Genomic DNA, 134,752 nt, shown 5'->3' with positions numbered 1-134,752 from the left:
ACTGGGACGAACGTTACGTTGTTGAAGAACCTGCAACAACATACTAACCTGAAGCAAATATTGAAAGAGACCAAAAAAAAGAAAAAGAACTGTGATTACTGTCCATCATGATGTTGAAGAGATACATCCAGTGTTGGAAAGAGACAACAAAGACGGAGCACATTTTTGGATTGTCGCCAACAGCTACAGGGCTTTTAAGATGCTCGGTCCTGTAGTTGCTTTACCACTACTCACTGTATTATACTTAGCATTAACAATTTTTCTTGTATGTTAAACTTTGGGTCACGATGAAAAGCTTAACTTGCTTGACGGCTCCACAACATGTATTTGTACTTGATAATCCTCTCCACAAGAGCACTTGTGATTTTTTTCCCCAATCAGTTTTGAGTATCGTGGAGCTTGAGTAGCTATAGTCACGGGGTGGAATAATTACTAAAATGATCAAAAATCCATCATTGTTCACACATTCCGGAAAGGTATGCTGTCCTTTGTGCGAACTTTGCTCATTATAATACCAAAACACACATCCATCCCAAAGTCTACCAGCCTAAAGGTATTTATGACTAAAGTCACTCAAACTCCACCTTGATGGTATAAAAATAGACCAAGAAAGGGGGTATATGAGGGAAGACACCATCATGAACAAGTCAAGGAGGACGTCACAGACTGCCTTTGACTTCCGGGACCAGTCGACAGGCTGAACTTATCTATCTGTTGCTTAAATGAACCGCACTGTTTAATTTCTCACCGAAAGTCTCCTCAGCGTCTTCAGTGTCCTCTCAACACCACCATGTCCCCTTAAACACTCTCTGAGTACCCTCAGGCTCCCTCGCCCCCGTCAACGTCACCTCAGCTACCCAAAATGTCCCCTTAGACGCATCCACTATGTCTCCTCATCTCCCCGTAGTCTTTCAAGCAATGTCCCGTCAACCCCTGCATGTCCCCTCAGCCACCTCAATGTCCCCATAGCCCTGCCAGTATCCCCTCAGCCCCACAGCAGGGATTAGGGTGCCCCTTGCACCCCCCAGAAGGCTTTGCAGGGGCAACCATAATGACGCTCTGCTCCCAAATAATTAACAGCTGCTTTCAACTGGGGGGGCAGAGGAACATGGGAGTTTGGTCAAGCTTGGCGGAGGGGACGCAGGCATCTGAGAGTGTGTGACCCCTGCCCTACTTTTGGTGACAGCTCTCAGGAGACCCAGGCATTCAGGAGCAGTGACCTAGGGGAGCGGGATGGGGGAAACCAGGTGTCCAGGGCCCCCCACCCCTATAGGTGCTGGAACACCCTCCGCACCCCTTAGATGCCCCTTTCCCCATAGGATTGCAGTGTCCCCCCTCCGCACCCCTTAGGGTACCCTGTGGAATATGGATACTGAGGTGACGTCTGTGTGTTCAAAGAGCAAGTAACACTGGCTTTGCTATGTCTTGTGCAACCCAGAAAAACACATACAGAAGAACATATAGATATACAGGTACATATCTATACATAGATATACATAAACATAGCTATCTATGCATAGATTTACAGATATACAGCACAGCAGGCATGCTGGCAACAGGTAGGGAAAGCGTAATCAAAAGGGGAAGAAGGATTCTGGGACAGCAGTTAGCAGGACTCATTGAAAGTGCTTTAAACTAGGTTTGAAGGGGGACGGGGATGTAACCAGAGTGACTAAAGACGTGCCTGGGAGCAACACGCCAGTGCTGGTGGGTAAAAGCGTTGGCAAGGTCTTGCAGCCTGTTGTTGCAACAGAGGTGGGAGATGATGACCAACGTGCTGGCAAAGATATGAGGAGCAGTGGTGGGCTGTCACCTGCAGAAATGTCTGAGTGCAGTCAGGTGGGAACAAGGGCTTGTCCCACCAATAAAGTGGCAAGGCAAGTAGCCCAGCTGAAGTGCATCTACACGAATGCCCGCAGCACAGGCAACAAACAGGAAGAGTTGGAGGCCTTTGTACAGCAGGGAAACTAGGATATAGTTGCCATAACAGAAACGTGGTGGGAAGACACGCAGAACTGGAGTGCGGTGACCGACGGCTACCAACTCTTCAGAAGGGATAGGCAAGGAAGGAGAGGTGGTGGGGTGGCCCTCTACATCAGGGGCAGTCTTGAATGCCAAGAACTTAACAAGGTGCATGACGATATTGTTGAGCGTTTATGGATAAGAATCAAGGGGAAGGCCAATAAGCCGGACATCGTGGTGGGAGTTTGTTATAGACCCCCTAATCAGGATGTAGAGGCCGATGAAATGGTCTATAAGCAGCTGGCAGAGGTCTCGCGATCGCTCGCTCTTGTTCTTGTGGGGACTTCAACTTCCCAGATGTCTGCAGGAAATATAACACAGCAGAGAGGGAACAGTCCCAGAGGTTCCTGGAGTGTGTGGAAGACAACTTCCTAACACAGCTGGTGAAGGAGACAATTAGGGAAAGTGCCCTACTGGACCTGCTGCTTGTTAACAGAGAGTGTCTTGCAGAGATGTAGGGATTGGAGGACGTCTAGGGCAGAGTGATCATGAAATGATGGAATTTTCGATTCTTGGTGAAGCAGGGCGGGAAGCCAGCAGAACTGCCACCTTGGATTTCCGAAGGGTGAACACTGGCCTGCTTAGGAGCATGGTTGATATTGTCCTGGTGGGGGACATTCCTGGACGGCAAAGGTGCCCAGGAAGGCTGATCTTATTTCAAGGAGAAACTCTTAAAAGCACAGGAGAAGGCCATCACGAAGTACCAAAAAACGAGCAGACAGGGTAAAAGACCAGCCTGGCTAAATAGAGAGCTTCAGCTGCACCTCAGGAAAAAAGAGAAAGTTTATGATTTATAGAAAGGGGGTTGGCTACTTATTCAAAATAGCAAGATGTAGTGAAGTTATGCAGGGCGAAAAAAAGGCCAAAGCTCAAGCAGCATTCCTCTTGTCCACCACGGTTAAAGATACAACAAAGAGGTTCTTTCACTATATCAATAGAACAAAGATGACTAGAGGTAAATGTAGGCCCACCAACGAATGAGATGGGCGCCCTAGTGGTGGAAGACAGAGAGAAAGTAGAGCTACTGAATGACTTCTTTGCTTCAGTCTTCACTGCTATAGCTCTCCCTCATAAATCCCAGGCCCCGGAGGCAAGAAGAGTTTTCCCCAGTAGAGGAAGATCAGGTTAGAGACCATTTGGCCAAACTGGACATCCATCAGTCCTGAGGAGATGCAGCCGCGAGTGCTGAGAGATCTGGAACATGTCATTGCTTGGCCAGTCTCCATCATCTTTGAAAGGCCGTGGGGAATAGAAAAGGTGCCTGAGGACTGGAGGAAAGCCAATATCACTCCAGCCTACAAAAATGGCAAGAAGGAGGACCCAGGGAACTACACACAAATTAGTCTCACTTCTGTCCCTGGGAAGATAATGGAGCGACTCATCCTGGATGTCATATCGAAGCACGTTCAGAAGCAGGAAGTAATTCGAATTGGCGAACATGGATATACCAAGGGTAAATCACGCTTCACCAATCTCATTGCCTGCTATAACTTCTATAACAGGTTGGCTGGATGAAGGCAGAGTAGCAGATGTTCTCTACCTTGACTTCAGCAAAGTTTTTAACACTGTCTCGCATAACTTCCTGCTTAGGAAACTGAGGAAGTGTGGACTAGGCAAGAGGACAGTGAAGTGGACTGAGAGCTGGCTGTGTGACAGGACTCAGAGGATTAATGGAGCAGGGTCGAGTTGGAGGCCTGTAACCAGTGGTGTTCCCCAGGGGTCAATACTAGGTCCAATTTTGTTAAGTATATTCATTAATGACCTGGATGATGGGACAGAGTGTATCCTCAGCAAGTTCGCCGATGATACCAAACTGGGAGGGCTGGCTGACACTCCGGAGGCCCCTGCGGCCTTCCAGCGTGACCTAGACAGGTTGGAGAGCTGGGTAGAGAAGAACCTCATGAGGTTCAAGAAGGACAAGTGCAGGGTCCTGCACCTGGGAAGGAAGAATATCAGGCACCACTATAGCTTAGGGGTGGACCTGCTGGAAAGCAGCTCTGAAGAAAAGGATCTGGGGGTCCTGGTAGACAGTAAATTATCCATGAGCCAGCAGTGTGCCCTTGTTGCCAAGAAGGCCAATGGAATTGTGGGCTGCACAGGGAAGAGTGTGGCCAGCAGGTCAAGGGAGGTCATTCTCCCCCTCTACTCTGCACTGGTGAGGCCACAACTGGAACACTGTATCCAAGTCTGCGCGCCCCAGTTCAAGAGAGAACGGCAACTACTGAAAAGAGTGCAGCTTAGGGCAACAAAGATGATTGAGGGACTGGAGCATCTCCCTTATGAGGAAAAGCTGAGAGAGCTGGGACTTTTTAGGCTGCAGAAGAGAAAGCCGAGTGAAACCTTACTGATATTGAGAAGTACCTAAAGTGTGGGTTTAAAGAAGATGGAGCCAGACTCTTTTATTTGGATCCCATTGAGCACAAGCTGGAACCTAGGAAGTTCCCATGAAATATGAGGAAAAACTTCTTTACGTAGACGGTGACAAAACATTGGGACAGGATGCTCAGGCATTTCTGGCGTCCCCTTCTCTGGAGACTTTCAAGATGCGCTTGGATGCTATCCTGACTAATGTGCTCTGGGCAATCCTGCTTTAGCAGTGGAGTTGGACTAGATGATCTCTAGAGGTACTTCCAACTCTGAAAAATTGTGTGAAAATACTGTGAATCCTCTGTAGCCTCCTCTACTTCCCCATCCATTCTTCCCGGAGCAACTCCCTTCAATGCTGCAATTAATCGCCTTCTCTTTGATTCTCCCTCTACTTTTCTCTGTTATTCTATACGGTCCAATCTACATACACCAATGTTTCCGAGTCGCTCGAATCTGATCTTTCTAACTTTTGGAATTTCTTTCGTATATCTGCGGCAGATTGTCCCACAAAAATAGAGGCAAATTGCCCAGCCTCCTCCACCTTCTGGGTGTCCAAGATCTTCTCTTTCCTAGCAGTATTCTTTAATCGTTCCAAAAATGCAGGACTCGATTCATTTGGTTCTTGTTTCTTGTTTGGTTCTTTGGTTCTTGATTTTGACCAAGTAGTCGCTTTTTGTGTGGCATGTCTCATTCCGAATAACATTCTCTGATATCTTTTTATCGCGCACAATCCTTCTGCCACTCTGCCTAGTTTCTTAAAGGGGAAACCAAATCTACGTAAGGTACTTCATCCTATTTCTTTTCAGTTCTGCATAATAACATAAGCTGTAGAATTCTATTCTGCAATTCTACAGGGCGCTACATTTGCTACCCTCCAGTCCATTAGGACCTCCCCAGTTAGCCATGACTTCAGGTAGAGCATGGAAAGTGGCTTGGTGAGCATGTCTGCTGATTCTTTCAGCACTCTTGGATGTAACCCATCTGGTCCCATAGACTTTTGCACATCCAAGCAGCGTAGCAGGTCACTGATCACTTCCTCTTTCATTGCGATGACCCCATTCAGCTTCCCCTCCCTGTCTCCCAGCTTACGAGGCTGGGTGCCCAGGGAACAGCCAGTTCCACTGCTAAAGACTGGGGCAAAGTAGGCATTGAGCACCTCAGCCTTTTCCTCATCCTTTGGGACTGTGTTTCCCTCTGCATCCAGTAAGGGAGGGAGATTTTCCCTAATCCTCCCTTTGTTGTTAATGAATTTATAGAAACATTTTTTGTTATCCTTAACAGCTGTAGCTAGGTTGAGCTCGAGCTGCGCTTTGGCTCTCCTAATTTTCTCCCTGCATAGCTTCGCTATATGCTTATAGTCTTCATGAGAGACCTGCCCCCTCTTCCAGAGGTCATAGACTCTCCTTTTGTTCTTGAGGTCCAGCCAAAGGTCCCTATTTAGCCAGGCCGGTCTCCTTCCCCGCCTACTTGTTTTTTGGCACACGGGGACAGCCTCCTCCTGTGCCTTTCAGACTTCTCTTTTGAAGTATGTCCAGCCTTCCTGGGCTCCTGTATCCTTCAGGGCAGCCTCCCAAGGGACTTTGTCCAGCAGTCTTCTGAACAGGTCAAAATTTGCCCTCCGGAAGTCTAAGGTGGCAGTTTTACTAACCCCTCTCCTTGTTTCACCAAGAATCAGAAATTCGATCATCTCATGATCACTGTGCCCTAGACGGCCACCAACCTTTACTTCCCCTACAAGTTCTTCCCTGTTCACAAGAAGCAGGTCCAGGAGGGACCTTCCCTGGTCTGATCACTTATCAGCTGTGCGAGGAAGTTATCTTCCACACGTTCCAGGAGCCTCCTGGATTGTTCCCTCTCAGCTGTGTTGTATTCCCAGCAGATATCCGGGAGGTTAAAGTCCCCCACAAGAACAACGGCAAGTGATCGCGAGATTTCCCCCAGCTGCTTCTAGAAAGCTTCGTCCGCCTCACTGCTTTGGTTGGGAGGTCTATAGCAGACTCCCACAGCGATATCAGCTTTATCGGCCCTTAACCTAATCCAAACACTCTCCACCCCGTCATCGCTATACTCGATTTCTGAGCTCTCATAGCATTCTCTAATATACAGGGCCACTCCTCCACCTCTCCTTTCCTGTCTGTCCCTCCTGAAGAGCTTGTAGCCATCGATTGTGGCACTCCAGTCCTGTGAGGCATCCCACCACGTTTCTCTGATAGCCACTATGTCATAGTTTCCCTGGTGCATCATGGCTTCAAGCTCCCCCTGTTTGTTGTGCATACTGCGTGCATTGGTAGAGATGCACCTCAGATGTGCTAATGACTCCAGCACCTTTTTGTGAGTGTGGGCCCCATTTCCCACCAGACCCCTCTCAGGTGCTTCCATGATTTCTAAGCGTCTATCCCTTTTCTCAAATGAAATGTCAGAGTGAGAGTCCTCGCTAGCCCACCATCCTTCAAGCCCTGGCATGCCTCCCTTGGGTTTATTTCTGATGGGCCCAGTTATCTCCGCTTCCCCCACGCCATATCTAATTTAAAGCCCTGAAAATGAGCCTTGCTAACTCCTGCCCCAAAATTTCCGCAGACTTCCAGTGTTTATCCCCCTCCGTAGCAATTTTTTCCTTGAGCATTCATAAGGAAATTATATTTTCAATGCAAAGGTTTGATATGATATCTTGCTTTGATACCATTTTAAAAATTAACGTAAATTATAACTTTGTTATAATGTATTACATATTATGTTTGTTATACGTACTTGATATACATTTCATATTATCTGTGATGCTTATGCGTTATACAATTACTTTATGATTAATTTATTACATTATTTAAATAATACCGTATAATTATATTATGTAAATTTATTATAAGAGCATGCAGGTTACCTTTCCCTAAAGAGTACATATACATTGGTTTCATCTTGCGTGGAGAGAGGATGTTGCCAGGATGGCTGCTGGTGGCTGAGAAGAGACAGGAGGGAAGTGAAGGATGTGACCCCTGCTCTGCCAAGCAAAAAGTTCTGCTGGTCTTTGGAGAACATTTGGACTGTTTGGCCTCCTGATGGTACGTCATCTACCCCTGAACCCCAGATGAGAATGTGCTAAGAACTGGTTCTTGCCATGAGTGCATGCCGTGCAGTGTGGGTTCGTCCCCTCAGTTGAGTCCTAACTGGGCTTCTGCTGTATTTCATGTTAGGACCATCCCTCCATAACACTTGGGGTTTTTTTGCTCATATACTTTTCCAGTTTAGAGTGCCTGAGACAGAGTAAGAGCTCTAGGCCTGGAGTCTGTGCATTGCCTTCAGTGTAGAATGGCGTTAGGGTGTATAATGTAGTTTGAAGCATCAGACATGCAGAAGGCCGATGCAAAGCATTTGGGGAACTCGTTCTGATACTGTCTTGCCCATCATTCCTGTTGTAAGTGAGGCCCAACGTTTGCCATTGCTCCATGGTGCATAAAATCCACTGTATAAATGGCCACTTAACAGGAGCTAAAGCCATGCCAGCAGTTAGGCAGTATGCGTGGTTGAGGTCTAAAAGCTGAGCTCGCTCTCTCTTTTGCTTATTTCGGAGTGGGACCATGCCATAAAGTTCTTTCTCTGTTCTAACCCATCTAAGAAAGAGAAGCGTGAGCGGTTTATAAAAAAGCTAGCTTAAGTCCAGTCCTTATGCAGATACGAAGTGTTTCTCCATGCCTCGTGAAGGCCTCAGACCAGGGGTTTTTTCTCAACGTAGTGTCTGCGGTGGAAACTGATCTTCTCCTAACATCCCTCAGGTCTCCCTCAGAGACCTCTCAGAGAGAGGTCTGAAACTCCCTCTGGTCCCGTGACTGAACCATGTCTTTGCTATCCTTTTATCCCGAACGACGCTTAACACAGGCAGTCAGTTCCAAACTGGAGAATTAAGTACCCGTTGGTGAATGTTTGGTCGTCAGAGCTTTTCACTCCAGAGTGAGCACTTGCCATGCTGACAGAGCCCGCAAGGACGGACTGCAGTGTGCGATTGTCCACTTTTGCTCTAATGCGACTTTCGGAGCTGTGAGGGAATGGTACACATAAGAAAGGCTTCAGAGCGTTGAAGGTGACTTCTGCAGTGGGAAAAGTGGCATGTGACAGAGAAGGCTGAAGCGCCGATACAGAAAGAACAGCACAAGGACAATTGAGAGACCTGTACAACCACAGAGAACAAAGGTGGGCAAGCGGAACCTCTTTTTGCGTTACATTGGCTAGAAAGATGGTCAAAGTAGAACATCATCAGGCTCTAGGGTAATGCATTGCTCAGGCACAGCAAAGAGCCTGAGAAGAGCTGAAAGCTTTCTGTCAGATAACATGAGACCATAAGAAACACCACTGGGTCTTATGAAGCAGCGCTCTATGTGGTGACTGTGGGAGTACATAGGCCTATCTGTGCTCTACAAACTAGTCTCGTGCCTTCTCCACCGTCCACGTCCTCTAAATCCAGGGAGTGGAGGGGAACAAGGAGCTGTGGTGACAGAGAAATGGGGGGGGGTCCCATTACTGAGATATCACAGAGTCATGGAGTTGCCCAGATTGGAAAGACCTTTCAGATCATCAAGTCCTACCATCAACCTAACGCTGGAAAGTCTACCATGGAACCGTGTCCCTCGGCATCACCGCTGCCTGTTTTTTAAATACCCGCAATGAGGTGGGTAATGGGAGTTAAGTACAACACCAAATTTCTCCACACTCCTCAGGAAAGAGGACAAAAAAAATCAAACATTCAGAATGAATGGGTAATGTGTCTGCAAGCAGCCTGCGCTTCACTCTCTGGATCACAAGAATCATCTTAGTTGGATAGACTTACCTACCTCTTTGCCTCCCACTTAGATGACACTCTGAAAGGCTTCTAAAGCCGGATCAAGTCTTGAACTGGCAGAAACTTTTTTCTGCCTGCTGAAGCCCTGGACGAGTTCCGCTCTGCATATGGCATATAGCCAGTGCTATATGGGCTTCTTTTTATGATCTGGGGCTGTGTAAAATACTTGGTCATGTCTTTTATTCGTTTTGATTCAGAGAGCCCTGACACGGACAAGTAGTTAGCGGAATGGGCATTTCACCATGAAGAGCACAAATATTTTAATTCAAATTTGTGTTAAGAGCAGTTGATTGAAACCTTCATTGTGAGGGCCTATGGGAACAAAAGGCAGAAAAAAGAAGAAGGAAAGATTCTTTTTAAGGCTAAGTTAGGCTATTAAGACAACGCTGCTTCTTGCAAGTGGGTCAGCTCTGTTCTGCACGTAGCCACAGAACGAGGAGGAGACAACAACATTCAGCTTAGCCCCTGTGAAGGCGAGCTGGAATTTCACATAGTCTACTAAAATGTGGTAAAGTAAAAGGCCGTGCTATAAGTATCTGTCGGTTTGGTTTTTTCCTTGGGTGATGGTGCGTGTCCTTTCAAAAACGGAGTGCACAGCCCAAAAATGCCTAAAAATTCATGCGGGGAATGTGTGTTAAAAAAAATAAGAAAACTTGCCTATATGGGCATGAGGCATTGAAATAAAGAACAATTTCTCTTTTTTATACATATTGAAAAATATGAGTGTATGTATATAAAAGTTCAAAATAAAACCCTGTATCTACTCTATTATATAAACCATGTTATCATATTAAAAGATCTGTCCAATCGATCATTTTTGCCTTCATTGTTCTTTCTCTGTCTGGCTCCCTGTTGCGTCCTCCTGTCTGATCTGTAGCCCGTTGCTGTTTTCTTTCCCCTGTGGCTCTCTTTCCATGTTACTCACCTCCACCTTCTCTGCCCTGTAGCCAATCGCTGTTGTATTGAGTTTAAGTGACAAGGTTTTGTTAGCTGAGTTGCGGGGGCAGGGGCTGCAGGGGTGGGCTGGGGAGTAGACACATGAAACTCTCGCCACATTAGGCACAGCCAGCACAGAGAGGGACCTGCCGCTCGTCAAAGCCGAGCCCATCAGCAACGCTGGCCGAGAGTGGAGCAGAAAGCCCTGCAACCCGTGGAGGCCCCCCCATTGGAGCAGAAAAAGAGTGCGAGGAGGAAGGAGCAGCAGAGACAATGCGAGGTGAACTGACCACCACGCGAGTCCCTGTCACCATGTGTCGTCCAGGGGTAGGAAGCAGAGAAGTTGTGATTGAAGATGATCCCGGAAAAAAAAGGGGGGGTGGGAAGGTGTTTTTTTAAACTCATTTATATATCACATTGTTTTATTGACAATAAATTAAATGAATTTCCCGAAATTGAGTCTGTTGCTCTTGTGACGACGAGAGACCTCTTTGTCCTTGTCTCAAACTACAGGCTTTTTGATTTTATTTTCTCCTCTTGCCTTGTTGAGGAAAGGCCGCGATAGAGTGGCTGGGTGGGTACGAAGGGGCCAGCCAAGGTCAATCCAGCAGAGATGACTTCTGCTACTCTCCCTGTCCTTGTTGTTTTCATGCTTGACTCTGCCTCTTGTACCCGATATGTTTTCAAACTTTATTTCTTACTTTCCATCTCATTATTTCTAATTCTTGCTTATGTTACTTGATCCCTGTTAGTTTTAAATAAAACTTGCAACCTTTCCCTCTATCTGTCTCCCCAAATAAATTTTAATTTCTAGCATATATTTCTTGTACACTGTGGATTTCGGGAGTCTGTGTGCCGTACGTCTGGACTGCGCATGCGTTGTCTCCCCGCCTGCAGTATGGCATTGTGGCCAGAAGGTGGCAGCAGTGGGCGCTGCAGTGCGCATGCGCTGCGCGGTGCCCGCCGTATGGCTGTACTGCGCATGCGCGCTGCGCTCTGCCGTACAGCTGTACTGAGCCATTGCAACCGCTGCCGGGCGGATGGACAGGCGGGTGGGCCAATGAGAGCTCCCATAGGTCAGATCGCCTCGCCGCGCTTCCATTGGTCGTGTCGCTCGCAGGGGTTGCGGGGTGGTGGGGATTGACGGCAGCGATGGACCAATAGAGCAGCGCTGCTGCAAGTAAGGTGAGTGAGCGGGAGCGGGCGGCGACTAATGGGCGCGCGCTGTGGGCGGGGCGCTCTGGTAGCAGAGGGGGCTGGGGAAAAATGGCGGCCGGCTCGAAGTCGGAGACGCGTGTTCCGGGCGGAGAGCGGGGCGCGGCGGGCGGGTGGGCGGGCGCTGGGCGCTCGGTCGGGTCGGGCCCGCGGTGCCGCCACGAGCACGTCACGAGGAAGCTGGACCGCGTGAAGGTGAGCAGGAGGCATCGGGGAACGTGGCGGGGAACAGCGGGGGGATTGAGAGGGCCCCGAGGGGTGATTGGGGGCAGCTGGGGGAATCCCGAAGGGGCCTGGGGGGACTGAGGGTGCAGGCTTTTCCTGGGGCTGCAGGCTTTCCAGGCGCCTTAAGCCTCAAAAGCACCCTTTCCCACTTGGCGCGGTGCCAGTCTCCAAAATGGCCATATGTCTGGAGATTGGTCCCACGCCCAATGAGCCAGGGGGGAAAACTGTGCCTTGTTCTAAAGCTCTTTGGGAACCGCTTGCGTGGCCCCACAGACCTGGGGGCGGTAGGCTTTCCTGCTCCCTTCAGCCTCAAAACCACCCTTTCCCAATTGGCACTGCACCAGTCTCCAAAATGGCCATATGTCTGGAGATTGGTCCCACGCCCAACGAGCCAGGAGGGAAAACTGTGGCTTGTTCTAAAGCTCTTTGGGAACCGCTTGCGTGGCTCCAGAGAACCTGGGGCGGCAGGCTTTCCTGGCGCCTTCAGCCTGAAAACCTCAAGACAAGAGTAGACTCTTGTCACTATTTTGCCTGCCCTGGACTCTACATACCTGGGCAGGGTGGTTCCAAGCTAGACACACACAAGCACAGACCAACACTACACAGAACGCTAAAAAGAAAGAGCCTCAAGGATGAGAGAAAACTCTCAGCAAGAAGGATGACACCCGGATCGCAGTCACCGTCGGGCATAAAGACATGGAGACCACGGTGGTGATGTGAAGAGGCTCTATGGAAGCCCCTGAAACAAAAGTGTACAATGTTGTCATTTGTGATAAGGAGGGACTCTCAAGACTGCTAAGATGTACGTACAGAAAGCCTGGCATCAAGACCTAAGAACATAATGATATAGGGAAGAAGCCCCAGTCGCAGAAGTGGGCCATCCAGAAGTTTCTGAGACGCAAGACAGATGCATGCTTTAAGATTCTAACGCAAGAAGAGCGGCAGCCGATTGGTGCTATGCCCAGGGATGCAAGCATTCGAGACCCTAGGGAGGGTGCCCGAGGCAGCACCCCGTGCTTGTGGAGCTTAAAGATGACCTTGAGATCTGAGAAAGGTCTAAGACACAAAACACTGACCACACGAACGACACAACAATACACACAGGCTGGAACTGCCCTGCCGGGGATGCGCTAGCATCATGCTGAACAGTAAGCCACATCCGTTACCTGCCCAAAGGGGTCTGCGCCCCGGGACAGCCCTCGCCACTATGTTAACTTCAAAGACCACTTTTTACAACGGTCAACCTCATCCCCTTCGCCCCTCTCAGGCACCAGTCTCTCAAACTATCTTTCAGATGGCCAGGGGTCCGAATCAGGGGTCCAACCATCTGATATCTTTCTGCAGTCACCAAGTTCCTCCTCTACCTCTGCAAGACAAAAAAAAGCCATGACTCTCCAAAGCAACAACAGCACCAGCAATAAGCATCTTGACAGGAGATGCCAACCTCTTCCACGACACCCTCAGCCTCCCAAACACCATGGCATTCCGCTCGCTGGCTCCACAACAATTCCGGGGGCGAATACTGCAGCAACAGTTATTTAGGGCATCTAAGAGACCAAGAAACACAACATTACCACTGCACTTCTGGGAAATCACCAGTTCCGTGCTCCTCCTCGCTGCTATCTGGCTCACCTCAAATGCGAGAGGCTACAACAGACCAAACCTCATCAACACCCAAACCCAACTGCAAAACCTGTCCAAGGCAGAATCATGAACACACACCCCTTTCCTAGCCATCCCTCAGTGCCAAAACTTCAGAAACCCCTTCTATTCTCCTGAGCCATCAAGGAGAGAACACAACTTCTTCCCAACAGCTCCTGCCCTCCATTGGCCTGCTTGAACCCCCTGAATCAGTCGCTCCTCGGGAGCTTCTCTTCCCAGCCCTGCCCTGCATCCAGCAGTCACCTCCTACCTAGTGTCTTCCTACAGACTCCAGGCTCTGCTACAGAGCCGGGAAATCAGTGAAGCCCTGACCTAACCTTCCAGGGGCTGGCTACAAGCCACAAAGGCTCTAGGGCCACCTGCGTATCATCAGGGAAGACAATGAGCTGTCCCATACCCTGAAAGACAATACACATTACTAAGTACAGATGATGACAGAGGGCCGGGGACAGAATGAAGGCATCCTAAACAGTAAAGAAGTTAAGGGCGCTCTGAAGAACACAAAGGAAACAAAATCAAAAGGGAGCTGAAGTGCTATGAGAGTGCTGTGGAGAACAAGAAAGGACTTGGAGTACACGGCTTTAGAGAGCAGAGGCATTATGAGTGGGCAGGGTAGCAAAAGAAGGCTCGGAGATACAACGAGGGCATAGGAGTCTTGGGAGGGGTCTGGGCAAGCTATAGATGAATGAGTGAGAGAGGAACCGAACGGCAATGCCTTCAGTGGCACAGAGAAAGACAAAGGGGTGCCACGTAGGAAAGAAAGACGGGTGGCTCTGATAGAACAAAAGAGATAGAAAGGAAGATAAAATGCTACAAGGGGCTGTGGAGTTCAAGGAAGGTCTCGGGAAGCTTCATGAGAGCGAAGACAGGGTCATCGAGGGGGGCTGATAGACAAAAAAAGGCTGGGGAGGACAAGGAGAAACTCGGATGATCATCTGAGGGAAGTATGGATGTTCCCGGATGGCTGGGGACTGACCACAGGAATCCTAGGTAGCATAGAGGAACAAATGAGTGCTCTACAGCTCAAAGATGGACCCACCTAAAATGCTACCAGATGGATGCGGAGCGCCAGGGAACTCCTGCGGGGCATCATGACCAGAAGAAGAAAAGTCCCGATGGAGCCAGAGAAAGACAGAAAAATGATAGGGGATGTGATGATTAAATCCAGGGGGGATCTGAACTGAGTAAATGTTGCCTTGGAGGCTAGGGAACTAATAGAGAGGCACAGCTAGGAGGAGGAAAGGACAGAAGAACTGGGCTGGGTGTTGAAGAAGAGCCTGGGAAGACCCTCCTGCCAAGCAGCGAGGTTCAGACTGGACCCCTCTACTTTTCTGAACGCCTTCTCAGAGAGGAGTCTAGGTGCAGCTGGATTCAGTCTTAGCCTCCAACTGTAAAGAACAGTTCACGCCTGGGTACTGTCACAGAGTCAGTTTAATACGGCTCGAGCTGGATACCTCAGAAGACGGACCCCCCTCAATACTTTTCCTGTCCTTTGTAAAGCCTCTTAATCTATGACATAAGCTGTTTGTGCCCCTGTTCATGCGACAAGCATGTGTCTCTTCTCCGATCAAATTGTTCAGCCCTTATGTGTTCTCTTCGATGACTGGAGTTTTGGTGCAAGTGCTTTTATCTTCTTACATGCTTTTGTGATCTCTTTGTCCCATCTTCACCTGTATCTCATCCTTCTTCTGCTGACTCGGGGTAGAATGGGCCCTTTCTTCATTTCCAAGAATTAGAGTTCCCTTTTCCTTTGATCATAACAGTCACTCTATTTCACAATTTTAAGCATATAATCTTCATTAATTTTACTTATACAATTTCATTATGTTAGTTAAGTTACAATGTATCAAAGTCCAACAAAACAACTATCCATCCTTCTTGGACTAAGAAGGAGTTCAGACGAAGTTTTCTATGTTGTTAGGTTACATCTTGCGGCCTAAGGCTTCGCTGGTCTAGGTACCTAGGCTAAGCAAAACTTCAGTGTCTGATACTGGGTCACAGATATGGAGTTGGGAAGCCTTTTGAGGGAAGGAGAGGGGTGTGTGAGGTCTGCGACAAAGCTGAAGATGTGCTAAGGGCAACCTCAAAGGCATCTATAGCTGTTGTGACACAACGAGAGGGGGTCCTGAATGGGCAAGAGAGACCAAAGAAGGTACAGGGACACGAGGAGGAAGTCCGGGGGGATTGGAATGGAGTACAGATGTCCTCGTGAGGCCGGGGACAAGATGGTGTGCAATTTGGATAATGAGGTGGTCTCTGTGCTCAAAGAGCAATTCAGACTGGCTTTGCTATCTCTTGTGCAACCAAGGCGGTGAAGGCTTGTCTGGCTATCACAGGATACATAAATGACGGGGTAGTCTTGGGGAGCCAGGACAGCCCTGCTTTTTGTCAGCAGAGACAGTAAAATCAAGATAACAGAGACCTTGTGTAGCTCTTTGTTTCCTTGAGAGGCTGCCGTGTCTGGTAATTGACCTTTGCCTCGTTACCTGTGAAATGCATATTAAAGTTGACACCCCTGTATATGCTAATGAAGATTTTAGAGATCATGCTAAACATATATGGCTATAGCACTCATCTCTCCACCCAAATCATACTACACGTCACCTAGGGGAGGGAAACCTCGTAATTTTGGGGATAAAAGGATTGGGAAAATGACTGTTAAATTGGGAGAGAAGAAACTTGATACCTGACGGACCAGTCCATGGGCTGTGTTCTCTCCCTCCACCCCAGGCAGGGACACCTTTTGGGTAAGCGCTGCGCCCTTCACCCTCTGGGGAATGTTACCCCGGGTTGTTGTACTATGGTTATTTTTGCTAGCAATATTAACTTTAAGTAATTAGCGCTATTGTAGTTAGCGAATTTATCAACGGCAATCTCGAATCTGTGACTGTTGCTCTCAATAAAATAACTAATTTTGATTATTTGTGAATCTGATTCAGTGAAAGTTTTTTTTTTTACTCTGATAGTAAATCAGTGGAAGTCCTGGGACTCTGACAGACAAATATTGAAACTACAGTCCTTCTAACGCGACAAATGGAAGCATCTTAGATGGCACAGAGGACAATAAGAGGGCTCTGAGGCACAAAAAAACCAAGGATGGGTTTCTGAGGGAAAAATCTCAGAGTTAACATTTTATAAGTAACAGGCATAAGAAAATAAGGAAAAAATTAAAAAATTGAAACGGTGAACTGAAAACGTGTAGAAAGAAAATCTCAAAACAGAGGGCACTAAGGCAAGACAAGAAATACTTAAAAATAAAGACAGCAAAGGAGATAAGTGTAAACAGAAAATCTTAAGAGCGTCCCTGATTAAAGGAGCGAGGAAACAAATTACAAAATAACAATGGCAAACCAAATCGGAGATGTAGAAAGAAAAATTAAAAAGCAGCAGCACTAAGGAAAGACAATAAATAATTTTAAAATGACATCAAAGGGAACAAAAGTAGGCATAGAAAGAACATTTAAAAAGCGATAGCCGGTAGGCTAAATAAAGAGAAATACTACAAAGTAGGGACAGGAAACAAAAACAGATGTAGAAAGAAAATTTTAAATGCGACAGTAAGGAAAGGCAAGAAATAATTAAAAGAAAAGGTAAGCAATAAAGACAACAAAGAGGATAAAAGTAAGAAATTTAAGAAGTGACGGGGACTGTGGAAACAAAAGGAAATAATTAGGCAATATGGATGGCAAACTGCCATGGAGATGTAGCAAGTAAATTTTAAAAAGCCTCTGCATTAATGAAATAAGAAAAAAAATTGAAAATATACCCAGCAAACGAAATAAAAGTGGACAGAAAGAACCTTTTAAAAGCAAGAATGATTATGGAAAGAAAGGGAAAAAATTAAAAACATAGGGACAGTGAACTAAATAAAAATGTTTAAAGGCAACGGAGTACAAGGTCAATACAGAACAAACAAAAATCGGTATTGACAGCTTCATAAAGGTAGGCAGAGAATTTTTAAAGCGAGGGGGTAAGAGAAAGAAAAAAATGAAAAGGCGAGGATGGGAAGCTGGATAAAAGTTGACATAGTAAGAAAATTTAAAAACCAACTGGATTAAGAAAAGAGGGAGGAAAAAAGGGTCAGCAAACTGCATAAATAAAGACAATGAAACAAAATTTTTTAAGTAACAAAATAGAGGACAGGCAAGAAGAATTAAAAACATGGATGGGGATCTGGGTAAATGGAGACAGAGAAATAAAATTTAGAAAGCGACGGGGTACTGGCCATACAGATAGGTAGGAAGTTAAATAGTTGGAGATGGACCAACAGCCACTGGGAGAGGACACTGGAAGAGGGATGCGGGGTGGAGCAGAGGAGTCGCTAGAAATAGAGACAGGTCGCTGGATAGAGCGAGACCTACGAATGCAATTTTCACAAGGAATAGCAAAGGCAGCAGTGTGGAAAGAACAAAATAATATCGCATGGGGAGCTGGAAAGGCAGAAGTGCAAAAAGGAAATGGAGAAGGGGACAGAGTACAGAGGACAGAGTACAAACCTTATGAAGAACGACTGAGGGAGCTGGGGTTGTTTAGCCTGGAGAAGAGGAGGCTGAGGGGAGACCTCATCACCCTCTACAACTACCTGAAAGGAGGTTGTAGAGAGATGGGGGCTGACCTCTTCTCCCTGGTGACAAGTGATAGGACGAGGGGAAACGGGTTCAAGTTACGTCAGGGGAGGTTTAGATTAGATATTAGGAGACATTTTTTCACTGAAAGGGTTATTAAACATTGGAATAGGCTGCCCAGGGAGGTGGTGGATTCACCATCCCTGGAGGTGTTTAAAAAAAAGGTAGATGGGGCACTGAGGGACATGGTTTAGAAGTGGCTCTTGTCAGGGTAGGCTAAAGGTTGGACTCGATGATCTTAAAGGTCCCTTCCAACCTCAACAATTCTATGATTCTATGATTCTACAGCGTGGCATTGGCGGAAGAGCGAAAACTTCTGGGGAGGCAGAGATCAGGAGAAGCGTAGCAGGGAAGGGTCTAGACCTGCACGAAAGGGTGCGTGACTCACTGCAGCTCCTGGCACAGGTTGGAGACCTTTGCTGTCCAGAGGCTTCTCCCTCTGCCCCTTCCTCCTCCGTGATGCTGGCAGGCTGACCCTTGCCTGCCTTGATGCTCATCTCCCACGTGGTTTCCCAGAGGCACGGTGGCACACGCATGTGGCAGACCGAGGCAGTGAGCTCCTGGCGCTCTGTGCTGGTGCGCTCTGTCAAGGACAGCTGGGAGGGATCCTTTCTCGCCGTAGGGACCATCCATTCCTTGCTGGAGGCAGCTGCCCGTGGAACACCCATTGTTTCACTCCTCAGCCAGCTCCAGCGGGCAGGCACGCCCAGGCAGCCCCCTCCCTGGCGACAGACCCTGGGTGCAGCAGGCCTGTCCCCACCTGCAGCCTTTTTGAACCCGTGGCCTAGCCCATCCTCACCTCATGGGTCCCGCCTGGGCTGCAAACGCATCCAGGGGCACAGAGGAGGCGGGAAGTGTTTATTCCTTAGTGCGCATAAGAAATCCCACTAGGGAAATCTCAAAAAAACCTTGATAAACTGAAGGGGAGAGAGACAGAGGAATTAAAGAATAGAGGCGGGGAGCCACACAGAGAGAGAACGATGAAGGCAAAAATTGGCCAGGGGACAGATCTTTTAATATGATAACATCGTTTATATAATATAGTAGATACGGGTCTTTATTTTGAACTCCTTTTTATCTACATAAACTCATATTTTTCAATATGTATAAAAATGATACGTTGTTCTTCATTTCAATGCCTCATGCCCATATATACAGGTTTTATTATTTTTTAAACACACATTCCCCCCCATGAATTTTCAGGCATTTTGGGGCTGTGAACTGCTGCTTTTGGGGCAGCGATCCATAGAGGTGGATTCCGGAGGACGGAGGGGAATATGCCGGGTCCTGAGGACCGAAGGGCCATAGAGACGCGCCCCGGAGGACTGAGGGGCACTTCCGGGAGCCGGGAGGACCGAAGGGCCATAGGGACGCGCCCAGGAAGACTGAGGGGCACTTCCGGGAGCCGGGAGGACCAAACTGCCATAGAGACGCGCCCCGGAGGACTGAGGGGCACTTCCGGGAGCCAGGAGGACCAAAATGCCATAGAGACGCGCCCGGGAAGACTGAGGGGCACTTCCGGGAGCCGGGAGGACCAAACTGCCATAGAGACGCGCCCCGGAGGACTGAGGGGCACTTCCGGGAGCCGGGAGGACCGAAGGGCCATAGAGACGCGCCCCGGAGGACTGAGGGGGCACTTCCGGGAGCCGGGAGGACCAAACTGCCGTAGAGACGCGCCCCGGAGGACTGAGGGGGCACTTCCGGGATCCTCGGAGTCCGCGGAGCCACAGAAAGGGACAGCCGGAAGACTGACGGGCAGTGACGGCGGCCCCGGAGCCCTTAAGTGCCGGTCCCGGAGGGACGATGGCCGCTCTCGGGGCCGGCTGGGCGGCACAGAATCCGCTCCGGGCGGCGGGGAGCTCGCTCGAGCCCCGGTGGTCACGGTTCGTCCTCTGGCTGCCGTTCTCCGGGACGCGGCGCCGGCCTATGGCGGCGAAGACGCGCATGCGCACGAGCTACGGGACAGACACGTAGTGCCGGCGGGGGCGGGGCCGGGGCCAGGGAGGCGGGGCCGGGGGCGGGGCGGGGCCACAGCGCACGCGTCGCTCCCCACCTGCAGGACCGGCCTCCGGCCGCCGGGCGGCAGCACCGCCTTAATTATCCCGCTCTCAGCGCTCATCAGGGTGATAAGCCGTGACCGTTCTCAGCCCGCTTTACTGCAGCCGGGGACAGGAACCACTTACCGGAGCTGGGGGCTCTCAACTCTCGGCCTTGTCCGCACCTGCAGCCCAGGCAGTGACAGCCAGCGCCTCTGCACCAAAATCTTGCAGAACAGGGGTTTTCACCCCAGAACAAGCCCCAGGGACGCTGCATCGCTCCGCATGGGGCACCAGGGCCAGGGGGGTGACAGTAGCAATTCTGCCAGGGACCCAGGAGGGAGCTGGGGGTGGCGCTTTTTCCACAACATAAAAATTGGTGATCTTTGCTTTCCTGCATGAAAATGTTTCGTGTTTTTTTCTCCTTTCCAGCTGCACAAATCCAGGTGGATTTAGCTTTCCTGGGAGCCTCAGATTGGGATATTTTCCCCAAAAAATTAGGGGGATGTCACAGGCTCTGACGTGACAATGTCCAGGTGTCACCGAGCCCACTGTGGTCGCACCCATCATCCGGCCACGGCAGGACGAGCCCTGGTTAATTAATGCCAATTAAACTCTGATGACAGTTTCTGGGTCTGATTTTGGTTTCAGGGTTTCTCTCGCTCAGGAAAGCCCCATCACGGCCACAAGAGGGTGTCTGGTGACAGGCTCTAAAAATAAAGCTGATTTAGTTGTAATTAGTTCAGTAATAATGCTAATTAGTTGGAATTAGCAGCTCAGATCCAGTCCCTGCTCCCCCAAGGTATGATCTGTACCTTCCTTATAGCCCACAGCCAGATAAGTACTTGGATAAATAGATTTTTTTATTATTATTAAATATGATCCTACTGAATAATGGGGATGTTTTCGTATAAAATTGTAGAGTTGGAAGCTGGGGGGGGGGGCGGGGGGGCGCATCCCTGCCATGCAATGGCCCTCACATCCCTTAATTGCCACGAAGATGCTTCCGAAGGACAAGGGGGCAGCTGGAAAATGGTTATACTGGGCTGGAAAAACCCTTTATGTTTCTCCCAGGGGGGAATGAGGGACCAACACATCCCTGAAGCCAGTGCAGAGGTTCCCAGGGAGGCGGGGAGCTGAGGGAGACCGGAGCTTCCGCAAATTTAATATAAAAATTAAATGAAGGCTGAAAATTAAGGATGAAAATTAAATAAATAGGAAAGTTATATAAACTATGAGAATTAAATAAACTAAATATTAAATGCTTGTATATATAAACAGATATAACATACTTTTTAAAATATATATATATGGTTTTATTAACAGTAATTTTCTAGTAATTTGTAACAAAGAAATTCCCCGAGCCCCAGACCTCTACGTCCTGGCACAGGTCAGAAGCGTGAGGACCCCCCAGACCCCAGTGGTGGGGTCCCCCCTGTCTCCCTCCCTCCCTTCACCACTAATGTGCCCGCTAACAAAGCCCCTCGCCTGGAGCTTGGGGCGGGGGGTGCTGAGCCTTGGTTGCTTTGAGGAAGCCCAGGTGAGACACCCGCCCCCCCCCTCAGTGCAATGCTTGGGGTGTGAAGAGTTTGTTTGGTCTCAGCTGGAGCTATCTCCAGGCTCTGCCCGTCCCCAGGCCAGTATTGTCCCTCCATGGGGCTCTGATGGTTTTCCAGCAGTGAGGGGGTGGCAGCGACAGCGACAGGCATCGTCTGGATCATCTCGGATGGGGTGAGATCCCCCCTCCCGTGGCGACGGTGGAAGGGGATCTGGGGGGGATGGACAGCAAACCAAAGTCCCCAAGCCCTGCCCAACCCGGGGGATGTACCTGCTCTTGCCAGGGGGAAAACAGCAGCAGTGCCACGTGTCCCCTGAGCCCAGGAACATCTGTCCGTCCCTCCCTCCCCAGAGCCAAGGTGACAGGCGGAGGCTTCCCAGAGCTGGGGCCATGGCTAACCCCCCCCTGGGGAGGTGCCGCTTGGCCTCCCCGGGTGCCGGGTAAACCAGGAGCACCCCACCACAGTGCCAGAGACCCCCCCGCCTCGTACGCACCTCCCGGCCAAAGGGAACCAGCCCCGACCCCTTCTGCCAGGCTGTGAGTCCAGCCACAACTCACCCCGTCAGCTGAGCACCGGCAAACTCATTTCCCACGGTGACTGAGCAAAAAAAAATGCCTGCGAGAGCTCAAGGAAAAGGTGAAAGGATCTCATTTGCCTTCCTGGCTTCTGCCATGCGTCCTGTGTCAGCTCAAAAGCACCAGAGGGGGGGATTTGCTGCAGACACTGGAGTGGAAGCCGGAGTCCTGCTGGGTAGTAAAGCCCTGGTGAACCCCATTTGCTCCAGGAGCAGCACTGTCCTGGTTCCAGCGGGGATAGGGTTAATTTTTCCCGGTATTCCATGCCATGTGAGCCATGCCCACCCTGAGCTGGCGGCAGGCTGGGGTCCGGTTGGTGAGCAGCGGGGAGCAGTGGTTCCATAATCGTGTTTGTATGTTCCTCTGTCCGTGTTAGTGTTGTTGTTTGCCTGTTCCCTTTGCTGTTCTGTTAAACTGCCTTTGTCTCAACCCAAGAGTCTTGCCTTTTTCTTCCGATTCTTCCTGTATTGGGAAGGCCCAAGAGAGCGGCACGTGGTTCTTTGTTGCTGTCTGAGTCCACGACAAAACCACGGCAGTCCTTTTTGGCGCCCAACGTGGGGCTCGTGGGGCTCAAAGGGTTGAGATAACGACAGAATCCAACTAGAACGTGGAAAAACGAATTTTTTGTATGCATTTATTTTATTAGGTAAATAGTCGCTGGTCACCATGTTGCTTGGTTTGTTCTCATGGCTGTGTTATATAAATTCCTATATGGCTTATGTACTCCCTGCAATGCTGTTTACCGTGTCTGGAAGAGGGATGAGGATTATCATTCTGCTGCCCTGTGCGATATCTGTTTATGATATGATAACATCACTGTTCAGACAGCTATTTTGGGGTGTTTATGTGGTGTTGCTGTCCTGTCCGTACATTGGGCACCGTCTCTCAGAATTTGTTAATAATTTCCCCAGCCCTTTTGCCTCCCTTTTCTCCTTCGGGTCAGGTATGACAGCTTTTGAGAATTTTGAATATCCTTGGGATGCTCAAACCAGCGTGTTCCTAGTGCTATGTCTCCTGAATACGTTCCAGGTCTTGTTTAGGGTTAAGCGACTATTTACGACTACCACCCAGAGATCTGCTCCGAGGCTGGATAGTCAGGGGTGGCACGGCATGTGGGAGAGCATGGGCAGGTACCTAGAGAACTACTCACCTCCAATGGTCTGGGACTTCACCCCTGAACAATTACAGGACCCTGATAGAGTGGCAGAATATTTGAAGGGAAAATGCTGTGGCTATTCTAGAGAGGCACAACTCACCGCGCTGTGCTGGGCCCTGGCCAGTATCCACCAGGCACTGCTCAGAATTATGCAGCACCCTCAGGGGGAAGAGATGGAGACCAGACCGGCAGACACTGCGGCTACTGCAACCCCTGCGACGGACACTGCGGCTACTGCAGCCCCTGCAGCGGACACTGCAGTTACTGCAACCCCTGCGGCGGACACTGCGGCTACTCGAACCCCCGTGGCAGCCACTGCCACTGAACCAGGGAACCAACCCGTGCCAGTATCAGTTGCCCCCATACAGAAGAAGAAGTACACGAAGAAATCAGTTCTCTTAGTAAGGGATGACGATGAACCAGGGCCATCACGAGAGCAGGAGGAAGAGGCAGAACCAGAGATAATTACTCGATCCCTATCCTTGAGTGAGCTGCGGGATATGCGAAAAGATTTTAGCCGACTTTCAGGCGAGCACATTGTCACCTGGCTGCTCCGGTGCTGGGATAATGGGGCCAGTAGCCTGGAATTAGAGGGTAGGGAGGCCAGGCAGCTGGGATCCCTGTCTAGGGAAGGCGGCATTGACAAGGCGATTGGGAAGAAGACCCAAGCCCTCAGCCTCTGGAAACGACTCCTGTCAGGCGTGAGGGAGAGGTACCCCTTCAGTGAGGATGTTGTATGTCAGCCAAGCAAGTGGACTACCATGGAAAGAGGTATCCAGTACCTGAGAGAATTAGCCGTGCGGGAGATGATTTATTATGACTTGGACAATGCAGACTTACCCACAGACCCTGATGAGGTGCGATGCACAAGGCCCATGTGGCGGAAGTTTGTGCGGAGCGCACCATCGTCATACGCCAACTCCCTGGCAGTAATGGAATGGAAAGGTGAAGAGGGACCAACGGTGGATGAGGTAGCTGGCCGGCTCCGGCGCTATGAAGAAAGTCTCTCTTCCCCCCATGTCTCAGCTGTGGAGAAGCTGTCATGGAAGGTCCAGCAACTTGAAGAGAATATGTCCTACTCCCCACCTGCATGGGCCAGTGTCTCAGCTATTAGGAGCAGGCATTTCCCCACTCAAGAGAGAGAGTACAGAGGGTACACACCACGAGGCACCCTGTGGTTCTACCTGCGGGACCACGGAGAGGACATGAGGAAGTGGGATGGACAACCTACTTCGATCCTGCGGACACGGGTACAGGAGTTGCAAGGAAGGACAACCACAAAAGGGGATCCCTCCAGGAAAAGTGCTGCCCCAGTTTCCAGTGGGCAGTTCCCCAGACAGAGCAGAAGGCCTGATCTTGCTTCTGATCCTCTTGAAGGAACTTCCAAGTCATTTATGCAAGAAGTGAGTAACGGACACTATGACCAGTATTAGAGGGGCCCTGCCTCCGGCCAGGTGGAGGAAAGGGACAACCGGGTTTATTGGACGGTGTGGATTCGATGGCCTGGCACATCAGACCCACAGGAGTATAAGGCTCTAGTGGACACGGGTGCACAGTGTACTTTAATACCATCAAGCTATAGAGGGGCAGAACCCATTTGTATTTCTGGGGTGACAGGGGGATCCCAAGAGTTGACTGTACTGGAGGCAGAAGTGAGCCTAACTGGGAATGAGTGGCAAAAGCATCCCATTGTGACTGGCCCAGAGGCTCCATGCATCCTTGGCATAGATTACCTCAGGAGAGGGTATTTTAAGGACCCAAAAGGGTACCGCTGGGCCTTTGGCATAGCTGCTTTGGAGACGGAGGAAGTTAAACAGTTGTCTGCCTTGCCTGGTCTCTCGGAGGATTCTTCTGTTGTGGGGTTGTTGAGGGTCGAAGAACAACAGGTGCCGATTGCTACCACAACGGTGCATCGGCGGCAGTACCGCACTAACCGAGACTCTCTGATTCCCATCCATGAGCTGATTCGTCAACTAGAGGTTCAAGGAGTGATCAGCAAGACTCGCTCACCCTTTAACAGTCCCATATGGCCGGTGCGAAAATCTAATGGAGAGTGGAGGCTAACTGTAGACTACCGTGGTCTGAATGAAGTCACGCCACCGCTGAGTGCTGCCGTGCCGGACATGCTAGAACTCCAGTACGAACTGGAGTCCAAGGCAGCCAAGTGGTATGCCACGATTGATATAGCGAATGCATTCTTCTCAATCCCTTTGGCAGCAGAGTGCAGGCCTCAGTTTGCTTTCACTTGGAGGGGCGTCCAATACACCTGGAATCGACTGCCCCAGGGGTGGAAACACAGCCCCACCATTTGCCATGGACTGATCCAGACTGCACTGGAACAGGGTGAAGCTCCAGAACATCTGCAGTACATTGATGACATCATTGTATGGGGAAACACAGCAGAAGTTGTTTTTGAGAAAGGGAGTAAAATAGTCCAAATCCTTCTGAACGCTGGTTTTGCTATAAAGCGAAGTAAGGTCAAGGGACCTGCGCAGGAGATCCAGTTTTTAGGAGTAAAATGGCAAGATGGACGCCGTCAGATCCCAATGGATGTGATCAACAAAATAGCAGCTATGTCTCCACCAACTAGTAAAACGGAAACACAGGCTTTCTTAGGTATTGTGGGTTTTTGGAGAATGCATATCCCAGATTACAGTCAAATTGCAAGCCCTCTGTATCAAGTAACCCGGAAGAAGAATGATTTTAAATGGGGTCCTGAGCAAAGACAAGCTTTTGAACAAATCAAACAGGAAATAGTCCATGCAGTGGCCCTGGGGCCAGTCCGGGCAGGACAAGATGTTAAAAATGTGCTCTACCGCGCAGCCGGGGAGAACGGCCCTACCTGGAGCCTCTGGCAGAAAGCACCAGGGGAGACCCGAGGTCGACCCCTGGGGTTTTGGAGTCAGGGATACAGAGGATCCAAAGCCCACTACACTCCAACAGAAAAAGAGATATTGGCAGCATATGAAGGGGTTCGAGCTGCTTCGGAAGTGGTTGGCACAGAAGCACAGCTCCTCCCAGCACCTCGACTGCCGGTGCTGCGCTGGATGGTCAAAGAAAGGGTCCCCACCACACATCATGCAACTGATGCTACATGGAGTAAGTGGATTGCACTGATCACGCAGCGAACTCGAATGGGAAACCCCAGTCGCCCAGGAATTCTGGAAGTGATCATGGACTGGCCAGAAGGCAAGGATTTTGGAATGTCACCAGAGGAGGAGGTGACGCGTGCAGAAGAGGCCCCACCATATAATAAACTGCCAGAAAATGAGAAGAAATATGCCCTCTTCACTGATGGGTCCTGCCGTATTGTGGGAAAGCATCGAAAGTGGAAGGCTGCTGTGTGGAGTCCTACACGACGGGTTGCAGAAGCCAGTGAGGGACAGGGTGAGTCGAGCCAGTTTGCAGAGGTGAAAGCCATTCAGCTGGCTTTGGACATTGCTGAGCGAGAAAAATGGCCAGTACTTTATCTCTACACTGACTCATGGATGGTGGCAAATGCTCTGTGGGGGTGGTTACAGCAGTGGAAGCAGGGCAACTGGCAGCACAGAGGCAAACCCATCTGGGCTGCTGAACTATGGAAAGATATTGCTGCCCGGATAGAGAATCTGGTTGTGAAAGTACGCCATGTACTGTCATGCCCATGTACCGAAGAATCGGGCCAAGGAGGAACATCAGAACACCCAGCAGGTGGATCGGGCCGCTAGGATTGAAGTGGCTCAGGTGGATCTGGACTGGCAACATAAGGGTGAACTATTCATAGCTCGGTGGGCCCATGACTCCTCAGGCCATCAAGGGAGAGATGTGACATATAGATGGGCTCGTGACCGAGGGGTGGACTTGACCATGGACACTGTTGCACAGGTCATCCATGAATGTGAGACATGCGCTGCAATCAAGCAAGCCAAGTGTTTGAAGCCTCTTTGGTATGGAGGACGATGGCTGAAATACAAATGTGGGGAGGCCTGGCAGATTGATTATATCACACTGCCACAAACCCGTCAAGGCAAGCGCCATGTGCTCACAATGGTGGAAGCAACCACCGGATGGCTGGAAACATACCCTGTGCCCCATGCCACTGCCCGGAACACTATCCTGGGCCTTGAAAAGCAAGTCCTGTGGCAACATGGTACCCCAGAGAGAATTGAATCAGACAACGGGACTCATTTCCGAAACAGCCTCATAGACACCTGGGCCACAGAGCATGGTATCGAGTGGGTGTATCACATCCCCTGTCACGCACCAGCCTCTGGGAAGATAGAACGATACAATGGACTGTTAAAAACTACACTGAGAGCAATAGGTGGTGGGACTTTCAAACACTGGGATACACATTTAGCAAAAGCTACCTGGCTAGTTAACACCAGGGGATCTACCAATCGGGCTGGCCCTGCCCAATCAAAACTTCCACGTACTGTAGAAGGGGATAAAGTCCCCGTAGTGCACATGAAGAATATGCCAGGGAAGACAGTCTGGGTCAGTCCTGCCTCAGGCAAAGGCAAACCCATCCGTGGGATTGCTTTTGCCCAAGGACCTGGGTGCACTTGGTGGGTGATGCAGAAGGATGGGGAAGTCCGATGTGTACCTCATGAGGATCTGATTTTGGGTGAGAATAGCCAATGAATCAAATTGTGTGCTGTTAATTGCTAAGTAACACTGTCACTGTATGTCCTCAATGCTATAATTGCTATCAGTTGTACTACAAGTAAGGCACAGGGATGATGGGATAAGAACTGACCTCAGCAGCTGGCGCCCAGCAGTTTCCTCAAGATCTACATCTTCAGCCCATGCACTGTGGGCATGAGCCACACCGGGTGCACCAGTCACAAGTTCCAAAAAATACAGCATGCAACAGACAGCACCACACAGCATCTCACCTGCCCTGAGAGACTGTTCTAACAGATGGAGCCCAAAGCCATGGATTACAAAAACTCAATGGACACTTTGGAGGGATGGCCCATAGACTAAGGGCATTATATCCGCATGATGTATATATGACAGCAGAAAGCGGTGGCAATTCATTGGAACCTGTAAGATCTGGGCATGGCATAGATGGTATGGAATAAGGGGTGGATAATGTCCTGGTTCCGGCGGGGATAGGGTTAATTTTTCCTGGTATTCCATGCCATGTGAGCCATGCCCACCCTGAGCTGCCGGGGGAGGGGGCAGGAAGTCACCGCTTGGAGCGGGTTGGGGCGTCCCGGGTCCGGTTGGTGAGCGGTGGTTCCTGGTGAGCGGCGGTTCCGTAATCGTGTTTGTATGTTCCTCTGTCCGTGTTATTGTTGTTTGCCTGTTCCCTTTGCTGTTTTGTTAAACTGCCTTTGTCTCAACCCAAGAGTCCTGCCGTTTTCTTCTGATTCTTCCTGTATTGGGAAGGCCCGAGCGAGCGGCACATGGTTCTTTGTTGCCGTCTGAGGCTAAACCACGACAAGCACTAACGAGCCCTCAGCTTGTTGCCACCACAGTGGGAGGGGAAGGGGGATGGAAAGGGTGCTCAGTCCCTCCCCGGCGATGGTGACAGCAAAGACCCTAAAATATCAGGGGGGTGACACGAGTCCCAGTGTGTCCCCATCACTCACGGCCCAGAATACCGGGAAACACACACCCGAGTGATTCCGAGTCCCCATCCCAAGACACGTGTTTGTTGCTCCAGGATAACGGAGACACAGGACAACAGCGGCGTCTCAGCAGCTGGGCTTTAATAATTAACTCTGCAAACCAGAGAGATCACTGCAGACACCTATTTACACCACCGTATTTACAGGGGAGATGCTGCGCAGCCCCTGCTGCACCTTCCCAGCCTCTGACAAATTAAAATATCACTCGAACACGTTAAAACTGTTGTGTTAACAACACATGGAGGCTGCTGATGTGCCGGGGTCGGCCACCCTCCGCTCTCATAACTGATTTCCCTCCTCCACCAAGAGTTCCAAGTCTCCGAGCACAAGCTGAGATGCTGCTCCAGCCCTTCACTGTGAGCCAAGGGGAACTGGGGGGGCAGCTTTGGTGTCTAAACACCAGAGTCCATGTACCTCGCCCTGCACCTTCCCTGAGCAAGTCGGTTCCTGGTCAGAAAGACCCCATGTTCTCACCCCCCGCTGCCACCGCCTTCGTTATCCAGCTCAATTAAACTCCATCTTGCTAACGCTCTGGGTAGTTTGGCTGAATTTTGAGCTGCATGTGCCCAACCTCTCCCTGCATCTCAACCTTTCCCCTGCCTGTATCACCCCAGAGCACACAGAAAGTCAGGAGGTGCCAAATGGAAAGTGCCCGAGAGCTCCTGGAGCTGGGTCCGGACTAAAAAGCCTTTGCCAACGCGTAGAAGGACCTGGAAGTAGGTGAAGCCCCAGCTCTTTGTGCATGGAGCTGCCGGAGCTCAGCAAAAACACGTGGGTTTTAAAAGCATGCGGGGTCACTCCCTCCCTCCCTCCCTCCTGAGGAACAGCCCAGCCCGGGTACAAATAACCACCAGCTCGGAGCACGTCCTGCAGTCTGGGGTTAAGTAAAACAAACACTCTTTAAGGCCGGGACAAGCTCACAGCATTATCTGGTGTCACAGAAACCAAGGAACATGGGGAAATTTAGTGAGGTAGCAGGGCCAGCTCAGAGGGAAAAGCAGGTGGGAACAACCAACGCAGAGGATCAAGGCATCGAGCCGTCCTCTCCCCGATTTATCCCCCAAAAAAGCCACTAAAAAGGACATTTCAGAAGCAAACTGAAGGCTCAGCAGGGTGAACCTGCACTGGGCAGAGGGGGGAGGAGGTGGATGCACAAGTCTCGGCTTCTTCATAGCAGCAGGGTGAGCTGGGGCTGCCTGAGGCCCCTTTCTCTTCTCAGACACCGAGGAATCCATGTGGGGAGGGCTGGGAGTGACCTCAAGGCTTGGCACGACTCACTGCAGTCACTTCTTCCCCACTGGGATTGCGGGGAAGGTGCAGGCAAGCGAATATTCTCCTATGGGGAAATACCCTGCCCCAATCTCACCTCAAACCCACAACCAGACCCGCCAAGGCCCCATAGACTTACCCTGAGGTCTCCACCAAACGCCCAACTGGGGACGGCTCATCCAAAGTCCTTTCAACTCACCCTCACACTGCCTGCACTCTGATTTCTTAAAAAGGAAGATAAAGTGTCAAAACAGGCATTGGATGCACCTGGCCAGCGCTAGACTCACCCCCACCCCGCAGTTTAAACCCCCCCAGTCTGTGAGAAGCACCCAGAGACCCAGGCAGCCTTCTCCAGTCCCAAAGAGTTCCCTCTTGGCTGGCTCTGGGCTAAGAGACACCCCCCCTAAAGAGGGACTGGAAATGTTAAACCCCTAGAAATAACAGCCCAAAAAGCCCTACAGTTGATGGGGAGAATCAAACTGAGGTCCGCTGAGTATCACCCTCCTGGCTGGCAACACGGGGAGCTGAGGCAGCTGGAGCAGGTCCCTGCAGGCTCCCAGGCCGCAAACTCCCTCCACCTTCCTCCCATCTCCGCAGCCCCTTTGTCAAAGCAGCCAGGCGTGACACAACCACGCAGCCACAGGACCGAGACAGTCAGCTTTAGTCATGTCGCAGCCCCACGAGTCCACAAATGACACCCTGGGATCCCCATATATCTGCCCATGCTGACTTTGAGCCCGCAGGCAGGCTCCAAGGGCAGCTAAGGCTTCAGTTTGAGCCAGGGATGAAGGATGGTGAGGATGGAGAGGATGGAGGAGGTGAGGCCACACAGCCCCACAAAACCCGGGCTGGTTTTGTACAGCCCCAGCTTGTCCAGGGGGATAAAGAGATCGCAGGCGTTTTTCACCACGTCCAGCAGCAGAGGAGGGTTATTCCGAAGGACGTGGATCAGGAGCCGGAGCTGGATCTGCAGCCTCAGCCCCAGCTGCTGGAGCCCGTTGTCAGGCCGGAGCTGGCGCCCGTTCTCGCCGCCCTTCGCTCGCTTCCCACCTGCTTCGCGCTCCATCAGGATCCGGATCTCATAGGCGTCCCGGCTCAGGTTTACCACGAGGGCAAAGAGGTAATACCTGAAAAACAGGGGAGAGGAACTGGGGAGGAGAGCAGAGAGAGTGGGCAAACAGCACTGGGGACTGCAGGCTGCCATGCTGGCAGTCTCCAGCCCCTTCCGTTCATCCACAAAAACAGGATGCCTGTACGAAGAAGAGTCCGTGTTCCACCAACAGCTGAGGGGCTGAGCCAGGCCAAGTACTCACCAGCTCCTTCAATGCTGCTCTCTGTCACCAGTAAAGAGGAAAAGCCCCTGCACGCAGTGCTCGGGGGGAACACAAGACCCCTTCATCTACCTTTATTCTGTGGGACAGGACATGGACCTGTTGGAGTGGGGCCAAAGGAGGCCATGAAGATGCTGGGAGGGCTGGAGCCCCTCTGCTGTGGGGACAGGCTGAGAGAGCTGGGGGGGTTCAGCCTGGAGAAGAGAAGGCTCCAGGGAGACCTTGGAGCCCCTTCCAGTCCCTCAAGGGGCTCCAGGAAAGCTGGGGAGGGACTCTGGAGCAGGGAGGGGAGCCATGGGACGAGGGGGAAGGGTTTTCCACTGGAAGAGGGGAGATTTGGGTGAGATCTGAGGCAGAAATTCTTGGCTGTGAGGGGGGTGAGCCCCTGGCGCAGGTTGCCCAGAGAAGCTGTGGCTGCCCCATCCCTGGAGGGGTTCAAGGCCAGGCTGGTGGAAGGTGTCCCTGCCCAGGGCAGGGGTTGGAACTGGATGAGCTTCAAGATCCTTTCCAAACCAAACCATTCCATGATGATTCTCCCTTTGAAAGTCTCTGCTTCCCCACTCAGTTTGGTGTCACCAGTAAACTTTGTGCGGGTACACTTGATCCTATCACCCAGATCACTCAGGAAGACATTAAATACTGTTGCACCCAGTATCAACCCCCAGGGGACCCCAGCTGTGACCGCCTGCCAGTTTGAGAAGAGGCTATTGCCCCCCACCCCGGGTGCAGGGCTCAGCCAGCTCCCCCCCCACTGCACAGATGCTGCTCTGGCCTCATAAAGCAGCGGTTCCACAGGGAGAGGGGGTGAGAGACCCAGGGAAGGGCCCTCCCTGCTGACCCCTCACCTGAAGGATCTCTGGCTCCACTTCTCCTGGTCCACACCAGGCGCCAACCCCGTCTTCCCCACCCAGAGAACGTTGTCACAGGCAAAGTACATGGCCCTGTTGAGGTGGCTGAGGGTGACACAGAACCGCAGCACCATGTCTGACAGGTGAATGGCCCGTTTTGCTGCCTCCAGCGCCTCAGCCGAGCTGCCCAGGCGCAGCACTATGGGACAGATGGATGGTCAACGATGTGGGGGGGGATAGGGGGGGAACCCTGGTGTCCCTCCCCACCCGGTGTGTCCCATCCCATCCCATCCCCCCCCCCCCCATGCCTTCCCTGGTGTCGTCTGACCCTGTCCTGCCCCCCCTCCAGTGTCCCTCCTCCCCTAGTGTGCCCCATCCGCCCCCCTGCCTCTTCCCCCGGTGTCGTCCGTCCCCCATCGTGTCCCTCCTCCCCGTACCCCTCTTTCCCCGGTGTCATCCCCTTCTCCCCGCCATGTCCCTCTCCACCACCCGGTGTCCCCATCCCCCGTCCCCACCAATCCCGGTGTGTCCCCCCCAGCCCCGACCCCACTCACGCTTTCGGCTGAGGCTGAGGTGAGCCTCCAGCTGACGGACGCTGGCCAAGACCCCGGCGCTTGCCCCGTTCCTCCGCAGCGTGTCCCCCGCCAAGGCACAGGCGTATTGCGCGGCCCTACAAGAGACGCTGCGGCGTGAGGGGCCTACACCCACCCTCCCCTCACTCCCACAGCCCCGGGGGGGATCCCGCCCCGCAGCCACCCCCACACACCTGAAGAGCCGCTCCTTGGCCTGGCTCTGGGCGCTGAAGCGCACCCAAGTCTCCATGGCGGGGCCGGGCAAGGCCAGCGGCCTCCGGCGGAGTGGGGTCACTTCCGGGAGCACGACGGAAGCCGCTGCGGATCACGCTGGGAGCGGAGTGAGGCAGCAGCACCGCCTAGCAGCCGGCATGAGCCCAGCGCGGCCAGGCCCGCCCCCTCCGTGCCCGCACGGCTCGTCCCTATTGGCCGCATGAGCCAGGCCCCGCCTCCTTCCATCAAAACAGATGCCATAAGTGGGCGATTACAACCGTCTCCGCCTCTAAATCTGTATCGAATTCTTTGATTGGTTACTTTTGCCATTTCCCGCCCCCTTCTCCCGACCAATAAGAACATAGTTGCACTTCCCCACCTCCCTCTCTGCTGCTTTGCATTTTGATTCGTTCTTCTCTCTGTCATTATTATCAGCCCTGCGTCACGATTGGACAGCCGTCCCCTAAGCCCCGCCCGCCCACGGTGTCCCTCACTTGTGATTGGAGTAAGTACCCCTCCCTCTCCACGCCCTACAAACGAGTTGTGATTGGTCGCTCCCCTCCTTGTCCCGCCCACCCTCCCGCTCCTCTGCCCTTCCATTGGTGTGTTGCCCCTTTCATCGTCTCCCTCCGCCCCGCCCAGGAGCCTCCTCCCCGCTGCGATTGGCCATCTCCCACCACCGTCCCGCCCCCTCCCTGCGGTGATCTCCACGCCCATTGGCCCCTCCGGGTGGTGAGTGACAGCGGCTGGGTGGCGGGGCTCTCTCGGGGCGGCCATGGAGTCGGTGCGGGCGCAGCGGCTGCAGCCCGGTGTGGGGACGCTCCGCTCCCTGCGCCCCGGCGTTACCGGCGCCTCCGCCCCCCCGGCTCCTCCGCCCGCCGCTCTGGCGGCTCCGCTGCCTCCCGCCGCCCCTCCGCCGCCGGCCGGGCTGGGGCTAGGGCTGCCGCCGCCGCCGCCTCCCTTGGGGCTGCAGGGCCCCGCCGCCGCCCCGCCGCCCGGCGCCGGGCCGCCCGCCGTCGGGCCGCCCGCCGTGCTGCGGGAGGCGGTGGAGGCGGTGGTGAGGAGCTTCGCCAAGCACACGCAGGGCTACGGCCGCGGTGAGCTGGGGGCGGGAGGGGGGGACGGGCGGGGGGACGGAGGGCTGAGGGGAGGGGAGGGGAGATGGGAGAGGGCCCCCCCGGCTGCCCTCCTGCTGCCATTGCCCGGCTCAGCCAGTTTCTCCCTCCATCTTACTCCCCACCGCCCCCTCCCCATCCGTGGGGTGACACCCCCCACCCCCAGGTCTGTGTCCCCCCGTTGGGGTTCGTCTTTGCCCCCTTCTCCTTACCCCAGCTCTGGAGCTCCAGGGCCCTGTCTCCCTCCTCCTGCCTCTGTCGCCCAGGGCCAGCTTCTCTCCAGCTTCAGCTGGTTTCTCCCTCCATCTTACTCCCTACTGTGCCCTCCCCAGCTGTGGGGTCACCTTCCCCCCTCCCACAGTCCGTGTCCCCCTGTTGGGGCTCCTCTTTGCCCCCTTCTCTTCCCCCCGCCGAGTCCCATCAGATCCAGGTCTGGGATCCTCTCAGGGGGTTCCCCATCAGCTCCTTTCAGCCCTGCCTGGGACTCTCTCATCCCAGCCCTCCTTCCGCATTCATTCTCCCTTACCAGGGTTTCTAACCCATTTTCCTTGGTCCCGGCTACCCTTCTCACTTCTATCTTCCCCAGCAAAAGCTTGGATTCACACAGATTTTGGTTTGGAATTGCCATATTATTGACATAAGTCATGGTTTGGGCCAGACTGGACACTGAAATGCTGGAAACACGACAAAGGCTCTTTGTGGTCCTGCAGTTGCAGAGTGGGTATAGGGCTTGGAGAGCAGATGAGGAGGAGGATGTCCCATCAGACGCTGCTGACGCTCAACCAAGTGTCTGCATGACGGAAAAAAGAAGAGGAAAAAGAGACGTCTCCAAGACCCTCACTACAAAAAAAGACATTCAGGTGCTGGAGTGAATCCAGAGAAGGGCAACAAAGCGGGTGAGGGGTCTGGAGCACAAGTCTTGTGAGGAGTGGCTGAGGGAGCTGGGGGCGTTCAGCCTGGAGAAAAGGACGCTGTAGGGAGACCTTATTGCTTTCTGCAACTCCCTGAAAGGCAGGTGTAGAGAGGTGGCAGCGGTGTTCAGCTGGTGGTTTGCCTGTGTGATGGGCTCTAAGCGTGACCGAGGAGGCATCCTTGACTGTTGTCATTAGGTTAAACATCAGTAATGAGTGTTTTGTGCCGTTTGTGGGAATTTTTCTGCTGTCTCCTGCTGTCTCAAACCTCGTGCTTGGGATCTTCCAGCCGTGCGGCATGAGCTCGTGTGGTTTGGGTGACCTCAAAGGTGAGCGTGGGGAGGAAAGGAGGATCCCTGCTCCAGCCCCATCTATCTGGGGTGGCTCGTGCCAAAACTGAGAAAGCAAGTAAAGTAAAAATGAGTAAAATAAAACCGCCGAGTCTGTGGTTTCTCTGGGACTGCCTTTTCCCTAAGGAGTCTTGTGGTTTCAGGGGTCAAGCTTGATAAACATTCATGGGTCTCCTTTTCTTAGAAAGCTTAATGCAAACTTTTGGGTTTATGGGATCAGTCGTTTCCAGATAGCTAATTTGATGTGGGGTTTTTTTTGCTTTTGTAAATTATGGAAAGAGAACAAGGTAGGGGTAGGGAAGCATGTAGGTGACCATGAAGGCAGGCGTGGGAGCTTGAGCTGGGCAGGTGAGTGGTTTAAAGCAGAGGAGGTTTCTGACTTGTGCTGTGCCTCTAACAAGTAAGAAAGCTGGAGAATGTGGAGGCTGTTGATTTTTTTTTTTTTTTTTTAACGGTTCTTAGATGTTTTTTATGTTTTTAAGGAGGAGGATTCTTCTTGTGCCATAATGATTTAGTCTTGTATGTAATTCCTTACTTCAACTTAATGTGAGGACAAAAACCAGCTCATTTCTTTCAAGGAAGGCAGCAGCCAAGAAGGTTTGTCTGGGCAATCATTGGCCATTGCCGGTGGCTGCAGTTTTCCTGGGATCCCCCTCAGTTCTGTGCTCTGCACAGCTGCACCTTGTCGATGAAAAAAACGCCGTGTCTGGGAGGAGAGATCGACTCTGCTGGTGCTGGAAGAGGCTGTTTGTGGGGGTGTTAAGTATTCCACCACGCTCCATCACCACGGGGCTCCAAGTATTGCATCAGAGGCGCCTGGTCGTGCGAGAGGCGATGTACACTTTTAAAAATAAAAAAAAAAAAGTACAGCAGCAAGGAAAAAAGGTTAAAGCACATATTTTACTGGCCCTGTGATGGAAAGAATCTTCCGTCCCACCCGAAAGGAGACACTTTGCGACTATTTTGAGTTCCTGACTTCTTCCGGCTGCGGCAGCAGGTCCAGCAGAGGCGTCGCAGGCTTCCAAATGGTGAGTGCTGGCGGGAGGACTGCTGCTTGTCTGGCTCCAGAGGAACTCGGCACCATGTGGAATCACTTACGCTGCTGTATTTAATATGCAAGTCAGATGTGCTATCGTATACACAATGCCGGCATACAGGGTTACGCTCCAAAGCAATAAACAGATATGACTGATGGTCAGAGCAGGCTCTGCTTTGTGTCTCCTGGCTCCTCTTTGTCTGTTTGTGGAGTGGCAGATCCAAAGGGGAAGCCTCTGACAGGAGCCTCCCTGTGTGGGTTAAGCTGCGCACTGTAAATCTGCGGGTCTCCCCCCAACAGATGGGTGAGTTTTTCTAGAAGATCAGTGTTTCCAATTCCTGCCCTCAGAAATGCAAACACAGACTAAAAGGTATTGACTGATGCCGATAGTAAGAGTTCCAGTGTTTTGAGCTGGTGGAGAAACTTGTTCTACTTAACAGGCATTTAAAATAGCTTAATTTACATGCTGGATTTCCTATTAAACACAACCTTGTATGCAGTGCAAAGAATACGTCACTTTTGCATCTTTACCTGCATTGAAGCCATCCCATCATTTTTTTCTCTGCCTTCTCCCCAGCCCAAGCACTGCGTTGTGTTTTGTGCTCCGTGTGGGATTAAAGTCCTTCAGGGTGCAGAAGGTGTCCCTGCCTTCTCGAGGACCGTCCTTTCACAAGCAGGATTTAAGATCCTTTCTGAAAAGCAAAAAAACTTCCTATCTCCTGCCTCTTTCCCCCACACCGCTATTTTGTGAGTTAATGGAAGGAGGAGGGGTGAATGAGCAAGGCTGAAAATCATCGATCTGGAGCAAATTCAGACTGAGATTTCCCTTCAGATTCAGTGTGCTGCAGTGTTTATCCACTGCAGGCGGCTGCGACGCATGGCATTGGAGCTGGAGCTGTGCCGAGAGGGCAGATGGGCAGGGCTCTGTTCCTGGTGCCGCCGTTTGCTCTCCAGCCCTCTAAAAGCATATTGTTCTGGAGCCTTTTTAGAGTTTCAATTAGGTATTTTACTCTCATCTCCCGAACCCGTCCTGCTTGCAGCAGCTGGGAGCATTGAAGCCAGTCTGCGAAGAAAACCTCTTTTGGATGCTTCTCAGCTGTCTGACGTATCGCTCCAGTCACAAAAAAAGTACCCAACCAGCAGCTGGCACAGAGGAACCCTTGTCTTGGGCTGAAACACAATCTCGTGCCCGTGTTTCACAGCATTTCCTCATTAACCTGCTCTTAACGCCAGTTTTCAGACTTCACTAAATTAAACCAAACTGTAATTTTGCTGAATTTTCACAGCAGTTCTGTGCATCTTGAGAATTTGTGTTGCTCGGCTTTCTCTGCAGTTTCTTGTGTGGTCACTGCTGCAAAGTCTCAGTTGCCCCATGCTGAAGGGTCCCCGAAGTTGTTATTGAATTGGGCATTGTCTCCCCAAAGCCGCCGGGGATTATGTGCATGACTGACACCATCACTGGGAAGGGAATTTGCTGGGATGGATGGGAATTCTGTCTGGGTATTGGTGCCTTGAAAACTGGCAGGGAACTGCATATTGTTTGTATGGCTTTTTGTTAGTCTGCAGTGGAAAATTGCCTGTCTTGCATGTGTCATCAACAAAACAAAAAAAAAAAAAAAAAACAAAAACAAAACCCAAAACAAACTAAACTTGAAGTTAATCCAAAGCGACTGCTTTATGTACAAATGCCCTGAACAGCCGGTGGTTGAAAGAGCAGGGAAATGCTTAGTGAGGAACTACTGTGCTGGTGACTCCTTGCTTGGCTTCATCGTACAGAAAGCAATAAAACAAAAAGGCTCAGGCTCGCTGTCTTCCTGAAAGCCGCCTGGCTGAAGACTTAAAAAATGACAGTGCTGTGTGGGCAAGTGAAAAGCTTAGGCAGGGTGGCCGTGATGGGCCTGGCACCGCACATTCATGCGTGGCCCCAAATTCACCTCCCTTTTATATCTTACTCTGGGAGACTTTTGAGAAGAGCAGCCTCGTCTTGCGTACTGTGATGTACGCAGCTCCTCGCGGAGGGCTGAGATTGTGAGTTGGGGGTATTTTTCTCATTTTGCTTAAAATGAGAACTCTAGGGTCGGGTCCTTTGAACAGCTCCTGCGTTAGTGAGGAGTCGCTGTAACCTGTTTTGCCTCGCTTCAAAGCAATTGCTGAGATTAAAAAAGGCTCAGAGGAGTGCGGAGGAATAGCTGAGTGCAGGCTTTTTCTACAGCTACCGGTCAAACTCTTCAGCACAGAAAGCGGTTTAGAGCAAATTCGATGGGACTTAAAGTGTTAGACACTACGAGGGTCATTTTTCTTGCCCAAACCTTAACAAAATAAAGCGTGGGTAAACTTAGAGCAGCTCAAAGGAAGTCCTGGTGACGCTGGGGATTCAAAAATTAAGAGAACGACAGGACAGCTGGCTTGTTGTTACAACAAACACCTCTAGTTCTTGCGTGCGTGTTAAAAGAAGAAGAATTTAATCTGGTGGATTTGGGCTACAAACTGATTGCCGCAAGGGCTCTGTGTGTTGGTGTGGGCCAGCTGCTGGGTTGTTAAAGCTGGGCGAATGCTCAGATCTTGTCTAGTGTATTTGGTGCTCCAGAAGGAGTGCTTAAAATCAACCTCTCCTAAAAAGACTGTAATTACCAAAGTCAACCAGGGCTAACACTTTAGGCTCTGGTTTCCAAACCAGGGTGGAAAAAACACAGTATCCTGTGATTCACCGTTTGGTTCATGTCCTCCAAGTGGCACAAAGGAGATTGGCCAGTTAGCTGTTTGCATTCTCCACTGTGCCGTTACATGCTCTGTGTGCAGTCAGATCCTCCCACCCAAATTACACGGAGTTCTGCCAGAAAGCCGCAGCTGGGCAGCTTTATGCCTCGGGTCGCTTCTCGTGTCTCCATCCTGTTGTTTTGATCTGGGTACGTGATGTTCAGCACAAAGGCAGGTGGTTTCTGCAGGGCTGACAGTGCACGCGCAGGTCAGCTGCTTTATTTTTATCTTAAGTGTAAGAATGTCAATATTGGGGATCACCTGAGGCAGGTGAGCAAACCTGCTGAACTTGTTGACAGCCCTCTTAGGGAGGAAAAACACCTCGCTGCCCTGCTGCTCTGCAGCCTTTCCCAAGTTCTCTTCTTTTCCCTAAGTTAGTTTTTATGAGAAGAGCTTTTCTGTAGGAAGCTTTCTTTTATAACTCGGTGGTTCTCCTTAGGTTCCTCTTGGTGGGAGAGGCGTGTTTGTGTTGACATCGTGCATCTACAGCTTCCCCTGAAGCTGATGGTTTTAATACAAGACATAACTGAGCCCCCTAGGCAGGGCCCTGCTGGCGTAGGTGGGCATACGCTAAGTTTATGCCATTTTGGTTCTGGATGCAGCCGCTCCTGGCAGGTGATACCTGAGGAAAGCAGCTTCCCGGGTTCTTGTGTTCTGTGTCTGAACTTGGTTCTATTTCTGTCTCCTCAGTGAATGTTGTGGAGGCCCTCCAGGAGTTCTGGCAGATGAAGCAGTCACGTGGAGCTGATCTGAAAAATGGAGCCCTTGTGGTGTACGAGATGGTCCCTTCCAACAGCCCCCCTTACGTCTGCTATGTCACCTTGCCGGGAGGGAGCTGCTTTGGCAGTTTCCAGGTATGATGGCTCGGCTGGAGGCTGTTCCTGCAGCATCGCTCGCTCTTCAAAACCCTCTATAACGTGGATGCCCCAACAATCTTTCCCCACCAGAACTGGTGCTCTAACAGCTTTCTGTGCTGGGCACAGCATTCACATTTCCCTGCTGATTTGAAGCGCTAGGATGACATGGGTCTGACTGTAGCCCTCTTTAATTTCAAGCTGGCCAGTTGCTAATTGCCTCTAAAACCCCACCCGACTTCAATCCGGGAAGGTTCGGCTGTAAGTTTTACTTTGCTGTGTGTTCTGTATTCCCTACACATACTGACATGTCGTGCTGAGATCAGATAGGTGGTATTAGAGAACACTGCTAGATTGACCGGTTTTAGTACTTTGTTCTCCTTCCCAGGATTAAGCGATGAGATTTATTTCCATTGTGTAAATGTATGTACACTACCTGCAGCTCGGACAAACTGGTGGAGTAATATTTTCTTGCAAGGGCTCTGGATTTGACCCAGAACCTCCTCTCGAGGTGCCAAAAGACTCTAGAAATCAAATCATAACATTGGATGGATAGTTTCTCCCCTCTTTCTGTTTTAAAGGAAATTGTCCAACCCAAATACCTCACCCGAAAGATTAAGGTCCAAAAACCACAAGGGGTCCTGACTGCATTTCAGATTCCGTCGCTGTGGTGGCTTTAGGCGGTTGCTCCCTAGTCTTGGTTTGAAGAACGGATCCAAAAGAAACAGTTCTAGCAGCTACACGGTCTGCCCATCCTGAAGAGCCATCCTCTTGCTTACAAGTCACTTGGTTACGTTTTGGTTTTAAGCTCATTAATTCTGTTGACGATCTGATTGGTGGCGTTTCCTGCTGCAGATGCTATGTGCTGAGTTCAGCTGCCTGCCCGATTTTTGTGTTTAGCGTGGTTGGGATAGCTGTGGTTCAAAACTTGCTCCTAATGATTTCAGGATGTCTGAGAACACAACTTTCCCAATCTACCCAACGCTGCCACCTAATTCCCACCTTGTCTGGCCAGGGGGAGAGATTCAGAGCGTGGGGCTGAAGGGAGCTTGGCCATCTCGCTGTCTTTCTAGACTGATGGTGTTTATCCCTCCCCAGTTCTGTCCAACCAAGGCTGAAGCCCGAAGGAGTGCTGCGAAGATTGCGCTAATGAACTCGGTCTTTAACGAGCATCCCTCCCGGAGGATCACAGATGAGTTCATAGAGAAGAGTGTTTCAGAGGCCCTGGCATCTTTCAACGTAAGGTTTCTCCGTGCCCAAACACTGCGATTGATGGGGACGGATTGACTGGGGAAAAACCTCAAATCACGGGAAGAGAAGTTTTCTTTGACATCTGGAACTCTTTATGTCAGGTTTTTTCAGTGACTTCAGAGCATTAAAACTTTAACTGTAGCTCTAATTCCTGTTCTCCTGCTTCCCCTCCCACATGGTCTCACTCTTGAGTTTGACTGTGCTGCCCTCAGCTCAGGGGTGGGACAATAGGTTTGAGACATTGATTCATGTGGCCCTTCTGTGACCGGGTTGTTACGTTGGCTAGTTTTCTTAAAACCAAATGTTTTCCAGAAATGTTAGTTTCTAGCAGCGGGAGCTTTGCATTCTTCTTTTACTGCCCTAATTATACCTTATCCTGGAGGGAGTTCTTGCTGCGCAGTCACATGGCACTTGATGGTGCCCAGAGTATTGTAAGAACTTTGAAATCGCTATGATGGGCTGCAGAAAAAATCCCATTTCAATTGGCATTGTCAAAAGCAGAGGGGGCTCCGTTGCTCTGAGAGAGCTGCAGTGAACAAAGCAGGTATTCGAGGCTGAATTAGGCTGGTAAACACATCTGCCGACACGAGGCTGAGGTGCGTAAGCCTTAATCTGAGATTGAATTGCTGAAGTGGAGGTGATGGAGCAGAAGCAGCCCGCTCGGTCGGGAAGTGCGGCTCAGGTGTGAAATGTCTCTTGCAGGGCAATCGGGAGGAAGCTGATAATCCCAACACCGGGATCGGTGCTTTCCGCTTCATGCTGGAATCCAACAAGGGAAAATCGATGCTGGAGTTCCAGGTACAGTTCAGAATTTAATGACGTGGTTCAAGGAGGGGTTGGTTCGATCTCTCAGCTACATCCGTAGTGCTTTACATTCAGAACGAAAGCGGTGCCTTCCTCTTAGAACACAACTCAGGATTTGTGGCACTTTCAGGTGCTAGTATAGGAGTGAAATACTTCGAATGGGGCCTCTCTCCGTAAATGTTCTTTGATATTTGCACGGCTCAGTATTGTGAAAGGGTCGTGCGTTCTTATGGTCCAGTGTTCTCAGGGACATAGCATTTAGGGAACTGGTGCTGGAGGTGCAGAGGATACCTCCAGGTACCTTCACTCATGGCATTAAATGAGCCGTTTCATTTGTGGTTTTTATTGCCTCCCTGTAAAATGGGAGAGATCTCACTTCCCTTGGGAAAGCTGGTGAAGATCTTTCATCCAAAGGCATTTTGATTGTGGAATTAGGAGTGTTGATTACTGTCATTACGTGCCCTCAGACCACAGCATTATCTGAGCAGTCTTCGTATCCTACTGAAATACACTCGGTCTGTCTCTCGTTACGACAAAACATCTGTGAAATGAAAAGTAGAAACTGCTGAAGGAAGCTGCTATAGCACTTACCAGCTCTTGGTAATGGAGCAGAAGGACTCCGTGCAGAACAGATGACCGAGAACTGAGATTCTTCTGGGCTTTATTCCAGCCTTTCTGGGGAAACTGCTCTTACGAGCAGAGCAGAGCAGCCAGGTAAATAAGACTGTTTAGAGCACTCTGAATTCTGCCTGTGATTTGATAGCCTTTGAGCACGCTCCTCGTCAAGCAGGATGCTTGTCCCTACACATACAGAGACCTTGTTACGGCAGTGCTTTGAGATTCGTGAGTCCTTTTAATGAAAACTTGGCCTTCAAAGGTAGCTCAAAACAACTTTTGTGCAGCCAACTGTAATGCACCGACTGGAACTGGATTTTTAGAAGAGGAGAAATGAGACCATAACTCTGCTCCAGACAGTGAAGCAGGGTTTGGATGCATCTCAAAGTAGGCGTCTTAATTCTATAGCACTGCTGTATTTGGGGTTTTTTGCTGTAGGCAAACTTTTCCCGAAGCTGACTTCTTGCCTGGCTTGTTTCCCTCGAATGGAAATACTCAGTAGGAGGAAGACAGAAGTGTTTATATTAATGGTCCTGTTTACACAGCGTGACTCTGTTATGTATATTCCTTAGGCTGTGTTTGTCTTTGGGAAGCCTGACTAATCCCTGCGAGTTTATGAAGGGAAATTTGTGTGGCCTTGAGAGAGAGCTGTTTGCTTGGAAAACACTGAATTGTCACCCGCTCCGGCTGGTGGTGTATCTTGGAGGCTGCGAGATGCCAGAGTCTTGTGTGCAGAATCCTGAAATCCCTGGGGCGAAGTGAAGCATCAGCGTCTTTGTTCTCTAATCCACTCATCTGGTTGGGGGATTTTTATATGGGGGGTGGAGCTGGGCTTTGCATCGTGGCTCTGAGCATGGTGGTGGTGCCTTCCGCCTCCCCCGCTTCTGTGCTTTTCTTGTCTTTTTGGTAGATCTTTAATGCTGGAAGTCTTTTGTTTACAGCCTCCAGATTTTGCAAACATCCTCTGTGATCCTTGCAATCGCAGAGGACTGGGCGTGATGTTGCAAAGTCCTGTTCGGCTCCTTGTTCCCGTAGCTAGAAACCAGTTTGTAGGGCTGAACCCTCGTCCCCACATTTGTTCGCAGCCTGACTGTCCCTTGCCGTTGCAGGAGCTGATGACCGTCTTCCAGCTCTTGCACTGGAACGGCAGCCTGAAAGCCATGCGGGAGCGGCAGTGCTCGCGGCAGGTGAGTCCAGGCGCCTTGAGACGTTATGTTTTAAGTCTTTTAGCGTTGCAACAACCTTCTCCTTCACCTCCCTTAGCTGGCGAGGAAGCCAGACACTACTAAGCGCCGTGTGTCCCGTGTAGTGGCTTGTCTTTTCTAAGATGTATGTGTCCCTTACCACCAGGAGGTCCTGGCTCACTACTCCCACCGTGCACTGGACGACGACATAAGGAACCAGATGGCCATGGACTGGGTGAACAGGGAACAGAACAGCCCAGGGGCCCTTTCCAGAGAGCTGGCTTCGACGGAGAGAGAGCTGGACGAAGCCCGCCTGGCTGGGAAGGAGCTGCGTTTCCACAAGGAGAAGAAAGACATCCTGATGCTGGCAGCCGGCCAGCTGGGGAGCATGCACCCCTCCAATTGCTAGACTCTGGCCAGCCGGTCCTTGTGCCAACACCTCCATGCCCACAGGATCCACCCCCGTCTCACCTAAAGCATATAATGCCTCTTCCAGAATTGTAGCCCGTTTGCACATTTTAAAGATTTTTTTTTTTATTTTTTTTTTAAAAGGCAAAAAAAGCTCCTTGCTTCCAGGCCCCTCCTGTCTGCTAGAGAATTCCTTCTGTCACTTTTTTTTTTTTTTTTTTTTTTTTAAAGACAGCACTAAAAATGCAGCCTTTCAGTATTACCGCTGAAGACCTCCCCTCTCCGTTGGTACTATCGAGTTGGCAGCATTCCATGAAATGTAGCATTTCCTCCAGAAAGCTGCTGTTCTCTGGAGCTGCTGGCATCCAGACCTGTTTTTTATTATTATTATTATTTCTGCTACTATAGTAGAGGAGGGGTTTCAAAACTCTTGATAAGCACACTAATTAAAAAAAAAACCAACAAAATGAAACAACCAACACATTCTCTTTAACACTACAAGGGAAGCTGCGTGGGGAGATATTCCTAAGTGTGGAAAAGGGATTTAAAAATGTGATTTTGTTTTGGCCACAGGGTTCCAGTCCCAAGTCCGGGCAGGATTTGCCCTCACCCCTACAGCCATTGGGTGGCTGTGGCTGTCCCTGCGTTTCCCTCCTGGGGTAGGACTGGGTTTATTCTCCAAGTAAATAACACACCTAATAACAAACTACGAGGCCGCGCGGTTCTTAAGGGATTGGATTTGGCAGTTTAATTAATCCGCACCAGACGGAGCGTCCTGCTCCGCTGCTTTTCAATCCTCTCTGGGTCCTTGTGGTGCTCGGCACAGTCTGGCCGGGTGGAGATGCTGAAATCGCATGAACTGGCCAGTTGATTTTGCTGGAAATGGAGTATTGGTGGCGTTTTTTTGGCTTCTCCAGCCAAGCTGGGGAGATGCAGATTTATATTTTTTTTAAATCATGCAAGAAATGGGAGATGGACACACTGTTCTCTCCGGAGCAGCTTCTAAATCAAATGTCAGACTTGGCCTTTCCAAGGAAGGTTTAAAAAGCTGTGCCAGAGTTTTGGAACTCACTAGCAGTAAGAGGGGAAACTGCTCAGCTGCTTTCCCTGAAGCGCCTTGCAGATACCAGGCTTTGTGAACTAAAACTGTGTTTAAACCTTTTTTTAAACAGAAATTGTGTTTAATCCTTTGCGCCAGAGCACAGAGCCAGCCCCAAGCAGCCAAAGCTCTGATGAGGGTTTGGCCTCAGATGAAGGGGTCTGACCCTTCACTGCACCTAATTTACACTGCCCAGCTCCCTCCATAGCCAAAAACCCACAGGTTTTGTGGACAATTCTTAAGATTTCTGGTAGGGCTGAGCAGTTCTCCAGGACAGCGGATCGTGCTGAGCTGTTCCTGGGGATGAAGGGAATGGCACAAGGGCTGGACTGGACAAAACTCTTCAGAGCTTCTTCCCTGTAAATGGGCAACACCACGTTCCCAAAACAAAGTCCTCTAGATGCACTATTTTTTTAAATGAATAATTCCCTGTTCTTTGCATATGTAACACTGCTAAATCCATATCATGTTTAGAGTTTAAAAAAAAAATGCGCCCTTGCTGACTTTAAAGTGTTCCTGGAGCTCAAGTTCAGTCGACGCATTCAAGGTAACTCCTATATCCCAGGGGAGGCAGCAGCGGGAATATCCATTGAAGGCAGACTTAAATTTGCCTTTTTTCAGTGCAGCTTTGAGCTTTCTCGGGTGCTTTTCCCCTGGGGAGAGGTACAAACCCTTGGGGACGTAGCTTTTCCCAAGGACAGCCGCCCCTCGTCCTCTCCTTCATCGGAGCGTGGCGGCGGGCGGAAATTCCAGCAATATTCTTTGTTTTGAGATAGAAATTTAAAAAAAAAAATCACATTATCTGTAGGTATTCTAGTTTTGTATCCTTGTCCTAACAAGCCTGTTTTGTGTTTTTTATATATATTTTTTATATGCAGCCTCTTTACACAGCAGTATTAATGTTTAACGTGTTTATAAATGTGATTGTAAATGTTGTGGAGTTTGTGCTTTTTTTACAGGCTGGCAATATTTGGGCCTTATATTTGGAATTTAATCAGTTGCTGTAGGAATAGCATGGAGCCCAGTGTCTCTGCTCCCCACACAGTGTCATTCTGTGGGTGACACGGTGATTTATCCCAGGGTCCGACCTCGCAAATGAGGGAACCCCCCAAAAACCCCCTTTTTTGGCACTTATGTGCATTTTGCACATTGAGATGTTACGTTTCTAGCAAAACTCTGGAAATCCGCCCTGTGGGGTCATCCACATGCTGTTTGGGATGCTGCTGCAAAAGAAATCGGGGAGGATTGTGGTGGTTCCGCTGGTCCAGGCGGAAGGGAAGAGGAAAAAACAATATTCCCTGACCTGCGGTTTTTGGGAATTGGGGCATCAGTTTTCAGTCTCCAGATCCACTGGGAAAGCAATAAATGAACCTTCTCAGCATCCAAAGTGGGGTGTTCTCCTTGTTCAGGCCGGGTAATTAAATGCAAAGCTGAAAGGATAAATCACCGTACGTCGCTGCTGTTTGTACGTATGATTTTATACAATAAAACTAGATTTTTGGGGTCGCTGTGGTGGCTTCTCTCTTCTTTTGGGGCCAGCTGTGCTCCCGGCCTCTCCTTGGGATCGTCACTTCGTGGGGGCTCGTACCCCGGGAGCAGCCAGGCTGGTGCCGCCCCGGGGGGTGACAGCGGTCCCAGTTTGGCCCCAGTATGTTCCCGGTTCGGGGGGGGGAAGAGGCGGTTCGCCCTTCCCATCGTGGCAGCGCGGGCGGGACGAGTTGCTTTGACCTCCCCAAGATGGCGGCGCGGGCGCTTCCGTCGCGCGCCCTCTCCAGGGCGGCAGCGCATCCGGCGCCCTTCCCGGCCTGCACCGCGGCGGCGGCAGAGAGAGCGGCAAGATGGCGGACGTCCTGGATCTGCATGAGGCGGGAGGCGAGGACTTCGCTATGGACGAGGATGGCGACGGTGAGGGCGGTGCTGGCGCTGGTCCGTAACGGCCCGGCCGGCCCGGTTCCCCCTTGCGTCGGGGTCCCGCCTCCTCCGACTCGGGGCCCGGCTCGCCGCCGCGCCCCCTCCCACCGGGGCCTGTCACCCCCGCTCCCGTGTCGTTCCCCCGTGTCGGTCTCGGCTCAGCTCGGAGCCCGACCCCCGGATCCGTTAGTCCCGCTTCGAGCCCGTCCCGCCGCTCCTTGATGGGGCCTGTCCCCTCTTCGGTGTGCCCAAGCCTGGCCCGGTTGCCCCCCGCTCCCCACAGCCGTCGGTGCCGGGCCCGGGGGAGTCCTGACCAGCCCCGGAGGAGGTCCTGCCCGGGTCCAGGGGGGTCCTCCCCGGTCCGGGGAGACCTGACCGGTCTGGGCGTTCTGCTGGGCCCGGGGCGGTTCCTGCCCGGCCCTGGGAGGACCTGATCGGTTCCGGGGAGGGCTGTGTCCTGTTGGCCGTGGGAGAGTCCTGCTCAGCCCCAGGAAGGTCCTGCCTGCTTTGGGGGGGTTCTGCTGGGCCCGGGAGTCATGCCTGGCCTTGGAGGTCCTGCCCAGCCCGGGGCCATGGTCTGGGTCCCCCTCCCCAGTTCCAAACCACTCCCCTCTCCACTGCAGAGAGCATCCACAAGCTGAAGGAGAAAGCCAAGAAGCGGAAAGGCCGAGGCTTCGGTTCAGGTGAGGAGCACCTGACGCACCCATCTCTCCTGCACCCACTGGGCACCGCAGTGGCCCTGACCCCTCCGGGCCTCGCTCTCCCAGTGTGGCGTAAACACTTTGGGAAGGGGGCTGGTGTGAAACCCTGGCTGCCTTTGTGCTTTTGGGGGGGGGGTTAAATGGGTTTGTGGTTGTCTGAGCCTTGCTCTCCTCCTGGGTGATGGCACTAGTCACCCATTTCTCTTTCCCCCCCTTCGCTGTGCCCAGAGGAGGGCTCGCGGGCCCGGGTGCGTGAGGACTATGACAGCGTGGAGCAGGACGGGGATGAGCCAGGCCCGCAGAGGTGTGAGTATCACTGGAGACACCTCCCCAGCCCTCACCACAGGGAGATGGTAGGGGAACACGGGGTGTTCGGCTCCATATTGGGGTTCAGACCTTACTGGGACAGAGCCTGTCCCCACCTTGATGGGATTTATCCCTGGCTAAGCCAAGAGTGTTGGTTCCATCCAAGGTTCCATCTTCCCTTCCCACCCATGTATGCCTTCCCCCCCCAACCCAGGGAGGGGGGGAACCCCTTCCCTGAGACACCCACCCAGCCAGTGTGGGAGCATGCCCTGTGCTTGGCATCACTCTTATCTCTTTCACACCTCAGCGGTGGAGGGCTGGATTCTCTTCGTCACGGGGGTTCACGAGGAAGCGACGGAAGAAGACATCCACGACAAATTCGCGGAGTATGGCGAGATAAAAAACATCCACCTGAACCTCGACAGACGGACGGGCTACCTGAAGGTAGGGGGGGCTCAACATGGGCTGCGCTTGTCCCTTGAGCCCCTTGGTGGCTTTGCTGCCTCCGTTTTGGCTTATGGGGTGCTTGAACTTGTCTGTGTGGCACCAACTGGATGCGAAATACGTTTGTGCCTCCCCTTCTCTGGCTTTGCCGCAGAGGCTGGAATCAGGCAGGGTTCAGGGAGGGATTTTTCCTGTGTCTGGCCCCTCATGGGGTTTCTCCCTGCCAGGATGGGCCATGGCTCACACTCCCTCCCTCCCCCCTCAGGGATATACTCTGGTCGAGTACGAAACCTATAAAGAGGCGCAGGCAGCCATGGAGGGGCTGAATGGCCAGGAGCTGATGGGGCAGCCCATCAGCGTGGATTGGTGCTTCGTGAGAGGGCCCCCGAAGGGAAAGAGAAGGTAAGGGCCGAGCCGCGGGCGAGCTGGGGGCTGGCTTGTCCTCCCAGGCGAGAAAACCCTTCCCCGGAGTGGAGCAGAGGGGCAGAATCCCCCCCCTCACCCTGCTGCCCACGCTGCTGGGGATGCAGCCCAGGCTGGGGGAGGTTCTGGGCTGCCAGCGCATGTTGCCGGCCCATGGCCAGCGTTTCCCCCCCCAGCACCCCAAGCCCTTCTCTCAGGGCTGCTCTCCATCTCTCCATCCCTCCATCCCCAGCCTGGGCTGGCACCGGGGGCTGCCCCCACCCCGGGGCAGGACCCTGCACTTGTCCTGGTTGAACCCCATGAGGGTCACACGGAGCCACTTCTCCAGCCTGCCCGGGTCCCTCTGGATGGCATCCCGTCCCTCGTGAGTGTCACCGCACCACACAGCTTGGTGTCACCTGCAGCCTCGCTGAGGGTGCCCTCCATCCCCCTATCCATGCCATCAGTTGTGGTCCCAGTGCAGACCCTTGAGGGACACCAGTCATTACTGGTTTCCACTTGGACATTGAGCCGTCGACTGTAACTCTTTGGCTGTGTCCATGCAGCCACTTCCTTGTCCATCCGTCACACCACACCACTCTCCACTGTAGTGGTGGACCATATACAGGGCCCTACAGAAGTCCAGGTAGATCATAGAATTGCTGAGGTTGGAAGGGACCTTTAAGATCATCAAGTCCAACCATTAACCTACCTAAATTGATGATGACATCATTTGTCTGCCAATGACATCATCATAGAAAGCCACTAAATTAGTGAGGGTGAAATCACCACGTGGGCTCCAAATGCTGGTAAACCACGCTCTGTCCTCTCTTCCAGGGGCGGGCGCCGGCGGAGCAGGAGTCCGGACAGGCGACGCCGATGATGGATCTTCATTCCTACCCATGCGTTCCAAGTCCAAACTGGGAGAACTGGGAGGGGAGGGGGTGGGGGTGGGGATGTTGTACATTGGGGGCAGGGCATTTGAGGAATAGCTGGAGGAGTAAAACAGTTCATCACTTTGGCAGAGTTGCTTCTTACCAGATTTTATTGTTTTCAAACAAGAAAAGCGGAGTGAAGAAGCAACACCTGAGGTTTTCAGGGGGAGCATTTCACTCGCGTTCGTGGCGGGTGCAGCCCCCGTGGCCTGGGGACATCCCAACCCCCCACGTTTTTAAGCATTTTGTTACGCCTGCGAGTGACCTGGCATTTTGGCCACTCTTCTTTTGGAGAAAGTTGTTTTCTATACCCCAGGCAACCGTTCCGTACATCTCCTGAGGGGTTTATTCTGTTGACTTTATGTTTGCGCGTGAACTCAGCCTTTTAAATAACACTGATTTTGTGTAAAATTGTCCTCTTATTATTTGTCCTTAATTAAACATTCTGAGAAGCTGTAACCAAGCCCCAGTTCCTTTCGTGCCTCACTGCTAATTTTAGATTCGCCTAAAACCAGTCAATGTCACTGTCACAGGTGTCAATCTTGGGGCTGGCGGTAGAACAACTTATTAGCTGAAAAAGCCATTTTTCTTTAAAATAGTGTTTGGAAGCGACAGCTTTATTTAGCCGCATGCTGTTCGCTGTGGGATCTGCGGCCTTTCTGTGTCGCTCAGCTCCAGGAGCATTGAATTCTCCCCGCACCTCCAGCGCAGGTGAAAGGGCATGTTTTAAATTTGACATTTTTTGATCCCCAAAACGACCCCCTGCTGCGTCTTTTAAAGGAATTTCTGCCCCAGATTTTGCTTTCTGCCTGATGCTTTGCTTCTGGCTTAGTCGTTGCTGGTGCAATGAATTCCTGCCTGGCACAGATGATGTGCCGGTGATGTTGCAGTGCCAGCTCTGGTTTCCCCCGGCCCAAAGACAGGCTTCTGCTGAGAAAATAATGGGAATTTATTGCCAAGCGGCTTCATGGTGGCGCAGAGCCCTCGTGTCATCCCCTGCCCTTCTTTTGGGGGCCGCTGTGGCGTCCAGCCTGGCCTCCCTGTCACATGAAGCTCTCCACTGTCCTCCTGCGACACAGCTCGCATCCCCGGCCTGGCGGAGCTGCCGCCGCCATCACCTCCAGCTGGTGTTTTTCAGCTTCCCCCAGGCTGTTCCCGGTTCTCCGGGTTGGCACCACCGCGGTGGAGATGTGGAAGGAACCCGTGAGGGCAGAGGCAGCCTCCTGCTCGTGCTGGCGGCGGCTGCAGCGGCAAATGCGCCACATTTCCCTGCGGAAATGCACCGTGAAAAGCCCATAGACGAGTGGGTCCAGGCAGGTGTTGAAGAGGCCAAAGAGGAAGAGGATGTGGCTGAGGGATGGCGGCACCTTCTCCCGGGTCAACATCTCCGGGGAGAACCAGTACCAGAGGCCCAGGAGGTAGTAGGGTGTCCAGCAGACGATGAAGGTCAGGACGATGACGATGGACATCTTGAGCGTCCGCATCCTGGCCCGGGGGATGTTGTCGTAAGAGCGACGGAGCTGGATCTCCCGGGAGGAGGCTGCAGGGCGCGAATGGAGCAAGAGGTGGGAAGGAGAGGGCAGGAATTAGGTTAATTAGACAGTTGGGTTAATGAGCTGGGGAGGGGGAAGCGGGGTGCGGGACTGCAGGGAGGTGGAAAAGGAAGAGAAAAGGGGTGGAGGCAGAGCCCCAGCACTCACCGCGGGGGTCCTTCATCCTGCCCGAGATGGCAGCGAGGATGCGGCCGTAGCAGAGCACCATGACAAGGAGGGGCAGGAGGAAGAGGCAGGCAAAGGTGAACATGTTGTAGAGCGTCTCCTGCCAGTGCGCTCCAAAACTCCCCACCGTCGCGCACTGCACGAAGCGCCGTGGCCGTGACCGGCTCACCGTGCGGAACACGAACGCCTGCAAGGAGGCAGGAGGCCATCAGTGCCCTTCCTCCCCTCTGCCATCGTCATCATCATCCCACCCAAGGTGGTGACATCCCCTCCTGACCTCGGGGCTGAGGGTTCACCTACCTGGGGCAGGGCCAGCAGGGCACTGAGCCCCCACGCTGTGCACAGCATGGCCTTGTTCCTCCTCTCGGCGCAGCCCAGCACCAGGGGGTTGACAATGGCGGCGTGGCGGTCCAAGGCGATGACGACGGTGATGAAGGCCGAGGCATACATGGCGGCCAACTTGAGGAACATGAGCCCCCGGCACGCCACATCCCCCCCGTACCACTGCACGGTGACATTCCAGGCAGCGTCCAACGGCATCACCACCAGCGTCACCAGCAGATCGGCTGCTGCCAGGTTGGCCATCAGGATGCGGATGCGGGGTGGCCGCCGCTGTGGTGCCCGGGCGGCCGACCAGAGCACAGCCCCGTTGCAGCACACCGAGGAGAGGAAGAGGAGGCAGGTGACAGCCACCCGCACCTTGGCTGCTGTGGAGAAGGTGGGCAGCAGGACTGGCTCCTCAATGGCGCAGCTCCGGTTTCCCGCCGTCCCGGTGACATTCATGCTGGCGGTGGCTGCCACCACTGGGCTGGGAGCCTGGGGACCCGCTTGGCTTTGTCCCCGCAGCAGGATGCGGTGAGACTGAGCATCTTTGCCTCCGATCTCCCTGTGGGGTCCTGCTCCTCCGACCTGAGTTTGGTCAGGTCTCAGCCCAGGGGGCGCCCGGAGCGATGGCGCCTGCCTGGGTCCCCTCTTGTTTTCCACACCAGGATGTGGTGCATAAAGGAGCCCCGACCCAGGTTGGGGACAGTGGCCTTGTCCCCACCTTCTCCAAGGGCCCCCTGGCTTGGGGAGCACCCAAGGGTGCAGCTCACCCCAAAGGAGCCCTCAGCACCCAGCAGGATGGGGCTGGTCACCTGTGGCCCCTGGTATCACCCCCTTCTTTGTGTCCCCGGCCAGACCGGGGTCTCCTTCCTCCTCCTTCCTCCTCCTTGCCCGGAGAAGAACCCTGTGGGGGTCAGAAAATCCCTCTGGTCACTGAGAAGGGGACAGCGGGGGGTCCTGTGACCGGCCTCACTCCCTGTCCTCACGTTTGCGGAGGAGCCATGTCCTTGTGCCCGGTGCCCCGGGAACTGCCCCCCATGTCCCCTTGTCCTCCGTGGGGTGGTTTTAGCCGGGGGGGGATGCAGGGGGGACTCTGGCTGTCCCATGTCCCATCCCCTGCTCTGCGACAATGTCCTCCACCCCATTGCCCCCGTCCCCATCGATACCTCCCATTTCCCAGTGCCACTCCAGTCTGTCCCGGGCACCCCTGCCGTGTCCCCCCCTCCCTAGCAGTGTCCTCAGCCCCAGCAGTGCCCCACACAGTGTCTCCAAGCCCCAGCAGCGTCCCCAGCCCCAGCAGTGTCCCCCAGCAGGGTCCCCCAGCATTGTCCCCAGCCCTGGCAGTGTCCCCAAGCCCCAGCAGTGTCCTGGAGTGTCGTCCCCAGCCCTGACAGTGTCCCACAGCAGCGTCCCCAGCCTCAGCAGGGCCCCATTGCAGTGTCCCCAGCCCCAGCTGTGTCCCCAAGCCCTGATGATGTCCCCAGCCCTGGCAGTGTCCCACAACGATCTCCCCAGCCCCAGCAGTCTCCCCAGCAGTGTCCCCAAGTCCCATCACCGTTGCCAAGCAGCAGCAGAGCCCCACAGCAGTGTCCCCAAGCCCTATCAGTGTCCCCCAGTGGTGTCCCCAAGCCCCAGCAGTGTCCCCCGGCAGCAGCAGTGCCCCACAGCAGTGTCCCCAAGCCCTATCAGTGTCCCCCAGTGGTGTCCCCAAGCCCCAGCAGTGTCCCCCGGCAGCAGCAGTGCCCCACAGCAGTGTCCCCAGCCCCGGCAGTGTCCCCCGGCAGTGTCCCCAAGCCCCAGCGGTGTCCCACAGCAGTGTCCCCAGCCCCAGCAGTGTCCCCCAGCCCCAGCGCTGTCCCCAGCCCCGGCAGTGTCCCCCGGCAGTGTCCCCAGCCCCGGCAGTGTCCCCAGCAGGGTCCTCCAGCAGTGTCCCCAGCCCTGGCAGTGTCCCCAAGCCCCAGCAGTGTCCTGGAGTGTCGTCCCCAGCCCTGACAGTGTCCCACAGCAGCGTCCCCAGCCCCAGCAGTGTCCCCCAGCAGGGTCCCCCAGCAGTGTCCCCAGCCCCGGCAGTGTCCCCCGGCAGTGTCCCCAAGCCCCAGCAGTGTCCCCAGCCCCGGCAGTGTCCCCCAGCCCCAGCGCTGTCCCCAGCCCCGGCAGTGTCGTCCCCCCCCGGTGCAGTACCCTCCGCAGTGCTGCCGCCCCGCGATGCCGCAGCCGCCGCCCGCCCCGGCCCGGCCCGGCCCGGCCCATCCTCCCGCTGCGGCACCGGCCCGGCCCCCCCCCGCATCCCCCGGCCCCGGCCCGGCCCCCCCCCAGCAGTCCCCGGCCCCGGCCCGGCCCCGCCGGCAGCCCCCGGGCCACCCGCACCCCCCAGTACCGCGCCGCAGGGCTGCGGGGTGTCCCCCCCCGCAGCATGGGGGTCCCTGCCACCCCCCTCACCACCCCCCCCCACTGGCACCGGGGCTGAGCCTGTGCCCACCCGCTGGGACCTCCCCGCGCTATCCCCACAGAGAATGGGGGGGGCCGGGCTGCCCCCTCCCACGGCCACACCGCTGCTCAGGACCCCCCCCAGTGAGACCCATCAGGGCCCCCTGGCCAGATGTGCTGGCACCCAGATGTAGCAGTCCTCAGGGACCATGGCACCCATACGTTTTGGCACCCGTATGTTTTATCAACCCAGATGTGCCAGCCCACGTGCACATGGTGCCCAGATGTTCTGGCACCCAGACCCAGCTGCGACAGTCTTGGTAAAGCCTGGTACCCAGATGTGCCAGCCCTCCTACAACCTGGTACCCAGCTGTGCTGTGACCCAGCTGTGCTGCCATCCAGATGTGCCGTTCCCACGTGCACCCGGGTGCTCAGATGTGCTGTGACCTAGTTACGCCGGTGCCTAGACGTGCCAATCCCCCTGCACATGGTGCCCAGGTGTGCTGGCACCCACCCAGATGTGCCAGTCCTTGTGCACCCAGGTGCGTCCAGATGTGCTGGCCCCTGACCTGCCCATGCCCAGGGTGAGTGCTCCCCCCCACCCCCGGCCCCCACGACTCTTGGAGACAGGCCGAGCTCTGCTGGAGCCTTTATTCACCAGAACGCCGACAGCAGGTGCCCCCCCCCCGCCTCCGCCCGCTCCCACCCCAGCACCCCCCTTGCTGGGACCCTGCACCCCAAAAATGTGAGGAGACCCCCCCTGGGGAGGGACTGTCCAGGGAACCGCGGTGGGTCTGGTTATTGCTCACAGCACCCAGCTCCCGGCAGTGCCTGGCACTGGTGGGGACGTGGGACCCCCCAAACATGGGGCAGGTCAGGCAGTCGTCAGCTGCTGCTGAGCTCCATAGAGAAAAGCAGTGCTGGGAGGATGAGGAGGGAGCAGGAGGAAGACACAGGGGAGCCCTGGAGGTGGTGGGGGGACGTTACACACTGGCTCCTGAAGGAATTTGGGGTCGTGCAAAGTTTCTGCCCACGGCAGCAATGGAAGAATTGTCATGTGCCTGCAGTCATCAGTAGGGTTCAGAGTGAATGTTGCCACTGCCTGCATGAGGAGGCCCCATGCTGGCACGAGAGCAGCCGGGCAGGGACAGAGCAGCCGCCCCAGAGGGGGTCCGTTCATGGGCGGGGGTCCCCAAGGATGCTGGGAGCAGGACCCAGGTGTCCGGGTGCCACTCCAGGTTTGGGGGGGATGTCCCTAACTGCCGGGTTCCAGGGCCATGCTGCTCTGGAAGGTGGCCAACTGCCGCATCTCCTCCGTCTGCATCGAGTGCCGGCGCAGCAGCTTGCGTCGTCCCTTGGGCGAGCCACGGGGGCCAGGGGGGTGCGGGCCAGGGTGCAAGGGGGGCAAGAAGCCAGCCCTCCCAGAGGCCAAGGGCTCCAGCAAGAGCGTGCCGGAGCCACGACGCTCCAGCAAACCGGGCGGGCGCCGACGGGTGGCCGGAGGCGACTCGCTGGCTGGCAGCGGCATGGCCGAGCCCTCCATTTCAGGAGGGTCCCAGCGAGGCGGTTTGACCCGCGCCGTTTCAGGGGCCGTGTTGCGACGTGCCAATGGCTGTGGGCAAGCAGGGGGCACCCGTTCAGCCCAGGCGGCCCCTGGCAGCCCGGCAGCCTCACGGCCCTCCACGCTGTGCCGCCGTGGGCGCCCGCCCAGGCTCAGCCCCTCCATCCCCGCCACCAACGTCTCGGGGGGTCCCCGCGTCCCCTCTGTCCCCGGGGCCACCAACCCCCAGGGCTCAGAGTTGAGGCGCTTCAGCGGCCGCGCCCGGGCGCGGGGTGGGTCTGGCGCGGCAGCGGTCGGTGCCGGTGGTGGCGGGGGGAAGCAGAAAACATCCCTCTCCTCTTCCTTCTCGCTGCCGGCTGGTGACGCCGCCGTCCGCACCTCAATGTCAGAAGGCGACATGCAAAGGGCTGGGGAACGTTTCTCCTCCAGCCCTGGCGACGGGGGCGAGTTTAGGTATTGGCGCGTGGTTTTGGTCCCTGAGGGTGAGGTGTCAGTGGTGATGATGATCACCTCCTTCCCTCGGGCTTTGCAGGCATCCAGCAGCACCTGCAGTGTCTCCCGGTCCCCCCGGTTAATGGCATACACCAAAGCAGAGGCTCCAGCATAATCACGAGCACTGGGATCGGCACCGTGGGCCAACAGAATGGTGGCTACTGCCGGCCCGGCACGTTCGGCGCAGGCGTGCATCAACGCCGTCTTGCCCGTTTTATCGGGAATGTTGGGATCGGCGCCGTTTTCCAGCAGGTACCGCACCATGCGGGGCTGCTCCAGTGGGTCAGCGTAACCGGCCCGGCATGCGGCCATCAGCGGTGTTTGCCCGGCAGCATTGCCCTCGTTGATGTAGGCTCCCCCTTCCAACAAGAGACGGGTGAGACGGAATTTGCCCTGCGCCACAGCACGCAGCAAGGCCGAACCGTCCGCTGGTAACATGGTTAAACCAGGGGGGCCAGCAGCACCGGGTGGGCGGTGGACGGGGCTGGGCATGGCGGCGCTTATGGCAGCGGGGACGGCAGATGGTTGTGCTGGTCCGGGGGCGTCCCTTGCTCACTGCAATGGGACACAGCACATGTTGAACCTCCCCCACACCGAACCCACCCAGGATGGGACAGTCTCCCCCCACCTCAGTTTCCCCAGCTGGGTCCCAGGAGGGGATGGTTCCCGTGGATGCCATCAGCTGTCCCGGCGCAGCCCTGACCCCCCCAGGCCTCTCTGCCGCTGCCTCTGGGCTGTGCCCACCTGCCTGTGCCCCTCCTCCACACCCCTGTCCTGCTGCCTGTTACCCCTCCTGCATCCCCATCCCCTACCCACGTCCCCTGCCTGTCCCCCATCCGCGCCCCCCCGGCCTCTGTTCCCTCCCGTACTCCCCCAAATCCTCTTCCTGCACCCGCTCCTTGCACCCCCCATTCCCTGCCTGCATCCACTGCCCGTATCCCCATTCCCTGCCCATATCCCCCTCCTGTGCCCCCCTGCATCCCCTGCCCGTACCCCCATTCCCTGCCTGTACCCCCCTCCTGTGCCCCCCCTGCATCCCCTGCCTGTACCGCCCTCCTATATCCCCCCCCGCATCCCCTGCCCGTACCTCCCTCCTGTAACCCCCCCTGCATACCCTGCCCATACCCCCATTCCCTGCCCGTCCCCCCCTCCTGTGCCCCCCCTTCATCCCCTGGCCCTACCTCTGTGCTGTACCCCCCTGCATCTCCTGCCCGTACCCCCATCCCCTGCCTGTATCCCTGCCTGCCCGGTTCCCATGGCGACCGCAGCTCATCCTGCTCCTCAGCTCTCTGACCAGCCAAGAAAATGGGGGAGAAACCACCATCCTTCCAATTCCCCCCAGTTCTCCAGCCTGGCTGGTGGCTGCCACCGAGCAAGACACCGGGCTGCCACCGAGATTGGGCCTGGCACTCACGGCTGCACCGTCTCCCCCGGGGTAGGGGAGACACCGCAGAGAGGAGACCCCCCATCCCAGCCCCTCTCTCCCCCCATCCCTCTTTTCATCTGTTACCATGGTAACCGGAGCGTGGTATCCCCCAGCGACAGGTCCCGGTCCCAGGTGCCCCGGGGATGGAGGTGTCGGGGACATCGCCCGGTAGCCGCCATCCCAGCCTGCCGCCGGCATAGCGGGGGTGTGGAGGGGAAGGCAGGGGAGGTTATTTGGAGGGTTTTTCCCCCCCCTGCATCACTATTTTTGGCAGCTGCTGGCGCGGGGGGCGGGGGGGGAGCTGGAGCGGGATGAATCACCCGGCGGCGCAGCCGGCAACGAACCCGCTGCGCGGAGCTGCCTGCGCGGGGGTGCGAGGGAGAGAGCCATCATGGGGCCAGAGAGATGCCATGGGACCAGAGAACTGCTATGGGGCCTGGCACGGTGGGGCTGGGGGCCATGGAGCATTGGAGAGCTGGGGGAGCACGGGGCAGCAGGGCTGGGGGTTCACAGGGCAGTGGGGCTGAAGGGGAGGGTCAGAACACAGCAGGGCTGGGGGGGTCACATGGCAGGGGGGCCCAGCGCAGTGGGGCTGAGGGCCATGGGACATTGGAGACTGGGGGGCCCGTGGGGCAGCGGGGCTGGGGGTCCCAGCACAGTGAGGCTAGGGGGTCACAAGGCAGTGGGGCTGGGGGCTATGGGGCAGCGAGGCCCCAGTGCTCGGGAGCTGAGATGCCCGTAGGGCGCTGGGGGGGCCTCTGCGCCCCCCGTTTCGCCCCCCCGCCCCATTCATCCCCGTCCCAGCCCCATTCATTCATTCATTCATGCCTTCCCTCCGCCCCGCCCCTCGCCCCGCCCCCTACCCTTTGATTGGCTCCGCCACCCGCAAATCAGCGCGGCGCAGGTGCGTAGGCCCCGCCCTCTCCCGAACCCTGCGTATCCGCAGCGGCCCCGGACGCACGTGGAGTGGCTGCGCGTGCGCGGTGTGAGTAACCGGGACCGGGGCGGGGGGGGCTCCGGGAGGGAGCGGGACGAGGGGGACTGTCCCATGTGCCCCCCCCTGTCCCGCCCGTGTCCCCTCCCGTCCCCGTGTCCCCCGGCGGCTGCGCCGTGTGCCCCCCAGCGTATCCCCCCGTGTGTCCCTCCCACTTCCCCGTGACCCTGGGGGGGCTCCTCGCTGTGTCCCTGTGTCCCGTGGGGTGCCTGCCCCACGTCTCACCGTGCCCCGGGGGGGCTGCCCGCTGTCGTGTCCCTCACCATGTCCCCTCGTGTCCCCGGGGAGGGCTGCCCCGTGTCGTGTCCCGTCCTATCCCTCGCCGTGTCCCCATGCCCCGGAGAGGGCTGCCCCGTGTCTTGTCCCCCGCCATGTCCCCTCGTGTCCCGGGGGGGCTGCCCCATGTTCTCCCCACTCACCCCCCGTGTCCGGGGGGGGCTGCCCCATGGCTCCCTGTGCCCCCCCCGTCCCTGCTGCCCCCCTCGCTCCCCTCAAACCTCCCCAGCGCAGGGGGGCTGCCCCCCTCCCCAACAAGGAGGCGCTTATTCTCAACCCCTTGTGTCCCCACAGCGCCCCCCCCCCCCGCCCCCCCCCCCAGCCATGGCGGGCCGAGGCCGGGGTCGGGGCCGCGGGCAGATGACTTTCAACGTGGAGGCGGTGGGGATCGGGAAGGGGGATGCGCTGCCCCCCCCAACCCTCCAGCCCTCCCCTCTCTTTCCGGTAAGTCCTCGGGGGGGCTTCCCCCCCCCATCCCTGGTGTCCTTAAAGAGGGGGGGGGTCCCTGATGTGTGCGTGTCTCCCCCGAGGGGAGCTGAGCGCGGCTGAGCACTGATGCACTTGCTGCATGGGTGCCATCCCCCCCCCCCCCCGGCAGCCGCTGGAGCACCGGGCGGCCCCGCTGCCCGGCGGGGAGGAGGGCGAGTACATGCTGGCGCTGAAGCAGGAGCTGCGGGGGGCCATGAAGAACCTCCCCTACTTCGTCAAACCCGGGGCGCCCCGCAGAGGTACGGCGGAAGAGGGGGGGCGATCCTCCTGCACCCCCCCTGCGAGCAGGGAGGGGGGTGTGGGGGGAGAGAGGGTGCCCACCCCACGGTGCCCAGCTCGCTGCCCTGCATCACCTCAGCCCCACTGATTCCCCTCCAGACCCCCCAGCCCCATGCCCCCCCCCCCTCCCCCCGCGCCTTTGCATTGGCACTCCCCAGCCGCCACTGCTGTGAACCCCCCCAGGCCCACGGTCCCCAGCCCCACTGCAGTGGGACCCCCCCTCGCCCCGCTCTTGTGATCCCCCCCAGCCCCATCACACCCCCCCAGCCCCACTGCATCGGGCACCGCCCCCCAGCCCTGCAGTCCTCCACCCCACTGCATTGTGAGCCCCCCTCCAACCCCATGGCCCCCGACCCCGCTACCCCCATAGCCCCCTAACTCCACTGTGTTGGGACAACCCCCCCCCAAGCCCCCACAACTCCCCCCAGCCCGTGTTGTGACCTCCCAGCCCAATGTGCCCCCCACCCTCACTGTTGTGACCCCCCCCCAGGCCCACGGCCACCAGCCCCACTGCATTGGGTCCCCCCCCAGCACCATGGCCCCCACCAGGCCGCATGGTGGCTATTCCCAGCTGGGCTGCCTTGTGCCCTTGGGTGTCCCCAGGGGGGAGTGTGTGTCCCCGGTCCCCCCGCGGTGACCCCCACCTTGTGCTCCCCCAGATATCGAGCGCTACTCGGACAAGTACCAGATCTCCAGCCCCATCGACAGTGCCATTGACTGGAACCCAGGTTTGGGGGGGGGGGGAACGGGACAGGGAACCTGGGGGGAGACAGGGACCTGTGGAGGGCGGCGGGGGGGCTCCCGATCCAGCCCCTCACTCTGCCCCACAGACTGGAGGCGGCTGCCACGGGAGCTGAAGATCCGGGTTGCGGGCGGCTGCGGAAAGGCAGTGAGTGTCCCCCTCTGTCCCCCCCCATCCCCGCCGTGGGGCCAGACTCTGCCCCCCCGGGGGGTAACGCTCCCCTCTGACCCCTCCCCTGCAGGGACCACCATCCTCATCCCCAAGTGCAAGCAGCGGGTTGCACTGGACAAGGAGGAGACCATTAAGAAGCTGGAGGTAACGGGGCCGAAGGCTCGGCCACCGTCCCCTGTGGCGGTAGGGGGGGTCCCCACTGGGGTGGCCCAGCTGGATGTTGGGGGTTAACACCACAGGGGCTCCCCTGAACCCCTCAGAGCCTGGAGAAGAAAGAGGAAGAGGTGACATCGGAGGAGGAAGAGGAGAAGGAGGAGGAAGAAGAAGGGAAAGAAGAGGAGGAAGAGGAGTATGACGAGGAGGAGCATGAAGAGGTGAGATGGGGGGGGGGGACATCCCAGTGAGACCCCAGCTGGGGAGGTGGGTGCAGCCGCCCTGGCCGTGAGGTGGCCCTGGCAGGGTGGGGGGACATGCGGGTGCCACCCTGACCCCCACCCTGTGTCCTCCCCCTGTCCCCAGGAGACCGACTACATCATGTCCTACTTCGACAACGGCGAGGACTTCGGCGCTGACAGCGATGACAACATGGACGAGGCGGTCTACTGAGCACCCCCACTGCCACACACCCCCCCCCCGGCACTCTGGGGTCCCCTGTCACCCCCCCGCCCTGGGCACCTGGGTCCCCTGTTACCCCCTCCAGAACACCGGGGTCTCCTGTCACCAGCCCTCCTCCTCAACACCAGGGTCCCCTGTCACCAGCTGCCCCCCCCCCCTCCAGGGCACTAGGGTCCCCTGCCACCCCCTCCCCAGATGCCTGTGTCCCCTGTCACCCCCCCTTGGGCCACCAGGATCCCCTGTCACTAGCACACACAGACACTGGGTCCCCTGTCACCTGCCTCCCCAGATGCCTGGGTGCCCTGTCACCCCCCTCCCCGGACACCAGGGTCCCCTATCGCCCCCCTCCCTGTATTTCTGGGTCCCTCGTCGCCCCTCCAGAACACTGGGGTCTCCTGTCACCACTCCCCCTCCATGACACTGGGGTACCCTGTCACCAGCGTCACCCACAGGGCACTGGGGTCCCCTGCCACCCCTCCTTGGGACACCACGATCCTCTGTCACCAGCACACACAGACACTGGGTCTCCTGTCACCCGTCACCTCCAGCCGGCAGGTGGCACTTGTGCTCCAGGGATGGAGGGTTGGGACACCGCAGGGTCGGGGCACCCCAGGGTGCTGGCAGCTGGGGGGTCACATGGGGACACCCCCCTGCCCCCCAACTTGGGTGGGGTCCTGGGGGGACTCCTGATCCCCTGCGGGGGGACCTGGGGGGGGGAAGGACCCCCCAGCCTTGTCCCCAAGCCAGCAGTGGGGTGGGGTCGTCCCTTTTGGAGGCAGTTTTATGGGTGATGGGGGGGGGGGGAACCCCCCCAAACTGCCCCCCACATCCCCGGCCTCACGCCCCTTTTTGCAGCATCTTTTTAACATTTGGGATTTTTTTTTAACTTAATTTTGGGTGGATTAAAGTTGACTTCTGTATTTCCAGGTTGTCTTGTGCAGCGGCCTCAACCCGCACGGAGCTTTTGGGGAAGGGCCCGGATAATGGGCTCCCCCCGCCGCCCCCCCCCCGCCGGAGCACACAGGGTCTGTCGTTATTGTTTTCCAAGCCCCGCTGCTGCCAGGTCTCCTGAGCCGATCATAAAGAAGCCCTTGTTATTGTAGGGTTCACGGCAAGGGGGGAGCCCTGCCCTGGGAGGGGGAGTTGGGTGCGCCCGTGGGTGCAGGGAGCAGCTGTGCCTCCCCCCAGCTTTCTGCCCCACACGTGCAGGGCCGGCTCCTGGCATCGCCCGGGTGCCATGAGTGCCTGGCTGCACCCGGTTTTCCGCCCCGACACCCCCATCGGCTCACGCTCCGGTGCCCCCCTGGCCCTAGCCATGTGGTGGGGCGGCACGTGGCACCCGCTGGGTGCCGGGGAAGGGGGGGGGTGTGTGTGCAAATCGCCAGCTCCTGGAGTCAGGGGGGTGCAGCCGCAGCATGCCCCTGTTCCCCCAGCACCATGGCAGCAGCTCGGGGGGGGGTTGACCCCAGCACCCCGCTGGGGTTCCCCCAGTCTGGATTAACCCCTTGGCGCTGGATTGCAGCAACACGGGGTGCAGGATCAGGCCCCTGCTCCAGCCCGAGGTGGGGGGGTGAAGGTTTGTGCCTCCCTGGGGAGTGGAGGCTGGGGGGGGGGGGGGGGGGCGGCAGGGTTTGAACCCCCCCCCGAGTCTGGGGTGATGGGTGATACGGGGGGTGCTGGGCTGAGCCCTGCCAAACTCATTGCATGCACCAGCAGTTGAAAAAAGCTGCTGGGAGGGCGGGAAAGGGTTTTTTTTGGGGTGGAAAAGGTGTTTCGGGGTGGGGGGGGGGGAAGGTGTTGTCTCCGGACAAGGAGAGCCGGGCGGGGGCCGCTCATGTGAAGCTCATGTGATGGGGAAGCACCGCCCCCGCCCCGGGCAGGTTCCTGTTTATGGCTGGTTTTTAATCCTTGGGTAATAAAATAAATAAAAAAAAAAAAACAAACCACCCAACAAACCCCAAACAAAAGCGGCAGCTCGGCAAAGCCAACGCTTGTTCCCTCCCAGCTGCCTTCCCCCCCCCCGGGCCCCCCCCCCGGCCAAAAGCAGCGCTGTCCCCAAGGGGGACCGGGCCCTCATGGGATCCCAGGGGGTGGTGATTTCCCTGCTGCACCCCCCCCCGGTGCTCCGGGGGGCAAAGAAATAACCCCCCAGGGGTCAGAGGGTGGGCAGCAGTGACACCCCACGCCCCCCCACCCCTGACGATAAAATTGGGAAGAGGCCCAGGATTTGGCCGTGGGGTGCGGGGAGCGGCCTCCCAATCGCCGGGGAAGGGAGCTGGAACTGGGGGTGGCGGTGGGTTTGCTTTACACACCACCCCCCCCACCAACCCCGAGTTCGTGCCTTGGTTTCCCGGCGCAGGCGGACGGCGCGTGGCCTCCTCGTGCTGCCGCCCTGCGCAGCCGCGGACACAACGCTATTTTTACACACACACACCCCCCCCCGCCGGGACTGCGAGCGTGGAGGCCTCGTGAGGGGCCAGTCTGGGGGATGTTGGGGTGCCAGGGGGGTTTTGGGGTGTTTAGGGAGGACTGCACACCCCCAGCCACCCCGCCCCAGCACCCCCCACCTGAAAGAGGATTTTTCCAGGGAAGCGGCGGGAGGATTCGGGGGAGTGGGAGGGAGAGAGTGGCCGAGTCCTTCTCCCGCACCCCACAGCAAAAGGAGGACCAAACTGTGCCGAAAGGTGGAGGATGCTCCGATCCCGGCTGCTCCGCATCCCTTCAGGGACATCCTAGTCCCATTCCTATCCCAACCCAATCCCATCCCTTTCCCATTCCCTTCCCCATTCCCTTCCCCATCCCCAATCCCATCCCCATCCCCAATTCCATCCCATCCCCAATCCCATCCCCATTCCCATCCCATCCCATCCCGGCAGCGTCGCTGCTCCCGGATGCTCTGGTTTGTCCGAGGACCTTTGCCCCAGTTGGGCTTGGCGGGGCTGGAGGGCCAGCGCCAGCCCGGGCCCGTGGCCAGCAGCCGGGGCCAGCAGCCAGCGGGGCAGCCGCCATGCTGCAGTGGGGCGCCTTAAGGGGCCCGGGGGGGGGCAGCTGTTTTCCAGAAAACTACCATTTTTGGCCCAATGAACTGCAGCTGCTGCACCCCCAGCCCGCTGTAAATAACCCCCCCACCCCCCAGTACAGCCTGGGCAGGAGGAAGGAGCAAAAACAGGGAAAAAAATGGGCAAAAATCCCCCCGGGGGTGGGAGGGTGACAGGGGGTTGACACGGGGGGGGTGGGGGGGGGGGGGGGGGGTGGGGTGCGCCTGGATGTGGCCCTGCGATCGATGCTGGGGGGGTGCGGACCTTGTGCTCCAGCACTTTATGGCCCTAATTGGTTTCATTGGTTTAATTGAGGCTGTAAAGCGGGTGCTGGGGGGGGGGGGGGGGGGGGGGGGGGGGGCGTGTGTGTGTCTGTGTGGTGCAGGGTTCAGTCCCCACCCCGGTGGGGGTGGTGTGTGTGTGGGTGTTGTCCCGTCCCGCTCCTTTCCCTGGGAAAAAAAACAGATTATTTTTTGGGGGGGTTGTTACTGTAGGGTCTCGGGTTGGCTGCTCCCCCCAGCTGCGGCCCCCCCCCACCTCACTGCGGGCTCCCCCCAGCCCAGCTCTTTGTGCCCATACTTGGCATGGAGCGGGGCTGACCCTTGGCCCATCTGGCCGGTGTCCCCAGCAGTGCAGGGATGCCGCCGGCCTGGCACGGGGACGTCGGCTCGGCCTCTTTCCGTGGCACTTGTCGCCAGGAGGGGAAACTGAGGCACAGTAGGGACACCCCGCCCCCCCCCCCCCCCCAGCCCCCATGGATATGTTGGGGGAGGGTGGGCTCCACCAAGGTGGGGGGGGGGTGGATCGCCACGCCACGCCACGCCGGCACACGGTCATCATGTGGTCACGGGGGACATTCCTGGGACCCCTCCCCGCAGCAGGTTGGGGACGCAGTGACATTCCTGGGACGGGGTTGGGATAAGGTGACCGGGGTGGGTGAGAGTGGGGGGGGATAAACCCACCATGGCAGCCTGTCCTGTCACGGGCTGGTGGCACGGCCCTTCCCCGGCGTTACTGGCTGGCTTCCACTGGGACAGGGCCCCCGCTCACCCCACAGAGGCACAAGATTTGGGGTGTGCGGCTGGACACGTCCCCTTGCCCTGCCACGGCCTGGCATGGCCAGAGCCACCGGTGTCCCGCAGATAAGACCCTCCCTGTGCCGGGCCGGCTGCGGGGAGATAAGGGCAGGCTTTGCGGGGGGGGTGGGAATGGGGCTCCCTGTGGGGTTGGATGGGGAAACTGAGGCACAGAGGGGACCATAAGCCCTGTCACTGCCTGGCGGCTCCGGTGCCATCCCCGTGTCCCCATCCCCAGGGCTCACTACAGCCCCCCAGGTGCCAGGGTGGGTGCCAAGTCGGGGAGAGGTGACAGCACGGAGCCCTGCGACAAGGTCAGGGCTGTTTTCCACCACATTCCTCGACATGGCATCAGTGCCTCAGCCCCCTTTCCATCAACTTTCACCCAGATCCCCCAGAAAAGGGCCGGAAGAGGGGTGTGTGCATCAGGGGTGGGGTGGGGGGTGTCATACAACATGCCCCTGCGGTGACAAGAGAGGGTGCTGCGCAGGCGGCTTGGCTGCCGATGGGAACGCTGCACCCCTGGGAGCCTGCCCCAGTTTCCCCTCCCCACCAGCCAGCACCAGAGCACCATTTTTTCTGCTCAAATTCGATCCTGGAGAAAAGAGAGTGGGAGGGATGCGGGTGGGCACAGGTGGCTGCCCCCACCTCGTTTGAGGTGACACCATAGCTGGAGCTGAGCCAGGGCCAAAAAATGGGGAAAAAAAAACCCTTTTCTGAACGTAACTGCTGAGACACAAGAGCAGCGTGTGGCTTTTGCTGCCGTTTGGTGACCAGGGTCTGAAAAGCAGCCGGTTCCTGAGTGACAGGGGAAGCACTGCCCAGGTCTCAGGTAATTAGCCTGATTAACGAGAGCCAGCACCCAAAGGTGGGTCCTTTGCTGCAGGAAGGGCCCCCGTGGCCACATCCCCCACCCACTCCTTGGGGACATACCACCCCCCCATGGGACCTCACAGTGGGTGTCCGGACCCCCCCATGCCCTCCGGCCACGTCCCACCCCTTCCCCGAGATCAAGTCCAAGAGGCTCCGCGATTCTCTCCTTCAACTCTTTATTAAAAACTAAGAACACTGCCCCACAGGGGCACTTCCCACAGCAGCAGTACAAAATCCAAATCTGCCCCCCCCCGCCCCCCGCCCAAGATACAAAACAGTAGAAAATGAGAAATTAAATCATCTGCAGTTGCGCCTTCAACACTCCAGGATCGCAGCTCACTTCCCCACGTCCTGGAAAGCACCAGTCCCTGCCCAGGATGGGATTGGATTCCCCCAGGATCAGCCCAGACCCCCCCGGCCACCCCACAGTGATGCTTTGGTGGGGATGGGGAACAGGGAAGAGACTGTCCCCCACGTGTCCCGCAGGATTCCATCAGGATTCCTGGCAGTAGCTGGGACACAGTGGCGGGGGGAGGCCAGCATGGCCGTTACCGACAGGAGCATCGGCTTCCACGGGCTGAGAAAATTCAACACCCCAAGGGGCTGCACCCCAGAGCCAAGCTTCCCACGGGAATTCCCGAGAGCAGGAAGCTCTGGGGAGACCGGCTCAAGCTTCTCTAAGCAGGGCTGGCGCCTTCCTCAGCAGCTGCACGGAGCTGCTTCCTCCGGCAGGACACCCTGTGCTCGGGAATGCTGACAGGCAGCAACAGGTCACCTCCGTCCCCGAGGACGGCGTCACCGGAGCGAAGGCATCATGATGGCAATTGCTGATACGGTTCTTTGGTTTTTGAAGTCTTTTTCTAGGCTGGATTCTGCCTCTCTTCAGGGTTTGTAACTCAGGTGGCCGAGGCTTTCACACCTCCCCTGCTCCACCTCAAGTTCTCCCGCCAATGTCCATGGAAGCACCTTGGTAGTTTTGGGTTTTTTCGGAAGATTTTGGCCATACACAAGGCCCAGGACCCCACCGGGAGCCACCGCAGGGTCTGGTGGGCACAGCCAGCACACGAGGGAACACAAAGACTCAAGACACTTCACCACCTCCGCCATGCTCACCGGGAGCCGCTGCCCCCTCCAGCGCTGCCCTCTGCGGCAGGGCTCTGCCCATGGCCACCGTGGCACAGCCAGAGTCCAGAAAAAAAGCCGTAGAGTTAATTTTGGCCCCGGCGCTCACTGGATGTTGTTGTTGGCAATGCAGGGGTCCACCTGAAGAAGGAAGCCAAGAGGCGCTTTAGACCCTTCCAGATTGAACCCCAAGACCAGACCCCACCCCAGTGATTCTGGCAGGGCCATCGTGTTCCCCCCTGTGGCTCACCTCCGTGTAGGTGGGTGGTGGCATGAACTTGAACTCAGGAGCGTACATGAAGATGGGGCTGTCGAAGCTGTCAGGGTCATCCAGGAGGGGAGTGGTGGGGCTTTCCAGGCGGTGGTCCTCAGGAACAATGTCCAGGTAGCAAGGGGGTGCTGCAAGGGAGGAGGGAACACCTGTGAGATCTCCCGTGTTCCCCTACCACAACCCCCCTTTGGTCCCCAAGACCTGTCGGTGGTGACAGCAGTGGCCACCCCTCACGGTCACCACACTCACCTTCTGGAGCATCAGGGAGGTTCAAGTCCACCCAGCTCATCTCGGAGCTGGTCTGACTGGCCATGCTGGAGCTGCGGCTCCCGATGCCTGAGCGGCTGCCGATGACGAGGGGCAGCTCCAAGATGATCTTCTTGGAGCCCGGGACGCTGACGTAGATCTGCGAAGGGAAGAACCAGCGTTGTAAGGGGTGGCAGGGACCAAGAGAGGACTCAAGTTTACCCACTAACAAAGGGAGGATGATTAACAGTGATCAGAGCCACTCACCTGCAGGAAATACTCCACGCGCAGGATGTTGCAGCCCAAGATGGAAGGTTTGAGCTTCTTGACGCGGATGGTTTTACCCCGCCAGGACTCAGACATGCCCGAGATGATGTGGTTGCCTCGGACGCAGGAGAGTTTCTGGGTGAAAACCTTGGTCTGTCCATTGGCCAGGTAGGTGTGCTTGGCGATGATGGCTGCCTTGGGCACCACAATGCGGGAGCACGTATTCTCGAAGTCAGCATTGATGCAGATGTCGTCACCTGGGCAGGGAACAAGGTTGGCCATTTAGGAAGGTCAGAGCTTTTTCCCTGCGGCATGGATGCCCACTGTAGCTGTTCACTGGCCCCAACACCCCGGCACTCTACACAGCTACTCCTTGTCCCACCAACCCTTCCCTCCTCCAAGGCAGAACAGGCTCTCACCTTCACAAAACCCCTTCCTATCGATTTGAGCGCTGACCGACACCCGTCCGTCAGGAATGAACATACAGGACACCTTCTTCTCCTTCTTGGCAGCAACTGGAGACTGGAGAGGAACGAGATTGTTACCAGGGTGAACGCTGCACACCACTCCCATCCCTCCTTCCTTCCTCCCATTTTGCAACAGAAGCTTCCAGTTCCCCATGAGGCTCGAGCCTCCTGCAGCCAAGTGAAAGCTGAAGCAGCGCCTCGCTTTATCTGCCTTGGTGTAGATTTCTAGAACTAACTAGAACTTCTTAAGAACTAAATACTTAATCCAGGCTCAGCGATAAAGCCTATTAGGGGGGTCTTAATGACAGAGGTCGAACTGACCCCCACCTAAAAGCTTTTCTCTCTCCCAACACCTGCTGACACCCAAGCCTTCCAGAGAAGAGCGGCACTTACCAGCAATTCCGGAGTGTTCACATCAACAGGATCCATAACCTCAAAGCGCTTCTTTATCTCCTGAGTGGGAAAGGATGGGCGCTCCAAGAAGGCCTTCACCCAATAATCCACACACCCATACTTTCCCTTGAAGGTGGTACCCAGAGGCCTGTGGAAAGAGACGCTTGTTAGACACATCTGAAGCAACAGGAGACTTTTCCATTGCCATCTATTTAATTTTCTTCCAAGCGGCAACATTCATCTCAAACTCACCCTTGGGGAAGCTCAAATCCAAATTTATACTCGTATTTGTTCCCAGGTCTCAGGATCACAGAGCCGTCCCCATCTGGGAAAAGAAAAAGGGAAGGTAGACATCAGCTGAAGCCCCGTGGGTTTGTTCTTAAGCTTGATCCTCCATTCTGCTTACACAGGCAGGATGGACTCGCACACCACATGGGCTTGAGCTGCATTAGCTGTTTGGTAAGAGCCGCCTACACCTGTCCCCCAGGAACAGTCCCAGAAGCCCACATCAATTCTCTTTTCCACACCCCCATCCACAGCGAGAACACAGTGTCCCGACGCACTTCAGTCCCTATTACCTCTCCTCACCACACCCCACTTCCACTTTGGTGGAGTATCAAGCACCCACTGCTCTCCCCAGTTATCTCTTTATCTCCAAAGCTTCACCTCACCCCGCTTACCTCCCAAGACACTTTGTGCCAAGTCCCTATCTCTTGCCTTCCCTGCAGACAGATGAAGTTGTTCTCCACGCTCAGAAGAGACTCCTTATCTCGGGCAAGATCTTCACTTGCCACTCCCGGACCACCACCCGTCCCGTGCCCTGTGCCACCCGGCTGAGGCCAACTCCAGCACTCACTGCCCGCGGGCAAGCAGCGCCGCTGGGCTGCCAGCCACACCAACACCTCCCGTACGGGCAGGCAACTCAGCCAAGTTTTACGTTAGCCCTCAGCTTTCCAACTTTGAACTTGACCCAGCCAAGAACTGCTGTCCCATTCACACATTTCAAGGAATTTACTCATTTCTCCCAAGACTTAGCCACCATTCCATCCCACTTTTGCCCCGACACCAGGAAAACACCACCACTCCCAGCTACAGAACTATCCCAGCTGACGTGCAGCCCAAGGGGACACAACTAAAGACTTGTTCCAGCCCCATGAGCCCAACCAGCATGACAACCTCCTGGTCAATAGACCACTTTCAAACCCTTTTGCCCCCAACTCCCTTCTCCCAACCCCAGATCCTCACCAGTGGGCTGCTCCTCCAGTGTGAGGACGTCCTCAAAGCGCAGGTATTCCATCTCCTGCCTGCACTGCTGGGGGCCCTTGGCCCAGTTCACTTTGGCCACCCCGCAGGCCAACACCTTGACAGCGCTGACACGCGTCACCTCAGCCACCTCCACCAACACACGCCCGGCCACCTTCTCCCCACTGCAGTAGACCTTCTCAGGCTCGCTGAATGTCATCAGGAAGGTCTTCACCTTCTTGAACATCACCATGGCTGAAGTGAGTGCAGGGAAATGCTAAGAAAGCAGCGAGGAGATCACACAAGGCAACACCTGCGTGGTTTTTTTTCCCCTCTGAAGAAGAAAAAAAGACCTGAAACTGGCTAATTTTAGTCAAAAAAAAGCCGTGATTCAACCCTTACGCTCGCTAGCCTTGAAGTACTGAAACAGCGCCACAGTCAAACTGCGCCACCCGCCAGCCTCAACGCTTTGAGAGCGGCCCCCGCCGGCCGCCGCCTTTTATAGCCTCCGCCGCCCCGCCCCGCCCCCGCCCGCGCCTGTTGATGCCAGCAGCTCCACGCCGAGGGCGCGTGGCCAGGCGTGCTGCTCGCGTGATCAGCGCGCCCATTGGCCGCCGCCGCCTTGTTTACAGCCCCGCCGACCAATCAGCGCGCCGGCTGGGGAGCGTGGACAGTGTGTGAAGGAGAGGCGAGCGTGTTCAAGGGAAAGGAGGGTGGAGGGGGCGCGGAGTGACAGCGCGGCAGACCAATGGGAAGCGAGGACAGGCGGTGGCGGCGGCCAATGGGGAGCGGGGAACAGGATGTAATGTTCCCAGGCGGGAGGGAGGGGAGAGCCGTCCTCAGGGTGGGCGCGGGACCCGGTTTGGGACCGGCCGGGGTGGGCCCGGCTGTACTGAGCGAACTGGGAGCGGCCCGGCGGGGCCTCCCCTCACCCTTGTGGTGGCTTTCTTCCCCCTTTTTTCTCAGTCCCCTCACACAGGGCAGCCCGGGGGCATTTCCACAGCCACCCCCGGCCTCGCCTCAGCCGGTGCCTGAGGCATTTCCTGCCCCCCCCATCCCCTCCGCCCCACATTATTTGAGGTAAAAAAGCACGGATTTGGGGTAGGGAATGGAAGCCTGACCGTAGGGCCCTCTCTGTGTCCTTCTGGGGTGTCATGGGGGAGACACACGGGGTATCATCTGCCCCACCTCTGCCCTTTCCGTCAGCCCCTGCCACATTTTGGGGACATTTCCCAGAAAAAAAACCCCTCTCCTATGGCTGAATACTGCGACACCCTCCCGGTCCCCCGCGCATAGGTACCCTTCGGGCAGTATCTGGAGAGGGGGGGATGACACAAAGCTGGTGACAAAATCTGAGGCAAACGTTTATTTTTAAGCTTACAAGGTCAAAATGTTTCTCCTGTTCGAGGTAGAAAATGGGGGATTTTTCTTTTTCTGTCAACAAGTTCCCCCTTGATCTAAGGGACAGCAAATAACCACATCCTTCCTATAAACTGTGTTGTGTATAAACTTCCTATAAATGGGGTCTTGGTCCCTGTTTTCCAGCTGGGATTTGGGGTGTTGTCCCCTGTAGGAGCCTTTTGACTCAGAGAAACCCTCGAATTTTCCTTCCTCGATCATTTTTGCTGAGCTAGACGTTCCTCCCTGGCAGGCGGGGGCTGTTTTTGCCCTTGGTTTTAAAAGCCCTTAATGCTTTTACAGCTCAGGAAAACGCGGGGAGTGGAGGAAACGGGGAGAACAATATTTTTCTGGAGCCGCCCAGTGAGGCAGGAATGGAAAATGGGGCTCCGAAGACCTCCCCCACCCTGAACGAGGGAAAGGGATGTGTTTGTGTTAGGAGTTGTCTCCCCTTGTCCTTTGGAGCTTGTTTTTCTGTGCTTTTTCTGGCACGCAGCCCTGCTTTTCTTCCCCCTGCCATCTTTTCCTTCCCCCCGGAGTTAATTCACACCTGTTAGTATAAACCGATAAACCAGCCAGATAAACTGTAGGGCATAAACTCTTTGCCTGCCAAACTGCGGGACAAATTTCCTTGCTGTGAGGGAATTAATTCACAATTAGGTACGTAATGGAGGAACTGCACCTTTTCCTGCTGGCTCCCCCCAGTGCTGGCCGGCTTGCCCCATTGTCTCTGGTGGCACGCTAGGAAAAAGGTGCCCCGGATTAAGGAAGAGCTGGGGATTTTGTTCTAATTTGGCCAAACAAGGAGAGCTCTCTTCCCAGCCTTGCCAGCTATGGGATATTTGATCCCAAAGACCCCCAGCTTGGAGCTGTGCCCGGCGTTCCTGTCAGAGACGTGTTTACGCTCTCCCTCTCCAGTTTCTTCTGGTGCCCATCTTTCCAAGGAAGACATATCCAGCCAGGATTCTCGCTCTCGGACAGTAAACCGCATTCCAGCAATGTCAAAGGACAATCGAGCCCTAACCCAAAGAGCTTGCCAAAGATACAGTCCCAGGCACGTTCCACAGCCCCAGTCCTCTCCAAATTTCTCCTCTGTCAATCAGCTTTTGCCCTTTGTTCCCCTGACCCCTATCCGATGCCTCCTGGCTCCTTCTGCAGAAGCTGGAATTTCCTTAGGGCTGAGATTCGGTTCACAAGTTTTCGCATGCAAGCAGCCCTCTGGATTAAGCGAGGGGTTTCGGAAACACTGAGAATTGCAGCTTGTAAAAACGAAAGCTCCAAAATGTCATGTCTCCTTCCAAAAAAAAAACCCCAAGGGCATCAGAAGAGAAGCTGGTTGGATTTCTGGGCAGAGACCAGCTCCTGGGAGCTTCCTTGCTCCCACTAAGCAATTATTTTAAGGGATTCACCCCCCTCCCCAGCTTATTTCCCCCAGCGATCGTGGTGTTTGGCGTAACCCCCCACCCTTAATTAGGAGCAAAACTATTGCTGAAGGTGGATGGGGAGAATATCCGGAGCCTTGTCCTCTCCCATTGTGCCTGGCCGGGGGCGAGGGATGGCAAGGAGAGCTGCATGACTAATTATATGCTGGGGATAACCCAGTTCAAAGGAAGCAGGGCTAGGTTTGAGCGAGAAACCAGGCCCTGAGGTGACTCACTGGAAGCCGGGGCTGCTCTGTGGGTCATGGAGAAGGAATTGGGTAAGGCACAAACTGGGCAGCTTCCAGAACTGCGCTGCACGGCCTTGCTGGAAACTGTCCTCCTTCCCACCATCCACCTGAATCCTGCTTGTAGTAAAAGCCCGATGCTGATAAAAGCCTTTTTTGTTGTTGTTTTTCCTAGTCTAGATTATCAGGAGCCGCCACCCATCATTGCCTGGAGAAGCCACGCTCCTCCCGTGGCAGGCTGTCCCGTCTCCCCTCCGTCAGACAACCTGGGTGCAGCCCTGGAGCTTCTCCCTGCTGTTTTCTCCAATTTTTCCCACCATATATGGCTGCTTCCAGCAAATTCGAGGCTGGGGGGGCGGGGGGGAGGGGAAGAGAAGGACGTGAAGGGATTCACAATGGCTCCAGAGAAGGGACAGAGTGTGCCTGTTGTATGGTCGAGAGCGGGAGCCAGGGCGGAAAAGGCATTTCCTTTGGGGAGGTTGTTTATGTAGAGGGAACATAATTAAATAAATCCCACGCTATTTGCGTCGGGCGCATGTCCCTACAGCTGGAAACCGAGGGACTGTGGGACCTGAGTGGCTCCTGGAAATCCACGCTTGTCCCACGCTTGGCTTCTCACTGGTGGCATTTGGCTGCGCCCGCGGCAGAAATTTGACAGCGATTTCTAGGTTTGAAAAGCAGGCAGTGAAAAAAAGGGCATCGTCTCCGTTTCAGTGTCTAAAGAAAACCAGCAGTTTTGGTGAGGTTATTCAGGTTTGCAGTGCCTGGTTTGAGGCGGCGGGGGGAGGTGGGGGGATCATGGCACTGCTGGGTTGCTGCAACACAGAGGTTTTACCAGGGATCTACCTGAAACGGGTTGGAAAGCTCTCAGGGCAGATCCCTGTTAGGGATTTCCAAAATCAGCTTTTTTTTTGCTGCTTTCATCCGCAGCAATGGCTTGTGTTGCCGCTGCCTGTGCTTCCCAGCGCTGTGCAGGCTGCGGTACCAGTTTTAAATACTTTGTGGCACAAATCGGGGTCCCCTCTTCCCCTTCCCCATCTGCTGAACGGGGAGAAGTCCTCTCAGGGCTCGGGCGGGAGGACTTTTCCCCCCCAGAGCCCCACGTTTCCAGCTCCTGCCAAGGAACGCAATGTGAAAGCTCTCCCTGACGGTTCTTTGCCGTGGTGGGATTGCTTCACTTCTTTTCTGGCCAGATCGTGGTTTTTTTGCAACAGAGGAAAGGGAAAGCCAGGGCTGTGACAAGGGACTGAAGTTGGTTGTCCATAAACAAGCAGGAATCTGAATTCAGGGTTTGGGAAGTCCCGTGTCTGTCATCTGCTCTGGGTGGGAAGACTCAGCTGCATCAGCTCTGTCCTACGGCTGGGAGAGCGTGACCTCTCCCGGGCTTCTGGTGTATGGCAGGGCCGGCTGATCTGGCCAAGCCTTCCTCTTCCCTAGGAACAAATCCAGCTCATCCATTTGCCAAACCAATTCACCAGGTCCTCTTTGCCTCTGGCGACAGTTGGGTTTGAAATATGTTGTTATGGAGGGAGGAAAAAGTATTATAAAGCAAAAGATTTCCTGAGCTTCCGTCCCTGCTCCATCCAATTGTCTCTTGAAAGGCACCCGATGCTGGAGAGAGCAAAGAAATAAGGAAAATTCCTTACTTTTCAGCTGCCAGAGCTACTCTGAGGCTGCCAGCATCTGTGTGTGCCTGGGGGCAAGGGGATCCTGAGCGGAGATGCTCACCCCAAACATCAAGCTCCTTAATTTAGAGAATTTAGCTAAAATTGGGGGGGGAGCAATCCCCTCCTAGACCTCGTTCACCCTCACTGTTCTCACAGGCAACGAGGCCAAATGATGGAACGTTTATGGGAGCATTTCATGGTGTTTGGGGTGAGGATGGACATTCCCTCGCTGCGGAGCTGCCTGTGGAGTCCTTCCAAGTCCTTCTCGTACTTTGGGTTGTGTGGACATCTAGAGGCCTTGCCAGGGATGACACAGGAGGAATTTTCCTCCTTCCTCCCATCTACCCGTCCTAGGTACAAAGTTTAAGAGGGGGCAAGTGAAGCTGCGTTTAAATTTGGCTGTTATCAGCTAATTTCTCATGTGTTGAGCACGCTGCTTGGGTATTTGTGAAAGTGAAAGTGAGTGTTAATCTTCACTTTGTGTATTTACAAGAAGGAGGAGGAATGGCTGTGAGAGGCTGACGACTGTGGCACTTGCCACTTCATGAGGACAACGGAGGTTGGAGCTCCAGAAATCTGGCTTCTGTGCATCTGCTGCCCAAGTGCCACTGGTGGCTTATTTCTTTTTTATTTTTTTTCTGTGATTTGAGATTATTTTTCATAACAAATGAGGAGGAAGCTGAGGAAGGGTTCCGCGCTGAGACGTGCCCATTTCAGCCACTGCTGTTCCTGTTCCTTGCTGGTGACGCTGCTCAAGGCGTTGGCTGTTCTGAACATGAGGAAGCCGAATCTAACCCTGAACTTTGTGGAAGAAGTTCTCGTCTTGGCCTCAACATCTTGCTAACAAAACACACCGCAGTTTGGCAGGAAACAGGCTGAGGAAAGCCGCAGGTTTGGCCAGTTTTTAAACCAGTGCTGCTGTTTCGAAGACCTGCTTCTGATCTGGAGAGCTCTGGTTTGCAGGTTAGAGGCTTGGCAGCTCCAACATACCCAGCTGTGTTGCCCTCACTGCCACACTGGGACCTGGCAAACGTGGCCACCTCTGATGATCAGGCTGGTTTATGACATGTAGAAGCAGCTGCTAATGAAGATTCAGGTTTGGCTACTACACCTCATGCCCTCAAGGCCTTGGTGTTTCTCTGACTACTAGAAATCAGAGGGAGACGGGGTGTAAGAGGAGCAGGTTGTCCCAGACTTCTCTCACCTTCCTACGAGACTTGGTGCTGGCTGCTGTTGACAACCGCCTACCAGGGCAGGCAAATCACAGGTCTGATCCAAACTGGGAATTCCCTTGCTCCAACCACCCAGGTTGGGCATCTGGACATAGAATGGCCCGAATTGGGCTTGCTATTGAAAACGTTGGCCAGTGTTGCCCGTGTCTTTTTTAGCAGGTGACATATGCTAGGAAACTTAAGGGCTCGATCCAAACTCTACTGACGTCAATGGAAATACTCTTGTTGACATCAGTGGGGCTTGGATCCACGCCTACGTTCCACTTCTTTATTTCAGACTGCAATCTGTCAGGAGTGGAAAGGTCTCTCTTCTACTTACAGACTTCAACACGTCTTTGAAAGGTCTTGCTTCCTCTGCAGTCATTAAGTTGAGGATGCAGAGTACAGAACAATTTGGGGAACAGGCGCAAACCCATTCAGTGCTGTGCACGTTCCTTCCACATTACTGGACCCCAGCCAGGCTGCAGCTCAGGTTTAAGCATCTGTGTCATGGGTAAAGGAGGTGGCGGCCTTGGCTGTGACGCACTGTGACTCACAAGTCCCTGCTCCAACCAGAATCAGAGCTTCAGACCTCTGTGAGCGGCTCAGGATGGTCCAGCTTGCCTCTTCCAGAGAGCGCTGGCCAAAGTCCTCTCTTAAGGAGCACCTGGACGATGCTGGTAGTCATATGGTTTAGTTTTAGGTAGTCCTGCGAGGAGCAGGGAGTTGAACTCGGTGGTCCTTATGGGTCCTTTGAGACAGAATCATAGAATTGCCTTGGTTGGAAGGAACCTTTCAGATCATCTAATCCAGCCATCAAATGTGCTGTGAGTCTCTGATTCTCAGGGGCTTTGGGGTCTGTCAGGTGTATGATGTGTGAGGGGTCTTGGATCCAATTTTCACAGGTAGACCCAGGAAACTCTGGTTTTCTTTTCAACGGGGGCAAAGCCCTTGCTGCCCAATTCATTGCCCCCTTCCCAGGTGGGACATTTGTGAGCAGGTTGGGAAGAGCGAGTCTGAATAATAGCCCTCCCACAAAGGAGATTTAGCAGCCACCACCAGCTCCTCGGTGGGGATGCTACAAGGCACATGGTGGGCCAGGCTCTGCTATGCCATTTCCCTGCCATGCCCATGTGCCCAGGGCTAACACAGGACCACCTCCACCGCCTTCATGTCCCCATTTTATGACCTCTGGAGGTACCACAAGGCTGGGTCTGGGTGGCGAGTGTGGCCCTGCTTGCCTGCAGGGGTCATCAGCCAGCGAGATCCTCATCTCTCCATTAGGAAAGCCCCCCTTTCCCCATGGTATTCTTGTTGATTGGCTCCGTTGGCCAAAATCTAAAGGATAGTTGTATTCTGCATCATAAAATCTGACCACAACCCTGTTTCCAGCAGTTGCGCAGCATTGCTCTGTGCTGTGAAAGACCTGCCGGTTCACACTCTGGAAGTGGCGACCTTTTATTGTTGGATCAAGTCAATCCTGTTTCTACGAGGAGCTCCAGCACTACCAATCCTGCAGCCTTTTCAGGACTCCCGAGGATTTTGTCCCTATGGGGAACGATGCTCCCCCAGGGACCTGCAGTCTCCAGCAAAGTGGTGGAGCGTAGCAGCTCCTCATTCAGCGCATGTATATATAGACCACAAAACGCTCCAGAGTAAAAGGAGCAGTGGGTGGAAGGCGAGATATTATTATCTTCACCTGCTGCTGCCGACCAAAGAAATAAAGAGACAGATGACAGGAAATGAGGACTTCAAAAATAGACACCTTTAATGTCAAAACGTTCAGGGATTAGCGAGAGCACCACACAAGAAACAGAGAAACTCTCATGCTAGTCACCATGTGCCTTGAGTGCCTGTTGGAGGAGGAAATATGCTGAGATATCGAAGAAACGTTTCCGTATTTACTCTTTGTGCCCTCGGCAGAAGAGCCAGAAGAAAAAAAACTGACAAAAGAAACTGCGGATACACTGAGACATGAACTGTAAAACCTCCCTTTACAGCTTGGCAGATACTCCGTACCTGGATGATCTGCAATTCTCTTTCCCCGAGCTTTACGCCGAAATCCTGCCTAGGTCTGCCAGCTCAACCTCTGCCTCCACAAGGTTTTGCAAGGCTCTTCTGGGGCAGGAATGGCAAAGTTTTCAATGTGAGCCCTCTTTATTAAAAAAAAAAAAGAAAAAAGTCTTTGCATATGGAAAATATTTCTTATCATATACTCTATCTCCTTTACTTAAAACCTCTTAAATATATTAAACATCTAACTTGGCCTCACTTCTGTGTTTCTGTACCTCTGCTAATGGCTCCCCTGCCCATTGATACCATCATATGGCTTTTTGCCAGCTCCGCGGCTTCATTATTAGTTCCCTTTCGCAAGCGAAACCCACAGTCAGGGTTGGATTTGAAGGGGGTTGTGACAGTGGCAGAGGATGCTGGGCCCAAGGGAGAGGAATACCAAGGAGTCTTTTTCCTCCGTGAAACTCAATGCTGGTCCAGAGTGCAGAACTGGCTATATCAGGTCCTGGACAGGTGCCAGGAGAGCAAGGAAAAATAGCAACGGTAGCCTGAAATGTCAGAGACCTGATGCTCTGCAGCTCCCGAAGCTGGAATTAGCACGTTACTGCTCGAGAGAGAGGAGAATACAGTACGACATGCTGATTTCTAGCTCAGAAATCTCAAACCTTGGTCACAACATGCCGATAAACAACTTATTGCCTTGCTTCCCTGTTGCATTCCTTTGGTAGCAGCTGGGTCGAGGGGCCCCCAATCCACCAAAAAACATTTTTTTTGGCTGCTAAAAATTGGGATCAGGGTTTTAGGCCTGTTATGTCTGAATCTGTAGGGTTCCTGAGTAAAAGTCTGCTGTAGTAACACTGGAAGAAAGGTGTAAAGCGAGTTTATGGAAAGGCTTGAAGGGCAGAGAGGTTTTCTAAACGTGTCTTCACCCTGTGTGTTTCTTTCCTTTGATATGTTTGCAATGTCCTCATCTTTATAAAAAAAAGAAATGTAGCAGAATTCACCAGAAAAACTTGTGATCTGCCTTCAGGAGAGGAACCAGGTTCAATCAGTGCCGTACGTGCAAGAACAGTGGGTGCAAACCAGTGTCTCAGTGTCTTTCATCTCCAGTGCTCCCCTCTCCAGGGGTCTGGATCTCTGATTCTTTATCGCCACAGAGATACATCATCCCAGTCAAGGCATCCCTCTTGATCTTGGCCTGGAGTCAGCAGCTCTCCTGGGTTACCCCTCTGGGCTGGCTGGCTGTGTCCCCTGTGCTGTATGCAACACCAACAAGAGCTAAAAGTGCAATAAAACAACCCAAAGACCAGAGGTGAGGAGGAGAAGGAAGAGGAAGGAAGAAGAGACACACGGGCAGCCTCCCCCAGCCTGGAAGATGTGCAGTTTCTCAGCATTGGGAAGGAAGACCTTGGCGTCTTCCAGGGCCCCGTGAGCTGCCATGGTGAAGTTGGCATCCCCCGAGGTCACCACGTCGAAGACACATGACTGGAAGTAGACGTCCTCTATAGGCAACATCTCCTTGCAGAGTGCCCGGGCTGTCTCGGCCGCTGTGCGGCCGCGGCAGCACTCGCTGCGGGAGATGCGCTGGCTGCGGGGGCAGCCGCCCACGCAGAGCTGCAGGTCTTGCTCCTCCGTGAAGGCACGGGCCACCTCCTCAGCCGCCCGGATGGAGAAGGAGAGCTGGCGGCCAGCCTGGCGGACAGCGATGGTGGTGCCAATGTATTCCGCATGGATCTCCACGTGCCGCCCAGGGCTGCGCTCCCGGATGGCCAAGCTGCTGCCGCCCGGCCTCTCCCCCCCATTCACTGATCCGTCCTCGAAGGCCGCCGGCAGGTTGTCTATCTCAGCCTGGTAGACCTTCTGGTCGATGCATTCCTTCATGTTCTTGAAAATGATGGTGAGCTGCAGAGAGCAGATCAGAGGGGAGCTGATCTGACCTCCTGGGTGTCAGAGTGGTGGCCGTGTCCCCACCCCAGGTATCTGCTATGTGCAGGTGGCACACATCTGCCTCACTGATGCCTCCCCCTCTGCGCCCAAACCATCTCTCCCACATTGCTGCAGTCCTTTTGGGAAAGCAGCAATGCTTCCTTCTTTCCTTCCTGTGTTTCCTTCTTTCTTTAATCCCATTCAAGCAACTGGAAACTGAGACAGAGCCAAGCCCGGATAGACTTCATGCAGGTGGACCATACATTAACCCATCCCCAGGCAGCAATGGGAGCGTTTGCAGGTCTCACTGCTCCCCTCAATGACCTTCATCCCACTTGTTCCTGCAGACCTTCATTCCTGATCCCGTGTGGGTTCAGCTGAAGTTATTACTGCCCTCCCCAGCCATTTTAGGGAGTGCAGGGAATGCCCGAAGCCGTTGCTGCATCCCGGGGGTGAGTGGGTTTGCTTCCAAGCCCCATGCATGAGCCTTACCTTGCTGGTGACGGTAGCATTGGAGCCCTTCGCCACTGGCGAGCTGGTTGCTTGCACAAACAAGTAGTCATTGTCCAAGAGAGGCCAGGAACCCTCCACCCGGCAAGTGTGGAAGTCATCGTGGAAAGTGCGGATGTGGGGGTCCCCGAAAGCTGCGCAGTGCTGGTAGGTGGGGGGTTGGCCATGCTTGTAGAGAAAACTCTTCTCGTAGTTGCAGATATCGAGAGACTCAAGGCCCTGGTGGTTGGGGGCCGGGGGCCGGGGTCGGGGCGGTGACGTGGGACCTTCCTTGGAGCAGTTGTTCTGGATCATGAGGTCCTCGATGCCATGGACGGCAGAGTGGTAGGCCAGGTCACCCCGGCACGTGCGAGCCGTCTTGCGGGTGCAGTGGGAGTAGGAGCGGAGGGCGTCACAGTACGCTGCCATCCGGCCGGGGCCGCGCAGGTGGAGGGTGGCAGCCACGTACTCCGAGTTGCAGCGCAGGATCTTGCACTGGGAAGAAACTGGGAGAGGGACAGGGGCCGCCCGGGGCATCCCAGTAGAACTGGAGGAGTGGGGAAGGGCAGCCCCTTCTCCTCCCACCACCTCCCACCACCTGGCCAGCTTCAGATCTCATGATGGAGACACGTTTATCTCCCTGTATTAATGAAGGCAGTGGCTGGGTTAAATGACCTGTTTCTTAGGTGCCTGAGGGGAATAAATCCAGGGCTACCTGCTGCAGAAACAGGCTGGAGCCCAGCACAGAGGCCAGTGACGGGACCGAAGGGGTGTCCTGAAGCAACTGGGATGTGAGACTGTACCTGCGGCATAAGCACTGCCAACAGCAGTTGGGACTGTGGCCCTGGGACGTGGCTCAGATGGAGATTCTTCACCCCGGGGCTTGCCAGGGGACAAACAGGAATTTCTGGGAAACCCCTTCTTCCTATTTCAGCCGTGGTCAGGCCATGCGATTACTCTTTCATGCCAGGCTTGACTGCACCAAGGGCATCCTGCCCCCTGCCCCTCAAATGTGATTTCTCCGTGCTGTAGAAGGCCACAGCTCCAGGAGGGCTAACGAACCTGCCCCACCAGGGATCATTTAGCTCATTAAACAGAGGGGTCATAAGGGACGGCTGCCCTTGCAGGAGGTGAATGTAAACTGGGCTGTGTAGGGTGATGAGTTTAGGTTTTGCAGGATGTGGGTCGTAACTCTCCTTGTAGAGTGTCTGAGATGCGGGAAGGAGAGTGATGGATATGGCTGGTGCCTTTCAGTAGAAGATCTTGACTTGGGCTGGTCCCTGTGCCCTGCTGTCCCTGCCTTATCTTGGGAGATAATAGAGCTTTTCAGGGCTTTCCCAGGGAAAGTGCCTGCCACAGGAGAGCAGGGGACTGCTCTCCTTGCTGAGGCCGCCCTGTGAGGGGCTGGTGATGCTGGTGGGAGCTGCTGCCTGCCCTTCCCTGGGGCTGGGGTGGGCCGAGGGCACTCTGAGGCTGCCTGAGCCTTGTGGCTGCGACAAGAGGACCTTCTGCTGGCTCCAGTCGCCTCCCAGGACCTCTGCCATGGTTGTACCCTCCCTGCACCCGGGGGCTGCAGCTCCCATGGGTATCCTTGCCAGGGGTATGGCTCTGCCCATGCAGTTCCTTACCATGCCTGCAGAAGAGGAGGAGGAAGAGAGCTCGGAGGAAGAAGCCGGGGTTTTCCAGCTGCCCTGGGTTCTTACTGCAGGCAGGTTTCCCCATTCCAATCCATGCAGAGCCTGGGGGGTTGCTCACCCAGCTCCTCTTGGCTTCATTCAGCAGGTCCCCTGGAAGAAAAGCAGAGGTGGCATCTGAGAGGTGCCAGCAAATGTGGGCTGGCACAGACGTACAGAGCCCCCAAGCACCCAGGCAGCTGCCAAATGTGACCCTGCAGGGCCTGGCTGCACTGCTGCCTCTTAGGAGGAGGTGAGCTTTTGAGCAAAATCCCCACGGGTTTGGTTTTTAACTGCTTTCGGCTACTGCAGCTTTTGTCTTCCACCCCGAGGCAGCCATGCTGTGCAGTTTGGTGTGTCAGAGAGTTAAAGCTTCCAGCTGCCCTCGGAGAGGATCTGTGAGCTCCAGGGGCTTGGAGAGGCTTTATGGCAGGGATGCGAGTGGCCAATGAGTGTGGAGAGGACCCAACCTCTCCTACACATTGCGTGCAGCATGGGCTGCCTCTGGCCCACTGTCATCCGCACCAAAACAAAGGTTTGGAGCATGGCGTCCAAGGGGATAGGAGTTGAAAAGCCACATTGCAAGTGTGACTGCCATGACGTCCCCAGCCAGCACCACCAGGTGACAGCAACACCTCCTGTTCCACCAAAAACCTGCATCCAGCTTCCCTTAAAGCTGGGAAACCTGCTCTTGGTCACATTGCACCGTTCCCCCTTGCTGCTTTGGCTGCTCCCTGGGTGCCGGCAGGGCTCAAGCTGGCTGGAGGGGGAGTACATTAGCTGCACACATCCAGACACCGGGCTGTGGCAGGAGGAGGTGCAGCCATGGGAAAAAAGTTAAACTTCCCTCGTGCTTCATGGGGGTGGGGATTTGAGTTCTTGGTGGCTTGTTTTAACAGGTAGTTATTAGTCACTTGTTAGTCAAACAGCCTTTCTGCGAAGGTCCTTTTCATACTGATGTATGTGAAATTGGGATTTTTTTTCTCCTCTTTAGCTCTTGTGAGGTCCCAGTTGCCAGAGGCCGATGCTCATGGGGAGGTGTCTGTGCCTGGTACCCTGGGCAGCCCAAGGATGTTACTGACACAGTGACTGCTGGTAAGTGTGAGCTGCAACTGGGGAGGGAAGAGACTGAATTCTCATCTCAAAAATGGAGAAATCACAGTCCGTCTAGCACCTTCCCTCTCCCTTTGCCGTGGCTGCGGCCATCAAACAACCATCACTGGTTGTACTGGCTGGCACGGTGACGTATCCGTGTGCTGGCGGCCCCCTGTGTCCCTCTGCCAGCTGGATTAATGGCTAATAGGGCAGATGTCTGGAGCAAAAACATGCTTCAGACCTGCTGGCAATGCTCTGGCTGCCAGCAACTCTTGGCAGCGGGGACAAGCTGAGCCGACCGTGACAGGGGGAAAGTGGTCTCTGCAGCCCCAGGGCATGGGGACATGAGACCTGGTATTTGGGGTGTGCTGGCGAGCGAGGTACAAGCAGATTGTGTGCTCCAATCCTCCTCCATGTGAGAAACAATACTTAGATATTTTTTTTTTTTTTTTTTACATCTGGTGCCTGGCAATTGCTCTGTCATGGCATTATAGAATGGTTTGGGTTGGACAGGACCTTTAAAGGTCATCTAATCCAATCCCCCTGCAATGAGAAGGGACAACTTCATGTCTTGCCCTACCTGGCTTGACCCTGTTGGACCAGGCTGAGCATCTTTCTTGGGGCTCATGAAGAGCTCATGGGAGCTGGTGACCCCTCAGCATTACGCACCAAAGTCCCCTGGAGGTGGTGACACAGAGGGCACCTGGTGCAAGGCTTAGCAGATAAACAGCAGGTTAATGTGTAGCAGAGAAGCGTGGCTCTGGCTGGGGCAAGGAGAGGCCCTGCCATGGGTTCTGCAGGGAGCAGGACTTTCCTTGGGACATCCTGACCCCAATGGCGTTGGGAGAAAGGCAGTAGCAGCAGTTAGAGATGCTCTGCAAGCCCAAGGTGATGCCAGCTGTGAGGGGACGTGGATGGTTTCTGGCTGTGCCAGGCGGGGCAATGAGGGGGGCCCCCCAGTCTTCCCTGCCTGGAGACAGCTGCACACAGGATCGGACCCTGGAGCACCCCTGGGTGCCAGTGCCCACGTCCCGCGCCTCGGACCCATGTCCCTGCCCTTGCTTTGCTGCAGCCCCACTCACCTGTGTCAGCCGCCTCTGGAGATGAGCTGGTTCCCAGCACAGGGAGCTCCTTCCGTGGTGGACACGCGGGCCAGCTCGTCCTTGTCACCCAGCTCTACCCCAAGTGACAGCCAGAGAGATCCCTGGGATGACAGCCGGGAAAATGCCAACCTTAGTCCTGGGCACGTCCATGGCTTCACAGCCGGATAAAATCCAGAGTGCTGGTGGGGAAAGCCTGGCCGGGGGTGTGGAGAGCAGACCCCACCACGGGGCACCGTGGTCTCTGCTCTTCCTCCCTGGCTACCTTTGCTCTGTCCTCTTCCCCCCACGGGGCAGAGGATGGGTGTTGAAATAGATCCGCCTAAATTTAGACAGGCTAAACCCCAGCCAAGAACAACAAGCGGAGGGGGCAGAGGGAGACGGTGTGCGGCAAGGGGAGGGCAGAGGAGCCCAAGGAGGAGGTGGGAGCCCTGAGACCCCCCTGGCTGGGTGATGCTGCTCGGTGGCATGCGATCATGTCACTCGTGGGGTGCAGAATGGGCTGCAGGAGCTGGCACCTGGTTTTCCTTCCTTGGATGATATTGCAACCCCTTGCCTGCACCCTGTGCTTTTCCCTGCGGAGTGAATCCCCACAGGGAATACTTTTTCAGCCCTGTCTCTCATAGATTTCCCTCCTGGGGCACAGCCAAGTCCTGGACACAAACACGGCACTGGCCAAAGGTGGCTGGTGTCCCCAGGGGTCGATGAACATGGGGTCATGCCGGATGGTTCCCGAAAGTCCAACTGCAAGGGCTTGGGTGCAGAAAGTGGCTGCACAACTCCCTGTTCCTGCAGGGAGGAGAAGTGGTGGAGAAATGTCCAGGTCAGGTTTTTTCCAGGGGTGCCCTGTCCGTTTAGGATCCCTGGCAGTTCGGGTTGGAGGGCAGGAATTGAAAGTAGGTCCCTGGGTGTCCCCAGCACCTACGAACCCCTTTGTGAACCCATTCAGAAAAGCCTTCCACCTCCTAAACCAGATTCCTGCTCTTTTCCATGTCTTGCCCTTCACGGCAGGGAGCGAAGCCTCGCAGACCCGCAGCGCCCTCGGAGCCTCATGCCTACCCAAGCCCTGGAGAGCAGACAGAGCATCAGGGCTTAACCCAATTCCCCCACGTACTGCCATGTCCCTCCCAGGGGAATTTGCTCCCGATTTCTTCAATGCATCTCTAGACCAGTTTGTGTTGCTTAGGGATGGGGGAGAAAAGGGTTTCCCCCCTCTGGTCCTCTCCTCTCCTGCTCTGACCCTGGCACAAGCTCTTCGCTGCGTACGCCACCCCTGGGGTGGGCCATGGCAGCCACTGAACTGTTCTTCACTGGGGAGAAAAGGAGGGATCGTGGCTGCTTAGTGCAAAATTAGCTTAAATCTACAGTCAGACTCTTGTTTTAAGGGTAACAGTACATCTTCTTTGGGGGCAGTAGATAGAGGAAAGGAAAACAAAGAAAAAATACCAGCTTGGGTTCAAATCCCAACTGGGATTTACATCAGCAGCCACTGGAGGAGGAGGGGTTTAGATACCCAGGGTGTTTTTTTCTTTTTTGCTACTGGGGCGCATAGAGGCTTTGCAGCTCGTTTCCTTGCCCAGTATTTATGCTCTGGGTCTCTGTTACCTGGTAACAAGGGATAACCAGCGAGTGGAAAAAATGTTGTTTAAAAAATAAGACCCATATCCTAACATAGCCTCCCAAGGTCCGCCCTGGCCGTGCCTCGGGTGCCCTGTATCCTCCCCATCTGCTGCCCTTGGCTTCCCCGCCGCGAGCCCCCGGCAGGAGGAGGCTCAGACACCCACCAAGGGAATCGGTTACACGCGGGGCGGGAGACGGGGTGGGCAGGTGGGAATTCTTCTGGAACAGCAGACGGTACCATCTGGGCTCGGCAAGAGCGGTGGCCTCTTGGCATCCCACCCTCCCCGCTTCCTTTGGACAAGGGAAGGGGAAACTTCAAATGGAGACACCAAACCGAGGGATATCCAAGTTGTGGGACCCTCCTCACAGCCATGAGACTAGGTGTTATGAGTGGCACCTCCCTGGCGACGTGCCAATCCTGGCCATGCCATGAAACGGAGCCATCGATAGCTTTTACCGCTGTCAGCGGGCGGCAGCTCTCCGAGCTGGGGGCTGCAGGCATATGTTGGGCTGAGGAGACTGGGAATTTCTCCCGAGCTGGCAGAGAGTCACGGTACCGAGACAAAAGCATCTGTGATCAAACTGCTTCCGAAAGCCAACTCCCCCCACTTCCCACCAGCAAAATCAGCTGGAGGTTTAGGAGGCGTAAAGCGCCGGATCCCACCAGCTGCATCACCGGATCCTGCCCCGGAGGGGCCTGCGGAGCCACTGGCCTCACCCAGACCCTGCTGTCCCAGAAGATGAGGCTTTCCCAAGCACTGCAGTGCCCTGGCAGGAGGGAAAAGAGACCCTTTTCGTGGCAGCTGTGTAATTTTTGGTGCAAAACAGGTAGTGTGCAGCTCTGCCTGTGAGCATCGCCCACGTGGATTGGCATCTGGAGCAATGACATCCCTCCAAAGGTTGAGACAGTGTGGTCACAGCTTGGCTCCAGCCCCCATCTAGCCCAGTCACTAAGGCAATGGGTTTGGCAAGGGTCTGGTTTAACCCTAGTGCTTTGGAGATTTAATCTGCTCAGGGAGAGCAGCCCCGGCTTGGCTTGGAGCTGGCGTCAGCTGCGTCTGCAAACCCACTGCTACCCGGAGCCCTGCTCCCAACCCAGGTGGGTTTGGACCCAAAATGGCTTGTGTGGACAGGGAAACTCAGCAAAACATATCTAAAGAGGCATCGGGTATCCAACGAGCTCATCTGCCTCCATCAGAGCTGTGGACGTGAGCAAACCCTCCTGCCGCCCTCCAGCATCGCTCCTGAACGTGGCTGGATTAAGCCCCTTTTGGGGAGAGCTGCATCAGCCTTTCCTGAGCATCCGCAGGCGAGCAGGATCAGCCTGGCTTCCCAGGATTTTCTGTTCTCTCCAGGAACGGACACAGCAACGCACAGGCCGCTTGCACAGTCCCTGCTTCAAACCCAAAGCATCCACCCTTCTTTCCATGCCGTGCTTGGCACAACCCCCCCCATCTCTCCCTCCCCAAACCTCTGCTGAGGAACCCAGTGCCCCACTTACCCCAGCAAATTCCACTCTGACCAACCACAGGACGGGCCACCAAATGCCCCCAGACCCTCTGGAGGTGAATCCCAGTCCCCGGCGTGGGTTTGGCTCTGGGTAAGAGCGAGGAGGGAATCACGGCTGTTAACACCGCGAGCTTGGTGCAGAGGGAGCAGAAAACAGCTGAACTTTACGACAGCCCGATCCGTCACCGTGAGCTGGAGGAGAGGGGGCTCAGGCAACGCTTTAAAAATAGCCAGTAGTATTTTTGATCCCGAAAGCTGGATTCCAGTGGGGAGGGGAAGGGACAAGGGAGGGAGAGCCTAAGGCTTCCCAACCGCGCACTTCGAATCTGCAGGCAGAGGAAACCCGGCGTGAGATGGACACAGGGTCCCAGCTGGACCACTTGGAGCTACCGATCTCGGGGTTTCTCCAGGGAAAAATGAGCAGGTTGGGAATGCAAAGTACCACTGGAAATTCAAGGCAGGCTCCTCTTTCAGCAGTACCTGCCTCCTCGGGCACAGGAGCGCCTGGCCTGGGCCACAGCAGGCAACTGCCCTTCTCCTGGCTCTGCAAGGAGGGAGATGGAAAAAAACTGATGAAGATGCAAGTCTGGAGTCAAGTTAAACTCTTCCTCCAGAATTCTTCAGCCCAGGGCATTCCCTCTCGCCTGCTCAGGGAGCTCAGGAGGTCCCAGAGATGCTGGGAGGACCAGAAATCTTGGTGCTACATCTGGAGAGGGAAGATCTCAGGAAGGCTGGTGAAGAATTGGGGAGCTGCATCCTTCAACCGCCCTGCCTGAAGGTGTGACCCAAGTCGTGTGGCACATCCTGGGGGGCTGGCATCCCTTGGGTACCTCCAGAGGAAAACCATCCATCCTGCTCCCCTGTCCTTGCCTGGGCACTGCTGGGAGACCCTCCTGAGATGCTGACGTGCCGATAAATCACCAGCCCCAAGCACCTGCTCCAGGGCTGCGCAGCTGCAGGGCAGGGAAGTGCCGGGGCTAAAAAAAGATGGGAGCAGATGGGGCTGGACACAGCCACCGCTTTGCGGAGGGACCAGGAGATGTCCCCTGCCCTGTTCAGTCTCCGCTGAATGCCAGCCCCATGCGTGATGGCAGCAATGCCCAAGCACACGCAGCTGGGATGCTGGGGACCAGCAGCAGGCTCAGACAGCCTCCCCGTGCCTCAGTTTCCCCATCAGTTAAAAGGCAGCGTCCTGGTGTCCACATTGCATGGTGGGAGAGGAATGTCCGGGCTCTGCATGGCTTCGGTGCAAGGATGTCACTGGGTGCCTCCGGACACTGGTGGGAGTCCCCTGCAACCCCAGCCCCTGCGGATGCCTGGAGCTGGCTTTGGGGACGCGGGGACACGACACCACGAGGTGGCAGCAGCACTTTGCGAGTGGCAGCGGGGTTTGGGGCTGGGGGGGGGCAGGAGGGAGAGGTCCTGGCTCAGCATCACAGCAGTCCTGGGACCAGCGGGTTAGATGTCCGAAAAGACACCCAAGGGCCCTCAGTTTCCCCACTCCTGCTTTCATGGCACCCACAGGGTCCTCAAGGCCAAGAGCCCTCCATCACAGTGTCCCAACAAATGAGTAAAACAAGAGTGGGGGACTTGGAAAAGCCACCCCCAGGTGTCCATGGGGACTGTCCTCTGTCCCCAAACCCTGGGGCACCGTGTTGCCCCTGGGCTCCCCCAAGCTCCATCACCGGATCCGAGCTGGTGGCAAATTTGGGCTTCCTCTGCCCTCAGAGCCATGAGCTGGTGGCCAACGGAGAGGCTTTGGCTCAGTGCAGATGGATTAGCAAAGGGCTGCAGAATCACTTCTAGGGATTTGCTCCTATAAACGGGAATAACATCCCCTCCCAGGAGCCACACTGCCTGTCTCCAGGCCTCCAAAATGCTCCAGCGAGGGATTCTAAATGATGTTTTGGTTGCCTTTAGCAGAGGTCTGGGGAGCAGAGAAGATGGGCTGGAGGGGGGGGACCGTCAGGAAATGGTTTTTCCTCCCTCCTGGACAGGAGAAGGAAGTGAACTCCCAGCTGAGCTCCTGCTGGTGCCAGCTCAGCCCAAGGATACCTGGAAATGGTATCCTTGGAAAATCCTGGAAATAGGAAGGGAAATAGAGAAATAACTCCCCCACCCCGCAACACATGGGGGATCAGAAAATGCAGTAAATCAGCCAGAGGCTTTTCAAATGTAGTGTAATTCAGTGTCCATTACACAGGATTCGAGGGCGTTTCCTCTCCGAGGAGGTGTGGGGGGGGGTTGGCTGGGAAGGGAAGAAGAAACTGGATTCCCGGTGTCCCCACTGACCTGTTGAACTTCACTTCGCAGAGCGGGTTCCTGCCAAGGCAACCGAAACCCTCGCCTGGGCTCACTGTTGGGAGCGATCCAGCACGGCCGCCTCTCTGGGGGGATGCTCCCGCAGCCTTCGCCGCCTCCTCTCCCCTCCCAGGGAACATGGGGACCAGAGCAAAAGCCCACAAGGGATGGAAAACACGGCCCCCACATGCGTGTGGTCTGTGTGTGGCGTGATCTTCTCTCACCGTGCGGCTGCCTGTGCGGTGTTACACATATATTATCTGTACAAGAGCGCCGGCATTTTAGAAACACCCGGTGTGCGCACGGCATGTGTGAGTGTGGGCACGGTGTGCGTGAGCATGGGCATGGCGTGTTGGAGGGCCAAACCCCCGGCGCAGAGGTGTAACAGCAGGGGTGCTGCTCTCCATCACCCCTCTCACAGCATCTAGCCCTTCCGCGAGGAGTGTCATCCAAACCAAAGTTCCCCCAGGTTTTCCCATGAGGGGGTTAAACACCCCAGCTCTGTTGCGGACACACCGAAAGGCAAAATCTCTCTTGGGGGTTCAACTCGCTTCACCCATGCAGGGGTTTGCGATTTGCCCCAAAATCAGTGTGTTTTGGGCACCTTCCCTCGCAATGCTGCAGCTCACCAGCAGCACAGGGGGCTCCGAATCTGGCAAGGCGTGAATCCCTGGAGATTAGAGGGTTGGGTTTGGGCTTTTTCTTTGTTTTTTTTTTTCCTTTCCACAATGCCATTCAGGGCCTGGAAAGGCTGTCCCCGTCCCCCTGACCCAGTCCAGCTCACCAGCACGGCTGTGCAAATCCCTCAGTGCTTTTCCAGGCAACGCTGGGACTCGGATGAGCTGGAGCTGCCGGGGTAAGACACCGCTGGGGGCTTGCAGGGGCTATTTTAAGCGGGGGAAAACGATGGAGATGGTTAATTGATTTCTGTGATTAACTAAGAGTTTGTCAGTGCAATACTCTCGGGTTTACTCTCCTTGGGTTTTTTTCTAGTTTGGAATTATTTATTTTCAAACAGTGTTTGGGAGGGGGGAAACATTTCTTTTTCTGTCCCTGAATATTTCCAGTGAGAAAGTCGTTAATCTCCAGATGATATTTAGGCTGGGGAGGGAAACCAGGAGGGGAATGAAAAGCTTCCGACGCCGCTGCGTTGGCTGGCAGGAGAAACCAGGCAGTGCTGGTGCGAGAGGCAGAGCGCGGCTGCTCCGCTTTCAGGGCAGGAATCCCTCCAGCATCCCACCAGGAGCTACCCCACCTCCAGCAGCAAATCCCAACAGGATCCTAGTGGGAGCAATCCCATCGCCAGTAGCAAATTCAGAGCAAATTGTTGCCCCGGCCAGCAGCAAAGTGGCTGAAGCATCTTTGTGCTCCCCATGACTTCCCAGCTGCCTGGCAAACTTTTTATCCATTCTCTCGGTGGAAATGCTCACCCGCAGCATTCTGTTTTCTCTTTTTTTTTTTTTTTTCCCATTTAAAAATCAAGAGGAGGGAAATTGTGGTGATTTATTTTGGTGAAAGCATTCCTTGCTGGTTTTCTGGGCACAGGGGTGGAGCAGAGCGTCCCTGCGCACGTTTTCTTTGTACTTGCCAAAGGCGGGACAGCGAAGGGTTAATACGGAGAGGAGCAGGATCCACCCTGATGGACCTGGGGCTGGTTGGTTATTTTTAATTTTATAGACTTGTCAATCAGTGCTCGCCCTCCCTCTCACTTCGGCCAAGGCTGGATGTCAGCTGGCAGGCAGCAAAAATCCACCTCATCCCAGAAATTAATAATAATAATAATAATAATAATAATAATAATAATAATAATAATAAAAAATAATAATATCACTGGCAGGGAAAAGTGGAAGCAGGAGAGAGGTGGAGAGAGCACGACAGCCCCTTGGTATTTTGTCCACCTTTCCCGTGCCTTGTGTTTTGCGTGGCTTTTCCTAACCAGAGGAAAAATAAACAGTGGTTTAAGGGATGTTTAAGTCAGCTCTTGAGAGGCTGGAGGAGCCCGTGTTGATCCCTCCACAAAGGAAAAGAAGTGAAAGAGAGAGAAAAGAAAAAAAAAAAAAGCCATGTGGCTCTTTGTGGAAGGAATTAAAATGGGTCCCGGAGGCTGCAAGCGCTGGGGTAGAAACAAGCACCGATGGGGACGGGAACCCTGGGAAAGAGGAGTCTCAAAAAGAGACCTGGGGACAGAAAAGCAACAGGCTGGGGAAGGAGGATGTACCAGGACGCTGCCAGCGCCGCTGGGTGCGGGCAGGGACACGGGGGATGTACTGGGACACGTCTTGGTCCCCCCCATCACCGCTGCCCTGCTCCCGGGGGTGCGGGACCGGGATGCGGGTGCCGGGTAGCGCGGGATGCCCGGAGGGCAACTCTATAAACTCTCCTCCGTGCCTGGCACTGGCCTCCCACCCCACGCATCTCTTCGCCCAGGGCTTTGCTACTTCAGAAGAGGAATTAAAAATATGAAAGAAAAGCACGCCGCAGCTGCTGCACTGGGAAAGGCCTGGGAGCTGCCTTGAAGATGGTTCATTTTTTGCCTCCGAGATGCTGGAGGTGAATCCCAAAAGAAATCCTGCAGCCGTGCAGGGAAACGGGACCCTCGGAGTCCCGGGGGGTTCATCCTCCGCTGGGATCCCCCGACACGTCCCAGGGGCTCCCCGGCCTCTGCACATCCCCGGCAGCCGAAGCCAGGATGAACCCATTGGCATCAAAGGAGCCACCCCAGGTCGACGTTGTTCAACTAAGCTTTTCGGCTAGAGTTATGGCCTGTGAAAACGAGGACATGGTAAAAAAGCAAAAAGTGAAGACAACCCTGTGCCTGGTTGGGAAGCCAATTTGGAAAGCATCCTCCAGTTGCATCGCTGCTTATTTTCCCATTTCCCCCCCCTGTAGCCAACCTTGAGGTTAGACCCTGTTGGTTTTTCACTTCTACGGAGTGGGGAATAAATGAATTAAATTAAATTTTATAGAGCTATATTTATCCTTCGCCATGCCGGAGTCTCCCCAGCTGCATTTCAACCAGCTTTGCTGTGCAAGGGCGGCTCCGAGATGAGGTATCTCGTAAAAGAAACACCCTCAAACAGGTCTCCTTGGATCTGAATTAATCATCTCCTTGGGTTTTTGTCTTTGCGAGAGATTTCTTTTTTTTTAACGCAGTCGGGTCTTCCAGAAAATGGACGGTAACAAAGCGCAGTTAAATATATTGTCTGGTGACCGCAAAACAAATGCTGTCAGGAAAATGGAAGGAAGGCTTGAAAAATGAGATTTCAGAAGGAAATATTGAGGTGGCATCAAACCCGGGGTTGTTTTTGCAGAGGAAGGGAGGTGAGTCTTCCTTAGGGCTGCTGGCGGGCAGAGGAAAAGTTCCCCAAACCCTTGAAAAGTTTGGATTTGGGCTGACTTTGCTGGGCCGGAGGTTTTACCGCTGAAAATATTCAGGAAGTCCCTTTCTAACATATAACTGAGTCCCAAATCGCCGTGAAGAGACACAAAGCGGTTTTATCGGTTTTTGATTTTTGGGGGGGGGGTGTGGTGTGGTGTGGACAACATGAATGTATCTTCACACACACACCCCCAAATGTATTGCAAAATATGTTCACCATCCTCTGCCACTGCCGTGTGCATTTTTAATTCCCCTGCTTTTGGTCTCTCGTCTGTTTTTCCAGGAGAGGACCCATATTCTCTGGGGAACCCCGCTCCCTCGCTTCACCCCCTCCAGGGGTGACAATTTCTCCCCGGTAACATCCCTCACTTGCCCTTCCCAGGAGCGTTTTTACACCCTATAAGGACCTTCCCTCAGCTTTAAATTTTTTTTTTTTTTTTTTTTTTCCAAAAAGCCCTTTTTGTGTCGCCTTCTCAGGGACCTGAATTAAATCCCATGTTTAGCAAACAGGGCGGTGGGGCTGAACGTTCAACGGCTACAGAATCGCTTGTAGGGATCGTGCTGCGGGCACAGACGATCTTTATTCCAGGGATGTATTAGCAAAAAATACTGACTTGAAATGTCCTTTACACCATTTATATCCAGAAGCTTTCTGGGGTTTTTTAACTAAATTCATTTGCAGCAATACCGACCCATTGCTTGCGCAGGGGCTGGAGAAGTTTAAGCAGGAATTATAAAAGCCTCCAGCTTTTATAAAAAAAAATTACAATGGGCACACAAGGACCTGCCAGGCGCTGGAGCATCGAGCTGGTTTGGTCTGGAGGGCATTATCCAACCTCAATTGCTTTTTTTTTTTTTTTTTTTTAATCCTACTTAATAGTATTAATCGGCAAGTATCTTTTCTGCTCTTTTCCGAGCTAGGCGCGCTGGGGCTGGAGAACTCACGGCTTTTTTCCTTCAAGGAATAGGCAAAACTGCCCCAATATTTGCAGAAAAATGCTGTTGCCTCTTGCAAAGGGGGAAGTTAAAGGCCGGGAGCAAGCGGGGAACACGCAGCCCGTGAAACTTCAACACGGTGAGCTATAAAGCCACAAACCCCAGCTTTATTAGCGCTGCCCCATCCCATGCCCTGCATTTTGGGGGAAAAACTACCAACAAAAAAAAATGTCCAAGCCAACCTTCTGTTTACTTTTTTAGAAATAAGTTTGGAAGCTAAAAGTGACAAGGGATGATTTTTTTGTTTTTCTTTTTTTTCTTTTTTCTTTTTTTAAAGTCATCCCCGCATTTGCTTCATCAACTTTCGGCTTGTGCTGGAGCAACACGGAGGAAAACTAAATTCCTTGGGATAAAAAGCCGCTCAGCCGCCACGGCGTTAGAAGCACAAAGGTGTCGGCAACACGGCACAGATGAGATTTGTTTAACACTCCGCCGAGCCTTTTAAACCACAAATTAATGAACTTGAGACCAACGCAATATTGATGGTAATCTTTCCTTTTTACTTTGCTTCCTTGTTCCCTCCTTTTCCTGCTCAGTGATTGCCGGGTCTGATGAGGGCTCCTCGCCCTGCACCGCCTCGAAGGCGAAAGGTTACGGTCCGACAAGGTGGGTTTGAAATAATTTCTTACAAATACATAATTTCACTGGGAAAAACATGTCGGCATTAAGCGGGGAGAGTGGAGCTGCTGCTTCGGGGGCTTTTCCAGGGCCGAAAAGAAAGGATCCTTTCCCATTTTTGAGGAGGTTTATGGGGTTTAGTACCTTTTTCTCCTTCTCCACACTTAGAAAAGTCAGTGTGAACCAGCAGTCCTGTAGCTCGGTGGCCATTCAGAAGGATGCACAAACTCCAGATAAATATCTATTTACTTAATTTTTTTTTGGTCCATTGTTATTTTGAAATATCTGGGAAGAGCCATGACTTAAAGCTGGTGGCATCCTCTAACAGCCCGCTCGAAGCCACCACTCCTCTTTGTAAATTCAGAGTCCGCCCCCCCCAGGCCCGCAGAAGTGATGTATTCCTGTCCTTATTTTATAGAAATTTTATAGATTTCCTATAATCAACTTTTCCGGCTTTTGCTAAAGGTTACTTTTTGATTCTTAAACAGAAGGTAGAGATGGATTTATCCCTCCTGGATTTAAATAAAAGGTGTCAGGACTTTGGGGGCAGAAAACAGGAGAATGAGAAGGAGGGTTTGCAGCCGCAATTATCTAAATTACCTGAATTATCCAAATTACCCTTATGTCTCCCACAGGACAAGATACCTGGCTAGAAAGGCTGAGCTGGGACCACCAGAATCACACGGCGGGGGAGAGAAAACCCAGCTGATGGGAGAAGTGAGGTAAGGATTCAGCAATGGAAAACAGGGATGTTACCATCTTTTATAGTGCCGTCCCGGGGATGTGGTACCCGACAGGCACTCGGGGATGGAGTTATTTCTCCATCTCCTGGGTACGGCCATGGATCTGGGCGGAGGAAGGTCTCAACCTCCTCCCAACCAAAATGCCTTTGCTGGGGACGTGGCTGGGAGCTGTTGAGGAGGAGTATTCCCAAAATGCCTCTTGAAATCCCTTTTCCTCCCCATCCGTATTGAGTCTAACCACCCTCAGCCTCGTCCATCAGATATTACCGCTATTAATTATCCCCCGTGCGAAAACTTTCTAAAATATTCCTCATCCTTGTGGAAAGATTTGCGGTTTGCTTTGCGCAGGCCAGGGCTGGAGCCTTTACTGGCAAAGCAAAATGAGAAATTTCTTGCTTTATGATCACATCCCTCCTTTTTCATATAAATAAGTAACGTCACTGGAGAGCTGAGAGAATTTGTGGCGTGCAGTTTTACGGAGGAAACACATCTCAGAGGCAGTAAAAGTTGTATATTATGGTGCGGAGAAAGCAAACTGGGTTTGCAGAAGAGGCTGCGAAGACCCGTGGCGGGCGTCCCTGGAAAAGAGTTGCTGCCGTAACTTTTCCTAACACCAAGTGGGAAAGGTTGGCTTCGGCAGCGGGGAGGATGCTCCCGTCCCTGGGGGATGAGCCATCCCAATCTCTTATTTTTTTGGGGTGCAAGAGCGTGGAGCAGGTGGGATTGCTCCTCAAAGTGTTCCCAGGGAGGCAGCAAATTAATAGCTTGGAAAAACAGGAAAGGGGAAAATAGGCAGGGGAATTTCTGACTGGGGAGGGGAATGCTTAAAAAAAAAATCAGCCCCTGCGTCCAACCCGCTCCCCGAAAAAATCTGGGGGTTAAACCTGCCCCTCTGAGTCACAGGGGGGCTGCAGCCCCCACCAGGATCCCAGGTCCTGGGGCTGCCTGAGATTTTCTGCAGGAGCTTGAGGGAGGTTACAGGGAATTTTGCCCCATGCACGTATCAGGGGAAACTGAGGCATGGAGCGAGGCAGCGACACCCTCGGTACCTGCTGAAAAGCCCATCTGCCATAACAGACCACCTCCAGGTGGGGACACACAAGGTCCTGGGGACACGCAAAGATGTGGGGACACGCAAGGACGTGGCCTTGGTGCCCTCCGAGCACCCCAAACCGGCCCCATCGCCCCAGGGTGGTCTCCATCCACCCCAGGGCCCCCCAACCCCGCTCGGCCCCACCACCAGCGTCCCCAGGGTTGAGACCAGCCAGTGGCGGTGCCCCGGGAGGCGGAGGGGAGCCCCCACGCAGCCGCCGCGGGGCTGCGCCGTGTGAATTAACCAACTTTGTGTTCCACCAAGCCTTTTCCCTTAATAGCCATCCCCCTCCCCCTCGCTTTTGCCGGCGTTTGAGGAGAAGTGAGGCGTGAGAGATCCTTTGGAATAATGAGGTGTAATTAGCCCTGGCAGCTCTTATCTTCCACACACCCCCCTTCAATTAGATTGAAATAAAAAAAAAAGGCAAGAAGGGTGTGTGTGGAGGGGGGGAATAAAAAGGAAGGTGGTGAGGGAGGGAGGCAAGAAAAAGTTGTACGCCGTGTCCAGCTCCATCCTTCTGGGCTGGGTGCTGGTCCCCGTGGGTGGGGGGTCCTGGCTCTGTCCCCCTTTGCGTGGCTGCTGCCGGGGGGGTCAGGGAGGTGGTCCCTGTGCCTCAGTTTCCCTTGGCTGTGGTCTCTGCCTCGGCAGGGTACCAAAACCAACCCCTGCAGCAGGGCAAGAGGCGTTGGGGGCATTGTGGGTGAAACCAGATATTGATCCCCAAGCATCCCTTGGAGCCCTGAGCATCCTTGGAGCCCCAAGCATCCTGCCGAAGCGGTCCAGAGCTCCCTCTTCCCACCCAGACACCAATTTCTAACCCCGGCTTTGATTCCTGTGGGACACATCAGGTTGCTGGTACAGGAGCGAGGTGGGAAAAGCCCCCATGAGCAGGACCTGGGTGCAACGGGGCTGGTTTTGGACCGCTCCATCCGTCCCAGCTCATCCCCGCATCCCTCCCAGCCTCCGATGCTGCCTGTCCACCCCGCTCCTGCCCTGCTGCCATTCCCGCTCGGCCCTTGCTCTTTCGTACCCGTGACCCTGATCTTCAGGCTGACAAGCTGATGGATGGGCAGCGCCCCAGTGATTTACGACGTCCTTTAATATTTGGCAAAGTGGCCAAAAGCCCTGGGCAGGCGACGGAGCTGGGGTCGGCGGGGGGAGACGGCCGGGAGATTTGTCAACCTTTGAGGCGGGGAGGCGGGGAGGGAGGAAAGTGCCCTGTCTGTCCGCAGTGATTTATACCCGATCGCCGTGATTAAATTGGCCTTAGCTAATGATAACTAACTAGTCAGGGGCTGACCTTTCCCTGACAATGGAAGGGGGCCGGGAGCCACGCTGCTGCGGGGTGTCTAATGGGGATGTTTCTTCAGCCAAGACACTATTTTTTTTTAACATGGCTCTCTTTTTTTTTCCTTCAGAAATGGTTTCCCAGCCGGCCCTGTATACAGAAGATGCAGGACGCGACATGTCCCCACACCCTGGGGTCTTGCCCCCGCCGCACGTCACCTCTCCAGGCTGCGTCGGTGCCACCACAGCCCTGCAGGGACCTGCTGCCAGAGCCCACGGGGACGAGACCGGTAGGGCCAAAGCAAGTGGGTCTGATGGTTTTTATCTGGGGAGGACTTGAAATCTGTTTCCAGTGGGGAAATTTCACCTGTAGCCAAGCTGAACGGGGTGCTGGGGGGCTGCGCAGGTGCCCTCAAGCCTGAAATGTCCTGGTTTTCTAGAGGTGCCGTATTGTCTGTCCATCCCTCCTTCCCCAGAGCTGTCCGTCCCTCTCTCCATCCCTCTCTCTTCTCCTCCACCTCTTTCACCCTCCATTGCCATCTCTCCCCCGTGCCACAGAGGGGAGCAGCCTCTTGTCTCCCTGCCAAGCCATGATGGAGGTATTTGAAAAGATAAAAAATAGTTTTTTCTGCCTTAAAAACACCTTTTGCCTCTTCCGCTTGCCGTAAATAAAACCCACAAACATTGAAACGAAGCCCCTGACCACCTTCAGGCAGAGGTTTCACTGCTCAGCCCAACTTTTCCCACCGGGACTCTTTACACAGGTTCAGTTTTTTGGGTCCCCTTTCGTATGTTTGTGTTGGTCTCGTCACATCCAAAGACTTCCCTGGCCCAGGAAGGGTGTCACTGGCTCACCACGGTCCAGAGAGACACCAGAGAGATGCACCGATGGCCTGAATTAAAGGTAAAAAAGGAGTGAAATCCTCCGAGGCTGGAGCTGGACGCCTCAGTGCACGCCGCCCCAAGCCGCGCTCTCCCTCCCCGCCCTGACGCCTTGACACGAGGATAAAAGCCAGGCTGACGGGGCGATTTCACGGAGATTAACCTCGCGCACTGCGCTGGGGCCATCACTGCCCTCGGCACCGCGTCCCCCTTGTAATGAAGGCGGATTACAGATATATTAGCCCCACCACCAGTTTTATCAGCAGCGGTTTATCACACGGAAGGGGCGACGGCCGAGGGCAGGGGACGGAGGAACCCGACCACCCGCCAGAGACCTGGAGCATCACCAGGGAGGCTTTAATTCAATTTTTGGGAGGGGACGCAGGCCGAGGTCAGCGTTTGCTGCTTGTCCCCGGTACAGCCCAGCTCCCCAAGAGTTGGGATGCTGATGGGGAAGCCTTCGGCCTGGCTGCAGGCAGGGCTGCCCCTCTGCACCACCCTGGGCTGGGTTAGAGACTTCCGATTTAAAAAAAAAAATCCCCTTTTGGAGGCCTTTGGGTGGCTTCTGCAGGGGATGGAGATGCTTGTTATGTCCTGGCCAGGCCCATCCCTCCCCATCCCATGCAGAATCTCCCCCCGGGCTGCAGGAATTCCCCTCCTTGGCCCCAAAACGCCTTGGGACGCCCAGCATCCCCGTGAGGCACCGGGGCACCCAACCCTGAGGGGGCTCAGGCGGGTGCCTGACATCGATGCAACAAGGCACATCAAGGAGGGGGGGATTTGAGCCTGGAAGAGGTTAAAGTGGGGCGAAGCTTGCGGGGGAGAGAAACCTCCCGAACAGGGCATTTTAATGACATTCCATTAAAGCTCCCTTTGGGGCTGGCACGGCCGCCATGTGCTGCACATTCTCATGGTAATTATGAGACATCTGTGTAGAGGCTCTTTTCTCATCAAAGATGGCTCTCTTCAAAGACGCTCCTGGGAAACCCTTCACCTCTGACCTGGGGGGTCACTGCCGAAACAGCGGCTCTATAGTGCGCGTTACTGTAAAGCCCAGTATCCTTTTTCCTCCCCTAACCTGACCAGGTCCCGGCTTTTCAGGCGGGATTCGTTGAGCTGAGAGAGTTGCCGGGGAGAGGCCACCGGTTTCCAGAAAGGGTCCCCACCGCCGCCACCACCACCACCTCCACCAGTGCCAGTCCTGGGTGCCGCCGCCGCCGTCGTCGTCATTGCCTGTGCTGACCCCAGCCGCAGGATCAAAGTGGGATGAAAAGGGGTTTAATGAGAGGGAATGGGGCTGGCTGTTTCCCGGCCCCGTGCTGGGGAAGGGGCGTCCCCCCCAGTGTCACCCATCACTGGGACAAAACCCACCCCGGTCCCTGCCTAGTGCGTCCCACCTGGGCAGCGCCGAGTCCTAGGGAGTGATTTTTAACGATTGCCGTAAAAAACCCCACCATCCTTGATGCCGCAGAGGTGACAGGGATGTTCCTGAGGTCCCCCAGCCACAAAACATGGGCACTTCGGCATGGTGAGGATGCTCCATGTCCCCCGGGGATGAAGACCACCTTCTCCCACGGGGACGTTTCTGGCACAACCGGCATCACTATCCCATCCACCAGCACCACCATCACTGTCCCATCCATGGCACCGGTGTCCCCAGTGCCTCCGGTGTGCGTCCCAGGTGTCCTTCACCTCCCTGGTGGGGGACAGTGGCCTGGGGAGGAAGGGGACGGATGCCCGGCAGGTGCCTCAGTGTCGGCGCAAGTGGCTCCATTCCTACGGCACAGCACCGGCAAATGCTCCCTATGGCCCTTTCCAATAAGTGGCAAATGATTCTTCGTCCTGTCGCTCCCCAGTGGCAATAAACCTTAATCACAATGAAGTCATTTGATTTTCCACGTCCTGTAATCACGCGGCGATTTGGCATTAATTAACGAGCGTTTACGGGAAGGGCCGGCTGCTGGCGTTAGCGCTGCGCTTTTCCAGAAGATGGATTATCTCCGGAGCATCCGCTGGCACGCACTGGTGCTGGGGGACGTCCCGTCCTGTGCCGGGAGTGGGGTCCCGAGGGGACGTCAAGCCTAATGAAGCACCCAGCTAATGAGGGACGGGAGGTGGGTGCTGCAGGACCTCTCATTTTCACTCCCACCCCACTTTCCCCTCCCAGGATCGGTCTTCTCCTGGGCAGGGCTGGTGGGGAAACTGAGGCACAGAGGGGGACTGGCGGGGGGATAGGAAGGGGGGGGTTCCTTCGCCACAGAGGAGAGGGATGGGGCCAGGGGTGCTGGACCATGGTGTTGACTCAACAGGGAATTAAGCTCGTTAGAAAGCGCCCGGGGTCTGCGGGTGGCAGGAGCTGCCGGGAGGGTTATTCGCTCCGGCTGGGGGGGGTCAGCAGCCCCGGGGGATTATCGCCCCGGGGGTTGTTTGGTGGTGATGGGGGTTGTGTCTGGGTAGATTCTCTAGTGGCTCACACAAGGGTTGGGTGCCCCCAATGGCCTGTCCCGAACCCACCGCCGTCCCCCCTCCCCGCTGGCCCCCAGCCGCAGCCCCTCACGTGCCAGCGTCCCTTTGTGCCCGCATCTCCCTCACCGGAGACTTCCACAAGGCTTCTTCCCCCTCGCTCACAGCCTGGCATCGAACCCCGCCTCTTGTCAATTAGATTTTGTTCCCCAAAATCTTCAGATGTTCCGGAGGGTGTCTCCCGCTGCCCGAGGATGCCTCCCAGGCAGTTACACCTGCCAGACCCTCCACCAGCACTGGAGCCCATCACCAAAAACCCCGTGTGGTTAATTTGTGGCCATCCCCTTCCCTTGCCAGGCAGGTTTGGAGCTGCCGGTGATTTACCGGGGCTCGGTGCAGCGCGTGCCTCAGTTTCCCGAGCGGGGCAGGAAGGGGTGCCCCTCTCTGGCACCGGCCCTCAGGGGCTGGTGGGGATGTGGCCCTGTGGTGTTGGAGAGTGGAGATAGGGACGGGCAAAGGGACAGGAACGAGGATGGGTTTGGGATGAGGATGAGGATGAGGATGAGGATGAGGATGAGGATGAGGATGAGGATGAGGATGAGGATGAGGATGGGGATGTGGATGGGAAAAGGAACAGGGATGAAGATGGGTTAGGAACGAGGATGGGTTTGGGATGAGGATGAGGATGGGGATGGGGATGGGAAAAGGAACAGGGATGAAGATGGGTTTGGAACGAGGATGGGGATAGGGAGGGGAAGAAGGACAGGAATGGGGATGGGTTTGGGATGGGGATAGGGATGGGGAAGTGCTGATGATAAGGCTAAGGATTAGGGATGGGGAGGAGGATGAGGACGGGGTGAGGATGAGATTGAGAAAGAGTAAAGATGAGGATGGGGATGGGAAAAGGGTCGGGAACGGAGATGGGATGGGGATGGGCAGGGATGGAGATGGAGATGGGGATGAGGACAGGGATGAAGGCAGAGATGGGATGGGGATGGAGAGCGCTATGGGATTGGGATGAGAATGGGAATAGGGACAGGGATGGAGTTGAGGATGAGGATGGGGTTGAGGACGAGGATGGGGTTGAGGACAGGGATGAAGGTGGAGATGGGATGGGATTAAGGATGAGGATGAAGGTGGGAATCGGAATGGGGAAGTGCTGAGGATGAGGACAGGGATGGGGATGAGATGGGATGGGACAGGGATGGGAGCAGCCTGCCTGGGCAGCCCCATGCTGCGGCCGCGGATGAAGGAGTGGGGCAGGGGACAGGCTGAGGGACACCAGCGGGGGCTGCGGGTGCCACGGGGACGCTCAGGCGGGTGCTGCTGGCCCTGGCGAGTGCTGCCGCCCAATAAATCCTCACGTCGTATATAAACCACCCCGGCACCTGGTTGCCAGATTTTGTCTGGTGCCTTAATGTCAGGACTGTAAATTAGCTGCCGGCACCAAGGCGACCTTGACGAGTTCTCCGCAGGGTTTAGTCCCAGGAGGGAATGGACCTGGGGTGCCGGGGGGGGGAGAGGACAGGTGTGGGTGCCCTGTCCCCAGCCGTGCCTCTGTTTCCCCAGCGCAGGGAGGGCTGCTGCTGCGCTGGCAGAGTTTATTGCGCTCTGAGCCTGAATATGTGGGATGCTGTGGCTGCCGGTGTGGCCGCGACCAACCCTCAGGTCCCCAAAAAAGCCCTGACACCTGCAGATCCCCAAAAGATGTGGGCCAGAGCAGGCTGGTACCCCCCCGGGAGCAGCTTCTCTCCGCAGCCCGGGAAGGGTCATGGCCACGGTCAGCCCCTCAGTGGGGTCTGTGCCCTGACCCGGCTGGGGAGGGGTTAAGGATCTGGCGCAGTGCCTTCGCATAACATCTACCTACTGACCGAAAACTCACCTCCAGTTAGCCATTCCCTCCCCAGCACCGCCAGACGTGTGTGCACACGCGTGTACAGGCGTGCGGACACACGCACATTCATGTGTGCACATACAGGCGCACACGCAGACGTATGCACGCGTACGCGCAGTCACCCCCGCACAGATACGCACAGTCAGGCCCACACATACGTGCACATGGATGCGCACACGCGTGCACACACTGCACCGGGCTTCCTCCCAGTGGACATCCCGCTGTGAGTGGGGGAAAACACTCCTGGGGGGGTTGGGAGCCATGGCAGGGCCGCATCCTGCACACCCCGTCCCCTTTTCCATCCTCTTTCCGTACCCTTCCCCGGGAGGAACCAGCCTTTGAGGGGGGTGGACGGGCCCGCCCACACACATCGTCCCAGGGCCAGCACGTATAGCCATCGCTCGCCCAACCGCCGGGAGCTGAGCTCGCAGCAGCCAAACTGCTACTTAATCGATCGATCGAGACATTTATCTGCCTCCCGCCAACCCCCATCGCTGCTGGATCTTCTCCAGGTCGCTAAAATTAGCAGCCGTTAGAGAAAGCGGCTCTGGCCGGGCTGGGGGGGGGGAGCGCAGAGGGGAGGGGGGTGGATGGGTGCAAGGAGCATCGAGGCGGGGGGGGGTTGATTGGGGATGGAGGGTGCACCCCAATGTTAGGTGTGTAAACAGGGATGTGGGAGGGATGGACAGCATCAGCCGCACCAGGGATGGAGATGGATGGACCAGGGATGGGGTTGGGTGGACCAGGGATGGGGATGGATGGCCCAGGGGTGGAAATAGATGGACCAGGGATGGGGATAGATAGGGTTGGATGGACCAGGGATGGGGATGGATGGCCCAGGGATAGGGATAGATAGGGTTGGATGGGTCAGGGATGGAGTTGTAGGCACCAGGCACAGCATCGGGTGTACCAGGGATGGGGGTGGAGGCACCAGGGATGGGGTTGGAGGCACCAGAAGCAGCATCAGATGCACCAGGGATGGGGCTGGATAGACCAGCAGCAGTGGTGGCATCACGGGGACACCCTGGGAGCTCCTGGCGTGGGTTTAATATAACTTTTCCCTTCATTTATTTGCCCCTTCAAATCAAATCAAGGCTTTTGAAGTGCTTGAAATGGTATATTTTAAATTTATACCCCCAGGTCACCCCCACAGGTGACAGTCTGGGGCCAGAGGGACACAAAGTTTCCCTGGGCTGACATGGAGGGATCAGACTCGCTGCTTTTGGTGACAACTCGACAGGGAAAAGGGAACTAAACCAGGGGAAGATGAGGCAGCAATTTTATATTTTCCCCGGACGTATTTTCCACTATGAAGAAAAAAAAAGAAGGAATAAAATAAAAAAGAAAAGCTGCAGCTTGGTGGCTGTGCCAACCCCCCCACGCCGCTCTGACAGCACGCACAGGCTGAAAAATGGCGCTTTTTTTTGTCGCATTTTTTTGTTATTATTATTTTTAATTCCCCCCTCCCTCAGCTTGGCTCTCCGGCTCTGACTGACTGGGAGTGACAGCTCTGCCCATCGTCTGCAACGAGACTCGCTGCGGGATCGGCAGCTCCCACTGGCTTTATCGATATCGTTGGGATTTTTATACAGATTCTGCGTCCACCTGGGGGGGGGGAACACCCCACGGGGGTCCCAGTGCTCACCCCTGGGACAATAACTTTTCCCCGTGGCCTTTTCCAGCTTGTCCTTGAATTAAGGCCCCCTGTCCCGCACGGGGTTTATTTAAAATATTCCCAGCAGAGGTTATTTATGGGGGGGTGAGACGGGGCCGGGCTGGTGCCGCCGCTTTGAAAAGGCCATTTCTGACTTTTCTCTAATGGGCTGTTAAAAACCTGCAATAAACCAGTCCCAGCGGTGCTGCCCCCCCCCTCCCTGCCCAGGCTGGGGGCTTCTGGGGGCCATACTGGGATCAGACTGGGGGTCTTACTGGCACCAGACTGGGAGGTTTACTGGGATGAGACTGGCACCATACTGGGATCAGACTGGGGGGCTTATTGGGGAGAGACTGTGACAATAAAGGGATCAGACTGGGGGTCTTACTGGGACCAGACTGGGAGGTTTACTGGGATGAGACTGGCACCATACTGGGATCAGACTGGGGGGCTTATTGGGCAGAGACTGTGACAATAAAGGGATCAGACCGGGGGTAAGCTATGGTGCATCTGGGATGAGACTGGGGTGGCATACTGGGATCAGACTGGGGGACATGCTGGGGCTATACTGGGATGATACTGGGAGGGCGCTTACTGGGATGAGACTGCAACTACACTGGGACCAAACTGGGAGGGCGTGAGGCTGGGGCTGCGCACTGGGATCAAACTGTGGTCCGTACCGGGATCCATCTGGGGCTGCACTGGGACCTTACTGGGGGACCACACTGGGAGCATCCCCTGGGCCATGCTGGGGTGGGTGGGGCTTCACTGGGATGAGCCTGGGACCACCCGTGCCCATAGTGGGAGGGTTACTGTCCGACCCCAATTCCAGACAAAAAAAGATTAAAAAAAAAAGTTGTTGAGTTTGTTGAATTCAATTTTTTTTAAACCAAATAAATTAAAAATAAAAAATAACCCCAATCCCAGGAGCCGTGAGGAAGAAGCGCTCGGTAATAAGGAAAAAAAACATGGCAAACGTGAATAATCCTGTGCGGTCCCCGACGTGTGGGAGGCACCGGGGGTAGAATATCGCTTTTTATTTTATTTTCTCTTTATAAATAGCCCCCCTCGCCTTGTGCCCACGGGGCAGGTGCTGGCTGGGGGTGTTCAGCCCCCCCAAAAACCTGCTTTTCTCCCTTAAACAGGGGGAAAAATAGTGTCGCGTCCGTCCCCCCCCCAGCAGCATCCCAGTCCCCAGGTCCCCAGCCTTGGGGAGAGGGTCTCCATTCTTGGGGTCCCATCTATGGGGTCTCCAACCTTGGTGTTCCCATCCTTGGGGTCCCCAACCATGGGGGTCCCATCTTTGGGGGTCCCCCAACCTTGGAGTCTCAACCTTGGGGTACCAGTCCTTGGAGTCTCCATCTTTGGGATCCCGTCCTTGGAGTCCCCAGCCATTGGCTCCCACCCTTGGTGTCTCCATCCTCGGTGTCCCCATCTTTGGGAGCCCCTCCTTGGGGTCCCCAACCATGGGGATCCCATCTTTGGGGCGGTCTCAATTCTTGGTGGCCCCATCCTCGGTATCTCCATTCTTGCTGTCCCAATCTCTGGGGTCCCCTCCTTGGGGTCCCCGTCCCGGGCGGGGAGGTGTCACTGCATGGGGCCATAGGGCCAGTTGAGGGTGGTGCCGGCCAGCAGCATGTCGCGGATGAGGGTCTCGATGGGGGTCTTGCCCACCAGGCGGCTGAAGAAGAGTTGCTGGATGCCGGGGGCAGAGACGCTGCGGAGGGCGGGCAGGCGCAGGAGGAGGCGCCCGAAGCGGCTGGGCTGGCTGGGGTGCTGCCGCCGCACGTGCTCCTCCAGCGCACACTGCGACTTCTCCTGCAGGCCGGCCACCTGCCCCGGGTCCGACAGCCCCACCGCGTCTGCGGGCAGCAGGGAAACTGAGGCACGGCCGGGACCCCACCCCCCGGCCCCGCCCCTTTGGCCCCGCCCATTCGGTCCCTCCTCTATCACCCCGTCCCACTTGGCCCCGCCCACTCAGCCCCACCACCATTAACCTCACCCCACTAAGCCCCACCCACCTCCTTTAGCCCCGCCCACTCAGACCCACTCCTTTCATTCCCCAGCCCCCTCCCCCTTAAGCCCTGTCCCATACACCCCCCCCCCGTCATCCCCACTCCATTCGTTCCCTGTGCGCCATTGAGGCCCACCCCCTTGGGACCCCGCCCCATTAAGTCCCACCCCACTGAGCCCCACCCCATTGAGCCACACCCAACCCTTCCCAGCCCATTCCTTCCCTTCACTCCCATTGATGCCCACCCCACTGGAACCCCACCTCCTTGGGACCCCACCCCATTAAACCCCACCCCATTGAGCCCCCACCCCATTGAGCCCCCACCCCATTGAGTCCCACCCCATTGAGTCCCACCCCATTGAGCCACACCCAACCCTTCCCAGCCCATTCATTCCCGGCACTCCCATTGACCCCCCCCCACCCCTTCAGGCCCCCACCCCACCAGGCCCCACCCACAGCCCCACCCTCTTAAGCCCCTCCCTGTTGGAGCCGCCCCCTCACCGGGGGAGAAGAGGGCCACGGCCTTGAGGCAGGCGAACTCAGCAGCGTCGACATGCAGAGCCTTCAGCTTCTCCACCTGCTCCTGGAAGAGGCGGATGTGGTCCATGAAGGCCACCACGCGGTCGGCAGCCATGGGGGCGGCGTGGAGCCCAGCAGCGGCCAGCAGCGGGGCGGCGTGCAGCGGTAACGCCGACTGCGCTGCGTTCAGCACGAAGAGCTCGCTCCAGCCCAAGCGCAGCAACGCCACTTGATCCGAAAGCTGCAAGTCCGGGAAGAAGGGGATGCCCTTGGCCCATTCAATGGCGCTGAAGAGGAGGCGGGCGGCCAGCTCGCAGATGCTCTCGATGCCCACCACGCCGCTGGGCTGCAGGCACTGGGCGCCATAGCGAGCTGGGGGGTACGGTTCGGCGCGGAGCAACAAGGAGATGAAGCCGCTTAAGTAGCCGTGGCCACCGTAGGGGTCCCCAGGGACCAGTGGGTACTGGCCAGGGCTGCTCGGGGCGTGAGCCATGCGGCCCCGCTGCACGGCTGCGGAGGGGAGCAGGAAGTCAGCACCCAGCCCCCAGCTCCCATCACCATCCTGTGTGTGCGCCCCCCTCCCCCCCCAAATTCCTCCCAGGGATTAAACACACCAGGCTGTGGTCCCCCCCAAGTGACGGTCTGCAGAAGCCCTGCGTGTGCCCCCACCCATGTTAGAGGGGGGGATGTGCCATCTGGGATGGGGCCAATTCCCCTCCCCAGTGCCACACACGCCCGCCCCCAGTGCCAGCCCCCACCCACAATGACCTTAAAATACGGCGTGCCAGATTTGGGGAGGTCACCATGCATTTGGCGTTCACCCCCCTTCTTGCAAGGGGCTGATGCCAATGAGGCACCCCAGGGACATGCTGGGGGGTGGTCCCCCCCAAAGTGCCAGCACCTGGGGGAGGGGAACGGCAGGAGGTCCCCTCCGGCTCCCACCCCTTGAGTTTTTTGCACTTTGGGCTTAAAAAACTCCAAATTGTGGGGGATTTTTTTTTTTCCTCTTGGCGATGCCGAGCAGTGGGTGGGGGTCTGGCCTCCTCCTCCTCCCCAGTGCCCCCTGCTCGCCCCCCCCGGCATCGCCGCCCCCTGCAGCGGGGCAGGCTCTGAGCCAGGCTTAGCCTAATGCGGCATGACAGTCCCAGTGTCAGCCAGCGGTCGGGATGGGGGCCATGGGAACAGGGGTCCCTTGGGGATCAGGGGTCCCCAGGATCGGGGTGTCAGCAGGGGTGGGGGGTCTCCACCTGCTTTTGCCCCAGCCCTTGGGGTGCGGCGTGCAGCCCCAGCTCCCCCCGAATGCTTTCACTGCTCAGCATCACCCTGGTGTGGCATTTGTGGGGGTGCAGCCCACTCCTCGCTGCCCATACAGCCCCTCCGTGCAGCATCGTGACCCCCCCAAAACCCCCTTTGCATCACCCACCCCCCCCTTTGCATCACCACGGACCCCTTTGCATCAGCCCAAACTCCTTTTCATCCCCCCAACCCCCTTTTCAACAGCCCAAACTGCCCTTTCCATGACCCAAACCCCCCAACCCCTTTTTTCCCCCATTTTGGGCAAAACAATCGCTTCAAACCATTGGGTGTGTCCTGCGAGAGAATAAGCTATTTTAGCCCCCAAAAATACATGGGAGCAGCCGAAGGGGGGGCTTCATCCTCCCCCAGCTCCCCTGGCCATGGGCAGCACTGGATCCAGGAGCCAGACAAGCCGATATCCCCGAAAACCTGTTCCCTTGGCCCAGCGGCGGGATCAGGCCTCACATTCCCAGTGCCTCATCCCAGGTGATTTTTGGAAAACCAAGATGTAAACCACTTTTCCCACGTAAATCCTGCCCCATTCCCAGCATCTGCACCCCCAGCATCTTCAGGGAATAAATTTGTCCCAAGGCAGTGCTCAGCTCCCAAATTCCCAGTTTCAGAGCCGGATTCGGTGCCGGTTTCCAGCTGGGAACACCGGGATAAGGAGCATCACAGGGAGCATCCCTGCCCCGGGCACAGCCGGCGATGCCGTGAGCGGATGGGGAAACTGAGGCACAGAGAAGCCGGAGCCAGTAAATTAAATCCCGGGGACGGTTTCACCTCCGTGTGCTTTTCCATGAGCATCTGCAGCTTTTCCCCGTGCCTGGAGGTGCTGCATCCTGCAGCGACTTCACGCACGTCTCAGGGCAGCTGGGAGCCTCCCCCGAAAAATCAGAGCCAAGAGGGAGTGTGGGGTGTCAGGGGGGTGGGAACGGGGGTGTCCCTGCATGGGGAAATCACCCCATGCCGGGGGATCCACCGTGGCCGTGCCCACGGAACCGGATCCCAGCGTTAACCAGCAGCTTGTGGCACTTCGGAATTAAAACAAAGATACAAAAAAAAATCTAACCAAAAAAAACCCCCAAACAAACCCAAAAAACACAAATCTGACCCCAAACCACCTGGTGAAATGTGGGTTCTCCAGGGCAGGGAATTCACTTGGATTTTTTTGTTGTTTTATTTTCCCCAGGGATTTAATCCCTGGCTCCGGCTCCAACTGCATGAAGCAGGTGGGTGTTTGCTACAATGGGGGCTTGCTGCAAGAATTGCCCCCCCGCTCCAGACATCCAACCGGCCTTTTCGGGGAAGAAAAGGGAAAAGTGAGGGTTAGGCTTGAGGTGGTTTTTTGTCCCTGACTCCAATCCCACTCCTTTTTGCACGCCCGAGCGCGATGCCACGGCTGTACTGGGATGGCAGCTGCTCCCTTTCCCACCACAACTTCCCACCTTATCTGAATTTTGGCGATTTTTTTTTTTTTTTTTTTTTTTTAACACTAGAAAAGGCGATTTTGGAATTTTGGGGATTCTTTTTTTCTGCTAGAAAAGGTGACTTTTGAATTTGGGGGATTTTTTTTTTCTTTAATGCTAAAAAAGGCGACTTTCTGGGCGGGAGAACCGCTGCTGCCGAAGAATCAGCCCATCAGCAATGACTCCAGAGGCTGCAGAATAAAACCCCTTTTTGAGCGGCTGAGCCCAGTCTGGGCCCTGCCTGTGATTATTTATAAATACTAAATTCATAAATAAGGACCTTAAATATAAATAAGGACACCCCCCCCGCCCAGGTCCGTGTTCAAGCAGGGAGATACCGCACGGCAGAGATTTGGCACCAAGGAGTAGGTGTAGCGGCAAAACCAGTGCCTCGATGCACCGGTTCGGGCTTTAAAAAAAAAAAAAAAAAAAAAAACAAAAATTCTGCTTTAAAGCTGCTGCTTTTTGGGGGAAAAAAAAATAAAATCAACCCAAATTGTGATGGTGGGGCTGGTTGGAGGCGAAGGGACAGGCACGCCGCATATCACCGGGAGTTTGAAATGTGATTTTAATCCCGGTCACGCTGAGCATTCAGACTAATTAACTTCAGATTTACCAGACACTCCTCCCCAAAAAGCCAAATTCTTAATCTTTTAAAGAATATCTGTATTATTGCCCTCTAATCCCCAGGTTTTTTAACAGCCACAGCCCTGGGCGACATATAACAGAGAAGAAAAGCAAATTGCCCCCGTGTCGGCGTAGCCCCAGACCTATAAACCCAGCCCGAGCTGAGACCGAAAAAGAAATTTGAAGTCGAAATGGGGAGTTTAAATGCTGTTATAATTCAGTGGAAGAAGAAAGGGGTTTTTCTAGGCAGGAAATGCCCCAGAAAAATATTTAATGATATGAAAGTTTATCCCCTGGAAGGCGACGCTGGGGAGGGGCGGGAGCCCCGCGGCGGCTCTTGGGGGGTGATGAGGAATTCGGGGTGCAGAGCGGGGACAGGAGCTGGAGCCCTGGGCGGGGGGGGGGGGGGGGCAGGAATGGGACTGGGGAGTTCGGGGGTGCCAGGGGGTGCTTGACCACCCCCCGGAAAAGTTCCTCCCTGATTTGTGGCTGCTCCCCACGAAAGGACGGGCCCAAGGGACACAGGGAGGATAAAGATCAGAGGAAAAAGGAAAGAGAAGAGGGAGGGGAGTTTTCTCTTTCCCCCATTTTTCTTTCTCTTTCCCCCTTTTTGCTTTCTCTTTCCTTCCCTGACAGCCCTTTCTCACCTGCTTTCACTTTCTTTCTTTTACTTTCTCTTTCTGCAGTCTCTCCTTTCTCTTTCTCTCCCTTTCCCTTTCCTTTTTCTTTCTCCTTTTTTTTGGGGGGGTTTCTCTTTTTTGCTCTCTCCCCTTCTCACCTTCCTCTTTCTCTTTTGTCTTTCCCATTCGGGCTTGCGCTCTCCCTTCCTCCTTTCCCCTCTTTTCCTTCCCCCCTTCTCTTTTTTTTTCCTGCACTTTTTCCTCCCTTCCCCCTTTTTCTTTTATTTCTTGCTCCCTCTTGCTCTTTTCCACTTTTTCTCCTCCCTTTCTGCCTTCGCTCTTGTTCTTCCTTGCTCTCACCAGTCCCTTTTTAGCACCCCCTCTCCTTTTCCATCTTCTCTCCTTTTTTTGTGTCCCTTCTCCCGCACTCACTTTTCTTTTCCAGCCCTTTTCCTGCTTTTCCAACCTCTCTCTCTCTTTTCCAGCCCCTCTCCTTCTTTTCCATACTCTCTCCTTTTGCAGCCCTTCTCCTTCTTCATTCCCTTTCCCTCTTTTCCACTCTCTCCTTCTTTTCCATCCCTTTTACCTTTTCTGCATCTCTGCTCTTTTCGCACCCCCTGTTTTCCATCCTCTCATCTTCTTTCCCACCCTCTGTCCTTCTTTTCCACCCTTTCTCCTTTTGCATCCCTTCTTTTGCATCCCCTCTCCCTCTTTTCCAGCTTCTCTTCTTCTTTTCCATCCCCTCTCCTTTTGCATCCCCTCTGCTTTTCCATCCTTTCTCCCTCTTTCCCAGCTTCTCTTCTTCTTTTCCATCCCCTCTCCTTTTGCATCCCCTCTCCTTTTCCATCCTTTCTCCCTCTTTCCCAGCTTCTCTTCTTCTTTTCCATCCCCTCTCCTTTTGCATCCCCTCTCCTTTTCCATCCTTTCTCCCTCTTTCCCGTCCCCTTTCCCTCTTTTCCACCCTCGGTCCTTTTGCACGCTCTCCCCTTTCCAGTCCCTCTCACTCTCTGTCTTCCCCTCCACTTTCCCTCCATTTGTTTTCTCTCCCCTTCTCTTCCCTGACCCCTTCTCTTCCCTGTCCTCTTCCCATCCCCTCCCTGACCCCTTCTCTTCCCTGTCCTCTTCCCATCCCCTCCCTGACCCCTTCTCTTCCCTGTCCCCTTCCCATCCCTTCCCTGTCCCCTTCCCTTTCCCCTTCCTATCCTTTCCCTCTCCTCTTCCAACCCTTCCTTCTCCCTTTCCCTCTCCTCTTCCCATCCCTTCCTTCTCCCCTTCCCTCTCCCTTCCCCACCCCTTCCCTTGCCCCTTCCCATCCCTCCCGCCCCTTCCCTGTCCCCTTCCCTCTCTTCTTCCCATCCCTTCCCTCTCCCCTTTCCGTCCCATCCCTTCCCTCTCCGCTTCCCCGCCGCCCCTCTCCCCACCTTCCCGCCGCATCCCGACGCGGAGGCACTTGCGGAGCCGGCAGTACTGGCACTGGTTGCGGTGGTGCTGGTCCACGGGGCAGTCGCGGCCGCCCCGGCAGCTGTAGGAGAGGTTGCGGCGCACGGAGCGCTTGAAGAAGCTCTTGCAGCCCTCGCAGGTGAACTGCCCGTAGTGCTTCCCGCTGGCCTTGTCCCCGCACACCAGGCAGTCCCCCGCCGCCTTCCCCGCCGCCTCCGGGCCGCCGGGAGGAGGAGGAGGAGGAGGAGGAGGAAGAGGAGGCTCTGGCCACGGCCCCGCCGCCAGGGCCATGACTGGGGAAGGGGGGGAGGTGGTCCCCCCCGGGGGAAGGGATGGGGATGGAGGGGAAGGGGAGCCGGGCGGGGGAAGGGGGAGCCCGGGGTGGAGAGGGGAGAGCCGGGGATGGAGAAGGCGGTCCGGGATGGTGGGGAGGGGGGGGGCGGTCCGGGATGGAGGGGGGAGACCTGGAATGGAGGGGAGGTACCGGGATGGAGAAGCGGGTCCGGGGATGGAGAGGGGGAGCCGGGATGGAGAGGGGAGACGCGGGGTGGAGGTGGCGGCGGGAAAGGAGACCCGGGATGGAGACGGGGGGTTCCGGGACGGAGAAGGTGAGCCGGGGATGGAGAAGGGGAGCCGGGACGGAGAGGGCAGCCCCGGGATGGAGAAAAGAGCCCCGGCTCAGGAAGCGCCCTCCGGGGCGGCGGAGCTCCGGAGCGGGCCGGGGAAGGCGGCGGCGGGGCCGGGGAAGGACGGGGACAGACTGCGGGCGGCGGAGGCGGAGGAGGAGGAAGAGAAAAGTTAATTCTCCTCCCCGCGGGGGCTGCCCGGCGCGGCGGGAGACTCCGGGGGGGCCGGGCTGGTGGCGGGGCGGGGGGGGGAGGGCGGCTACCGGGGGAGGGGGGGCGGCTCCCCGGGGAGGATGGGGGGGGTCCCGGCGCTGTCCCCGTCCCAGCCCCGGGAACCGGTCCGGCCCCCGGGGATGGGGGGGGGAGGTGTGTGGGGGGGTGTGAACGGAGCCGTGGGCACCCCCTGCGGGGGGGGGGGGGGGGGAGTGGGTGTGGGAGGGGGTGCTGGTGCCCGCCCATGGGTCTCCGTGCAGCGGGGTGTGTGTGTGTGTGTGTGTGTGCGTGTGTGTGTGTGTGTGTGTGGGTGGGTGTGTGTGTGTGCAGGGAGCTGGGCGTGCACCGAGCGGGGGGAGCGTGTGTGCAATGTGTGTGTGTGTGGGGGGGGGGGGGTGCAGGGACCCGAGTGTGCAATGTGTGAGTCCATGTGCGCAGTGTGTGTGTGTGTGTGTGTGTGTCTCTGAGTGCCCACCGTGCCTGTCTGTGTGCAGAACTCCGAGTGTGCAACGGGTGCGTGCACACACGAGGGCCCACGTGTGCGGGGTGTGTGTGTCTGTGTGTGCAAGGGGGGGGGTGGCGTGCAGGGACCCTCCTTTGCAACTTGCGTTTGTGCGCGAGCCCACGCGTGTGGTTTCTCTGTGCGCTACGGCTGGGGGGGCCTGTGCGTGCAGAGCTCCAAGTGTGCACCGTGTGTGCGTGTGCGCGTGGTGCCGTGCGTGCGATGTGTGCGCGCAGGGGTCCATGTGTGTCTGTGTACGCACGTAGGAATCGACGGCGGCGCAGGGTCTGTGCAGGGACCCCGGTGCTGGCTGTGCTCAGCCCCGACCTCACGCGTGTCCGTGTCTGTGTGTCCGTGTCCCTGTGTGTCTGCGTCTGTGTCCCCGTGCCTCTGTCCCCACGTGTGTCTGTGTGTCCGTGTCCCTGTGTCCCCGTGTCCCCATGTCCTTGTGTGTCTGTGTCCCTGTCCCCACGCGTGTCCGTGTCCCTGTGTGTCCATGTCTGTGTGTCCGTGTCCCTGTGTGTCCGTGTCTGTGTCCCCGTGCGTCCATGTCTGTGTGTCCGTGTCCCTGTGTGTCCGTGTCTGTGTCCCCGTGCCTCTGTCCCCACGCGTGTCTGTGTGTCCGTGTCCCTGTGTGTCCGTGTGTCCATGTCCTTGCGTGTCTGTGTCCCTGTCCCCACGCGTGGCCGTGTCCCCGTGTCCCCGTGTGTCCATGTCCTTGCGTGTCTGTGTCCCTGTCCCCACACGTGTCCGTGTCCCTGTGTGTCCATGGCCCTGCCCATGCCTGTGTGTCCATGTCTGTGTGTCCGTGTCCCTGTGTGTCCGTGTCTGTGTCCCCGTGCCTCTGTCCCCACGTGTGTCTGTGTGTCCGTGTCCCCGTGTCCCCATGTCCTTGCGTGTCTGTGTCCCTGTCCCCACGCGTGTCCGTGTCCATGGCCCTGCCCATGCCTGTGTGTCCATCTCTGTGTGTCCATGTCCCTGTGTGTCCGTGTCCATGTCCATGTCCGTGTCCGTGTCCGTGTCCGTGTCCGTGTCCGCGTCCGCGTCCGCGTCCCCCGTCCCCCGCCGTCCCCATCCGCGCCCGCTCCTCATCACGTGGCGCCGCCAAGACCCGCCCATCCGCCACATATATAAGGGAAGGGGGCGGGGCGTGCCGCCGAGGGAGGGCCCGCAGCCAATCAGGGCGGGGAGCTGGGGCGTGGCCTAGGCGGGGCGTGGACAGGGCTCAAGGAGGGGGCGTGGTCTTCGGGAATAGGGGGCGGGGCTTTAGGGACGGGCGGGGCTTTAGGGACCGGCGGGTCTCCGGGGACGGGGCCGGGGGTCATGTCCCCAGGGGCGGGGGACGGGGACAGGGGACAAGGGCAGCGCCCCGGGGGAGACCCCGCGGAGGCGGCGGGGCAGGAGCCGCAAGGCTTTGTGGGAGTTGTAGTTCTGCCGGTGTCACGTGGCGGGGGCGGTGTCCATCTCCCAGCGTGCTCAGCGGCGGAGCGCAGCCGGAGCGGCGGCGGGGTGAGGGCCGGGGCCCGGGGTTTGGGGGTGCCCCCTGCATCACACGGGGGGGTTGGGGGCGCGGGGGGTGGATCAGGCCCTTCTCTCCCTGCTCCCCTCCTCTGCTGTTGCGGGGGCGCTGGACGGGGCTCCCCCCTGCCCTCCGAAAGGCGGAGTTCACCTCGGGGCCTTGCACTGCCCCGTGACACCCCCCCCCCCCCCCCCCCGCGCCTTCCTGCCACCCCCTGGTCCTGCAGGGCCCCCCCAGACTCACCACCCCTTACTCCCCCCCATTTGCTGCCACCCCCCGTCCCCCCCCCCCCCCGACTTTCAGGATCTGATCCTGCAGGACCCCCCCCCCCCCCCTTACAAATTACAGACCCCCTCCTGCCACCGCCATCAGTGGGGTCTGACTCTGCAGAGCCCCCCCCGCCAAATCATCACCCTTAACCGCCAACTCCCCCATAGAACCCCCCCAACTTCCCCCATTTCCAGGGTCTGATCCTGCAGGGCCCCGCAGCGACCCCCTTTCCCCCCCCACCACGCAACTCCATATCCGTCCCATCCCCCCCCCCCCCCCCAGCCTCAGCCCCTGCTGACCCCCTCCTCTCTCCTTTGTAGCCCCCCCCCTCCGGATGCAGGGTCCCCTCCTGACGGCCACCGTCCGGGGGCTGCGGGCCATGGCAGATGGCGGCCCCCTGGCCCGCGCCATCCGCGCCAAGCTGGATGCAGCCCTGCAGCCCACCCACCTCCAGGTGCTGGACGAGAGCCCCCGCCACGGTGGCCCCCCCGGGGCCGAAACCCACTTCGCGGTGGTGGTGGTGAGCGGGCACTTCAGCGGGCTGTCCCCCCTGCAGCGGCATCGCCTGGTCCACGCCGCCCTGCGCACCGAGCTGGCCGGACCCCTGCACGCCCTCGCCATCGTCGCCAGGACCCCCCAGCAATGGGAGAGTGACCCCCACGTCCCCCCCCGGCCCCCTTGTTTGGGGGGGTCCAAGCACGAGCGGCACCGGGACGCAGCTGGGGGGGACGGGGATGCGCCCAGGAATCAGTGACAGCAGCGCTGGATGTCCCCTCTGTCACCCCCCCGGTGACACCGTGGCAGGGATGGAATCCAATTCGGGGGGAGAGACAAAAATACTGGGGTGCCCCCCACCCTGCATCACCCCCAGACACCCCCTGGGTCCCACCCTGACCCCATCCTCCCCCCAGTCTCTTCCTGCTACCCCCTTGGAGGGGGATTTTGGGGGGGGTTGTCCCCCCATTTAGTTTAATTTTTAAATCAATTCACCATCTTGGTCGCGTCCCCCCATCCTGTACCCCAAAAAAATAAACGCTCCCTCATGGAGCAGCTTGGAAAGGGCTCCTTCCACACGGGATGGGGGATTTGGGGTCGTTTTGGTGTTTTTTTGTTTGTTTCTTTAATTGATTTACAAACATCTAAAAACTACAGCACAGCACGACTGCGAACAGACAGAACTACGGGGGTGCTCCCCCACGGACCAGCTACACCGAAGGACGGGGGGGGAGGAGGAGGAGGAGGAGGAGGAGGAGATGAAGCACACACCGCTCGATCGCTTAGAGGGTACAGGAGGGGCTGCTCGCGAGGCTGAGGCAGGGGGGGCTGCCCTAAATATTTGGGGGGACTGCCCACGATTTTGGGGTGCTGCCAGGGGCCTCCGAAGCGCTTTTGCATAGACCAACACTTCCCATCTCTTCCTGGGGACAGACCCGGGGGCGGGGGGGGGCACAGCGCCAGGACAGCCCCCCCCACGCCCAGCCTGCTTGGTTTTGGGGAGGGTCCCAGCCCCGGGAACCCCCCCCCTTACCCCACTTTTTTTTTTTTTTGGGGGGGTGCCAGTGCTGCGTCTGGGCACTGCTTTGTGCTTTGCAAACCGCTGGTGGTTTTGTGCTCTGGGGTGGTTGGGGGGGGGGGGGGGGGGGGGGAAAGGGGGTGCAAGGAGCACCCTGTGCCCCTCCCCCATCCCACGCCACTCCCCCTAAGAAAGAAAATCCTTTAAAAACGAGTTAAAAAAAATTAAATGGCAGTTTTGGGAGTCCCCACGCCACTGCACCCCAAAATGCAGCTGTGCCCCCCCCAACATTCGAGGGGGGGGGGGCAGCCCCTGCACCCCCATCGGCAAGCGGGGCAGCACCCATGGGTGATGCCTCAGGACACCCAGTCCTGGCTGGACCCCCCCAGCGCACCCCAAAGTTACACCGAGGGCAAGGGCTGTCAGCACCCCGGGGTGCTGTGCTCAGCAAGGGGCTCTGCACCCCAAAGAGTTGTGCACCCCAAGGTGCCGGGCACCCCCCGGGGTCGTGTGCTTTAAGTAGGCGGCACCCTAAAATGCCACGCAGCACCCCAACGTGCCGGGCACCCCCAAGGGTTGAGCACCCCCACGTCCCATGGACCCCGACACATGCGCCCCAAAGGGTTGAGCACCCCAAGGCATTGCGCGTGCCCACGCGCTGTGCACCCCCGGGGGTCCTGCACCCCCCCGGGATGCCTCCCCCCAAAATCCTCCTGGGGTGCAGAGGGGCACCCCCTCCCCCCGCCACTTCACCCGCCGGCCTCACCCCATGCAGCGCCGGCCACTGTCCTTACGGATGGGGAAACTGAGGCACGGAGCTGCCACCGCCCCATCCCTGCCACGATGAGAGTGGAGCCTTTGTCCTCCTCCTCCTCCTCTTCCTCCCTCCCTGGCCCCGCAGGGATGCTGGAGGGGGCACAGGGCCCATCCCACACCCCCGCAAGGCCGAGGGACCCCCGACCCCCCACCCTCAGCCCTCTGCAGCCCCCCAGGAGCGAGCAGCTATTCACAGAGGGGATGACACCGAGAAAATAAATGGGAGGGGGGGGCTTCAGGGGTGGGGACAGGGGTTTTTGGGGGGGCCAAGTGCAAATGAAAAAGATCCCAAAATGCTCCAAGAAGACATTTCACAGTGTCTAACGAGACTAATCCCCCGGGGGGAGGTAGGGAGGGGAGCTGGGATTTGGGGGGGGGGGGGGGGCCAGGTGGGGAGGTGGCAGAAGGAGTGTGGGGGGGAGTGTGTCGTCCCCCCCCCCCCATCACTGCAAGACTTGCCCCCGGGTTTCGGGCAGTTTCAAGGCAAGGGAGCTGCCGAGGGCCAGGGCGGCGGAGGCCAGGAGGATGGGCACCGCCTTGGTGATACCCACGAAGGAGGTGAAGATGCTGATGCCCAGCACGGCCGCCAGCTTGCAGAGGGCGTTGAGGAAGCCGAAGGCCGTCGTCCTGCGGGCGCGGGGACGAGGGGGTGGCGTCACAGGGGGTGGCTCCAAGGGGCAGCTTCTGTCTCACACCCTCCCCCCCCACCCCCACCCCTGTGTTTTTCGGGTAGCACCCGAAAACTCACACCCAGCACCCAAAACCTCGTACCCAGTACGCTACAACTGGCACCCAGCACCCCAAGCCTCCCACCTGGCACCCCATGGCTGGCACCCCGCATCTTGCGCCCCACACCGAAAACCTTGTACCCGGCACCCCACAACTGGCACGTAACGCCCCAGATCCGGCACCCAGCACCCACAATCTTGTACCCAGCACTCCACGCATGCCACCCGGCACCCCAAACCTCCCCATCTGGCACTCAAAGTTTTGCAGCCAGCACCCCAGATCTGGCACCCAGCATCCTGCACCCCATGCCTTGCAGCGAGTACCCAAAACCTTGTACCTAGAGCCCGGCACCCCACACTTGGCACCCGGCACCCAAAACCTCACCCCCCAGCACTCCACATCTGTCACCCAGCACCCCAAAGCCTCACACCTGGTACCCAAAACCTCAGATCCAGCGCCCAAAACCTCAGAGCTGGCACCCAGCACCCCAAAAATCTCAGACCCGGCGCTGCCCGCACCTCTTGTCGGAGGGGTAGAGCTCCACGGTGAGTACATCAAGGGCGTTCCAGGAGGCGATGCTGACACCACCGAAGAGGCAGAGCAGCGCGATCATGGCCGACTCGCTGTTCCCGAAGGAGAGGAAGAAGCAGCTGACGCAGGACATGACACTGGAGCCGGCTGCGATGGGACGCATGGAATGGTTTGGGTTGGTTGGAAGGGACCGTAAAGATCACCCGGTTCGCCCCCAGCCCTGGGCAGGGACACCTCCCACCAGCCCAGGTTGCTCCAAGCCCCGGCCAACCTGGCCTTGAACCCCTCCAGGGATGGGGCAGCCACAGCTTCTCTGGGCACCCTGGGCCAGGGGCTCACCCCCCTCACAGCCAAGAATTCCTTCCTCACATCTCATCTCAATCTCCCCTCTTCCAGTGGAAAACCCTTCCCCCTCGTCCCATGGCTCCCCTCCCTGCTCCAGAGTCCCTCCCCAGCTTTCCTGGAACCCCTTGAGGGACTGGAAGGGGCTCCAAGGTCTCCGCGGAGCCTTCTCTTCTCCAGGCTGAACCCCCCCAGCTCTCTCAGCCTGTCCCCACAGCAGAGGGGCTCCAGCCCTCCCAGCATCTCCGTGCCCCTACATCGGGGAGAGGGGATGAGCATCCTCCCCACCCAGAAGGGGAAACTGAGGCAGGAGATCACAGAATCATAGATAGTTTAGGTTGGAAGGGACCTTAAAAGCCCATTTAGTCCAACCCGCTGCCATAAGCGGGGACACCTTCATCTAGATGAAGTTGCTCAGAGCCCCATCCAACCTGGCCTGGGATGTTTCCAGGGATGGGACATCTCCCACCTCTCTAGGCAACCTGGGCCAGCATCTCGCCACCCTCAGCATAACAAAACCCCTCCCTCCATGCCCACCCAGCATGCGGAGGCGGCCGATCTTGTCCATGAGAAGGGCCGAGACGATGTTCCCGGGGAGGACAGCCAAGGTGCCCAAGAAGCTGACGAAGTAGATCATGTAGGCGTTGTTGTCGTCGCTGAAATCCAGCTGACAGCCCTCCTTGTTGTGCAGGAAGGTGCTGTTCACCACCCGGCTGTTGATGAACTTGTACTCAAAGAGATCTGTCGGGTTGGAGAAGGGGTTTGGTGGGGTAACCCTCCCACCTCCGTCACCCCCTTGGGGACCACCCTGCCCCCCCCCTACCCGTGTTGTAGAAGACGGTGGAGATGAAGGTGCAGTTCTTGAAGAAGGTGTTGCTGGAGGTGATGTCCTCAAAGTAACACTCCTCGAAGAGCGAGTCCTCGAACGTCACCGACTTCATCTTCAGGCCAATGAACCTGGTGGGGTTAGGGGGAAGAGCCCAGTTCATCACCTCCACTCATGCAACAAGCGGGACCAGCCTCAGCACACCACCCCCGCCAGGACACACTTGTCATTGAAGTACTCCCCGCCCTGGTGGATCTGGTTCTCCAGGGTGAAGTTGAAGGTGAAGTGCCGGACCTTCTCGCGGGTGAAGAGCTTGGTGCGCGAGGCGTACTCGATGTTCTGCAGGTGCTTTATCATGTCCGGGAACCAGACCGTCAGCCCATAGTAACTGCGGGGACAGAGGGTCTGAGCCCGGGCACCGCGACGCCCGTCCCCTCCCAGTGCTGCCAGCCCCATCCCATCCCAGTGCTGGATCCCATCCCAGTGCTGCCCACCCCCTCCCAGTGCTGACAGTTCCATGCCAGTCCCCTCCAGTGCTGTCCATCCCATCCCAGTGCCACTAGTCCCACTGCCAGCCCCATCCCAGTGCTGCCCATCCTGCCACCAGTCCCATCCCGGTGCTACCCATCCCATCCCAGTCCCATCCCAGTCCCATCCCAGTGCTGCCCAGCCCATCCCAGTCCCATCCCGGTGCTGCCCATCCCATCCCAGTCCCATCCCAGTCCCATCCCAGTGCTACCCGTCCCATCCCAGTCCCATCCCAGTCCCATCCCAGTGCTGCCCAGCCCATTCCATCCCTGTCCAGGTGCTGCCCGGCTCCGGCACCCCTGGGTGTCCCTATGGTCCCACCTGAAGGACATGGTGAACCACACGGCCATCATCATCAGTGTCACACGGCGGTACTCGGGCGCGAAGCACTGCTGGAAGTTGCTCCAGACCTATGGGTGGGGGGACACACGAGAGGTGACACGGGGACACAGCGGGGAGTGGGTCCCCCCTGGGGCAGGACCCGGCCTCACCTGCTGCGAGAGGTTGAGGAATCGGACGAGCCAACGCCGGTACCACGTGCCGGTGTCCGACTGGATCTCGATGAGTTCGTCCTCCCGCTTGATGGTCTTGATGTGGGTGACCTGCGGGGTGGCAGGGCCAGGGGGACAGTCTGGGGACACTGGGAAGCGCCAGGCTCGGCCAAGGCTCCCGGGTGAGACCCGTCCCCACCTCGTGCCTCAGTTTCCCCGCCTGTTAAAGCAGGGCTGACCCTCTCCAGGCGGTGTTTTTCCCAGAGGTGGGAATTTGCAGCCCCCTGCCCTCCCCCAGGCTGCTGGGTGCCCAGAGGCTCAGCCCCAGAGCAGGGGTACCTTACCGAGAAGACTCTCTCGGGGTGGCCCTTGGCCCTCATGTTGGTGTCATGGACCTGCTTCAGCACCATCCAGGCCTCATCGTGTTTGCCGTTCTGCAAGGCAGAGCCTGGGCTCACACCAGCACCAATCCTGCCCCCGTCCCACCACCTGCTCAGGGTCCCTGCCTGGGTCCCCCTGTCTCCATCAACTGCTCAGGGTCCCACCACCCATTTGATGGTCCCTAGTTGGGTCCCTGCATCTCCATCACCCACTCGGGGTCCCTGCCTGGGTCCTGCCACACACCTGGGGGTCCCTGCCTGTGTCCCTCCATCTCCATCACCCACTCAAGGTCCCTGACCAGGCCCTCCCACCTCCCTGTGGTCCCTGCCTGTGTCCCACCACCCACCTGGGGGTCCCTAGTTGGGTCCTTCCTTCTTCATCACCCAGTCAAGGTCCCTGCTGAGGTCCCACCACTCACCTGGGGCTTCCTGCCTGGGTCCCATCACCCACTTGAAGGTCCCTGCTTGGGTCCCTCCATCTCCATTACCCACGTGGGGTCCCTGCCTTGGTTGCTCCATCTCTGCCACCCGCTCAGGGTCCCTGCCCAGCTCCCCGCCGTCCCACCACCCACTTGGGATCCCTGCTTGCACCCCCCAGCCCCCCAACAGGATATGGCCCTGCGTCCCCCCAGCTCCGCTCACCTCCAGGAAGAAGCGGGGGCTCTCAGGCATGGTGGTGAGTGCCCCAATGGCGAAGACCGAGGGGAAGGCGCAGACCAGGACGAAGACCCTCCAGCTGTGGAACTGGTACGCCGAGCCCATCTGGAAGCTCCAGCCTGGGAGATGGGACAGCAGATGGTGGTGGTGGTGTTGAGACCCACCAAACTCGCCGCATGCTCTGGCACTGGGAGGCTCTTACCGTAGTGGGGGATGATGGCCCAAGCCATGGCGGAGGCATAGATGCCCCCGATCATCCAGAACATGCAGAGCCAGCTCAGGTGCTCCCCGCGCTTCTCCTGCGCCAGGAACTCCGAGAAGTAGGAGAAGACGATGGGGATGGAGCCACCGATGCTGGGGGATGAAGGGCAGAACGGCATCACCGCCCGCCCCACCATCCCCACCACAAACCGGGGGGTTCCGACACAAGCAAGGGAGCGGGAGGGAGCTCAGCCCTCCAACATGGGGGGCCTGGACACCCGGGTCCCCTAACAGGGTGCCCTGTCCCCCCCTTACCCCACGCCCGAGAGGAGGCGGCAGAAGAGGAAGGTGCCGTAGCCTTGGACAAAGGAGGAGAAGAAGGCGAAGACGCTGTTGACGGAGAGGGAGATGAGGAGGCACTGCCTTCGGCCCAGGCGGTCAGCCAGCCCGCCCCACAGGAAGGCGCCCACCATCATGCCCAGGTACACGATGAGCCCTGGGGGACGCACAGACACGTGGTGCCATCAGTCCCGGGGGACCCAGCTTCCCACGCCCCGAATCGCCCGCTGGGGGGTGACGGCGATCGGAGGTGGTGACGCCCCCCATCCCCGAGCCGAGCACAGCCAGGATGCCCGGGTCCCCTCGCAGGGAGGGGGGACTGACCCCCACATATGAGCCCAGGGGACACCTGGGTTGCCTCCAAGGCAACAAAGGGGTAGGGGGGCAGATATGTCCCCAGGGCCCCCCCATACCCTCGCATCCAGCCCTTATTCCTGCCCCAAGTTTGCCAGGTCTCAGGGAGGGGGGGTGGAACTGGTAATACCTAGGATGGGGGGGGGCGCTCGGGCTGCAGCTGCCACCGCAGAAGAAGGGGGGAGCGCGCCGCAGTGCAGCCAACGCAGCCACCCACAGCCCCCCCAGACCCACGCGCAGCATCCCCTTATCAGCCCCAGGCAGGAGGTATGGGGGGGGCTCTGCCTTGGCCCCCCGGGTTGCAACGGGGAGATAAGCCGGGGGCTGCAGGGCCAGGGGGGCCATCAGTCACAGCCCAACTGTGCAGCGGCATTCACCCCCCCCAGCTCCCCTCCCCCATTGCTCTGGTGGGGACCAGTGTGGGACCGGGAGGAGGAGGATGGTGGGAGCCCTACGTTCGGGGGGGTTGCATGTCCCTCCCTTGTCCCCACATCTCACTCTGCATCTCCATGCCCCCCCCCCAGCAATATCCTCAAGGCACCCCCCGTATCTTCCTGCGTCCGTCCCATAGCTCGTGCTGTCCCCCCATTGCCCATGTCCCTCCATACCCCCCAGATTGTCCCCACGTGTCCTCCCACATCCCCCATGTCCCCCTGCACCCCCATATCTCCTTGTGTCCCTCCACAGCAATGTGACCCATGTTGCTGTGTCCCCCCAAAACCCCCCCCAAAGCTCCCTGAGTCCCCCTTGTCCCCCATGTCCTTCCCCATCCCCACACTCCCTTTGCCTCCACCTCCCTCTGTGCCTCTCTGATCCCCGCATGTCCCCATGACCCCAGCATCCCCATGTCACCCCATGTCCCCTCATGTCCCCCCACATCCCCATAGCTCCCAGGGCCCCCCATGTCCCTCCACATCCCTCTGTCTGCTCATCTTCTCCCATGTCCCCATCTGCTTCTGTCTCCCCCCATCTCCCCATGTCCCTCCTGTGTCGCCCCATATTCCTTATGTCCCTCCATAACCCCCCAACTGCTCATGTCACCCCATGTCCCCTGCCCACTCACGTTCCCTGTGTCCCTCCATCTCCCCATCTGCTCATGTGCCCCCATATCGCTTGTCCTTCCATGTCCCCATCTGCTTGTCTCTCCCTACATGTCCCCACGTCCCCCCCGTCCCCCTCTATATAGCCATACCCCCTATCTGCTCATGTCCCCCATACCCTCTGTGTCCCTCCGTCTCCCCCTCTACTCATGTGCCCCAAAATCCCATGTTCCTCCATATCTCCATCTGCTCCTGTCCCCCCCCGGTATCTCTCCACATCCCTCATCCCTCCATGTTCCCCCCCCGTACCCCTGTCCCTGTCCCTCCATATCCCCCTGTCTGCTTGTGTCCCCCATCTGCTCATGTTCCCCCATATCCCCTATGTCTTTCCGCGTCCCCATCTGCATGTGTCTCCCCACAACTCCCCATGTCCCCGTGTGTCTCTCCATATCCTCCCACCTGCCTCTGTCGCCCCTGGGACTCCCCACATATCACTGCACATTCCCCATCTCCCAGCATCCCTTCACGTCCCCTCATGTCCCCCTGTCCCTCATATACCTCTACCTGCTCGTCTCCCCCCACATCTCTCCACAGCCCCCATCCCCCAGTGTCCCCCGCCATGTCCCCCTGTCCCCTCCTCACCCAGCATGCCCTTGTTGGAGTCAGAGAGGCACATGTCCTTCTCAGCGCTGGGCAGGACGAAGCCCACCACGAAGACCTCCACACCGTCGGCCATGAGGGCCAGTCCCAGGACGAAGTAGAGGGTCCACTGGAAGCGGCCATGGCCGCACTCCTGCAGGATGAGCTCGTACTGCTGCGCCAGCTCCTCCTTGTCCTTCCGCCGCTGGCCCTCGCTGTCATCAAAGGCGCCGACGGCCACCTCGGCCCCCAGCCGCTCCCCGGTTTTCATCGAGTCGTGCCGGGGGATGCCCTGGTACTCGCCCTCGTAGATCTCGTCCTCCTCGTCATGCCCCTCGGTGGCATCGCTGGAAGCCCCCTCCTCTTCGTTGGCCCCCTCACCCCCCCGGTAGTAGCCGTCCTGAGGCGGGTAGTCTTCATCATCCTCCTCTTCCTCGAAGCGGGAGTAGGAGCGCTTGGTGTACTCATCCTGCATGCGGTCCATGCCCTTGCTCACCTTCTTGGCCGCATGTTTCTTCACCTCCTTGGCGATGTCCTTGGCGCCCCGGATGAACGCCGTCCGGTCTCGGAAGCTCTCATCCATGGTGCCGGGGGGATCCACCAGGACACCAGGATGAGGAGAGAGGTCTCTGAGTTGGAGGCTGCGCCCTCACGCCCGGGGACAGCAGTGGGATGCAGGGAGACGGGCAACGGCGCTACCCATCCGTGTGTCACTGTCTGGGGGGGGACATGGGGGGGACCTGAAGAGCCCAGACATAAGCAGGGGCAGTTTTAGGGTAGGAACGGCCGTGTCCCACCTCACCCCAGGGTTTGCTCTGATCTCCCCCCACCAGCACCCATAACAATTTTTCCCCACCTCAAATGGAAACATGAGGACTTCGGGCACCCCTACCCCATGGGGAGGTGGCGGGGGGGGGGGGGTCACCCCAGGGCAGGCAACCGGGCACAGAGAGCCCAGCTCGGGGCCAGGCACCCGCAGTGGGGACGGGGCTGGATCCCAGGAGGGTCCCACAGCCCCTCCCATCCACCCCCCGGGCCCGCCAGGGCCCCCAGGCCACGGGGACCCCTCTGGCACCGCCAGTGTCCCCCCAGCAGCCCATTGATGGAAAAGGCCCCGCCCTCCCCTCAATGGGGCTGGGAAGGTGCGGCCGGGCCAAGGACCAATGAGCTCCAGGGGGCGTGGCCACCCACCGGCATCAATGGGGCCGCGGTGGCCTGGCCCAGCTGTTCCGCCAATGAGCTTTCAGGGGGCGTGGCCACGCAGCTGCATTCTCCCCCCCCCCCCAGCTCAGGGTACCCTTGGGCCGGGGGGGGGGGGGGTGGGGGTCACAGCGCTGGGGTCAGACCCTGGGGACCCCGCTGGGGTGGCCCAGGTGACCCCAGCGGGGCACAGGGGGACCCCAAAGGTGGGGGGTCCCCGATGACAGCGCAGGCCAGGGGACATCTCTGCCTACCGCCGGCAGGGGGGGACCCCCCACAGCACCCCCGTGCTGGGCTGCAGCCCGAATCCGGCCTTTGCGGGTCTGTCCCCACGAGGGACAGAGGATGTGGGAGCCGGGGGGACATTGGGGACATCACCGCTCCCCGGCCCATCCACCCAGGATTGCATGTCGCCACCAAAAAGCAGGCCAGCAGTGGGCCTAGACCAAACCCCCGCGTTGCCTTGGGACGGAGCAGCACCAGCACTGGAGGGATGGTGAGGGGACCAGCCTCCCCAAGGGCACAGGCGTCCCCAAAACCTCCCATGGCAGCCCCAATTCTGTCTGTCAGTGCCCCAGGTCAGGGGGCTCAGGGAGGTGGGTTTGGGACAGAGGTCCCTCGGAGGGGTCCCGGGCTGGCTGATGGTGGCCCGGGCGCATCCCCGGCCACCTAAGGCTGGCTGCGGTGGCAGAGCCAGGGCTAGCGTGTGCCAGAGCGAGCTCCCCGGGGGAGGCTTCCAGAAGCCCTTTGGCTGCTGGCCGCATTTGGCCAGAGACGCTGTTGTTGGCAGAAGCTGACCCGGCCGGTGGGGGCAGAGCTGGAGAGTGCTGGGGACACCCAAGGGTCTGACCGATGGGGAGGAGAGGGGGCACCTGGCTACACCCTAGAGGCTTCAACCTGCCAGTGGCATCTCCCTGTCCCCACACACCCTGCACCCCCAGCCCAGCGTCCCCCCCGCCACAGGCTGCCAAGGGCAGGCAGTGAACCCCCTGTCGAGCCCTGCAGAGCCCAGCGCAGCTCGTGACAGGGATGGACCTGCAGCACCCAGCCTGGGCAGTGGGCACAGGCGCTGCTTACCCAGCCCGGGGGGGAGGCCAGCGTGACCCCCCCAAAAGGGCTATTTTTATCCCTGGCAGCAGCCAGGCATGGCCGGCAAGGCAGCAGTTGAGCCGCAGGGAAGGGGACGCAGCCGGCACCGTGTCTGCCCCCCCCAAGCCAGGGGACGGGGACAGGGCATGGCGGAGGAGCCAAAAATAGCCCTTCCAAAAGAGCCGGGGCTGCAGGCAGCGCTCCCGCCCTGGGGCAGGGACCTGGGGACAGTGCGGTGCCGGTGCTGCAGCACGCTGTGGCCCCCCCAATTTCTGAGTGAAGCCGGCTGGGTGCTTTTAAGCAGTATAAAATCCCTAACACACCTGCTGCCCTCTCTCCCCTCGGCCAACGGGGAGCAACCCCGGCACCGTGCCCACCCTGGGGAGCCCCCGGTGTCCCCTCCTGGGATCAAACCCCATTGTCACCCGAGTCCCCTGGAAGGAGCCGATTCACGGACAAGGTCATTTTGCTCCAGCCAGGCTGGCAGCTCCCTGCGGTGCCTCCCAATGCGCCGCGCCACAGGACGCCGTTATACAGCCCGTGACATATAACAACCCAGCAAAAAGAGAGAGGGGAGCCCAGAAAGGCCAAATCCCTGCTGGGGCCGAGGATGGGGCTGGGAAGCAAGGTCATAGCTGTGCTCCGTGCCGGAGAGGATGCTCAGCGTGAGCCGGGGGGGCCTGGAGCGGCCCAGCCAATGCTGCGCCTTGGCCACGGAGGGTTTTGAGATCAGGGGGTCGAGTTCAGGAGGAAGAGAGAAATTACATCGGCCGTAGGCGCCCTAGAACCAAGAGCTAGAGGAAGTGGGGGGTCCCCAAAAATGCTCTTCTGGTTGCAAAGCCCCACCGTCGGCCCCGACAGCCCTGTCCTGGCGTGAGACGGAGCTGCCCCCACCAGCCCCAGACAAGGTTATCGGACTCCAAATCCATTTCCTCCTGCCCCGCGTCCAACCGGAGCCCCCGATCGATGCAGTCTTGCCCCACTGCACATGCCTAAACCCCCCGGGGGTCCCACATTAGGGCTCATCTGCATCCGTGTCCCCACCTCGCAGCCCCCAGCCTTTTTGCATTATGGCAAGAACATGGCGACAAGGGAGAAGAGTTTTAAATTGCCTGTGTCCAAGGTCATCTTCTACCACCCCCCCTTGGCACCCCCAGCGATCTGCGGTGCTCCCCCTCCCCAAAACCTGCCGGTACCATCACCATAAATACCCATCCCTGCGCCGAAATCCCAATCCCCATCGTCAGAGATTCCCTGGCCGTATGACTGCGCGGGAGGGATGACAAGAGGCTATTAAACACGCACAGAAAAAGACAGAGCAAGGCTAGAGGCAAGGTTTTCCAGGACAAAATGGCCACAACCAAGTGGAAAGGAGAAGCCAAACCCCTAATCCATCAGACAGCGGCTCCGAGGATGCTAATTAAAAGCAGCGGGGAGAGGAAGGGGGGAAATCTGCCGTATAAAAGGCATTTCTTTCTCTCCTTACCTGTTTCAGCCCTCACTCTGCTCCAGCTCTTCCGTTTGGCACCTGCCTCCTGCGCTGCGAGGATGAGGAAGGATGCTCCGGCAGGGATACGGCAAGGAAATAGCTCCCGGGTACCAGACCCAGCGTTAATGTCGCAGCCTCCGCCACACACGCTGAGCGCTGGGAGAGTCCATCACCACAGCCCAGGGAAGGGAGGTGGCGGGGAGGGCTGTGCTACAGCAAACGAGACGCTGGGGGGGGGGGGACACCGGCAGGAGGATGGGGGGCTCGTCCCTCACCTTCGCTTATTAGGGAAGGTGATGCCTCCCCCCCGGTGCTGCCCACGCTTGCAGGGAGCTCCCGGATGGAAGCTGCTCCGGTGACGGCAGAGGTGATGGTGGCTAATGGGGGGGACAAGCTGTCGTTCCCCGGTTTCCCCGTCCCCAGGGATTCGGGGCGTAAAAAGCGAAGCCGGCGCTCAGCCCCTCTCCGGCAGCCTCTCCTCCCGCCGCCCACCGCAGCCGCAGGCAGCGCGGCGGCTGGAAACGCAGCCTGGCAAATCTGAGTCACGGCCTCCTCGGGGCTGAATTCTCATTTCTGCAACGAGCCGTCCCCACCCGGGCTGTCCAGACCCGGCCCCTCCGCTGCAGCGGGGCACAAACGCCTCTGACATTTTTTACTTTTTTTTTTTGGGGGGGTTCCAGGAGGAACGCAGTTCTTGCAGGGAGGCAAAGTGGGGGGCGGGGGGGGGACGGACACCCAAACCGCCCTCGATTTGCCCCTTGTCACTCACCAATGGTGGGAAATGGGGACCTCGGGTTCTCCAGCCCAGGGGACGCGGGGCACAGAGCACTCCCGGCACATCCCTGAGCCCCTTCCTCTCACGTCCCACATGCAGTGAGTTGAGCCGGTCTCAGCTTCCAGGACATTTAGCCCCAAAGCTCCGTGAATCCGTCAGCAGTGCCAGGTACGGGGCCAGGCTTCCCGTGCCCTGGCTGTGCCGAGCTCGCAGCAGCTTGGGCACGAACCAGACCCCCGCGGGAGACCATCCTTCAATAAGGAGGAGGAGGAAAGCGCACTTGAGGGCGAAATGAGTAGGACCGAGTGCCTGGACTGACAGCCATGCGGCGGGAATACAGCTCAGACTGGGCAAATAGGGTTCGGGACCAGTCCGCACCAGTGGCACCAGCACAGGGAAGGACCTAGGAAACTGGAAGCTGGGAAAGAATTGAGATCCTGGTGGAAATAACCCCCAAAAGGGGGAATGTATCAGAGCTACCGGGGTGTTTAAGCGAGCGGAGAGGGGCTGGGGCGGCAACGTCCCCGCTGCGTGGGTGGCAGCACCCAGGGCCAGGTGCCCACTCCATCAGCGCGGCATTCAGGCTGCAGGGCTCGTCACGGCAGAATGAGCCCCGGCACCGAGCATCATTGGCCTGGGCTGGACTGCTGAGCGTTGCTTCCTCGGGGCCACCGAGTCCCATCAAGCTATGACTCATGAGCCACATTGTCACCGGCAAATCTCCGCGTCCCCGGCCTCCTTCCCCCTGTCTCCGAGCATCCGGGAGCTCGCACTGAGCCCTAAAGCTTTAATGCGTGTAACAGGAGCGAAATGCATCGCAGCAGGGACAGAGGAATGTTTTTCTCTTGTCCTGAGGGCCTCAGATCACATCACATTTGCCAGCGCCTAAAAACCAGGGGGGACGGGGTAAAACCAGGGGGGGACGGGGTAAAACCAGGGCTGAGTCCATTCGTGGCAGGGAGATCAGCTGCCCTGGGTGGGTCCTGGTGGCTTCCCTGAGCAAAGGGCGCAGAAACGCCACGGCAGGGCTCGCTGGCTACACCGGTTTCTTCAGACACTTGAGATCTCGAAGCACCTCGGGATCTCAGCATCACGGTCATGGCAGATAACCTCCGTCCCCCCAAGCACACGTCTCGCCCCTCCTGTACCTAAATCCACCCATTCCAGTGGTCCAAGCTGGATTCTCCCCAAATTTCTGACCGCAGACCATCAGGAGGGGGTGACTGATCTTGTCACTCCCTCCCCAGCCGGTTTGGACCACAGGTATTCCCTATGCTGGAGGGAGAGGAGGAAGCAACTATATTATTGTTTTTTGCTATTAAAATAGAAGTTGTTTCCTCCCCACATACACCTCGCAGAGGCTTTCGGAAGCTGGAACCAGACAGGCCGAGGCTGCTGTGAAATGAAATCCAAAGCTGTGCGGCAAACAGCACCAAGTGACAGGCTACAACTGTCCTGGGGCTGGAGCTCCTGCAGAGCCGGGAGCATTTTGCCTTTGGAGAAAAGCACCCAGGGAGGCGCCGGCAGGATTGGGGCAGCGCATGGAGATGCTGAAGCACCGCCTCGGTGCAGACTGAGGCGCTGGGAGGAAGGAGGAGGCAGCATCTTCCCACTTCTACATCCGACCGCCAGCTCCAGGCTCCCTCGGAGGGTCCGCCGCTGTCGGGGGTGGGAGAAGGGGTTTGTGTATCTCCGCACAAACACCTTCGTTGGCACCTGAACCCAACTCGCTGTGACGTGGTAGACACACACCTCTCCATCGCCGCCGTGGCAGCTCCGAGGGCTGCAGATTCCCACCTCGCGGGAGCCCGGGCACTCAAGCTAACGAGGTCACCAGCAGCCGGAGCAGCAGCGAGTCCACAGAGACCGAGACATCTCCCTTCTGGCGCGTGCTTAGAGCCCATCGATGGGACGGCAATTTCCCTCTCCCTTGGCATCAGTTTTTCCACTCCAGGAATGCTTTTAATCGCCGTAGCTATCACGGATTTTTCATGGCACTGTTTGACTTAGATCAGACCTTGGCACCAAAAATCTTCCATCATCTGCTCTCCAGCCCAGCATTAAGATTGACACCCTGTGTGCGGTTAAAGCACCCGTTTTGTGCTGCCAAACCCAGAGTCCACCTCGGCCCTCCCCAACTCGCTCCTCGTCCCTCCCAAATTAAACCCCACAGCACTGCTGCTGCTTCAAGATCTGCTCAGCTTTGGAGGTGCTTTTCTCTGCTTCGTTAAGAGGTCCTTCCCCTCCACCCACCACCTGCAACAGGGGATTTAAGCATCTGCCTCGTCTACACCTAATGAAAAGCGAGAGTATTACTGCCTGGAACCGCATCCAGGTGTACACAAACACTCCAGCACGCAGGCGACCGCGGCAGAGAAAGGCAAACCACAGCCCCATGCTTGGGAAGATTAGCACAAACATTAGGTATGTTTTTAAATGCACTCACCAGGCATCTCCTAAGAAAAACACCTACAGCCCAGCTGCCGTCGGCTCAGGAGCAGCCAGCAGAGCCCCTCGCAGCTTCTGGCCTCTTAACCACCACCGATTTCCTGCTAATTTACACCTGAGCCCCGTTTTCTCCTCCCGCTTCAGCTCCGCTCCTCAAAGCAGCAGCTGTGAAGCCGCTTCTCATTTTCCTCCCAGCACAGGTGGAGGAACCGGAGCCAAACCCTGCGATGACTTCACCCCATTGCTCCCTCCACCAGCCGCAGCGGCAGAGAGTCCTGGGTCCTGCTTCCCCCGTCTCCCCGCAGCCAGTTGATGTTTGCATCAGGCTCTTTCCCTAATTTCACCACCCAAGCAGCACACGGTGGATCGGCTCCAGGCTGGACACAATCCAGCAGCAATTCCGAGGCACGTTCTGGGAGGGAGATTGAATTGATGCAATTGTGCCGGGCTCTGGAGTGACCCAGAGCAGAGACAGCCAAGGCCCGTGGGCGGTTTAATGAAATCACCGAGGTTCAGTGAGCACCCCCGGTGCCTCCAGGTCTGCTGGAAGACCCTGCGCAAGTCGCATTCCCTCCTCCGGACTTCATTGTCCCCTGTATAAACTTGGGAACCTTCACCACAGCTGAGCATCTGGGGTTAATGTCAGGCTGAGCACACCACCACTCCGGTTTAGTGGGGGCACTGGGTGCTCAGCCTGGTCAGGATCAGCCCCCCACAACCACTCTGACCTTCCAGAAGTCCTGGAAACTGTTCCCAACACAGCAAGCCCCAAATCTCCTCGAAGAGTCCTGAACTCTCCCCAGGAAGGCCGGATTTGAGCAGGGATGTCTGTTCAAGGAGCAGCACAAGACTCTACGTCAGTCAGAGCGCAGAGCTCTTCCAGTCCGTCTCACAGATCCTTCAGCGGCCACTCACGTGCCAAAGGCAACAGAAGCGGAGGAGAAATCAAGCTCGTGGATCAGCTGTGCTATTTCCCCGACCTTTCACCATCGGGCTCTGCATTTCTCCAGATCTCACTTCCCAAACAACCTCCTGATGACAAAAGGGGGTAGCACGGCACCGTTCTTTCTCTCTGGCCCGCAAGGGTGAACAGAGATTGGAGCTAAAGGTCAGTTTTAGCCCTAGGATGTTAAAATAGAACAGAAATAAGCCAGCAAAGAGTAAAATCAAGGCTGAAAGCAAGGCAGCTTCTCTGCAGAGCACTGAAGAGCCACAGCAGCCTTCCAACAGGAGTCACAACTGCCAAAAAAGCCCTAGAGTCCCCTGGTTCTTGCACAGAGCCACAAAACAACTCCAGGCAGCCAAATATCTTGAAGCGCTTTTTTTCTTTAAATCACCTGGATTTAAAGCCTCATATGTAAAAAGGCAACACCTCCCTCCCTATCTCCAATTGCCGGCTCTTCCGCCTCCCCGTATGGAGCTCTGCAGAAAGCCAGGCCCCCTCCCTCCTCACACCTTCCTGACTACTGGGGAAGGCGCAAAGCTTTCCATTCCCAGACTCTGCTTTTACACTTCCCCAATTATCGGTCCCACTGGCGCAAAGACGCTGAATTCATTAGCAGAGGCAGGACGGCACTGGCGCCCCAGCCCCAGGAAGAGTGGAGATAACACGTGGACCAGATCTGCTCTACCTCCTCTCCCAACCGGACCGCTCAACCCCAGTTTTGTTGTCCCCCCAGTTACCAATATCCCCAGAACCACAGCTATAATGGTTCCCTGTGGCTCAGCAACGTCAAAATAAGATCTCATTTCTAAAGGAGTGGAGAGGGACCAGGCAGGGACTCAGGAGAGCACGTTTCACTGCCAAATTACTCCTCCACAAGTCCTGCCCATTTACTTGTGCTCTCTGGGACAACAGCATCCAAGGATGCGATGGACTTTAAGGCTCAATCGTACATTTTCTTCGCCACAGGTGACACAGAGC

The 134,752-nt window shown here is 56.5% G+C and overlaps 11 protein-coding genes across 17 annotated transcripts; 4 read left to right on the top strand and 7 right to left on the bottom strand.

Moving 5' to 3' along the window:
- Positions 1 to 28,888: 28,888 nt before the first annotated feature.
- PEX11B (peroxisomal biogenesis factor 11 beta) lies at positions 28,889 to 33,196 on the bottom strand. 2 transcript variants are annotated; one of them, XM_063356971.1, is made up of 4 exons: positions 33,039 to 33,196; positions 32,827 to 32,942; positions 32,270 to 32,471; positions 28,889 to 31,220 (listed from the first exon to the last, which is right to left on the bottom strand). In XM_063356971.1, exons 1-4 carry the CDS (start codon positions 33,092 to 33,094, stop codon positions 30,854 to 30,856), a joined length of 741 nt encoding a protein of 246 aa, XP_063213041.1. In that variant the 5' UTR covers positions 33,095 to 33,196; the 3' UTR covers positions 28,889 to 30,853. The 2 variants fall into 2 exon arrangements, with proteins under 2 accessions (XP_063213041.1, XP_063213040.1); XM_063356970.1 differs by having other exon boundaries at positions 32,827 to 32,954; positions 33,039 to 33,189.
- A 599-nt stretch (positions 33,197 to 33,795) lies between these two features.
- LIX1L (limb and CNS expressed 1 like) lies at positions 33,796 to 46,949 on the top strand. The gene is made up of 6 exons (XM_063356969.1): positions 33,796 to 34,154; positions 39,917 to 40,080; positions 41,179 to 41,319; positions 42,034 to 42,129; positions 43,860 to 43,937; positions 44,101 to 46,949. Exons 1-6 carry the CDS (start codon positions 33,833 to 33,835, stop codon positions 44,341 to 44,343), a joined length of 1,044 nt encoding a protein of 347 aa, XP_063213039.1. The 5' UTR covers positions 33,796 to 33,832; the 3' UTR covers positions 44,344 to 46,949.
- Positions 46,950 to 47,235: 286 nt separating this feature from the next.
- RBM8A (RNA binding motif protein 8A) lies at positions 47,236 to 50,604 on the top strand. Its single transcript, XM_063357427.1, has 6 exons — positions 47,236 to 47,346; positions 47,976 to 48,035; positions 48,282 to 48,359; positions 48,667 to 48,803; positions 49,069 to 49,205; positions 50,043 to 50,604. Exons 1-6 carry the CDS (start codon positions 47,280 to 47,282, stop codon positions 50,086 to 50,088), a joined length of 525 nt encoding a protein of 174 aa, XP_063213497.1. The 5' UTR covers positions 47,236 to 47,279; the 3' UTR covers positions 50,089 to 50,604.
- A 112-nt stretch (positions 50,605 to 50,716) lies between these two features.
- LOC134526018 (gonadotropin-releasing hormone II receptor-like) lies at positions 50,717 to 54,396 on the bottom strand. The gene is made up of 4 exons (XM_063357426.1): positions 54,364 to 54,396; positions 52,159 to 53,086; positions 51,841 to 52,045; positions 50,717 to 51,680 (listed from the first exon to the last, which is right to left on the bottom strand). The coding sequence occupies exons 2-4, from the start codon at positions 52,639 to 52,641 to the stop codon at positions 51,184 to 51,186; spliced, it is 1,185 nt and encodes a 394-aa protein (XP_063213496.1). The 5' UTR covers positions 52,642 to 53,086; positions 54,364 to 54,396; the 3' UTR covers positions 50,717 to 51,183.
- A 918-nt stretch (positions 54,397 to 55,314) lies between these two features.
- ANKRD34A (ankyrin repeat domain 34A) lies at positions 55,315 to 58,381 on the bottom strand. 2 transcript variants are annotated; one of them, XM_063357443.1, is made up of 2 exons: positions 58,173 to 58,381; positions 55,315 to 57,217 (listed from the first exon to the last, which is right to left on the bottom strand). In XM_063357443.1, the coding sequence occupies exon 2, from the start codon at positions 57,152 to 57,154 to the stop codon at positions 55,865 to 55,867; it is 1,290 nt and encodes a 429-aa protein (XP_063213513.1). In that variant the 5' UTR covers positions 57,155 to 57,217; positions 58,173 to 58,381; the 3' UTR covers positions 55,315 to 55,864. The 2 variants fall into 2 exon arrangements, with proteins under 2 accessions (XP_063213513.1, XP_063213514.1); XM_063357444.1 differs by lacking the exon at positions 58,173 to 58,381 and adding an exon at positions 57,844 to 58,095.
- A 750-nt stretch (positions 58,382 to 59,131) lies between these two features.
- POLR3GL (RNA polymerase III subunit GL) lies at positions 59,132 to 63,193 on the top strand. Its single transcript, XM_063357445.1, is given in 8 exon segments — positions 59,132 to 59,802; positions 59,957 to 60,086; positions 60,786 to 60,854; positions 60,957 to 60,997; positions 61,000 to 61,015; positions 61,110 to 61,183; positions 61,300 to 61,413; positions 61,559 to 63,193. Coding segments are annotated over 8 exon segments (987 nt in total). The 5' UTR covers positions 59,132 to 59,346; the 3' UTR covers positions 61,646 to 63,193.
- Positions 63,194 to 66,890: 3,697 nt separating this feature from the next.
- On the bottom strand, positions 66,891 to 71,117 carry TXNIP (thioredoxin interacting protein). Its single transcript, XM_063357262.1, has 8 exons — positions 70,653 to 71,117; positions 69,660 to 69,732; positions 69,408 to 69,555; positions 68,967 to 69,069; positions 68,548 to 68,804; positions 68,284 to 68,440; positions 68,014 to 68,162; positions 66,891 to 67,904 (listed from the first exon to the last, which is right to left on the bottom strand). The coding sequence occupies exons 1-8, from the start codon at positions 70,900 to 70,902 to the stop codon at positions 67,869 to 67,871; spliced, it is 1,173 nt and encodes a 390-aa protein (XP_063213332.1). The 5' UTR covers positions 70,903 to 71,117; the 3' UTR covers positions 66,891 to 67,868.
- Positions 71,118 to 78,334: 7,217 nt separating this feature from the next.
- On the bottom strand, positions 78,335 to 85,164 carry HJV (hemojuvelin BMP co-receptor). Of its 3 annotated transcripts, XM_063357428.1 has the most exons (4): positions 84,870 to 85,164; positions 82,648 to 82,806; positions 81,023 to 81,525; positions 78,335 to 80,506 (listed from the first exon to the last, which is right to left on the bottom strand). In XM_063357428.1, the coding sequence occupies exons 2-4, from the start codon at positions 82,739 to 82,741 to the stop codon at positions 79,883 to 79,885; spliced, it is 1,221 nt and encodes a 406-aa protein (XP_063213498.1). In that variant the 5' UTR covers positions 82,742 to 82,806; positions 84,870 to 85,164; the 3' UTR covers positions 78,335 to 79,882. The 3 variants fall into 3 exon arrangements, with proteins under 3 accessions (XP_063213498.1, XP_063213499.1, XP_063213500.1); XM_063357429.1 differs by lacking the exon at positions 84,870 to 85,164 and having other exon boundaries at positions 81,023 to 81,659; positions 82,648 to 82,786; XM_063357430.1 differs by lacking the exon at positions 84,870 to 85,164 and having other exon boundaries at positions 81,023 to 81,514; positions 82,648 to 82,785.
- A 21,167-nt stretch (positions 85,165 to 106,331) lies between these two features.
- On the bottom strand, positions 106,332 to 114,102 carry LOC134525829 (nuclear receptor subfamily 2 group F member 1-A-like). Its single transcript, XM_063357087.1, has 3 exons — positions 113,293 to 114,102; positions 107,842 to 108,369; positions 106,332 to 107,188 (listed from the first exon to the last, which is right to left on the bottom strand). Exons 1-3 carry the CDS (start codon positions 113,600 to 113,602, stop codon positions 106,914 to 106,916), a joined length of 1,113 nt encoding a protein of 370 aa, XP_063213157.1. The 5' UTR covers positions 113,603 to 114,102; the 3' UTR covers positions 106,332 to 106,913.
- BOLA1 (bolA family member 1) lies at positions 113,330 to 117,489 on the top strand. Of its 2 annotated transcripts, none has more exons than XM_063357089.1 (2): positions 113,330 to 113,450; positions 116,762 to 117,489. In XM_063357089.1, exon 2 carries the CDS (start codon positions 116,776 to 116,778, stop codon positions 117,193 to 117,195), a length of 420 nt encoding a protein of 139 aa, XP_063213159.1. In that variant the 5' UTR covers positions 113,330 to 113,450; positions 116,762 to 116,775; the 3' UTR covers positions 117,196 to 117,489. The 2 variants fall into 2 exon arrangements, with proteins under 2 accessions (XP_063213159.1, XP_063213158.1); XM_063357088.1 differs by lacking the exon at positions 113,330 to 113,450 and adding an exon at positions 115,986 to 116,161.
- A 53-nt stretch (positions 117,490 to 117,542) lies between these two features.
- SV2A (synaptic vesicle glycoprotein 2A) lies at positions 117,543 to 130,217 on the bottom strand. 2 transcript variants are annotated; one of them, XM_063357085.1, is made up of 13 exons: positions 129,603 to 130,217; positions 125,831 to 126,567; positions 123,771 to 123,951; positions 123,457 to 123,608; positions 123,240 to 123,373; positions 122,562 to 122,651; positions 122,218 to 122,328; positions 122,048 to 122,136; positions 121,422 to 121,586; positions 121,196 to 121,329; positions 120,910 to 121,113; positions 120,018 to 120,177; positions 117,543 to 119,397 (listed from the first exon to the last, which is right to left on the bottom strand). In XM_063357085.1, exons 2-13 carry the CDS (start codon positions 126,408 to 126,410, stop codon positions 119,214 to 119,216), a joined length of 2,184 nt encoding a protein of 727 aa, XP_063213155.1. In that variant the 5' UTR covers positions 126,411 to 126,567; positions 129,603 to 130,217; the 3' UTR covers positions 117,543 to 119,213. The 2 variants fall into 2 exon arrangements, with proteins under 2 accessions (XP_063213155.1, XP_063213156.1); XM_063357086.1 differs by having other exon boundaries at positions 125,831 to 126,544.
- Positions 130,218 to 134,752: the final 4,535 nt, after the last annotated feature.

Source organism: Chroicocephalus ridibundus, chromosome 21 (assembly GCF_963924245.1).
Source record: "Chroicocephalus ridibundus chromosome 21, bChrRid1.1, whole genome shotgun sequence".
Lineage (NCBI taxonomy): Eukaryota > Metazoa > Chordata > Aves > Charadriiformes > Laridae > Chroicocephalus > Chroicocephalus ridibundus.
Note: the sequence above shows the minus strand (reverse complement) of the source record. Positions and strands in the feature narration are given on the sequence as shown.

Excerpts from the sequence above, each read along its gene's own strand:
- PEX11B (XM_063356970.1), bottom strand. The coding sequence starts at position 33,094 with ATGGAGACTTGGGTGCGCTTCAGCGCCCAGAGCCAGGCCAAGGAGCGG. Across the intron at positions 32,472-32,826 it reads CCTCAGCCTCAGCCGAAAGC|TGCTGCGCCTGGGCAGCTCG; the intron begins GTGAGTGGGGTC and ends TCTGTCCCATAG. Across the intron at positions 31,221-32,269 it reads TGGAGCCAGAGATCCTTCAG|GTATTACCTCTTTGCCCTCG; the intron begins GTGAGGGGTCAG and ends CCTGTTTTTCAG.
- LIX1L (XM_063356969.1), top strand. The coding sequence starts at position 33,833 with ATGGAGTCGGTGCGGGCGCAGCGGCTGCAGCCCGGTGTGGGGACGCTC. Across the intron at positions 40,081-41,178 it reads GCTGCTTTGGCAGTTTCCAG|TTCTGTCCAACCAAGGCTGA; the intron begins GTATGATGGCTC and ends ATCCCTCCCCAG. Across the intron at positions 41,320-42,033 it reads AGGCCCTGGCATCTTTCAAC|GGCAATCGGGAGGAAGCTGA; the intron begins GTAAGGTTTCTC and ends TGTCTCTTGCAG.
- RBM8A (XM_063357427.1), top strand. The coding sequence starts at position 47,280 with ATGGCGGACGTCCTGGATCTGCATGAGGCGGGAGGCGAGGACTTCGCT. Across the intron at positions 47,347-47,975 it reads TATGGACGAGGATGGCGACG|AGAGCATCCACAAGCTGAAG; the intron begins GTGAGGGCGGTG and ends TCTCCACTGCAG. Across the intron at positions 48,036-48,281 it reads AGGCCGAGGCTTCGGTTCAG|AGGAGGGCTCGCGGGCCCGG; the intron begins GTGAGGAGCACC and ends CGCTGTGCCCAG.
- LOC134526018 (XM_063357426.1), bottom strand. The coding sequence starts at position 52,641 with ATGAATGTCACCGGGACGGCGGGAAACCGGAGCTGCGCCATTGAGGAG. Across the intron at positions 52,046-52,158 it reads CCCTGCTGGCCCTGCCCCAG|GCGTTCGTGTTCCGCACGGT; the intron begins GTAGGTGAACCC and ends GCCTCCTTGCAG. Across the intron at positions 51,681-51,840 it reads CAGGATGAAGGACCCCCGCG|CCTCCTCCCGGGAGATCCAG; the intron begins GTGAGTGCTGGG and ends CGCGCCCTGCAG.
- ANKRD34A (XM_063357443.1), bottom strand. The coding sequence starts at position 57,154 with ATGCCCAGCCCCGTCCACCGCCCACCCGGTGCTGCTGGCCCCCCTGGT.
- TXNIP (XM_063357262.1), bottom strand. The coding sequence starts at position 70,902 with ATGGTGATGTTCAAGAAGGTGAAGACCTTCCTGATGACATTCAGCGAG. Across the intron at positions 69,733-70,652 it reads ACTGGAGGAGCAGCCCACTG|ATGGGGACGGCTCTGTGATC; the intron begins GTGAGGATCTGG and ends TTCTTTTCCCAG. Across the intron at positions 69,556-69,659 it reads GGATTTGAGCTTCCCCAAGG|GCCTCTGGGTACCACCTTCA; the intron begins GTGAGTTTGAGA and ends CTCTTTCCACAG.
- HJV (XM_063357428.1), bottom strand. The coding sequence starts at position 82,741 with ATGGGGAAACCTGCCTGCAGTAAGAACCCAGGGCAGCTGGAAAACCCC. Across the intron at positions 81,526-82,647 it reads CCTCCTCTTCTGCAGGCATG|TTTCTTCCCAGTGCAAGATC; the intron begins GTAAGGAACTGC and ends TCCCTCTCCCAG. Across the intron at positions 80,507-81,022 it reads ATGCTACCGTCACCAGCAAG|CTCACCATCATTTTCAAGAA; the intron begins GTAAGGCTCATG and ends TGCTCTCTGCAG.
- LOC134525829 (XM_063357087.1), bottom strand. The coding sequence starts at position 113,602 with ATGGCCCTGGCGGCGGGGCCGTGGCCAGAGCCTCCTCTTCCTCCTCCT. Across the intron at positions 108,370-113,292 it reads CGTCGGGATGCGGCGGGAAG|CCGTGCAGCGGGGCCGCATG; the intron begins GTGGGGAGAGGG and ends TCCCCTCCGCAG. Across the intron at positions 107,189-107,841 it reads CGTGGCCCTCTTCTCCCCCG|ACGCGGTGGGGCTGTCGGAC; the intron begins GTGAGGGGGCGG and ends TGCTGCCCGCAG.
- BOLA1 (XM_063357089.1), top strand. The coding sequence starts at position 116,776 with ATGCAGGGTCCCCTCCTGACGGCCACCGTCCGGGGGCTGCGGGCCATG.
- SV2A (XM_063357085.1), bottom strand. The coding sequence starts at position 126,410 with ATGGATGAGAGCTTCCGAGACCGGACGGCGTTCATCCGGGGCGCCAAG. Across the intron at positions 122,329-122,561 it reads ACCCCGAGAGAGTCTTCTCG|GTCACCCACATCAAGACCAT; the intron begins GTAAGGTACCCC and ends GCCACCCCGCAG. Across the intron at positions 119,398-120,017 it reads CTCTACCCCTCCGACAAGAG|GACGACGGCCTTCGGCTTCC; the intron begins GTGCGGGCAGCG and ends CCGCGCCCGCAG.